Source organism: Microchirus variegatus (genome assembly GCF_963457635.1).
Source record: "Microchirus variegatus genome assembly, chromosome: 3".
NCBI lineage: Eukaryota > Metazoa > Chordata > Actinopteri > Pleuronectiformes > Soleidae > Microchirus > Microchirus variegatus.
In genome coordinates this window covers 27848503-27980120 of record NC_139804.1, presented here as the reverse complement: position 1 = coordinate 27980120, position 131618 = coordinate 27848503, and the positions used below count along the sequence as shown (strand labels likewise).

Here is a 131618-nt window from a genome sequence, read left to right as displayed (position 1 = left end):
GTTCCCTGGTGTCTTAATAAACATGTCTGTTACATGCTTTGGTCAAAATACCATAAGGATGAAGCACCACAGCAGTTCAATCACCCTGCTAAAACAACCCTGACAGGAAATGACATCAGCCACAGAGGCTACTGGGAGCTAACAGCAGTTTGCATTTAGAAAAGTGATCATTTGCAGGCTCTAGCAGGCACATTGCCATCATATATAACCACTATATATGTATCCACTGGACAGATAAATCCTCTGAGGCTGGAAGTTTGTGTAGAACTCTGTGCTGCACTGTGGAACCAAGAATAGGACTTTTCGTGGACTTCCGGTTTTCGAATACCGTTGCCCTCGCCAGCACTCTCGCATGTTTTACAGACAAAGCGGAGCTCCGCGAGACAACAATTCCAGGAATTTAGCGTCTTGTGATGTCCCAAGCAGTGCGGAAGTTAACATCCCGTGTTTCCTCTCCTGTACTTAGACTGAGGAGGACCACAAAAACATGAGTGAGTCATCTTTTTTCACACTTCACCTCCAGAGTCCCAAATATAAGGATTTAAATGATTAAAAATGTGATTTTGCGTGATACGTCCCCTTTAAAGACTTGAATTAATCTGATTTCTTTTTCAACGTCCCCATCAATCCATTCATTTATAAACATTAATTTCTTCAGAGCAGCACTTCTTTTTAGCAGCGTGTGTGTGTGTGTGGGATTAAGTCAGGATAAAGAAGTAAAAAAATAAGGCAACAGTAAGTGTGACTCACTGATGGAGTCCTGCGACACAATGGCTCTGTCTTCACAGACAGTGCTCGTCAATTGGATTGATTCACTGATTCATTACTTTCTGACATTGTCACCAGGCTTCTTTTCCCTTTGAGCACACAAATCGTTATCCCCACCTGACCGCTTACATCAGCATCCATCCTTCTTGTTTCCATAGCAACTCCAACTAAAATGCTTATATCATCAGCATATCCTGTTTAGTTTTGGACTAATGCAGTAGCAAAATAGCAAAAAGGGGGGCGGGGGGGGGGGGGCGGCCATTAAGTGTGTGTTTTCCTCATGTACTGTATGTGTGTGTTACATTGATGGAGAAATCTGCCTCAATGGATTAAAAGAAGCACATAGTGCTTTTTACACACACATGGATCTGCTCCAATAATCTCATTACAGCCGCCTTTCCAAGGGAATATTGGAGCATCGTGGCTGGTTTTTAGATTTCAGTTGAGGAAAACAACAATGACCATGAAATGAGGCTCCATTTCAAATCACAACCGTCCTGTTCAGTCTAACCAAGTCCATTCAGTCGTCTGATGGTTCTATAAGCCTGCATCCACACAGTCAACAACAACAACAACAGTTATAAATAAACGCAGCTGAACAACCACGCCAGACGCACATATGTTGCTGATCATCACGTGGGCTGGATTCGTAGACGTGGTACAACTCGCCGTTTCCTCCCCGCCCTGCAAAGAAATGCGCGTGCGGTTCAATTACTGCTCCGCCGTCGCGTCTGCTTGTGTCGCTTGTCGTTATTAAATGACAGCTGATGTGACATCTGTATCAGACTAAACGCCAAGATGGTCCCACAGCAGCTGAGTCATATATACATAAGACCTGGACTCCACAGGTGTGTGTGTGTGTGTGTGATAGAGAGCGAGAAAGAGAGAGTGGATGCATGACCGCCCAAACAGATCAAAACACATTTCATACACACACCTGTGCATGAATACAGGTTGTACCACCTGAGTGTGTGTGTGTGTGTGTGTGTGTGTGTGTGTGTGTGTGTGTATACCAGGTGTTTGGCGCTCAGTTGTCTCCACATATCAGTCCTGAGTAACAGGATAACGAGAGACGATGCCAGGAAAAAGATGAACCGGCGACATGGGAGGTCAGAATAAAGCCCCGTCTGTCTCTCCAGGCACGTCTAACCCTGTCTCACCCTCAACTAGGGGGGGTCACAAATGTCAATGGGGATATGAACACACACACACACACACACACACACACACACACACACACACACACACACACACACACACACACACACACACACACACACACACACACACACACACACACACACACACACACACACACACACACACACACACACACACACACACACACACACACACAATATCACTCAATGTTAGCAGCTTACTGTGTTCTACTATGCATAGGATGTGGCCACAAGGGGGCAGAAGCCACAATGAAGGGTTTTGGACAATGAAAATAGCAGCATCTTCAGTTTCATGTGTCGTCAGGTCACAACAGACAACAATATCAACAACACCTGCTTGTCAAGCATGTAACTGTGTGTGTGTGTGTGTGTGTGTGTGTGTGTGTGTGTGTGTGTGTGTGTGTGTGTGTGTGTGTGTGTGTGTGTGTGTGAGTGTGTGAGTGTGCACAGGTAACCAGATCTTGCTCTCCAGATAACGCCCTTACGGGATGGTGCACGTGTGTACATGCACATGTATCTTTGTGAGGACAATTTGTCTGGTCTTTATGGTCAATAACACCTTGGAAGGGCTGTTTATGGGTTAAGCTTAGGGCATTTAGTTGTGACAGTAATGTGTGTATGTGTGCGTGTGTGTGTGTCAGGGATTATTCTTAATTAGTGCCATCATGTTAGTGCATGTGTATATTAGCCTCAGCACCAGTCGTATCTTAACCTCAGCCTAACCTTGCTAGGACAAAGGCTCTTTTCACAGCACATGTATCTGTCTTTCTGTCCTACTCACATCTCTCTCACACACACACACACAGGATTGTACAGCTATTCCTCAGAGGACATTGCATTGAATTCTATTAATTTGGACAAACAAAGCGTTATCCCTAACCTTAGATTACCCACTTTAACTTCATCACTTCCTCAGAAATGAGGTCAGGACCAGGAGTCCTCTTTATTTAATTGTTTCATTATCTTTTAAAATATGAAAATCATTCAAGTGGTGATTTTCTTTTACTTGTTTCATGTTTTGTTTTTTTCATGTAAAACAAGGAGGAAGTGATTAAATCACACACATATCTGCACATTAATAAAGGTAAGCAGCAGTAGAAATGTGACATAAAGTGAAAACCTTTTATCTTTTACAGTAATAGGGAATACACCCAATTTCATTGTACACCTTACAATGACAATAAAGAGATTCTATTCTAGCTGTATTTAATGAATAGAGTCCTGGCTAAAAGAATAGAAATGGCGTCCATGTGTTTACCCTGTCCTCATCATCTTCACAGGAACATTAGTGGCAATCATTCTAACCAAACAGCATCACAGTGACACACCAGGAGGAGCCTTTGATTCACGCTACATCTGCATCCATTCCACTTTTACAGCGGCCTGTAATCTGACATCCCTCCGACTTCCTGTCCAGCGACCGATCCCAACATGCAGTGGTCTCCAGAGATAGCCATCAGCCACAAAGACTAACCCTAACCCAACGCCGCTCTCCGGAAATGCCTCCTCTGTGTCTCTGCCTCTCCCATCCATTTGTCCCACTCTGCTTCTGCTTGACATCTCTTCTTTTTCTCTCTCTCTCTGTTAATTTCTCACAAAGTCTGTAAAATAACATTCTCATTCTAGCCTCTTTTTTTTTTTTTTTTTTTCAAATGTACCAGTAATATAAGGAAGTCAAAGAGGCGTCCCACCAGGAGATCACATGAATGATGGACAGAGGGCTCGGACATGCTCTCATACACAGACACAGTGTGTAGAATGGTCCACCTTAAAAAAAAGTAAAACACAACTTAAGGGACAGGAAATGACATCAGCCACAGAGGCTACTGGGAGCTAACAGCAGTTAGCATTTGGAAAAGTGATCATTTGCAGGCTCTAGCAGGCACATTGCCATCATATATAACATGTATCCACTGAACAGATAAATCCTCTGAGGCTGGAAGTTTGTGTAGAACTCTGTGCTGCACTGTGGAGCCAACAACAATTCCAGGAATTTAGCGCATTGTGACATCCCAGTGAGTGCGGAAGTCAACATTGCGTGTTTTATCTCCTGTACTGAGGAGGACCTCAAAAACATGAGTGATTCATCTTTTTTCACTTTCACTTTCTCGATTGGTAAGGCCTGCAGAGTCCCAAATATAAGGATTCAATTGATTAAAAAGTTGATTTTGCATAATATGGGACCTTTTAAATTACATTCATCGCGTGTAGCGTCTCGGAGGTGCAGTCCTGTGTGATGCATGCAACTAAAAAATCCTGTGGATCCGTTGCTTAGTCAGGAAGTAAATAAAGGAGGCTGAAGCTCTGCTAAAGAGACGGTTGGAGAATTGTTTTTCGCTGGTTCTCCGTGTCACAGAATCACTCCTGTATCAATTGTCTGTATCGCTCATCTTTTCCACCCTAAGGCGAGTAAACTCAAACGCCTGCAAAAGTGCAAATGTTGCACTGTTATGTTTCTAAAGTAGATGCTTGTGCTATCTCAGGCTTACTGCACTTGTTTTGATCCGAAGTAATCGAAACAATCGAGATACACTGGTAGGAGCTGCTATATATTGGTAAACATTTTACCAATATATATAATTTTTCCATTTAATGGACTTAAAATTATTACAATTTTAAAAAATGTGAATAGTGATTGACAACTGAACTTCTGTAATCAACTGTGAATTAGAAAAAATATCAATGGTTTGACCGCCTGAGTTAAAACATAAAGTTAGTCACTCTTGCTTCCAGCAGACTTTATTGCTGCAATACTTCAGATAATCTGAGACTAAACACCAAACTGAGCAGATTAAGCCAACTTCTCTTTTTTTTAAACTCATACTGCCACTCTTCCACTCTCTTTCTCCCCCTTTCTTAGTGCCCAATTCTCCCCTTTATCCCTCTTTCTCTCCATTTCCCCTCTTTATCCCTCTATCCTCAACATTCCTGACCCCTCATGGCCTAAAATCCTTGCACATGTGCATTTGTTGTTGGTGAGTAAAGCTACAATAAATGTAGAGTCTTATTATTAACTTTGGCCGATCGTAACTTACGCCGGGGCTCTTGACGAGATTTAAGGGAGGCAAACATTTTCAGGAAACCAGCGTCAGAGACTATGGAGCCATTTCGAGTAGATTTACATCAGTGAAAAAAGCTCAAACGTCGTATTCGTGCACCACTGGCAGCTGAGAAACTAATCTGAAGTCAAATGATGAGGTTTGAAAATAACACACACACACACACAGAGGGGAATGACATAAAGCACCAGAACAAGGGCAGATCTCATGAGAGCATGTAACAGGGTGGAGACAAGTATCGAAAGACAGAGAACTGGATGTGGAAATAAAGGAGGGGAGAGATCTCTTTAGCTTCACTTCATCCAGAAACATTTCACCCAACTTTTGGTTCTCATTCGTACAGAGACACGCCAGCAGCAGAAGAGAACAAAATCTTTTCTGAACACAATGTACTTTGAAGGCAGAAAAGACAAACGTCTTTTAAAGGTCCCATATTAAACCCTATTTCTCCAAGTTAACCAAGTTCCCTGGTGTCCTTATGAACATGTCTGTGACATGCTTTGGTCAAAATACCATAAGGATGAAGCACCACAGCAGTTCAATCACCCTGCCAAAACAGCCCTGTTCAGAACGCTCTGTTTAGTAGTATCTCTTTATTAAAAAAAAACAAAAACAAAACTTAAGGGACAGGAAATGAGGCTACTGGGAGCTAACAGCAGTTAGCATTTGGAAAAGTGATCATTTGCAGACTCAAGCAGGCACATTGCCGTCATATATAACATGTATCCACTGGACAGATAAATCCTCTGAGGCTGGAAGTTTGTGTAGAACTCTGTGCTGCACTGTGGAGACAAGGATAGAACTTTTTGCGGAATTTCTCAGACTTCCGGTTTTCGGATACCGTTGCCCTCGTCGGCACTCTTGCATGTTTTACGGACAAAGCGGAGCTCCGCGAGACAACAATTCCAGGAATATAGCGTCTTGTGACGTCCCAAGGAGCGAGGAACTCAGCTTTTTTCACACTTTGCCGACTGATAGGACCGACAGAGTCCCAAATATAAGGATTTAAATGATCAACAATTTGATTTTGAATAATATGGGACCTTTAAAGCATTTTCACATATAGATATGAACATTGTAATTATGTGGTGCACACTTAGTGAAAGTCTTGATCCTAAGAGTGATCATAGCCACTTTCACAACAAGCTGTCTAGAAGAGAGACAAGAGAAGCTTGAGACTGGTGGTAACAATTATATTTTCCTAAGTAAGTAATATCTCAATTAGTAAGTCAGTAATTTTGCCTATGTGAGACTCAAGCATTACACACATTTAGACAGCATTTTCAGTAAATATTTAGCAGTTGATTGGTTTTTATTAACTGTCCAAATTCTCACATTCATCTCCATTTCCAATTCTGCCCTAGTCTGCTCCCCCAGTCTCCCTCGCTCATGTCCCCACTGCTGTTATCATTTTATCTAAAAGACTGTCGGCTCTGAACCTGAGCCTCACGCACCAAACTCTCACACCTGGAATCAGCAGCTGCTGCACGCTGCAGCAACTCGCTCTGTGTGAAAGTGAACGCAGATTAAAAGTCCAGTGATTAAAAGAGTTTACAGAGATTTTCTAATGTAGTCCAGGAAGTCAACTCTGTCCTAAAACCTGCTTAAATGGTGTGCCAGCGAGAAGAAACTGCCCAGTGATGCATTGTTTGATTTCAGTGACAGAACGTTAAGAGCAGCCAGCTCTTTGCCTCTGTTCAAAGCTACTGTAATTGTTACCACACAGCTGAGGAGAAGCAGTCACCGCCCATGTCAGCGAAAACAGATTTAACCATGAAGCCATGTGAAACTTTTGAAACTACTCGGTGCTTCTTCACAGGATCATTCAGCAGCCGCGTTGTCGTGTTTCCCTCTAAAAGTGTGTTAAGTATGAGTGAATAATCCTGTCAGTTTGTACAGGAGGGCAGTTGAGCCACTCGGAGGAAAAAAGATGGACCGAGAGCAGAGCAGCGGGATCCAGATCTGTTACTCGCTGGCTGGCTGGTTGGTTGCTATGTAACTACGGTTGCCACAGAAACATGTGAATGGATGAGAAATCATGAATGAGAAAGAAAAAGCACCTCATGATTGAGGCCCACATACACATACACACACATGTCCTGTCAGACGCATGTTAAAGTTCTGATTTTAGTCAGACTAAGACAATCTGCGTTTCTTAATGTCATGTAAACATTTTAGTCTGACTAAAATTGAGCTAGTCTTAGTCAGACTAAGACAATCTGCTTTTCTTAATGTCATGTTAACATGTTAGTCTGACTAAAATTGAGCTAGTCTTAGTCGGACTAAGACCATAATCTGTTTTTCTTAATGTCATGTAAACATGTTAGTCTGACTAAAATTAAGATTAATCAGACTAAGATACCTGGATAATACGATCCATAGTCCGATTACTCCTGCATGTATACGTTTAATCGGACTGGAGTCGCACTTGGCGTTCTGCGCATGGACCAAAATTGATCGTCTTTGACCCGAACGTAGGAGGCGATAACACACCAACTGAATATTTCGCTACTCTTCGTAGTACTTTTTTTTTACCAGGTATTTTATGCAAACACACATTTTTACATTCTTTTAGTAGTATCTCTTTAGGATGGACCTAAAGAGATACTACTAAACAGAGCATTCTGAACAGGGCTGTTTTGTCAGGGTGATTGAACTGCTGTGGTGCTTCATCCTTATGGTATTTTGACCAAAGCATGTCACAGACATGTTCATTAGGACACCAGGGAACTAGTTTAACTTGGAGAAATAGGGTATAATATGGGACCTTTAACAATCAAGTATTTTCTGTATCAAGCTGAAAGTGTGCATTTCTCCCCCTAGTGGTGTAGATGCGCACAACAATGGAACAAAGGCAGTCATCCAACCAAATGGCGTAGTCACAACTGTAGCTCAATTTTAATCGTATATGGAAACTTACTGTGCGCATCAGTGGCAAAGGAAGTGTTTGATTATACTCTAAATTCTCACTGCTCTTCTAATGGCCCGTGTGTTTGCACTGAGTAAATATCAATCATCTATTTGAACAGAGACGGGTGAGCAGCAGGGCACTTAGTTAATGTGTACTCATGAGTAACATCAACGAGGAGACAAAGGGGATTACATTGTACAGAGAGAGGTTTCCAAAAAAGGGGGTGTGGACGGTCTTCTGAGAGGACGACAGAGACCGTTTCAGACTTCAGGGAGGACAAAATATCAGAGTATGCGGGGAGAAGAATGAGAAAGCGAATGAAAATGGAAGATGAGTATGAATAAAGAGAGCAAGAGAGAGAAGGGGAAGGAGAAAGCTGCCAGTGAACTTCAGGACAGCGAGAAAAAAATGGGATAAAAAAAATTGGAGAGAAGAAAAAAGACCCCCTGTTTCAACCCTGCCTGATTCCTTCTCGCTCTCTCCTTATATGGCAGTGTTGCGTGTGTGTGTGTGTGTGTGTGATAGGGGCTCAATCACAGTGTTGCTCTCAGTGGGAGTGATTAGATCAGCAAATGCACGCTGACTAAACTCAAATGTTCTTGCTTTGCCAGTGGTGCACTGCCACCCAGTTTCACCTTTTCAAAACGTCACCCGTTCTTTCAATATATGTCCATGGCATTTTGTGCACACGTTGCCAGAAACGAATTAATGTGGCATTTAAGTTTTTTTTTTCCCGAAAAAGAGCATTACATGGTCGCAAAACTAGGCTTTTATCCTCACTCCCTGAGGTGCCAAGGACATAATGTATGGAAAAACAAGTTTTTAATATTGTAGCGGCAGTAAAAACTGGACAAATATTACATCACGATCAACCTGTTTATGGCTGCGGCTCTTCGGGGGGGGGGGGGGGGGGCAAATATAACCCATGGGATCTACTCCTCAGTGTGGAAGGAATCATAAGAAGCCAGAATCCTTACATTCTTTCTTTTCCTGTGTCTTTTTTTTTTATTTCCATTTTATCTTCTCCTCCCTCCCTGTGGCACCGGTCTGCTTCCCAGAATGTTCTGGCCTGAACCCAAATGACTGGAATGCATGAAAGCAGGTAGCATGCCTGCACGCGGACACGCACCCAGCATCTCTCCACACATACTACACAAGGAGGAATGTACTGTAGACATGTAAAATATACTGTACATCCGTCAGTGCTGATATAAACCTTTAGGGGGAACTGTGTGACCTGTTGGACTTTTTAGTTTAAAAAATATTCTCCTGGACATGCTGAGCCTGCTGTGACCAAAAGAGGGAAAGAGAATGCACTTTTATTTTTCTAATATGTCGCATTATTTGTAACAAATAAATTCGTACTAACTTTCATTTATGGAAGTTAATGATAAAGTTACTTGTGTATGCAGTCTTAATAATGCTCAACATGAACTCCCAGATCTGAGATGCTAGACAAAGTATGTGTGATTACATACATGTTTACAAGTAGAACATACCAACAAGCTTTCCATTTTGGGTCTAAAAATGTATGTAATATTCTGTCAATGCACTATACCAATGGATATTTGTTTTGGAGAAATAACTGAAACTGAAAGTGGGGTTCAATAAGAGGCCAACAACAAACTTCCTCAGTGATTCCTCAGAGGTTAATCTTGACACAGCTAAGCCAAGAGTTTGGCTCAAGGTTAGTGTGTTGACAAAAAAAGATTAAAGCAGTGCTACATTTTGCACATATATGGAGCCAATATTGAGCCGTCATCAAGTAAATAATGATGTGTCTTTGGATTAAGATAGTCCTTGAATGGATGATGTACTTATATAACTTTACAATGACTAGACATAAGAGGAGAGCGATGAGACAAGGTAGTCGTCTTCCTCCTGCTCCCTCTTATCCTATCAATTTTCCTTCCCTCCCCATCATGCCATTCCCATCTCACATGGAAAGAGAGAGAAGGGGGAGAAAAGTTTGTTTTTCAACAACATTCCCAGGCCTGCACCATTCGTCTTCCTATTAATAGAGCATGCACACACACAGACACACACACACACACACAGACCCTCATCCAACTTTTAACCATCACAACTAAATGCCTAAAACCTCACAATAACCTAAACCCTTTTCTAACCGTTGCACTTAAACCAAATCTTAATCCTCAAACTGCCCTTTGAATTTGTGATGACCTGCCAAAATGTGTCCACAACCATAAAAAAAAACATACACACAAAGACCCAAACACACACACATCCACCCCCAAAAACTCCTCAGTCACTATAGTTACTGTGAATAACACGGCAAGTAACACAAATAAATCTTCCATTTGACCAGAACAGAAACACAGACACGAGTTTAACAGAATGTACACACACGAGTGTACACACACACGAGTGTACACACACCTCCTTTATGCTCATGGCATTTATTTTCACATTGTCATCATCACTTGTTGCCATGTAAACGTTTTCAAACTGACTGTTTTATAGCTTAATGATGTGATCAGGTTGACATTGTGTTTAAGTTGGGCTATTTGACAAAGTTAAATCATCACATTTGAGTTCAAATCTGTTGGAGCTTCCTCCTGTTGTCAGTGAGTGTTTATTCCATCCTATCCTACTGAGTGCTGTGTGTTATGAATAACTCTAATGGGTTTCGGGTCATTATAAATTAGGTTGAGCTTAATTTAAAAAGTGACAGCACCCCCCCGTCTGTCAATGTGAAAACAAGAGGCTGTCATGTTACTGTCTGTAAATCCTTTGATGGGATAATGCCTGGAGTGTTCAGCTGCCACAAAGGTCACACAGGGGTGAGAGGAGTGACCTCAGAGAGCAACCAGCATTAGTCTTCCGGAACTCAGCACCTGAGGCGGTTGTCAGATTTATGGTGCACAGTGAGACTGGACATCATGTTATTGTTGACCCTAAGTCCAAATACAGAAGTGGAATTCTGTAACAATATAGATAAAAAAATAAATAAATAAATGAATGAAATATTCAGGAAATAACTTTGATGTATCAGGTACACCTGTTCCACTGCTTGCTCGAATCAGCCAGTCATATGGAAGCAACTTAATGCATTTTGGCATGTAACCTGCTGAAGGTCAAACTGAGCATCAGAATGACCAAGAAAGGCGATTTAAGTGACCTTGAACATGGCATGGTAAGTTTTCATGCCAGACAGGCTGGTCTGTTTTTCAGACACTGTAGATCTACAGGGATTTTCATGCTCAATCATCTCGAGGTGTACAGACAATGGTCCGAAAAAAGATCAAATATCCATTGAGAATATTTTCCAGCTCTCTGGTTTGAAAAAATAGCAAAGCAACAAATAACCACTAGTGACAGCTGAGGTATAAAAAAAGACCATCTCTGAACACTAGTGCTGGGCACGTTAACGGCATCAACGTTAACGCAACTGACAGGAAAAAAAACCTGCGTTACGCCATGTGTAAGTGATTCCCGATTATTACAATGAGTCTCTAAAGTAACGCTAAACTTTAAAAACAGAGGCACACATACGCAGTACACCAGTATGCTGGTTATTTATATCGCTGCTCTTTTCGTTTAATAAACAGACCTCTCCAGTTCTACTAGAGGCGCGCTAATGGCGCTAAAAGGAGCTAACGCAGCTAATGGAGCCAACTGGTAAACGGTGCCTGGACTCCGGTGCCGTGGTATGTAAAACATGACGTCACACGCGTCTTTTTCCAGTCAGTCGTCGTGGAAACGCGGCATTCGCGTTAATGTGCGTTAACGTTCCCAGCACTTCTGAACACACAACATATCAAACTTTGAAGCAGCACTTCTTTTCTTGGATGGTAAAGACAATTCTAAAAGCGCCGTTTGACTCACGGTAAACCTGCAGGACTGCGACTCTCTCATTTTGGCTCAGTGGCTCTGAACAAACTGCGTTTAAATGATAGGCCTGTTACAGTAGAACATCCTCGGAGACATTCTCCCACAATACAAAGATCATTGTTCAAGAATAACCGAACAATGAAAGGCAATTTTTCAAACAGCACTTTCTATATACACTCTGCTGATTATATGATTGGGAGAAAAGGCTTTGGTCTATGCCATTATCCAACTCAAACACAGCTACTCCAAGCATCAAACACAACCAGTCTGAGTAGTATTGTGGCCCCGCTGCTGAATGTTTATATAGTACGTTTTACTATGTGTGAACGCATGATGGGTTTGGTGAAAACAACACAGTCTTGTCGATGTCGACGTCTGCCAAGCTTTACCAGGTACACACATGCACACACGTTCAGAAAAGTCCAGAGGTTCTTTTATGGTTGAAGGGCTGCTCACTCCGTTAATAAGATCCAGATGTGAGCTCAGTGGGAGAGGGGGGTAAAAATAGAGTGAGAGAGGTGAAGGAGGCAGAAGGAGAAAGACAGAGACAGGATCAGGAAGAGAAGAAGACAGGAACTCACGTATAGAGAAACAATTACCCCAAAAGAAGTCGGGGGGAGATCACAAAGGTGGGAAAAGAGTTTATTTCATTGTCCTAAACATCTTTCTTTCCTCCCCCTAATTCTTCTTTCCCCATAAACCGAAACAAGCAGGCCCTCTGATGTCACCACATTCCTACAGCAACACACACACACATACACACACACACACACACACACACACACACACACACACACACACACACACACACACCCATCCCACACACAGTTGCCCCGGACGACAATGAATATACATGGGGGTGACCATCATCTTTCTCAAACCACAAAAAAAGGCTTAAATGCAGTGTTGGTTACTTAAAAAAAAAAAAGTCCTCCCTCTGTCTTCTCTGTGTTTCTGCTCTGACAAACATACATGCATGTGTTTGATGGTCAAAGAAATAACTCCCCCCAAACCCACTTCCTGCCCTGCCCTCTCAATGAAGACAATTATATGGTTCCTGAGAGAAGGATAAGACAGAGTAGCTCCTTAAAAGGCAGGATCCATGCTGTTTTCACTTTGGCACACATTTTTCAAATTAAAAGCCAATACTGTATGTTTTCAAATATAAAGAATAAGTCTGTATGAATGAAGGAGAAAGGTATTATGGAACCAAATAATTCACATGCTGGATTAAAAGGCTTACATTATTGTCGACTGCTCAACTGAGACATAGTAACATTGCAGCAGCTTCTCCTTTCACAATAAACTGAACGTTGTTTGTTACCTAATGGCAGAGCTGCTTCGAACGCATTAGAAATGATCGATGGGCAAAGATGTCGTGGTGAAGAGAAGCCAGGTTTCTCTGAATCAATGCCCACATTTTTAACACTCCTTTGCTCTCTTTGACTTCAAAATACAATCAGTTTGATGATATGCAAAACTGCTTTACTAAAATAATCATGTATTGAACAGTAATTATGGTCTGTTTCTCCAATATATTTCAAATGAAAAACTATGTATAAACCAAATTCCAGACAACAAACAGACAAACAAAAACGCTAAAGTGCATCCAAAAAGAAGTTCACACAATGTGTAAAGTAACACTAATAACACTCTTGATTAAATAAGTCGTAATCAGCGAATGCTCAGGATTGAAAATGCCAAAAATCGACCCCTAATGACAACAGAAACACCGAAGGCAGTAAGCGATTTAAGAGCTTTCTTATGCACAAACAAATGTCTTGGATGAGAACGTCATTACCAACTGCTGTAAGTCAATTTCATCACAGAAATGAGATAAACCAATAATCATGTTGTTGAGCTTCAGGAATCAACCAGTAAAACCATTCTTTTTGGGTTGAGTTTTTTTTTTTCAAAAGGTCAAATTTTCATACAAAAGAAGTTGGAGAAATAAATAACAGGAAGTGCAAATAAATTATTTCCTTGACAACAAAAACAAAACCTCACCTCGTGACTAACAAGGAAAAACAACTCCCCTGAAATCATCGCTCCCTTCAAGGTCAGCCTGTGAGCTATTTTTGGGAGTTGACGTCTCTAATCACTCTGTAATCGAGTGTTTCGCCGGCTCTGCTTTCGTTCAAAACCTTGTAACTTGTTCACTGCACGAAAAACAATGTCAAAAAGCGACGTAAGACGATACAACAGACGCGTGACATGAAAACAGTGCAACAAAATGACAATGAAGGCTATAAATGAGCATGTAAAAAGGTGTCAGACACACTGGCATGTGCTCCCTCTGCACCTGTGGCAGTTGGAATATTGGTTTTGGATCCTGTGATGTTGCCACAGGCAGATTTCTTAGGTCCCTAAATGGTAAAAATCCTGCAGTTTTCTTTTTTATTACCCTGGAGATCAGTAAAGTTTAGTCCCAGTCTGACATTTTTCAGGGAAAATATGCGCTCCGGTGAGGTTTAACGTGAATGGCAACTCTGGAGCACGGACCTTAAATAATTCCTCTTTTCACAATAACATTTCAGAACCGCACAATCAAAATGCCAACTGGTGAATAAAATGTTTGAAGAGGGGAAGAAAAAAAAGTCAAGGCCTGCTCAGAAATAAGAAACCTATTGAGGAGTGAAGAAGGACCATATTGTTTGAGGGGGGAAAAAATGGACCGATTACCCACAATCCCCGAGCTGTCACTGGGTGATGGAACCTTTGAATGAGCTTTTCAAACATGCACATACACACACACACACATACATACACACACACACCGGTTTAATCTGCAGATGAATGGCAATCATCATTTACCGTCATCACTGCTACAGTGACTGTTGTATTTGGCAAAATGTCCGAACCCATGGACGAATGTTTGACAGACGGCCAAGGGAAAGCAGGCCAGCCCATGTACACACAAGCTATGTTTACACGGACACAAGTAACCGGAATAAAAGCCTGATAAAAAACATACAGTGTAAACATGCCAATCTGAGAACGCTGATCCAATACAGCCCATTAGGACACTAATTTCATTTCAAATGCGAAGGCTGGTATATGGCGGTGTGTCGTCATTTGGATGGATGTTCATATAAACAGTTGATCCGATCACGACTTCCTGGTTTGGTGCTATCTCATATCCGATCCACGGAAATGTGACCCGTTTCCGTTTTTGTCACTGCTGGAGCAGGATGAAAGACGTGCAGCAGTGGATCATTGGACAATACTTCTCAAAATGACAAAATGATCCGACCGATCGCTTGATACATGTGTACACACAACACAACAGGATCATTTCATTGTGCGTCCATGTAAATGATGGAATCGTTCATTCCAATCGGAAAACAAAATCGCTTTGGAATGAAGACATTTTGAACATGTAAAACATAGATACAGTATCAGCCACTGAATTATAACTTCACTATTCCATGGCCTTGCCAAGCCTCGCAAGCGCAGGATCAGTCCAAAAAGCAGAGGCGGTGGTTGGAAAGATTAATCCCTGACATTCATTAGTATTTGCTACTCCAACACTGCCCAGTTTAGATCAAATGGCAGAAAGGAACTTTATAATATTTGGAAATACTTGGATTGGACATGTCTACAAGTTGTAAGGAAAACAAAGCAGAGGAAAGTATACATTAACTTTACCTTAAATCTTACTTTGTTTGCTTTTCCAGTCTTGATGAGCTGCTTTACACTTCAGTTTTGCCATTCACCCATTCACACATCTTTCATACCTGTTCACATGCTGCAAGGTGGGGTTAAGTGTCTTGCTCAAGGACACATACAGACTAGCAGAGCCAGGAATTTAACCCACAACCCTCCAGTTGAAATACAACTCGCCCTACCACTGAGCTATTATGGCAGTAAAGTACAGTAAATGTCATATACTTTAAAGGTCCCATATTATATCCTATTTCTCCAAATTAAGTAAAACGAAAACTTAAGGGACAGGTAATGGCATCAGTCACAGAGGCTACTGGGAGCTAACAGCAGTTAGCATTTGGAAAAGTGATAATTTGCAGGCTCTAGCAGGCACATTGTCGTCATATATAACATGTATCCACTGGACAAATAAATCCTCCGAGGCTGGAAGTTTGTGTAGAACTCTGTGCTGCACTGTGGAGCCAAGAATAGAACTTTTCGTGGACTTCCTGTTTTCGCATGCCGTTGCCCTCGCCAGCACTCTGCCGTGTTTTACGGACAAAGCGGAGCTCTGCGAGACAACAATTCCAGGAATTTAGCGTCTTGTGACGTCCCAATGAGTGCGGAAGTCAACATTGCGTATTTCATCTCCTGTACTTAGACTGAGGAGGACCACAAAAACATGAGTGAGTCATCTTTTATCACACTTTGCCGACTGATAGGGCCTCCAGAGTCCCAAATATAAGGATTTAAATGATTAAAAAGTTGATTTCGCATAACGTGGGACCTTTAAGATGTCATTTTCTGGTAAGATACTTGTTCTTTTACTCAAGTATCCCTTTTAGGTCCTTAATACAAGACTGGAACAAAGTAAAAGAGACCTTTTTAAAAAACACATTTTCAAAATATGACTTAAAACTACATAGGCAAAGATTACAGGAAAGCCAAATGACCATGTGTGTGTTTTTTTCCCTTGCAGGAAATCCAACAGTCGGAGAGATAACATAGTCTGCTTTCTAGTTTCATAGCAATTATTTCTTAAAACATTTGCTTGTATGCAGCACATGCAAGTTTACTGTACATGCATCCAGCCGATTCCTCAGATGCTTGTCTGTTCTCTGCTACTGTTAAAAGTGGTTTTCTGTGAATAACTGTTTGTCTGAAGTCAACACAGGTGTTTATGTCCACACACCAGCTCACTACGTGTTTTCTACCTTTCACACAATTCTTAACAAAAACTCAAAGAAAAGATACTGCTGTATGTGAAAATCCCATGTCAGCTGATCTGGGCCTACAAATACATGTATACAGTATGTATTGTATGTACTTCAACCAATATAACTTCCTCCCTAAAGCTTTTGTTTGCAGCGAAACCAAATCTACATCTTTGGATTAGTGCCGCTTACAACAGTAGTGACAAAAAAACAACTATGAATGAATTGAATGATAAATTTGCACCCATATCATTCAAGAGCACTGTGGAGATTAAGCAATATGGCTAAGCAAGAGTTATCGCACATCAAGAATCATGTCACGGTCAAAACCACAGACGTTGCATAAATGATGCTCCTGACATAAATCTGAATGAATTTTACACATTGCACTGTTTCCACGTGGTTGGCCAACTGAATAAATGTGCAGGATTCTAAAAATGCATCATATGAAGCAAATTCATGCCTTTTTTTCCTGAAGCATATTTATTATCATTTCATTCTTCATATACTTTGAGAGGAAGACGATCAAACACACCTTAATAAACTCACAGTGACACTTCACTTCAACAGCAGAGAAACATGGGAAACTGACGTGTACGACATTGTGACTCAAGTCAAATTTAATTGCTTCTTATCACAAATTCTCACCGAAACCCACAGTTTAGTTCACACACATACACACTGAATAAACATTCAACCATAATTCGGTTGCACAAATGTTTGCGCTCTAACTTTTCTCTAATCTTTGCTCTTAGAAATGTGAAGGAAAAAGAAAAATCACACACAATTCCAATGGGGGAAGAAACACAGATTTAAAGGCTCAAAGGCCAAACAGATTGTGAATCGCTGACTTACATTGATGACGATATATCTGTGTTTGCATAAGCTTTTTTTGAAACTTGCTATGAGCCAAAGACTCAGGTCTCTATCATTTAGCAAGCCACAAGAGAGGGAGAGACACAGGATATGTGTACGAGAAGCAGAAAAGAGAGAAAAACAGGAAAAAAACAGAGGGATGGACAGCAGGAGTTTTGAAGAAAGTCAGCTCACTGTCAAAGTGCATCAGGACAAATGGATCATTTCCTGAATTTAAAAAATGCATTAAAACTATTCCTTAAGAGGTTTGCAAATATTTTCAACTGATCTTTGTTCAGGGCGATGCCGACAATGTTGATGAAAAATGTCAAGTCATTACAAGATACTTTTTTTTGCTGATCAGCCACTGCCTGCCGGGTGCAGCATGATAAATCAGTGAAAATTAAAATTCCTCCAAAAAATTTGAAAATCAAGGATGTACACTATCGGGTCATGCTCAACCCATATTCAAAGTCTTAGGGCAATCTGACTAACGGTCAGCGAGATATGCCTGTCACAGACAGACACACAGGCACAACTTGCTTTATAGATAGATTTCGATTATCGTATTGCACAAGGACGGACACCGATATATCACCAAATCCATTTTCAAGCTGACTCAGTTTTGTGAACACTCATCTAAAGTGACAAAATACAGAGGTTATCAGCATCCAGGAATATCAAGCGTCTGCATGCACACATCTGCTCATTTGAGTTTTTTTTTTTTCTGTGATAAAAATCAGTTAAACAAAATAAGTAAGCAAGACTGTGAATGTCCATTGGTGATCAATACATAGGCACAAAGAAAGCAATTGAGCTGAAGTATTAACATATATTCTTAACGTAACGTATTTTAATCACATATTTATACTGCTGGTGTCACAGACACAATATTTTGGATTGGATTGGACAATAAGCAGAGAAAAGTACTTTTATTTTCCTAGTTTAAATACTGCTAACTGCAATACTTTAAAACAGTAGCTGGAGATATTGATCACGGTCTATGGATTTATATGAATAAGGTTTAGTAAATAAAGGTTTAAGTCTTCACTTATCTCATTTGAAATGTATAATGTACACACATAAAACACATAAAATGTGTTGCTTTATAGATGTATCATTTTGACTTATGGAAATCCTGTGAACTGTCAGTAAAATTAAAGATGGAAAAGACTTGCACACGCAAACATAGACCCATGGTTACTTTAAACTGCTAAAATCTACCTTAAGAACATCACAGACCCACAAACACAGAGAGGACCAACTCCACCTGCCTGTGAGGCTGCTTTGGCCTTCGCTGCTCGCCCATTTTCCTCCTCCCCTTGCGCCTTAATCCGAGATCCAAGAAGCCACTGAGGAGCAGCACTGCGACTTTTCCAGCGTCTTTCATTGCCATTCAGACGAGAGTTTCTCAACTGGCAACTAGAGCATGATCCAAACCGGCGGAGTGATGCCATAAGACGGACGAAGGAGCGGACGAGAGGGAGAAGAGGACAGAAACAGAGAAGGGAGAAAATAGGAGAGTATTTCTACTGTCATGATTCTCCCGATGACAGAACGACAAATAAGAGAATAAGACTGAATGGTCCAGTCAACCCACAGTCAGACCAAGGCCTAGATCCTGTATGTGAGTGTGTGTGAGAGCGTGTGTGCGTTTGCCCGACCACGCTGTAAACTATGTTAAGCAGTGCATAAATGACACAGTTGTACCATTGTGTGAGAGACTATAGAGGCGCAGGCAACGCGTTCATGATAATCGTACTTAGTTCACGGGATAGGGAGAAGTGTGTGCGCACACAACCCCAGCATGTGCATGCATAATACTTTATTTGAATATATGTGTGCTAATGCCATTTGATAGAATCCTTTGGCTTTCATCCTCAAAAACCCAACAGCTTTGGCTAGCCAATATAGTTTTTTTCCAGTTTAAAAAGAATATAAAAGGTTTTTAGATAAATGTCCCGTCCTGGGATATAAACCAGAATCTGTTTACTAATTACCTTTACCTTTCTTGGTCATGGGCTGCCATACTTTACCACACTGATTGAGAAGATTCACATTGAGAAGGTGTCTTGCCATTAATTCAACATATACACTACCGTTCAAAAGTTTGGGGTCACCTATACAATTCTTTTTCCATTAAAACTCAAACTATTATTCAAATGAGTTGCAAAAAGAGTTGCAAAATGAATAGAAAATATAGTCAAGACATTGACAAGATTGCTTTCGTTAAAGAACCAGCAAAACTGTTTTCAGCTGTGCTAACATCATTGCACAAGGGCCTTAGCCTTATAACGCAATTAGCAAACACAATGTACCATTAGAACACTAGAGAGATGGTTGCTGGAAATGGGCCTCTATACACCTATGTACATATTCCATTAAAAAACAGACGTTTGCAGCTAGAATAGTCGTTTACCACATTAACAGTGTATAGAGAGTATTTCTGATTTATTTAATGTTATATTCATTGAAAAATGTTGCTTTTCCTAAAAAAATAAGCACATTTCTAAGTTTCTAAGTGACCCCAAACTTTTGAACAAACTGGGCAAAATATCTGGGAAGAGGCTACAATTGCAGGCTCCACTGCAACCAACAGAACTGATACATCACACCCTTTCTTGCCTAAAAGCTCGCCAAGAGGAGAGAAAGCTGCACTGATACCGACTTCACTATGTCTGAATCACCTTTATGAATAAATTCCACATTACCACAATAAACCACACAGGTAGGCAGGTGGGTTAGTGACTCTACCCACACCACATCTGCTTGGTCCAAACACGACAATTAGTCATGTTTTTCACAGTATTGTGAGGGCTACGGATGGCGGACTTCTTTCCAGAAAACATCATTTATTGATGGTTATCAGTATGTGAAAAAGAATAACAAGAAACAATACTATAGCTTTAAACGCCGACAGGCAACATTAATGGACTTATACTAGCAGGGCCTCCGAGTTTACAAGATCTGGAAAATATTATTAAGAGGCATTTTCACAGCACTTTTTTTCTATTTTTCTTTGAAACAAATAGAAGCACAACCTGTATGGCTCCACATAGGAGAACAGCCCAGTCTCACATGTGGTGAATCATCAACAAAATAAAGACTGGAATTCTCACATTAGTGATCTCTGTGGTTACACGGGCTGCAGATGTTCGACGCAAGCGGAATTCTGCCATAGCTACAGTACCTGACGATTACAGACTAACAAACAATGTTTAACAGATTTAACAGCATTTGCAATGCAGGTGAAGATGTACTGATGTCACACACACACACACACACACACCACCGTGATCACGTACACACACTAACACACTAGAGTTCGTAGCCAGTAATTGACCTGGGGGCGAAACTCTAACTGGTGTTGACCTTTCAGTGTTTACGCCACAACGATGGCTAAACAAAGTCCCTCAACGCGTTTATTCAAAAGAGTTGAGGAAGAAGATACGCGACCACCCCTGGCTCCTCCATCGACCGAGCCGACCCAGCCCAGCTCGGACACATTAGCTCACTAAAAGCGTCTGGCGGCCCCCGGGCCTCTTGCTCCACAGACGGCTCACGAATAACGTTCTGAAGCTGCAGTGACGCAGGAACGTTGTCTGATGTATCTCATGCAGCATGTTAGTTCAAACATTATCTGCTGTTTAGGTTTATTTGCCCCGTTATGCAATAAAATGATTCAGTTCCGTGCACTGTAGAGCCGACGCACTGCTGCTTCTGCCGGCTTGAGGATCGTGTACGGCCATAATAGACGGCTTTGTTTGTTTAACTTTGCAGTGCATGATATGGCATATTAAAATCATGCCTGTTTATGTTACGCCTTTTTTCTACATCTACTCTTACTTTTTCCCTGAGACAAGATGGTCCGCCCACTTTTGTACCGGCCCACCCAGAAAAAAATAAAAAATATGCCTACGCCGCTGGTTCGTAGAAATCTGCATGTACACACGGAAGAGCTGAAATAGCAGCTCTGCTAAAAAATGCTGTTTCAGAGGAGGCTTTCCTTACATAAGCAAGCTGCTCTGTAATTACACTGGGTGGATCCGCACAGAGTGAAAGAGGAGAGAGTAAGAAAGGGACAGTCAGGAGAGGAGTGACTGGGACAAGAAATTGGCAAAATAAGACAAAAGAACCTGAGAAGCTGCTGTTCACACGATAAAACAGCCATGACGTTCCACTGCTGAGCTACAGGGAATAAAGAGAATATAGGGTCTAACCTTAAAAGGGAAAGTTAAAGATTATATCATATTACAACTCTCACTGTCCAAGGACGAGGAAATCCAGAACTTTTTTTTTCCCCACAGAGGTTTTTTCCCCACTGTGAGAAACCAGATGTAGTCTCATGGTGACATTTGTTTACAGTGACAGTGTCAGTCTGAGTGTACATGCATACATTTTTGTTTTTCCATGAAATGATAAAAATACCTTTTGTGCACAAACCCCAGCAGAAGTGCAAAACTATAAATTCAAAGTAGCCAAAAACCATAAAACAAACTTTTTCCCAAAGGTGGTTTCTGTGTCAATGTTATTTTTCTTCATTAAAGTTTGATTTAAAGTAGTAATTTGATGCTATGAAGACAGGGTGAGGCGTCCTGGTCAGGTACAACAGCTGTGTGCTACCATGTCAACTGAATGTGATGTTTTATGGGGAGATGGACCAATTTCTTATCTGGAGTTGTAGCATTTTGACTCTTGGTTTACCTAGGAAGGAGCCGGAGTCATTAAATGAGGCCAGCAGATTCCTCCTAATTCCAATCTTGATGCTAACATAACACATCCAGCTGTAAGCACAAGCCACATATACATCGTTGGGGTAGCTATCAAAATCCTGATCTCTCAAACTGTCCGTGCTGTCAAACAGGGATGTCCCGAGAAGACTTTTTTGTGTCCGATACTGATATCACAAACTCGATTATCTACCGACACCGACATTATTCTGAACTATGACGACACATTTGTGCCGAGTCATTTCAAAGACATCATTCTCCAACCGTGTCACAAAAAGAAGAAATAAACAGCACAAACATGACTCAGCTATAAATGCTTTTGCTCTTTTTCCATTTACATGTTTACAGTCTGTGCATAGTGGTGTACGCCATATATAGGATTTTTGGGTTTAACCCTCCGCTATCTGATACAGTGATTTTTGGCCAATATCGGACCAAGACTGATACTGACCGATACCGATTCCCATCCCTACTGTCTTACTGACTTCCATTAATTTGGACAGCCTAAAAAAAAGCGTTAACCTTAAGCAGACAACAATCTTGGCCTTCTTTGCCCTATAAGCCCTCAGAAATACGTTATTTGGACCAGGTTTTGGTTTCCATGAGGACTACTGGTCCACACACACACACACATGCACCACACTGATAAATGGCTATTAGGCGAGGTACAACAAAAATAAAAAATGTTTAAAAGACAGAGAGAGAGAAAATATGTGTGACTAGATGGAGGTAGGAGGAGTTTCCTCTCAGTACACTCTTGGGAGGTTATCAACATAGGAACAGAAACCATGGCAAAAAAAAAACACCAAACAACACCAGGCTCTCAGTACACAAATCCATCCTTCTGAGTATTTATCTGTATGCATTTCTTCTTTCCACCGGCACAAGGTGAAGCCAAACACATCGGCCATCAGAAACCGCCTCAGTGTCTGCAGCGTGACCTTTTGATCATCGGATTCATCCCACCTCTTCCTTCTCATCTCCTGAACGGTGGTGACATTTAAAGAGAACAAACCACACCCTCGTCCTCTCATCTCCTTTTTATCTTTTACCTCACCTAGCATCCCTCGCTTTATGGACTTCACTCAATTTGCGGTGACCTTTTTCCATGTCGAAAATAACCTGCTGCACCCACACTGTATCCTGTTCTGTGATGTGTCAAAGGGGCAAGGTGCTCATTGGGAAAAGCTCATTCCGCTCCGCTAAAGGTACAGGAAGTCTGTCACAAGTTCTACTCACTGCTACTATATCTACACAACTCTAGTTCTGCTTGATTCTGGAGAAGAGTGGGGGTCTACAAGGGAAAGTACTTCATTCCATGTGGGTGGCCTGATAAAACAAAGCCGGTGATAAATCTGAAGCTATAAACACAGTGCTTTTAGACCGAATCCATTTAGAGCAGAGCACTAACCAAACTGTCTCTTTCCTTCTCTCCGATTTCCTCTCTCTGTATCTTATTAGCACCGGTGCCATCACTCTTTCTAATCCTGCTCCCGCCTCACTAACACAATCAAATGCGACAGAGTGACAGGATGAAGAAATACATTCATGTCATCATGTGATCAGATTCTTTACCTACGTATTAACTTGCTCAGTTTTAAGTGGGCAAAAATAATTGCACCTACTTATGTACTTGAGACATCTGTCTGGAGATGTTTTCTCTTATTTATGGGTGTTTTATGATTATGATTGCTTTGCTTATTTGACGTTTTTATAGTATGTATGGCTGCTGACTGTTTGTCTGTAAACTTGGTGTACTTGCTGCCTGTCTTGGCCAGGACACATCTCTTGAAAAAGAGATTATAATTAATCTCGCTAAATAAAGCTCAACAGAAGTCTTAGGCCATCATTAGATTTGTTGTTTTAGCAATGCTATAACGACAATAGAGGACCATTAAATATGAAGTATTTAGCGTGATCTACCCTAACACTTGAACAATAACACCGTTCTGTTAATACTGGAGCGGAACCTTCGTAAAGTGCTCTACGTAGGTTACGGAGATCCCTCTACGTCGTCTCCGGCTGCACGAAATATTTTTGTGTCCGTCACTCCGTCAAGGGACAAATGAAAAACGTATAAATACGTCATCTCTTAATACACAAACCACATGTTTAGTCTCTAAATGGCTAATTTCTCGCCCCAAATGATCTTAAAACTGCGTTCCGGGACACAGAAAAGTGAGAAACGGACACTGTTTCAATGTTATTCCGCTGCAACAACAACAGTCTTTCTCTCACGGAAAGAGAGAAACATTGCTCACTGTAGCCAGAAGCACAACAACCTTGCGTAGCGACCCCTACTGATCGGGCGGGAAATTGCCATGCTTATCCGGCACCACGGCGGAAAACTATGAAGGCTCGAAGGGTCTCCGCGGTTACGCAGTCGGAGAAGTATAATGTGGCCTTAATTCATGTTACTGGTAAATCCTGTGTTTGTCTTACGAAATATCTGCTGTAAAAAAAACGTCTATTACACCAGGATTATTCAAGACATGCTTGAGCATTACATACACATGTTGCATGAGTTAAACTCATTGACAGCTCGCTAATATATAAGAGCAGCTTTAAATCGCATCACTCCATTCCAAATTCACATGATCACAGAATTTGACAGAAAGAAAAAACACAGTACACAGTACTGTATATATGAAAAAAAAAAATCCCTAAATTCATAAAATCATGACACGCATGAATCCCTGAGAGTCTTCAGGCCCTTTGGGAAGTTACAGACTGTTATGGAACAAGAGGAGAAGGAAAGACAGGCCACATTCTGCTGTGCTAAAGTGAGAACTTTAATACTGGGGAAGTTAACGCACACTCATTCAAAACACATTATGCAAAGGAAGAACAAGAACAATGTGCGTCTCTTATTGGTCTATTTATTTGAACCTGTCACTTAAGCTGCTGTCATATCTGAGAAGTGTTCACTTGGCACTGACAGAACTGGGTCGCTGAAGAAACAATACTTTATAATCAATAACAGTTGCTCCTCTATATAATAAGATTTTGTTACATAAACACATTCACCAGCTACGTTATAACCCACCTCGACTCAATTGCAAATCTCAATTTTCCACCATCTTCTCCATTTACATCTCGTTGCCTCACTCCCTCCCTCCTTCCATCCCGGTTTCATTCTCCAGCTCTATTTTGATCCCTGTATTTTTTTTTTTTTAGCAAGAAAGGGTTTCCTTCCAATTCTCTGTCTTTCTTCCTCCCTCCCTCTCTCTCTCTCTCTCTCTCTACCTGACATTTGACTCGGCAGCCTGCCTTACACCAAAACAAATGTTATGATCTCACTTCGCTGCAATGTTCCAGAGACATACAGAGAAAGAGAAAGAGAGAATAAAAATTAGAATAAGATAACAAAGAGGAATGCTGAATGGTGAATGAATATAAGAAAGAGGGATGGGGTGAAAGTATGCTGTAGAAATGCAACTTACTGATATAGTATTTCAGACTTGTAAATTACACCTCACAACTGACAAAACATCTGGACAAGTGATGGAGACGAGAAGTGGATGAGACGAAATGGATCAGGGGAAAAGAGATGAATCAAAGAGAGGTTTTGATTCAATGTGGCTAAAAAAATGAGCCAAAAAACTCCAGGAAAGGAAAACTTCCATCTCTCGCGACCTTTCTTTCTTTTTTCCTTTATCCCATGATTACTTTCTCTGCACCCCAGTTTAGCTTGGCACAGCCTTTGTTACATTCAGTCCCAATCACACATGCACACACTCAGTCATAGTCACAGTGCACCAGAGCAGAAGGCCTGCTCCTCTAAATACAAAACTCTGGCTCCATATGTTTCTACAAGACACTGATATATCCCAGACAAATAGTATGCACACACACACACACACGTGCACAAACACACACACACCAGTACTCCAGTAACCACAACAACTTCCTATTTCTCTGCCGTGAGAGGTCACTCACCAGTTACTGCTGCTATCACTAGGGCAACAAGTACACAAGTACAATGGGCATTAGAGTAAAACACTCACACACTGATGACCCTTAGATGTAAACAGCAAATGTAAAGAAAGACAATATCAAGCAATAATATTATGCTATAGAAACAACCAAAGCCCTGGATGTTGTGTCTGCAGTCGACTGTCTAAAGCAGGGTTTCTCACTCCTGGTCCTGAGGAGACACTGTCCTGCATGTTTTAGATCTCTCTGCTCAAACACACCTGATTCAAACAGTCAGCTCGTCAGTAAGCCCTGCTGAAGCCTGGTAATGACCTATTTATTTAAATCAGATGTGTTTTAACACCTAAAACATGCAGGACAGTGGCTCCTCAGGACCAGGAGTGAGAAACCCTGGACCTGGAGATTTGTCATTCAGTCACATCCATCCATGTTATAACTTTGCAGTAAAGGCAATGTGTGTAAGAGGAAGGCAAGTCTGGCAATGGATGACAAAGTTCAAAGAGATAAATGTTGCGTAAATAGGGACAAGAGGGAGTTTATGAAGCACAAACCCATTACTTTTACTTTAAAGTGCGGAGAGTACGCTGAAAAAAATTACCAAAAAGAGACAAAACTACCACACATAATCTCAAAATTACCATAAAGTGATGTAAAACATCCTCAAAGTGTTACAATCTGGCTGTGTAGCTCCGTTGTTGGAGATTTGGTCGAGGCCTTTTGTTAATGTCTGTGCCCAGAGGCCTTTCTGTATGACAATGAAGAGAAACACATGTGGACAGACGTGATGTTCATTCCACACAGCTCTTAGCACAAAATCTCATAATATCCACATGCACATAAGTGTGTGTGTGCACTGTATTTATTCAAACTGCCATGTATAATTATCATGATACTTATTGTTGGACACAGCCCCATCAGTCAACCTTTCCCAGTGTTATTAAACAGCGACGCTTCCCAGTGTTTGGATATTACTAAATAAATGTAGCATCACTCTCTCTCACACATACATACACACAGATTTGGTCAACTGTTTATTATATCCCGCTCTACAATCCTGGCTCCGAATGAAACAAATACATGAAAAAAAAGGCACACATGCTGTGTCCACTTCAATACCCTTTGTCTGAGATTTGTTTAATCAAACCAATAACATCCTCTGATGTTTGCTCAACACTGCTCAGACTTCAATGACTTCTGTAAAGGTTGTGCTGCTACCAAATGCACATGAAACGAACCATGCCAAGAGCCGATTGCCAGCAATTAAACACACTCACGATGTGGCTGTGCATGGAGTCATAAAAAAGCCAAATGAACAAGGAAACATTATGTGTCCCGTCTGACATTCTTATAATCTAATCCTACTCCAAAAATAGGCTCACCATGTTTGACGCCAATAAAACGGCAAAACAATATCTTCTCTGTATCTTGTGTATTTGCAGAAAAACATTCTCACACTAGTGCAGAAACAGATAAATATGATGCTGAATTACTCAACCTACACAAGACAACATTTACCACAGCACATTGTAAAAAAAAAAATCTGGACTTACCACTCTGGGCTTGGGTCTCTGCGGTGCAGGTATAGATGCAGCGTCCTCTGTGCCTTTCTTCTGTGCTCCGGCTTCAGTAATTTCCTGTGCGCTGGTCTCACTAGGCCCCTCTGAAGCCGACGCCGAAACTTCAGCTCCATCCCTCGGCACTGGAAGAGGCCCTGGGCCTTCAGTGTCTCTCTCGGTGGTGCTTAGTTCAAGAATGTACTTCTGAGTTGCATCTTCCAAAGATGGAGCCTCATCTCCTGGAGGCTTACTTAAGGTTGGAGGCGCTGCGGTATTTCGGAGTGCTAGGCAATCCACTTCCTTCATTGACTGGAGTTGTGGAGGTGGGGAGATGGGCATAAAAGTCGCAGGTTCGCTGGTATTGCGGACATGCTTGGGTCTGGTTTTGGATTTAGACCGCGGCTGGGGAAGGGGAGGAGTGAGGTCAGTTTGATACTCCTGCCCCTCTAGACTCTGCTCTGAAGGCTCAAATGGGTCCTCGTGAGGGAAAAAGTGAGCCAGTCTGTTAGGACGCTTCCTGAAGGGCCGGCGAATCATTCTTGGAGACAGAGCCTCGGCTAGATGGAGGTCAAAGTTGAACTTCCTCAACTCATCATCCTTCTCCTCTCCTTGGTCTACAGCCTCATCATCTTCATCATCATGGTTATGAGAAACGGGGAGGCCCTCTGACTGAGATCGAGCCTTCTTGACTTTGTGACTGCTGCTTGCATGGTGATGCAGCTCTGTTGGTGACGCGTGTTCAGGTTTAGCTTCTGCCTCCCACAGTTGCCCTCTCTGCTCACTCAGGATTGGCTCACTGCTAGAAGGTGGGATCTGGCCAGGTGGGTCCAGCTCGCTGATTGGGTGAGTGCTGCTGCACTGTCCTTTAAACTGAGGGTCATTGTGGGAAAGTGAATTGGCATCGCTCCGACGACTAGGGTCACTGAATGACTTCTTCTTAGGAGCTTTCCCATTGCCGTGGTCATCTGCCATTAATCTGTCCATTGCACCTGGTTCAGCGACAATGCTCCTAATTACTCCGCTGAAGTCACGAACGCCATCATCCCGGATTCCGCAATCACTATAAACTGACAAGTCACTGGCCACACTGCCCTTGTATTCTGACGCCATGGCCACATCAGAGGACTCGGACATGCCTCCACCTCCTCCTTTGACGGACAGGGACCCTAAAAGGTTGCTGTCTACAGAGGAAAACGTGTTATTGCTTTCTTCTGCTACAGAACAACGCCGCTGAGGCATGGGGTCACTGAGAGAGCGGTAGACTGTGGACTCCCCATTTCCAACAGCTACCATCGTTGACTCTGCATTACTGACATTACTGGAATCAGAGCCTGTGTTATTATTACCAGACGGGGAGAACTTGCGCCTTCGACGAACAGCACTTGGGGTTGCAGGGGTTTCAGGTCCTCCTCGTCCTCCTAGCGTGGCTAGCGTGTTGATCTCCTCACTGGTAGAGTTGACATTGCTGACACTAGCAGTCGAGTCCATGTCCATGATAATGTGGTCACTCTCAGCCAAGTGGGCAGAAAGAGACAAGGAGGGAGACCCACTGTGTCCTGTGGTTTCTTCTGCCTTCTGTTTAAATCCTTCCGCCTCATGTAGAGCCGACTGCTTCCATACGGTGACTGGCTGCCCTAGCACATCCCTAGACATACGAGACCCCAAATTAACCCCTGCTGACCCAAGTAATGACCTCTCAGAGGGGTCACTCGGTCCTACCTCTGGCTCTGTCACGATCCCTTCATCTGTTAAACTAGATTCATGACCAGAAAGTTCGTCCAGAGAGCGGTCGCAAAACATGCTTTCCTCCGAGTCGCCCTTCAGCAGAGCTCCTGTCTCTCTGCTCTGTCTGTTTGCCGTCTCCCTGTTCTCTGTGCCTCTGCTGTTTAGCTTCTCCAACTGTATACTCTTTCCACCCCTTTCACCCCTCTCCCAGATCTCCCTCTCCCTCTCATATTTATCCCTGTCTTTTGTGTTTTTCAACTCGGTCTCATCTGTCCTTGTCTGATTGTGAACCTTCCATCCTGCTTTTTCCTTCTCCTCACTTGTTTTCTGCACCTGGAAAAAATCCTCCTCCAAATGATGATTAGTTCTCCTTTCAAAAAGATCATCATCTTCTTCTCTTGTACTCATCTGACAAATATCTTGCATAACCTGCCTGGCTTCCTGCACGTACTTCTCCTGCAATGGAGTCGGCATCACTTCATCATCATCGTCAACATCAAATCCATAATCTCTCATTCTTTGTCTTCTGCCACTCCCAAAATCCCCCCCATCACTTTCTACTTCCCTGTCCGACACCATCACCCTGCCTCCCTCCCTCTCAACATCCATATCTAGCTGCTGCTCAGAGGAGCTCCTCTTTGTAGGGCCACCTATCAAGTACCGTTTCTCAGCTGTGGCGGGTTTGTCTGAATATGTGAAGGATTTTGCACGCCGTAGGGTGGCAGTCAGGTCTTTAAGTGTTGGACGATGACCAGAAGAAATAAGGGTCCCGCCATGAGAGCGTGAACCTATCCTGAATACAGATGATCCACATCTGTCCCCTGCACTTGGTTTCCTGACCTTGAGCTCAGAAAGGTCAGACTTTAAGAAGCTTAAGAGCGTCATGGTTTCTGTTGTGATATCAGGGTTGGACATGGATATTCTGTTTTTATTATCATCTACACCATCACCTGTTGTCTTCTTAACTGCCTTGGTTTCACTATCACTTGCCCCTGAGGACAATGCACATTCTGCGGGAACTACACTAGACGAGGGAGCTACCATGGGGACAAATTTGGAGCGCAATCGTGCAGGGGTGCGGGAGAAGTTATCTCCGTGACCAAAGCTTGGGGAACGGTACATGGTGAAATTTCCATGGTAAGTTTTACTCAGCATGGACAGTGATGCAGGTCTGCTTGTGCTGCCTCCTGCTTCACTTGCATTAAGAATCACATTTGTGTCACGGTTCGTGCAGCTACCATGGCTCTCCTCCTTCAGTGTTTCAGTGCTGGAGTAGCGGCTGCCGCAACGTGAGCCGCCAGGACTGCACACAAACGGAGGGATGTTGACCTTTGACACTCGTGACACACCAGGAAGGGCCGTGGATGTCGCAGACGAGGAGATGCGCTCCCATTGCTGCACCCTGGCCCTGTTGCTCCGACCAACAGGCTCTCTTGCCGAATGGCTCCGAGATAACGCGCGTGCGAATCCCCCTCCTGTGCTTTGCGGGTGATGCCTCTCTAAGTGCTCCATTGTCAAGGCCATGTCACCGTCGCTGTCTTCTGATTCGCCATCGTGATCGCCATAATCATCACGGCCTGTCGCCTGAACAGCTCCAATCACCTTCTTCTTCTTTCTCAGCGAGCGGCGTCTCACCGTCTCTCTGCTGTGGGGGCCTAAAGAACCAGGGCTGTCCTCCTCACTGCCAGAAGACCTGCCAATGCCCTTAGCACCCCACCAGCCATTTTTGTTGTGGGATAAATAGCTGCCACATCGCTCTGTGGCACACTTTTCTCCTCTGTAAGAGGGAGGCGGTGCAGAGCCAGAGGGACCACTCGAACCACCTCCTTTTCTCCTCCTATTGTGTTGCTCCTCTTCGTCTCCAGAACTAAATCTCCAGCGGGAGCTGAGAGGAGAGGCGACTCTTGGTGGGGCTCGTAGCTCAGCGGGGAGAGATACAGTACAGGAGGAGGTAATGGCTTTATCTGGAGCTTGAGCAGGAGAGGGGGATGAGGGGGAGGAGGTGGGGGCTGGTGCTCTAGAGGAGCTATGCGAGGAATGTAAACTATCCCTGGGCAGCCCGACCCCCTGTCTATCCCTTCTCTCCCTCACTGTCGGCTGCTGAGGAGAGGAGGAGCAGCGGGAGTGGTCTGTGCTCAATGATCGACTCCAAGACGGAGTAGCAGGGGGTTGAAGGTCAGGGTTGGAGTCAGATGTCAACCCTTGCGTCCCGGGGGTCTTACAGCCTGCCTCTGTCTCAGTGCTGGGACTATAAGATCTACTGTGGTGACAACCCCTAGTGCAACTATGACAGCTACTACTGCTGCAGTGTAAAGTCTTTCTCGCACAAACTTTGTTGTAATGAGAACTGTGCGTCTCTACGAGTACCTCATCATCAACTGAGTATTGCTGTTGGCCAGCTTTGGAATTTAAGTCCACACAACAACATGTCTCCTTAGCACTGCTTTCTCTGCCCTGTGTTCCTGCTTGGCATTTGTTTTGGAAAGAAACGTCCGTCGAGTCATTAGCGGCGCTGCAATGAGAGAGTTCGTCACCTCTATCCAAATGAGGGACACTCTCAGCGGGGCCCAGCTCTTGTACGTGGCCCCTGCAAGCTGCTTTTAAACTCTCACAAGTGTCCGCCTTGTGCTCCCGCGCAGCTCTGCTTTGTCTCTCGTCGAAAAGTTTTCTAATCTTGGTGACGCTGGGCCACTTGTCAGGGTGCAGAGGAACAAAGTCAGTGTGAAGATAACTTCTGTGAGACTTACAGGGTGGAAGAAGAAGCCCTCTGCTGCCGCTGCTGCTGCTAACATCCTCTTCCACATCTGCGATCAAAGGTTGTCTGGCATCAGAGGGACGAGCATCGATGTGTTTGTGATCTCTCTTACCGGGACTGCTGCTCCTGCTGCTCCTGCTGCTGCTGGCTGACACACGAACAACAATCCTTTTCTTTTCTGAGTCCGAGTCAGTGCTGGAGTAAAACTTTTGCACTCTGTTGCCGGTGAGAGACTCTGCTGCTGCTGCTGCTGCTGCTGCTGTATCACTGTCCTGTAAATATACACCACCGCTGTCCTCGTGGAAAGATTTACGACACAGAGTGCCGTCTCTCCTGGAGCTCCTGGCCCGGGGAAGAGTGTTGAACTCCCGCGTCACTGCTGCAAAGTCTCCCGGTGACGCTCTGCTGCTGCTGCTGCTGCTGCTGAACTTCTCTGTAAGCTGGCGGATGGATGGAGAAATGGAGGAGAGAGGAGTGGAGACGCAGCCGCTCTTTGACTCTGCGGTTGGGAGGCTGGCGGCGGCGGCGGTGGTGGTGGTGGCAGAGATTTTGGAAACTTTTCTTGACACACTGACAGAATGCGCCGCCAAAGACTGCTCTGCTGTGCTGTGCTCCGCCGGGGGAAGGGCGACGCCAGCCGCCTCCAAATCCTCTGATTTGTGTTGCTGGTCGTCACTACTGTTGGCGCTCCGGGAGCCCAGCTTTTTGAAAGAGACGCTGCGGTACACAGCCGTTTTGTTCCTCTCTCTTCCAGCCATTGTTCATGTGATTATGTGTGTGTGTGTGTGTGTTAGAAATCACAAAGGACACATTTTGTAAATCCACGGATGTTTGTAAATCCCTGCGCCTTCACGCGCCGTGTTCCAACTCCCTCCGTGAAAAAGCAAAATAAAGTTTCAAACGCCACAGAAAGCAGCTTAAAGTAGAGTTCACATATAAAGGAGCTGAGCTCGCGTCTGTTATCACAACTTACATGTTGTCGGATCCCGAAACCACATCCGTGCAACGAGGAAAAGTTTTTTTTCTTCTTCTTCTTCTTCTTCTTCTTTTGGCCAAAAGTTTCCCAACCTGTTCACAAAGATAACTTTTCTGTCCATGCGTTTTTCCTAAACCTCTGGCCAAAGCAGGAGCGCACACAGATGGATGTGAACGCACAACACGGGCCTCCTCTCTCTGCTCTCTTATTTCCCCTCAAATCTGTTTGTGGATTCCTTATTTTGACATGATTTGGGTTTTCCGTAACTTGTTGTGTTTTTTTTTTTTTGCTTGTTAATGCCTGAGATAGGGCAGAGTGGGTGGGCGGGACTATAGGGGTATGCAGGGGCTGTCATAGCCCCCACAGGGATTGAGAGGAAAAGCTTATTTCTTCTTTGATAGGAGAAGACAGATAGTGTGCACACACTCCATGCAAATATAGATCTTTCCCTTGCGAACAAAAAGCACTTTGAGAGTTGTACACATAAAAAAAAACATGCACTTTGAACTACTGCATATATATATATATATACGTATAAAGCTTTTAAAACGTTTCTTGGGTGAGTATCACTAAATAAGCAGTAATGATTTCCATGGAAATGCATGGCTTTTCCTGTGTTTTTCCATTTTCTTTAAATCTAAATACACAGAATAAGCCAGTGATTTATTTCAGTGCATACTCAGCTGTGTACACCAGTGTGTTATGATGATGTTGGTGAATTAATGTCAGCATTCAGGGAAAAGGGAAAAGGGGAAAGGGGGGTGAATTGTCAAAGAAAAAAAAAAGTTTGAACTTATGCACAATAACCCTTCTGTGGAGCTTCCCATGCGGTCGTCTGTGACTGCAGGTCCTTTTGTTCCAAAGGGGAATTCTGTGTTACATTCACTCAGGGGAGAGTAGATGGGTTGGATGGATGCAGCAGCGCCCCCCACTGTCCACATGGAGCTGCACAGTCTGTCTCTCATAGCTCTGGATCATTGAAGGAGGATTCAGGTGTTATTTGTTATAAACTGACAGAAATGCCACTCGCTTTCAAGCACACAGAATTGCTCCAATATACATCCATCCATCTTCTTCTAAAATAGAAAAGCAGAACACATCGGCTCGGGTGTGACATAACAAAGAAAAGGGCATGGAAAAGAAAAACCTAACAAGGAAAGCAGTGGGTACATCATCCAATCAATCATCCCTGTCCTCCAGCCTCCCATAGCTGTGAAAGACAGCTCTTTTGTTGTTGTTGTTTGTTTTTCCAAAAGAGAAGACACATTAGACATATGTAAAAATCAGAGGTGCTAAATTCCTTACAAGTACATACATACACGAGTGCTACGACAGGCGAGGGTGGACAAGGGAATCCCAGAAGTAGAGAAGATGACAATGTACAACCACATAGATGTTTAAAATACAAGCAGATATAAAAAATACACAACACACAAATAAACACACACATCTAAAAGCTAACATCACAGTAAAATATGTTTACATTCAAGGTAGGATTCACCGGTCCACTGTCGGTCTGACTAACCCCAAAAGGCAGCGATCGTCAAAGGTCATGGTGTCATGTGAAAATCATTTGTGTCAGAATGAAGACGATGCAGATTTAGGATTACTTGCATTCATTTTTAATATCCGTTTGAATTCATTTTACATGATAGTGCAGCCATATTTTTTTTCCAACTAAAAATAAATGTTGATATTTGAAAACCAAAGTGTTTTTCAAAATAATTATCTCTGTGTAACAAAATAAAACTATATTCTATATACTAGTGTTACAGTATAATGTACTTCTAAATAATACTGGCACAACTGATCACACACACCACAAATCAGACAGTTATGGTGAATAATAATTAAAACAAAAAGTGCATTTCCTGAAAAAAAGTGACTACTTGGTAAAAAAAAACTAAATTGATCCTTAATGACTTAAGAGGGTAGTAAATTAAACTGATGCCTGAGGGTTAAAAGAGTCCTGAACGAGTTGAAGTATGGATTGATGTTGGCTGACAAATGTAGAAGGAGACGGTGACTGGAAAACAGCAGAATATAGCGAAATAACAAACACAGGAAGACAATAGTTAGGAATGAGTTGACTCAGCATTACAAACTAATTCAACAATGCAAGTAGCCAAAATGATAAAGTACTCCCTGGAAGAAGAGATCTCGTGTCTCAATGGCTAAATAAAGGATAAAAAATGTGAAATGAATGCATGAAAATGACGTGTTCACATAAATATAAAAAGCTGTACACAGCAGTTATTCAAGCATGACCGCAAAACTATATAAATAAACTTGAAGCACAGGCAATTACATAATATTTAATTTTTGTTGGTAGTAAATGTATTAGCTTAATGCCACATATAGTATGTACAAAATATGTACAACGCAGAATCAGGTCAAATTCAGACAGTTTACAAATTGCTAACCTCTGCACGACTAGGACGTCATCACGAGGCAGCTTCAACAACACAGCACAAAAAACATCAAGTCAACTATGAAAAACAATCTATAAAAATAAATCCCATTATTCTCTTTACTATTTCTGAGGGTCAACACCCGAAAGTAAAAAACAACAACAAAATCAGTTAAGCCAACATTTAGCAACAACAAATAATCAGAATGCCCATTTACAGTACATTTATGTTCATTTAATCAACAATATGGATAATTTATTTTAAACTCAGTCATTCAATTACCTAGCATAACTCCATAGGTTTAACAGTAGACAACAGACTACATTTTATATATACACAGAGAAAGAACAATGCTGATGACAAACAGTATTAAGCACTAGACAATTCACATCTACTCTGGAGTATTAAAGATAAAGAGCTTATTTCTCACATGTCTCTACACCCTACTTTTCATTTATTCTAACATCAATTCACAGTGGTGAACAGAAATTAAAAAAAAAACTAAAAAAAAACACCATTACATTGGTGTTAAAGTGTATTAACACATGTTGGTACAAATATTTGTATAGATTTCATTTGTTTATGTCACTAATATGTGTTACTTCCTGTGTATTAATTAGATAAAGAACCTTTTTTTTTTCATAAAAGACAGCTGACATTTCATAACAGTGGCAATACAATATTGGGGTGCAAACGCCATCCAGTGGTAATGTTATGCAATTGCAACAAGCTGTTAAATTGGTTAATAATAAGAATATTGGGGGAAACGGATAACTCTTCATATTACACATAATATGACATAAAAGTGCACATTCATTTTTTATAATTTAGCATTTTAACTTTTTTCCCCCCCTTGCCGTTACTTCATGGAAGTACATCTTGCTATTAATAACATGCAGCCATATTTTCAATTTTGAGTCACTTTGTGAGTTTTACTCAACATATTTGACTCAAAATACGTCATTCAGTGCCACTGTGGGTTTCAGTTATTCTGTCATATCTACACCTTCACATTACATGTGTCTTGTTGTCCTACATAGAACGCTTTGTACAGTGTAGCACAGGGGTCACCAACGTGGTGCCCACGGGAACCTGGTAGCCCGCAGGCAGCCAATACGGTGCCCGCAGGCTCACTTCACTTCACCTCACTTGCATGTATCCGTATGATCGCTCAGTAAAATATCTTTGATATTGTTTATAAAAACTGGTAATCGTTAGGAGTAAGCACTGGAATGAATGTGTATGCAGTTGAATGCATAATATTAATCATTTAAATGGTAAACAAACAAAAAAATATTATATGGTAGCCCTCCATATTATTTTTTACCCTTAAGGTAGCTCTCTGTCTCAAAAAGGTTGGTGACCCCTGGTGTAGCATATCCTGTGGACACCTGCTGAAGTGGAAGAAACCTCTTGAGTATTTACAGAATACTTCACAGTGTAAAACTAAAAAGTAAAAGGTTTTGCAAAGGTGTTAATGGAAGTAGGATAAGGGCATGGTTTTCTCCTACTTTCTGTTTTTTCCCCTCATTAAAACATTCAAGCTGCATTTTAAAGGGCGTCTTAATCACAAGTGCCTCCAAGTCTTTTCTCAAACCCTTTAAAAGGAAGATACAGTTATGTGTTACAGAGAGCAGTTAACAGCTCACAATTAAAAGTTCATTCACATGAGGAAAAAAACAAAAAAAAAAACAATCAAATACCACTTTATAGTATCACTGTTCTCACACACTGCTGACCTTGTCCCTCCGCGTGGTGACCTTGAGCATAAACCTCTTGGTGCTCCGGCGATATCGTGGCTGCGTGAAGTAGAACAGAATCGGGTCCAGAAAGCTGTTCATGCTGGCAAACGGCCTTGTACTTTTATAGATGATGGAAAACAAGTTTCTGGTCTCGCAGGGCGCGCCGGGCACACTGCGGATCACCAGGTACATGGTCTTGGTGAGGTGAAACGGTAGGAAGCTTATGCAGAACACTGCCGCCACCACGATGATCATCCTCACTGCTTTTTCCCGTTTTTCCGCGCTCGCTGCAGAGACGCCCTGGTAGGTCACCGGGCGGCAGAGGATCTGGGCCATCCGGCAGTAGCACGCCATCACTCCCACGAAAGGCAACAAGAAGCCAAGGCAGGTCAGGACCATGCCGTAAGGAAAGTAGTCCAGGGAGAGCTTCGGAGGACTCAAATCATAACACACAGTGCGATTGCGTTGGATTCCTGTCGCAGCGAAGTGAAAAGTCGGCGCGCACAGGAGGCCGACCACCACCCAGACGCCTAAGCAGACGCACCACGCCAGCCTGCGTCCGCCCTGCTTGGGCCACACCGCCAGAGGATGGCAAATACCCACGTAACGCTGCACGCTGATGCAGGTGAGGAAGAGGATGCTGCCGTGCAGATTACTAAAACAATAAAGAATAAGAAAAAATATAATTAAGTTGAGTTTTTTTGTAGTGAATTGTACTGCTGGTGACATGTCATGTTGTCAGCTCAAGTTTGTATTTGACACATGATTTAATGAATGTGCCGAATACCAGATGGTTATTATAGATGGCGGAATCGGCTCATTTAGCGATACATCCGTCACCTGCCAAGTTTGAAGCCTGTCAGGCGAACCGTTGGACAGTTACGTGCCTTGAATTAAGAGAGAGATGACTTGATGTGCCGTCAACAAGCCTTGATGTTGGGAATGATCACTACTTTAATACCTATAAATATTGAGCAAGTGAATCATCTATTCATCTCTTTAAGAACCTTGACTCAATCCTCACTCACTTGACTGTGGTTTGGGGAACTGTATGAAAGTCTCTGCTCATATGTGATGTTTTGACCGTTATTTACTGCACAACAATCTTAAAACCATATTATTCTGCTTCATACGTCACCTTATTGTTATTGTCACTTTCTGTTTCATCTAAATCTATCCGCTGTTCTCTTAAAATACAACTGTACTGTACAAAGGATTCTGACCAGTCGAGTATCTCACCTGTAGAACTGAAACCTCACCAGCTTACAGGCAAACTCCCCAAACGGCCAGTAGTCGTGACTGCCGTAGTTGTAGATGAGCAAAGGAAGTGACGTCACATACAAGAGGTCAGCTGTGGCCAAGTTGAGCATGTAGATGTTGTTTTTGGACAGATTGGGCCCCGTTCTCCATATCTTCAATATGACAGCGGCGTTGAGAGGGAGGCCCAGCAGGAAAACAAGGGTGTATACAGCGGGGAGCAAAATGCGTTTAAAATCTTCCTTATAGGTGCAGCGAAGGATGCCGAGCCCACTGGCGTTGCTGAAGTTACCGGAGCTGGTGATGAGGCTGCCCACTGCGTAGGACTCTGTAGATTCTTCACTGGTGGAGAAAATGTCCAAGGAGAAGGCTCTGGAGATGAGAGTTTCGGTGGGGTGAGAGTCGACAGAATGTGGCATCTTCACATTCTGCAGGAGAGAGACAGGCAGAGATTATGTTATTGATGTAACAGGAATGCATGATGATGTGAATCTGCACAATTAAACACACAGTATGTAATTCATGCCACTAGGGGTCTCTCAATCAAAACAATAGAGTTTGAAGACATCACGAAGCAGCGTGGCATCCTGGGAATTTTTGTCTGGGAAGAGCCTCAGTGACACATCACACAGCAGAAGGCAATGATCCATTAGTGACAATAAAATGTAAAAACAAAATACGACACACTGACTAACTAGTAGTAGTGATTATTTCCTTATTCACTGATGTTTCCTAGGGGTTTGGCCTGGAAATTATAGCAGTCATATAGGGTAGAGTACAAATGTGGTTGCACATTCACTATGAGCTTTATGGTTGACAACGGTAACGTAAATCATGCAGTTGTCACTGTGTAACACACAGAAGTGAGAGTTCTATTCAAGTGTGTGAACGATGAAGTGGATGGAAGCATTGAAATTAAATAAACAATCACCTCAAATATAAATACAGATTTCTATGGATTTAAAGAGTGTTGGAAAAGTTTTGGGGGCCACATGGTATACTCTTGCACTCTTTCCTTGCCTATGAATGCCAATTGATTCTTTGAGGATGTTAATGTTCTGACAATGACATAAACTCTCCATAAGAGGGCGCAGGAGATCAGTACTCGTTGAATTAGAAGTCCATCAATATTGAAAAATATGTTTCCAAAAATCCGTCACCTTGAGCCTCATAAACACTAGGATCTTTTTCCCCACAAGCAGATATCGGTTAATAAAAAACACAGCTGTCAGTCTAATGAAATGTAATAGCAAAGGACTGAGATGTAATGGAATATTACCCTCACGAAATAACGCTTCTTTGTCCCGTGACAATTATAGCAAAACAGGAGTTGATCAGGAAAGAATAATTACATTTCTCCCCTGTTTGTAAAGAATTCAGGTGGGCAGCTGCACGTTTTGTAATGAAAACAACTGCAGACTGTCTGGACTCCCACCTCACACTGTCTGGAACAGGCTGCTACACAGTTTTAATTGCTGCACCCACCACCGACATCAATCACAGCCATTTCCTTCACGATAGCATGTCGGTAAGTAAGTGATTCGCCGAAGCCGCTTCCTCCACGGCCTCATCACACCGTGACTCATACAATTGCACAAGTAATCCGCTCTTGTCGGCCAACAAGCCTTTGTAGGTGTGAGGATGTGTGTTTTAAAAATGAGAGCCACGCAGATTTCTGATTTCATAATCACTCACCTCAACATTTGACGCACAATTTCGTAATTCCTGCTCGAGTAATTGGAGGAGGACAGGGGGGCAACATGCCAGCAAACTATAAAACTTCACTACACTAAACCACTGAGGACTGAAGATTAAACAAACGCTTTATTTACTGTTGACATTTACAATTCAGAGCTTTGATTTGTTGACAGGCTTTTGTCGGTTTAATGACTCAATGCTCAATGACTCAATGACGCAATGATCGACTATGAATCATACAGTTCCTGTCAAAAATGCGTATATTTTTAAGATGAGGAGGGCCAGATTCATTTCATTCAGAAGATGGGCAGCTCCATGTTTAGGCCTGTTTACTGCAGAATTACCAAACCTAAATTCCAAATTAACTTTTATTTTAGTCCAACAACAATACAACATGTCAGCTGAGCCTCCTGTTTGAAGATGGGTCACTGTGCACTGGTACATGTCATACATGCACGCATCTGCAATGTAAATTGAAAACAGAATAAAAGATTATATATATGAGCTTATGTCATACTGTAGCTGACTATTGATTAAGGCTATGCTTTATTCTCTAATCTGGATTTTCCACACTCTCATTCCACTTTTACAATTAGCAATTAGGGTTTCCATCCGCCCATTTTTGTGCATATTTGTGTTAGTGAATGGAAACATAGAATATTTAAAAAATAATAATGACATTTTGCATACAAGTTGTTATGCTTGAAGTAGGAGGAAAGGGCTGCATATCAGAAATGGGTGAATGCTTAACAGCAGTGGATAAGGAACACAAATGTACACATTATTTTACAGAAGGGTTGAAATTCCACTTTGAATTGATGATACATAACAGTATATAACAGTATACAGTATGTATACTACAAGTATGTCAGAGAGTACGGAAGAGTATTCAGGCCACATAAAAAATTTTAAAGAAAAATACAAAACAGCATGAATTCTGAGATTAAGAATGCTTTTGGACTGCATTTGGACTTTAATCTCAGAATTCTGAGGAAAAAAAGTCAGATTCTGAGGAAATCAATCAGAATTTTGACTTAAAAAAAAGATTGAATTGAAGTTTTTAAATTTCTATAGGAAATTTGAAAACAACCCTCGTTGACCAAAGTGCTGCACAAATAATATAAAAAGCAAGAAAATTACATGTCATTTAGCAGACGTTTTATCCAAAGCGGCTTACAATTGAGTAAAATCAGAACTAAAATATATAAGTGTGAGGACCAAAAACACAGACCAGTAGTCCATGTGGAGACCAAAACCTGGTTCCTAATGAGGAAGAACCTCATTCTTGCTCCTTCCTAAGGAACTGTTCAGGGCTAAGATTTGAATTATGTTTAGGTTAATGTTAGGGTTAGTTATTAACTGGTTAGGGATAATGCTTTGTTTAGGCTGTCAACAGTATGTATTCATATCTGCAGCACTCACACTGTGTGTGTTTGTGTCTCTGTAGCAGTTTGGGATGTTTTTGCTCACAGCCTCTCTCCAGACCACATTTATTTCTTCAATGGGATTAAACGTAGTTTAATTGTGGTTAAATAAATGAACACTGCAAGGCCCAAAGTAGCCCAAAATGGCAAGGAAACCACTCATCTGAAGATCTCAAGTTTCATTTTACCAGGCTCATGCCACCACCACTATAGCCAGCAGTCATGAATTGTTCTGTGCTGCAATTATTAGTATTGTTATACAAGATTCTCACAATATACAACCAAAAGGTGTCTTTTAAGGTTACATGATACACTTCATCCTGACAATCACTGCTCAGGGACTTTTGCACGTCTGACTCGTCGATGTCAATGTGAGAGTTAAGGTGTCAGTTTTGCTTTTGCTCACTGAAGCTTTTCGGCTCACGCGGTTGTGGTATTTTTGGCAGGTTTCCTGAAACGTGTTCGTACATCTTCTCCTAAAACTCTCCTGTGGGAAAATCCAGTGGTTCTTCGGCACCATTTGGAAGTTGTCAAATGTTTGATAACTGTGCGTTCGGTTTGCTCTCCACAAATTTGGATTATCTAATTAATACACTTAATATAATGTGTTTTTTCTTATGCATTAAAAAAAGTAAATGTACAAAATTAGGTTTATTATTAACGTGGTTATTATTGAGGATGAGAAAATCCCTATCCCGTCGTGTGGTCTTTATTATATATTAAAAATAAACTCATCATGAGGATGAATTTTTACTAATCTATTTAAGCCGTCAACAAATGGGTTCAACTTTCACTATAAGATTTGAAACTGAATTTTGACACATAACAACTTGACAGAAATAAAAGGCTGAGATCATGTTTACTCTGGATCTGGACCCCAAAATTAAAATATCAATATTTACCTATCGATTCTCGTATTGCACGAAGAAGGGGAGACGATATATCACTGAATCGATATTTTGACCTCACCTCATAGCAAGCACTGCCATTTGAACCAATTCCCCTGCATTAAACCTCAACAACTTAAAACAAAACCGGTCACATGTCAGCACAAAGACATTGGAGTCTTGCTACAGGACTAATGTTAGCAGCTGTTGACAGGGACACTCCCTCCACACTGTGCATCACTCTCTCACACACACTAACACACACACACACACACACACACACACACACACACACACACACACACACACTGCAGCATTATTGCCCTCACGTCTGCCAGAAGGGTAAGCTAGAGGTGATGCAAGATTATTTATAAACCCATGATTGCAAAAATGGGACTGGGTGCAGCACAAGACATTATGATTAGCACCACATGTCAAGGTCTTTTCAGGAAGACTTCTGAAACTTAAAAAGTTTATGGCTGCTAAAAATTCTGCCAAGCTTCTGACTGAGGCCCATGGCCAGATCTGTCCAGTAGCACAACATTGAAATACTGTAGGTCTAGAGATATTTGTTAAATTATTGCTGCAAATAATTTAGTCAAATTAAGTCACAACAAAATGCAGTTGACCTTTTCCAAGAACTCAAGGTGACTTCAGGCCAAAATCTAAAATGAATGGACTGAGATACAGTACAGAGAACATCCTTGTCATCTCATATTTCTAATTCTCCTCTGACCTCTTGTATCAACAAGGCATTTTCTCCCACAGTACTGCTGCTAACTGGATTCTTTGTCTTTTCCTGACGTTTGTCCGTAAACCCTGAAGATATTTGTGCATGGAAATCCCAATAGACGGGGCAGTTTCCGACTCAGGCCGGCTCATATGGCACCATGTCACATTCAAAGCCTCTTATGATCACCTTTCTTCCTCATTCTGATGCTCATTTTGAACTTCAGCATGTCATGTTGATCATGTCTACATGCCTGAATGCATTAAGTTGCTGCCAAAAGACTGAGTGATGAGATATTTATGATAATTGAAAAGGTGTTTTTAATAAAGCGGTCAATTAGTGTGCAATCACATCATTAGCTGTGGCAGCAACTCTTTATTACTGGCCGGCGGCACACTTCTCTCCCCTTAATTTAATCTCAACAAGTGTTGTGGTATGTACTAGACAGTGCAACAGCAAGATTAGTGTGCCTCATTCCTCATTGCAGCTCAACAGTAAGTAAATTAAGAAGAGGGAAGAATGAGACACTATTGTCTTTTTCTGCTAAATCAATGTCCTGATGCAGACGGTGTTGTTTCACATATCACATCGCTTGTTTTCTTCTATCCATCCATAAAATCAAACACATGAAGTGGTTTGTTTAGTTCACTGTAAGGGGGTCTTCTTCTTATATCAGCAAATATAATCTCTGGGGGCTTCTATGAGATGAGATGTGTGGGGTAGAGAAACCAGGGAACCATTCAACTGCAATTACTTTCCCATCCATGTTCTGTCCCTAGTCAGGTTCATCAAAGATTCATGACCACTGCTGCACGCCGTCTGACTGGAATACAGCACACACTCATGTGCCGACACACACTCTGAGAGGCTGACGCATATGTATAGTACACACGGTCTTGATTTCACTGTAATTTCATTAAGAAATAGCACACAAAATGACCAGGAAGGAAAGCCTAATTCATTAGGAACCGTATGTTTACAATCACATGTTTGCAGACACGTACATCATTTGTCTGGCATAAAGACAACCACACAGACAATGCACCCGACGTGCTCACTTCAACAGAGAAACATAAACATCCGCTTTGCTGTGATATACAAACAATTATTTAATTTCCCAGCAAAGGCTGATGCAGCTGAACACATGCACATACGTGTGCTGGTTGATGCGAGTATATAAATCCCGACGAATTGCACTGAGGCCATAACACAGAAGAACTTTGATTTTAAGCAAATCAGCTGCATGATAAATAGATATGAGGATGATGACTCAATAGAATTACACTCAAATACATTCAGTCAGTGTTCCCATTAAAAATACTTCAATCAAACCAAACCAAACCAAACCAAAATCAACAAACCAAATGGCCAAGCAAGCAGCACATCCATTTACGGTAACATTTATCTTAATTTCCAAAGATGATGTTTGTAAATGCTTCACAAATATTAGAAATACCAAACCAAAATGTAAACCCACTTACTTTTGTTCCACCGTACAGGAGGAAAAACAGAGCTCAGAGCTCAATATAGATCACACACACACATACAAGGATGCAAGTTACAATACGCCATGCTCATAATTATTTACCTTAACTTGCAGCCAAAAACACAAGAGGGTGAATGTTCCCGTCAGGACTTGGACTGAGGAGAATGAGAAAGATACACAGCAGTGAACTGATTTTGTCAGGTGGTTGCCAAATACTGGGGAAGTGAATGTAGCTCTGATGAAACAAGTGAATTCCAGACAGGACAGTGGGTCATTGGTCACCGGGACCTAAATGAGGATCCACCATAAAGTTCCTTCACCCAATTCCTCCTGCATGCAGCATGGGAACCGATGCTGCATGCATCGGTTCCCATGTACAACCTAACCCAGAGTAGCTCAGTAATATCTAACCATTTCCACACAAAAAATCACAGCTGTCATAGAGGAAATATGTAGACCTAAGTGCTTTTTGTTGTTGTAGAAACATGTCAGCACAAGATGGCAGCCTCCTAAAGTGCAGATAATAGGCTTATTCTAAGGATACAAAAAACAAAATGTTTTATCTGAAAATGTATTATGCAATTATACAAACTTATGGGTTGTATATTCAATTTCTGCAAATAGAGCTCAGATAGCTGACATCACACAACCACAAGGTAACGCCCTCTGGCAGGATACTACGCTGGTCACCTCTATAGACCACGTATACTACACAACACGTATATCAGGGAATATATCAGGCAATGCATCTCTGTGCTGGTAGTTTTCATCATAAAAGTGAAGATGGTCAATAGATGTTGTGCCTTGGAATGATTAAAGGAGGCAGGCTAACGGGAAAGCCTTTTACTGGATCCTCACAGGTCCAGAGACGGTGGAGTTGAATCGTTGCTTTAAAGCGTGTGCACAGAGAGCAGAAGAAGGAGCAATGGGAACCGACAAGCAATTGATTCTGTGGTTAACTCTCAGTAAATAATGGACTGACAGAGTCAGTTCGACTGAGTCTGCACAGCAACGTTAATACAGCAATTATTTACATTAAACTGCCCGTTGCTAATGCTGTTATGTTAAATTATGCTAACGCAACACTTACCCTTCCAGCGACAACAATGCTATCTTTAGCCCAGGAGACTGCAGAGTTGAATGTTTGTCACAAAGCCAGATTGTGTCCATTTGTTTCCCTCCAGGCTATCGTAAACTTTCAATGACTCTCTGGAGTAAGATGAAGGGAAGTTATTAAACAGGAAGTTGAAGATGTCAGGATAACGCAGGTCTGGATTAATGACCTCTCATGCTGTATCCAAAAGCGTAAAAAAGCACGCTAGGGCATTAGAAGGATCAGATATTCAGCCGATCATATTTTATTTAACTCTGACAGGTTGAATCCAGCACCAGTCCTGTTCATTTGTGACTTTTCCATGATACAGCACTACTCTGTACTATTCGAGTCACCTCTACTCTGTTTCTCTTCATAGCATCTCCTTAACATGGGCGGGGCCATGGTGCACTTGCTGCTTGGTGTGTGGCTGATTTGTGGACAACAGCCATGTATGCTTGCTCTAAAGCTCTTGACGGTTTTGAAAAATGTCGGGTTTGATTGTTGTGTCGGACATCGCTCTCATGACAAAACTCTCTGACCAATCAATAGCCGGCAGTCAGTTGACTTCCAATTTTAGTATCGGCTCAGCTCGCTCGAAACCTCAACAGACCAGGTACCAAAAAACCCACCCGGTACCAGCGACGACCACTGATGGACAAGCAAAACAACCGAGTCGAGCTGAGTTGTGCTGGAACTGTATCATGGAAAAGCTCCATTAGGCTGCCAACATGGCGGTTAATAGGGACCGAGTCACATGACGTGCGGGAGCTCTATATATTCCACTCAATGTTACCAACTGGACCTTTAAAAAGAAAGCTCTCATAAAGAGACATCAACATGCATGAGCTTCAAGACAGAATGAGGGAATGAATATAGAGGATATTAAAAGACATTTTAGTTTGATTATGTAGATAAAATTAATGATGGGCAACCGAAAGCTGGCCAGACATAAGAGGACAGTGTGGTAGACCTTGAATGAAATTAAAGACAAAGCTAATACTGTGTGTGGGTTTAAAGAGCTACTGCATTTCCACAGATCAACATTAATCTCAGCTACACAAACAAAACATGACCTACAGTACCAACTCTGTTTGTTGTAAATGCTATTTACCTTCCTTCAAGATTAATAAAGGAAAAACATGATGTTTTTGTTTTTGTTTTTTTTAATGTGAAGTTGCTGTAATGGCTTGAAATGCATTGTTTGGTCAAGCAAACAGTCTTACCAGAGTGGTGAGTAGCTGTCAGTCTGAGCCCTGTGGTGGCTGCTGTTGTCATGGGTTTGTGGTGCAGAGAGCAAGCGAATGCAGTGTCAGTAAAGCATAAGGACAGAAGAACAGTCTTGACTGTCGTCACTGATTGAATCCTCAATGCATCTCTGGCAAAAGTATTTTTAAACATTGGCTCTGGCCACTAAATCCAACTCAGACCAGAGAGGGTGGGTTTGTATCTCAGTACATTCACATTAATTTACCAATTTTTAGGGAGGCCTGTGGCTAACACCGAGCTTTACTCAGCCTGATAATGCCATGCACTTAACTTTGCCCCGTCTCTGTCTCTCTCTAAACCTGTGCAACAAAAAGTGTGCTCCCAGTCGGACAGAAGACACCCTCAGAAGCCTGATATGACCTGAAGCCTGAAGACAAAGACTGTGACAAAGATCCCACAACAAGAATGCAAGGTTTTACACAAGGGAGCAATTCTGGGTAACTGCATCGTGATGCGATAAGAAATTATGCAAATGTTCTATATAATTAACTATTTTACTAAAGCATTGAATTGATAAATCAATCAACAGATTTGTCAGAGTTAAGACAAAAGTTCAACTTTTAGTTTTTCAGAGTTTCTTTCTGTCACTATTAGCTTTACAATAAAGTAAATTAATGACATAAAACACTATACTGAGTTTTCTCAGATGCTTATTTTGTGGACACCCCTTCAGTCCTCGTGACATGACAGACATGGTTGAAGAATAGGAACAAAACTGAACCAATGATCTGTCTACACTTTTTAATACTCTGCACTTTGATTCTGCAGTGAAATGATTGTCAAAAGAGGCAAAAAACAAAGTGGAATGTTAAGATGAATGTGCATTACATGAACAAATAATTACCAACCTGTCTACCGCTTATATTTAAGATAACGTGAGGAGTGAAGATGCAGTGGGCAATGTTATCACAACAGACACACAAAGCTGTATCAACTGTACACATAACAGAAAATCCTCCTCCACCATAACACAAAGACATCGACTCAGACATGCTCAGTGGGTTTGTTTTCAGCTCCAGTGGCCAATGAAATAATATTTTAGATTATAAAAATGACGTTTGATACCAACACATTAAAGATTCACCATAAATCTATGTAATATTTATGCCTCATGCAAACACTTTTTTTTAGATACAACACACTTTGAATGTGTTACCTAAGATTATGGAAATGTTTGTTTCTTTCTGTCTTAAAGTTTAAACCCAAAATTGTGGAACTATAACACATATTGTGATTATTTTCATTAAACAGACTGATATGGACTATTGCATACTCATTGTGATACTCGTGACATCAACAAAACACATTTCCTCATCTGAACAACATTTAACATTTGTTAGGAGAATTCCTGCAGCACAGTGGAATGAATTGTTTTATTTATAAAATCACCTTAAAAACGGTTTTGTGTTTTTGCTTCGTTTAATTTCCCTCCTAACCCGTTACAGGAAACACTTAATAACACAGTGGAACTAAAATGCCATGCTGAGTTAGTTGGCATGGTAAGACCGGTATTGTGTAACACAGCCATGCTATGCCCGGTGAATTTATTACTTTGTTTATAAGTACTCGTGGTTCAAGTGGCAGAAAACGACACATTACACAAACCTTCACGGCTTCGTGAGCAAAACTAAGTGTAAAATAAAACTCACCTTGGGTAAATTCAGCGGCAACATCAACAAGTTGGCGACGCAGCCATGGTAAAGACGTGCTTTCTTCTTCTTCTTCTTCTTCTTCTTCTTCTTCTTCTTCTTCTTCACACAAAAACAGCGAGGCGGGAAGAAAACAAACAAACAAACACACACAAAGTGTGACGAAATCTCACTCCACGCGATTTTATGACAGAAACTACACGTGAAAGTTAATTAAAAATTAAATTAAGTGTTTTTGTCCGAGGGAACAACCTGCTCCGAGGCTGCACGCGCTCTCATTCACACTGACTCCACAACTGAGTGACTGCAGCGTCGCGGTCGCGCACGCGCACGGACGGACTCGTGCACCCGCACCGCTAAGAAAACACCTCAAATCACAGTTGATGTCTGACTGTCTGCCTCTGACACTTCATTTACTAAATAGACAAGTTGACGTGTTTGCTCAGCTTGTGCCAAGATAATAACCAGCACATGGTGGAGCTGACATGATTTTTATCGGACCAATAGAAGATTTTACATCATCAATATGTCTTGAAATCTGTGGAGAGCAGCAATCAAGAAGCAAGGTCGCCCTGCAATATTACACCTCAATCGATTGTGTTGCAGACTGGGTATTTTGTTTCGCAGTAATAAATATCGCAGACAGGTCTCTCTCTGCGAACTTAATACTCATCCATCACCATAGTACCACTTAATCTATAACTCACCAAATAAATACACTTATGTGGTTATTTTAACACTGTAACATGATTAATTCATGAGCAAATGGTCGAGTAGGAATGGGAAGATGCCACTTTTTTTGGGTCTGATACAGATACCAATATCATATCTACCGATATTAGTCTGATGCATGTAACCATCAAATACCAATACTGATCAATTCTTAAGGGCAGGTAAGTCAAGTGTACTTACCTGCCAGAAAGTCCAAAAACCAGAAGGTCCAGAAAGTCCAGATAGTCCAAAAACCAGAAAGTCCAGAATCCAGAATGTCAATGTGTGTGTGCATTGACATTTTTGGCTGTTTCCAGGGCCGGCCCAAGCCTCCATGGGGCCCTAAGCAAAATGTGATTTTGGGGCCCTCAGTTACTACCAATAATAATTATTAATGAATTCACACACCTACTATACTACTATACTATATTTGGCAAACTCAGCAATTCCCCCAACTGGCGACACAGAGAATCAATGTATAAAACCAAAATAAAATAAAAATATTATATATATAAACAAAAATAAAATATTAAGATATTAAGGTCTGAAAATCTAAAATATGCACAATCTTTGGGGAGGATTCAAAATACACTCCTGTAATACAAAGATTTGACTTTTATATGTAAAAAAAAAACACAGCATTAAATAAAATAAACAAATAAATATTAAACAAATACTTAAATAATAATGTAAATCAACAGAGGCACCTGGAACAGGGTAATAAAAAAACTGGTTTATAAATAAAATATAAAGTTAAAGGTGCCATATGTAAGAATGTGGCCAAAAACGGTTACTACGTTCAAATTCAAAATACAGAGGTCTTTTAGGTTTCGTTTTTCTGGTGTAACTGGCAACCCGTGGTTGCTCGGCATCTGAGACTCTACTGATTGCAACGATTGGACGGTGGTAGGTGGCGCCACATGCCAAAAAAATGATTTCAAAACATAAACATGATTTGCAGTCTGCAAAATATATTTTTTTCATGGCTGTTTCACACAACTTAAACTGGGTTTTTCAGTATTAAAGAGGTTAGGTTTTAGGGTTAGGGTTAGAAATAGGTTTAGGTAAGGGTTTGGTTTGGGTTAAGGGTTAAGTTTAGTGCTAAAATTTAAATTGTGTATTTAACAGGTGGAAAAAAAAAAAACATGTGGTAGTGGTCAACATTAAATTTGTGGTGGTAGCCCATAACTGGGAAGAATCAACCTATGGGCCATGAGAAGTGTCACATACTATAGAGGACAGAAAATAGAGGACATGATTGGAGCAGACAGCTCTGATTTTTAGTCCTGCAGATGGATTTGCATTTACACTTGAAGAAGAATGTAACCCCATGTGACCCGGACCACCTCCACATGTGGTTTCAACCTGCTGAGGCCTGTGTCTGCACGCTGCTGATGTTTGGATCGAGTGTCCAGTGATATATTGATTGTGAGGGTGTGGACATGAATCTGACTCCTGCAACCCTCAAGGGAAGGAGGCAGAATACATTCACCGGTCACTTTATAAGGTATACCTGCTCCGCCGCTTGTTAAAGGTCCAGTATGTATAAATGAGTGACATCCCATGATGGGACTGCTTATTATAACAAAACATGAGGCACTTTTCCACAATACGGTTCTAGCACTATTCAGCACGGCTCTACTCTACTCAGTTTGGTACATTGTTTTCCGTTACTATAGTACCTCCTCCACGTGGGCGGGGTCGTCATAGTACGGCTGCATGAAATTGCCGAGATGTTTTATATACGCGACACAAACACACAAACTAGTGACAAGCAAATCGGTTGTTTTCGGTGTAAGTGAATCTTTCAAATCAGTTAATTAAAAAGGTTAGTTCAGTATTGAACGGCTTGTGATTTGGCTCATGACCTTCGGCACAGACTCCTCTGTTAGATGTTGAGATTTTAGACATTTTCTTGCTAAATGTCGGCTATAAACACATTTTCAGGATTCTTAACTGATCTACATTTCGGTATTGTTCAGATGCCGAAATGACATACGCGCCAAAAGACATACTCACTACTCAGCCATCCCTTTTCTATGCGTGTCAGGAAACTATGGTGGCCTACGCATTCCAGAAAGGATGTAGCTGCCCTTTGTTTGTGAAGTAAGCTTCTGCTTGCCCTGGGGCTGTTGTAAAAAACATGGCAGAACAAGATGGCCGCTCCACCATTGAGAAGCAGATATCTGGACAAAAATGTTCATGTAGATGATGATATCAAAGGAGAATGCGTAGAAAAGAGAGAGAAACAACAGTCGTCAAATACAACACATAAGACCATCTCTGAACATAGAACACGTCAAACCTTGAAGCAGATGGACTACAGGAACAGAAGACCTGACTTGTCCTTGTTTTCTAGTTGCTTCCCTTTGTTCTGTTTAGCTTTGTCTCTTTATGCATTTATTTTTCAATATGTTTGTCGCTGGGTAGATTTAACACTGTGTGTAAGTTGTAAACAATAGACCACGTGTCAAACTCAAGGCCCGGGGGCCAGATGTGGCCCGCCACGTCATTTTATGTGGCCCGGGAGTGATTAATTTGTCTTAAAAATCTGTGTTAAAATAAGTCTAATGCTGCTTGTAGGCGTGCGTTGACCATGAACTACATTTCCCACAATGCATGGCGATTGCGTTACCCGCAAAGTGTTACGGAGTAGTTATCCTTATTTTACATTATATTGGGTTACATTTAGTTACATGTATTCTGTATGACAGTTGCATCTGGCCCTTTGAGTGAGGGTAACCATTATGCTGATGTGGCCCTCAGTGAAAATGACTTTGACACCCCTGCCATAGACTATGATGCAAACTTGTACTGGTGGTTCTGGGCCCAAAGAGCCTTACTACAGAGTCCTCAACAAATGATATCATGTGCTTAACGTGAGGCTGTGAGTTGTGATTAGGGGTGGGAATCACAGGTTACTCGATACAATACGATACACAATACATGGTCCACGATACCAATGATATCGCGATACAACTTTTCTGTGATAATCAATATATTGCAAGACTATCATATAGCGATACATCACAATATCTGTCTAACTGAAGAAAACAAAACGTAGGACTTATCTATTTTTCCACAACACTGAGAACAAAGTATATCAAGTCTATGTATTGAACGGGGATGGAGCATCTCATCAGCTTTTGCCACTATTGTCCCGCTGTAAGCTCCATCTTCTTCAGCCACATAACTTCCACCCGAGTTTCCCTCATTCATTCGTTTGTCCTGGCGTATCGCTTATCGTATTGCACAATGGCCGGCGACGATATTTTGACCCACCCCTAATCGGGACAATTGGTGAAGATTGCTGACCAACAGAAGCAGATACCATGTGTTACTAAATGGCAGCTTTGATGGTCCTCTTATTCGATTTGTCCATGTTGTTTCCTGCTCCGGTCTCCATCAGAATACATCTGATAAGATGCAGCCACATTAGAATTTCTCAATCATTTTGATTACACGTTCATTTATAGTTTATTTATAGAGTCGGGCAGCAAAAACATAATTGGTCAATTGCAAACGGATACGGGAGTATATCTGCCTGTGTCTCTCATTGGTTTAATGAGTATCAATAATCGCAAGATATCAGAAGTAAAACCACATTTTCACACCAACTATCAAACCTCTGTTTACAGATCGTAATCAGTACGGTCTCCAGGCTGTAAATCTATTGTTGACGCACTTAAAGGGCAGATGTGTTGATTTTAAATCACAAGTTTGGCCAATTCTAACCCAAATAAGTGTGGAAAACGTTCCTGTGGTAAATGACAGCATACGTTTCAGCGATGTTCTGGATTCTGCTGTGGAGATTTGAAGACTGAGGTCTGACGAAAGAAAACACTTATGTTATTACTGTTTTCCTTGTGTGTGAACTGTACTCTTGCTTTTGCTGTGGCCAGAGAGTGAGTCATGACGGCATGGATTCCTTTCGTATAGAGGCTATAATTATTGTTTTTTTTTCTCTCAGTTTTGTCAAATGCTCACAGTAAAGCCCATCGTTTCAGTCACACTACACAAAACGCTCTTGTGGTTTTTCCACCATACACAGTTGTACAGAAAACAATGTATATATTCATATATGAATCATATGAATCTTCAAATATTTGCATTGGTTTTTTTTGTTTTTTTTTTACCATTGACCACACAATATTTGATATGGCTGAAAATCTTGCAGAGCAGGTGATGAAAATGAAAAATGCCAGCTGTAACAAAAAGGGATGTGAGAACAGTGAAAGCTGATCATCACCCTCAGTTTCTCTTCCTGATGTTAAATTGAGAAAAGGGATATCTCTCTCTCCATATATGTATATATATATTCATATAAAGCCACTTAGATGATTAAATTTTTGATTTTTACACTGGGCACACTCACAGTTGACCAACATCCAGCAAACCTCTCTCTCTCTTTCTCTGAATTATCCCGTTAATCATGTTGAAACAGAGACGTGTTCAGACAGACAAGCCGGTCTGTTTTGCCAAAAGCTTAGTCAGCATAATTTCAGAATGACTTTGAAATAGTGTGAGCGCCTCTTCTCATCCGAACAGAGTGAGTTTAGGCGGGCCGACGCCCTTCTTAACGCCTGTTCTGCAATAGCACAGACGAACACATCAAACCACCCAGATGTTCTCGTGAATAAACTGCAGCATTTGGAGGAAAGAAGAGCTCAATCTGTTCTTATTAGATGACAATTTTTGAAGGATTTTCCAGGCAAAATTATCAGATGATCCACATATTCCACTTGAGTTCAAATGTTTCCTTAAAGGCAAGGCAGTGACAACACAGTGACAGAAATGTAAGAACTCACTTCGTCCTCGACATGAGGGTCGCAGGTCACACTCACGGTCAATTTAGAGTGTCCAATTTGGCAACTTGTGTGAGAAAACCCACTCACAAACGGGAAGAACATGCAAACGCCATGTTTCTGTATATGCAAGAGTGCTAAGTCCTAAAAAGAGAGGTAAAAACTACAAACAAAATGGATTGGGTTTTTAAAATATACACATATAAAATGAATACAAGACATTAAAAATGGAAAATTGCAAACGTGTGTGTATAGACATTAAAAAGGACAGAGCATTTTTAACCTTAACTTTTACTACTTTCCAGAGATAAATGTGTTATTTGATCAGCAGACAGTGGATCTGAGATGCATGTCTCAGTCCCACAACAACAGAGGAAGTTGGGATTGAAAAAAAAAAAAAAAAAAAAGACAAAAAACTGAAAAGTTGAAGTCAAAGTAACTGCCTTCAAAGTAAAATTAAAGCAAATTGAATCAAACGTTGTATTAAAATGTGAATTAAACACAGCAGCATCATCATTTTTTTAGGGGACTCTTCATTTGACCAAGTTGGAAAAAATGGCTGAAATAGCCCTTTAAGTCCGAAGTACTTTTGAATTAATTTCAGTGAGAAATAATCCCATACCTGTTTTCTTCTTGGATTATGTATCACAGCCGTCATGTCAACGCCCGTCACAACAGCTATTCCACAGCCCTAAAAACAATAATTCACTCCCACGGGTAATACACATAAAAGCCCTTGGCCAAGTGGAAAGGGAAAATGGCTTACTTGGGTTGGGGTTTCGAGGGTTGCCGGTTTGAGTCCCCAGCAGGTCAAAGGGCTGAGGTTCCCCAGATGCTGCTCAATGGCTGCCCAATGCACCAAACCCTAGTAAGGTTTCTACTAGAGGATGGGTTAAATGAATGGAAGGACTTTTCCAAAGGGGAGTTCATTAGTCAATTATTGAAGCTGATTTAGTTTTTCCCTTTTCGAGCTCATGCTAAGAGTAAGTATGTTGTCATGTGTTCTTTCCTGGTATAAATCCCAGTGGTGGTCGAAGGAAACAGCATGGCAATTTAGTCAATAATGGATGTCTGTGGCCATGCAACTGGCCATTATCGTAAATAATCATTAGCCTAACTGCATTTTGACATATTTCTCATTTTGCCATGTGTGCGCTCAGGAGTCAAAACATTTTTTGTTATTGTTATATATATATATATATATATATATTTGTGTCATAAAATCACCAAATTAAGTTGTAGCCAAATTAAAAAACAACAACACATATTTACAGAGAGATTAATGTAAAATCTGCTTACACAACGTCACTAAATAAAGACTAGTTTTAAATTGCTGTTTTCATAGCATTTCTAAATGTCCATATTCTAAGGGTTTATAGAAGTTGAATACCTGCACATAAGAATAGTATAGATACGAGGCTACTGTGTGGCATTGTTCATTGTGTGTGCGCGTCAGTGTTTGTTCAGCTGTGTCAGTCGTGGTTGCTGTTGCTCAACCCCAGTCGGATGTCTGTTAACGGACGCAGAGAGAAGTGAAACAGTGAGCGCTCTTCAGCCGTTGGCCAGACAAGACAGACGTACTGCATCCCTGTTCGCCACTTTTCAACTTTCACGTTTTACGCAATTACCCTTGGCGTGAGGTCAAAACCATGTTAGACCTGGTTCATTGTGGAAGGAGAAAACACAGCACCACCACTGTTATATTATACTTTACACTTTATATTATACCCTATTTCTCCAAGTTAAACTAGTTCCCTGGTGTCCTAATGAACATGTCTGTGACATGCTTTGGTCAAAATACCATAAGGATGAAGCACCACAGCAGTTCAATCACCCTGACAAAACAGCCCTGTTCAGAACGCTCGGTTTAGTAGTATCTCTTTAGGTCTACCTTAAAAAAAGTAAAACGAAATGTGAGGGACAGGAAATGACATCAGCCACAGAGGCTACTGGGAGCTAACATTGGAAGTTAACATTGCATGTTTTATCTCCTGTATTTCGACTGAGGAGGACCACAAAACCATGAGTGAGTCATCTTTTTTCAAACTTTGCCGACTGATAGGGCCTCCAGAGTCCTAAATATAAGCATTTAAATGATTAAAAAGTTGATTTTGCATATTTTACACAGACTCCTACAAAATAAGTGCTCCAAAAAAACATATCTGTGTAGATTACGTTAACTTTCTAATCTTGGATATTAAAAATTGGATTAAACGGTATAATCACATACACATGGAAGGACTGAGGACTCTTCCTCCAATTCCTGAGATATTACATTTCATCACATTTGGCACAAACACTTCCTTGGACTCGGATGAACTTAGGAGACTTCGGTGGTTGCTGTGACCTCAAATAACAGCATTAATATGAATAAAGTACCTTTAATTAGTAACTTAAAAGTCTCGATTATGAGTCTGTACAAACATGAACAAAGGAATATATCTCTAAGGCAGACCTTTATACGTTTATATGACAAACCCAGTTTGATTTATGACTCATGCAGAGATTGTGTAAACTCATGAGTCTCAACCCTTAACTGGAGAATTTCAGATTAGCTGGATTAAGCTTTAACTTGGCAGGAAAAGAGAATTCTTTGTTGTTCAATCACTTTCTGGGAAAACTTAGTATGACGGTCACTTTATAGGCAATCTATCTATAAAGCAAGTTGCGTCTGTGTGTGTGTGTCTGTTTGTCTGTGACGGGCATCTCACCAACTGTCAGTCAGATCGCCCTGAGACTTCGGATATGGACTGAGCATAGCCCGATGGTGTTCATCCTTGATTTTCACATTTTTTGTAATTTTAATTTTTGCTGATTTATCACACTACACCAGGTGGTAGGCAGCGGCTCACCAGCAGCAGCTGCACTGTCTGGAGCGGGGAGGTGGGAGTGAAGAGGCTGTCCTCACGATGGGTGAGACATTTTCACACGCAGAACATGGTGTTATACTGATACGACGAGGTGTTCACCAATACGCGAGCACATGTTTATTTTGCATTAGCATGCTACTACTTTGCGGCTAACTTGGCGAACCCGTTTCCAAAAGTAAGCTAGCGAGGCTACGATTAGCATTAGCGTAGGGCTAACATAATACGAACACTGTGCAACCGCATTGGACACAACCCAAATTTTTGATTAGCATTAGCGTAGCTGGCTGTTGTGACTGTCAGCCACGCCAGTGGTTTGTATTATGTTATCCTTTACGTTCCTTATCATGCATTACTACAACTGAAAAATCTTCTTCATTTCCCACTATAGGAATACATACTTCCTGCGGGCACTGCACTATTTCTAATTGTCAATCAATGTGGAGTTGTAACATTTTTTTTATTAAATAAGGGTCACACAAAACAATCTTCCTTTTATAGGAAAATTTTAATAGTTATTCAATGTTCTACATTTTACAGTAAATATACAATTACAAACTTGGCTTAGTTATAGTACTAAGATCACTAACTGATCTTAAAAAAAAAACAAAAACAAAAACAAAAACCCTCAACAACAAAAAAACATTAAAAAAAACAACAAAAAATTAAAAACAGATTTACACTTCATATCACAAGCCTGACGCTGGTCCTTCACTCTGGACCAAATAGCTAACATACAATTCACTTCTCTCAACGCTGAACAGACGTTGGGCTTCAGTTTTGTACACAACCTTACGGTAACAGATATACCATAGCATGTGCAAACTGGGTACCAAACTAAAACTTCCAAAGATGGGGGTTGTTCCTAATACTCGACCCTGGGGGGGGAGGATACAAGTATGCTTTTTTTTTTCTTGGAAGACAAGGAATTTCCACTTTTTGCATCACATTTAGTGTCAAATTAAAAACTAAAAGAGATATCTGACAAATTGAAATAATAATTAAAAAAAAAAATTAAAAAAAAAAAAGCTGCAGCAGAACATCAAAGACATTTAAGAGCATACTCATCACTGTGATAGTAGTGTTTTAATTCATACTCATGGAAAAGAAGTAAGACTCGGCAACCGCAAGGCAAAAAAAACAAGAAGAAGAATAAGGGGGAAGTGGAAAGGTGGAAGGAAAGTAGAGTTGAGAATGATTCTGGAGGCATTTTCACCATCAAGGCGAGAAAAAAAGCAACATAGTGTGGAAAAAAATAAGAACATATATATATTCTTAGAAGTTACCACATTTCAGCGTCAAGAAAGCAGAATGAAAGTAAAACGAAGATGTAAGACCTATTTATTAAGACAACTTTGCATTTCCCCCTCAACACACCAGAATGTTCAAAAGAGGCGAGGAAAACGGAGCGAAACAAGTTAGAGGAGTCACCGCTCGGCAAAAAAAGAAAAAAACTTAATTCCACTCTCCCAGATAATAATAATAATAATAATAATAATAATGCATTATATTTGAAGACGCCTTTCAAGACACTCAAGGTCGCCTGTGATTTGTGGGTTTGCCTCTTTACTGAACCACCACACTTCTTTTTTTTATTATTTTAAATGGCACTGGTCCACATCCTATGAGAAAACCTTTCTTAAAAAGGGCCACTTAACCCCCCAAAAATACACATTTCCATAATCAGACAGTGGGTCTGAGATACACGTCTCATTCCCACAACAACAGATGAAGTTGGGATTGAAAAAAAAGAATAATAAACTGACTGCCTGCACTGCTCTTCTCTGTGGTTCTGTAAATTGTAACACATTTTGTGAGTAAAAGATATAATAAATTGAAAAAAAATGGGTCAAATTTCTATTTTACTCTTCATTTGACCAATTGAGAGCGGAAAAAAGGGCCCTTTAACAACCCAAAATAATCAGCTTCTTGTTTAGTGTCCACAGACATTTCTGAAAATGTCCTCAAAAACACATTGGATCTGTTAAAATCCCACCACCTGGTTCAAAGCCTCAAAACATGGTGATGCCACTTTACAATCTTGGCCCCATAGCGCCATCTAGTGTTTCAAAGTGGAATAACACAAACGCCATAAATACAGCAAATGACCACCATCAAGTACAGCAACTTAATGACATCATATAACTCAGAATAACTGCTATTTCGATGGGTTTTTTAGCGAGGGCTGCAAAGGTCGGAGCGATGAGAGGAAGAAGAGGGGAGGATGTGATTTTGGCATCAGTGAATGTGGCGAAATTCAATTTTTGAAGGAATGCAATTAAAAAAACCTCTGCAGGGTTGTGGCACAAAGTGTAAACAGGATTTAAAAAAAGGACAGGGCGAGGAAGATAACACAAGTCACGCAGGCATCGACAACATTGTGAGGAAAAAAGGGACAGAACACGTTCACAGGAAGCAAGACGGAACAAGGACTCGGAGATATTCACCAGGTATTTAGGAGAAGAAACGACAGTTTGGTGAAATATGGCACAGAATGAAGGGCACAGAGGTGGCGGGCATTCCAAAAAATAAAATAAACATCACTCCAGACAGAGGAACGCTGCCTATCTCGGCTCTGTCATTCATCCTCTCCTCCTTCGAGGTCTGTAACTTGGAGCAACAATCGGTGAAAACGTGGTCATTTTGCGTCATAGCTTCATATTTACAGACCGTGTGAGTCTGAGCGAAACTAGACGAGAAGAGGACACGGATGGGTAAAAAAAAACGAAATGACATTAAGCGCAAACAGTAGCTGCCACACTGATGCAACCATGCTTAGCTAGAAATACATTATTGTACCACTTGCTTGTATAAATATACTGCATTTTTTTTTTTTTTTTTGAAACTTCGAGATCCAATGCTATAGTTAAATACACCTGAATATTATGCATACTCATTATGCTTAATTGACCAGAGGGAAATAATAATAATAATAATAATAATAAAAAAAAAACATGTAAAGTTTAATTGAGAAATACTGACACAAGTAGTGGTTGTTTAAATAAATCCGACTAAAAAGTAATATTACTGCTGCTGCATGAAAATCCACTTTCTTCTTTCAGATCCTTACACAGTGGGGACATTTTCTGATCCCCTCATTCCAATAATAAATTCCACTTCACGTCTTCTAAACTACTGGGGTCATTTTTTTTGTGTAGTTTTCATCCGACAGCAACATATTTTCTGGAGAATTACCCTACTGGTGTACAAACATCTGGACTAAGAATTCAACCAATACACTTGACCTTATTATTTTTTTTATTGTATTTTATTAAAATGACAATATAAATTGCGTCTTGCTCCCATTTTGCACTACAAAGCCTAGGTACCTGTTACTTAGCGTTAAATTGTAGTCATCAAGTCGTCGTTACGTTGTGCAATAATTTCCTCACAAAGTTATTCAAAAAAACACCCCAAATATCTGATATGTTCTACTCGTTCTTAGCAGTAAGTGTAATAAGAATTATTGACGGCTGCATAGAGAGCCTGTATTTCATATTTAAGTGATTACAACAATAAGCTTCTTTTTTTTTTTCTTCTCCTCAAATCAATTCAAAAAACTCTGATAAAAGAATTAAAAAAAACAGCTGGAGGAATTCCCTCTTGTTTTATTGCAATATATCAAACCACTTCATCTACATACCGGCACAGTAAAAGCTTTTTGATAAACCAACCTGTATGCTACAGATCAGTAATGTGTGGTTTGAGTCCTTTTTTAAAAAATTAAAATAAAATAAAAAAAATGCCACGGGCCTCGCCAAATTATCAACTCCATCCACCAACGACACCACCTTTTCTGTTTTACCCCCCCCCCCCAGTCAAGGACCAATAAACAAATGATTAAAATGGATCATCATAGTGTGTGGATGTAAACATCCTTTTCATGTAAAATCACAGTAAACACAGCTGTATTTTTTTTTTATTCAAATAAAACCGATGCTGCACTCGCTCAGAATATTGAAATGCAGACGTGTAAATCTAAAGTGAAAAAAATAAAGAAAAGATAATACTGCTAAAATTCTAAAAGCCTCTCCACTGGCCCCTTAAAAGTCGTGCTACTCTTCTTTTTTGTTGTTGTTTTTTTATGCTTCCCTTTCAACCTAAGTAGCTGAGACCCCTGCATCAGCAGTCTCATGCTCCTGCCATGCTGTTACAATCTCACGCAGGATTAACGACAGAGTTTAAAAAATAATTTAAAAAAACAGGTGACCCAAATTCTAGAATTATGAGCTGTGGTGACATGGACTTGTGTGGGTACACACGACAGCCTCCTCACTCTCTAAATGTGGGCGGCGTCCCCGTTCAGTGTCTTTCCGCTCAATCGAACCTGTTATTAACTGTTTTGAGTCCGTTTTCTGTCCTTTGTGCAGCATTTGATTATTAGTCCTCGTCTGGGAGCAGGAAGGAGGAGACGATGATATACTCGAGAGCGAGTGCAGTCGCTCGCAGGTATAGAACTTTAAAACGCCTTGTACCTTGGAATGAAATTACACACTGTGAATATCAACGCTTCCTCCTTCCTTGTCGCCTGCTACCCCCCCCCCCCAAAATAAATCTCATCCTGCTCTTCTCGTCTATTGCCAACGCAGTCCCCTTTAATCTCAACTTCTCTGCTTTGCTGTGTCTGCCATGCGCACCCTAGAAACCCACGTGTGTGTGTTGTACATTAAGTGCCACTAAGTGACCACGGAGCATGCTTGTGCGACCACCCATGCTGTTGACTGGTTAAATTAATACTTTTTTTTTTTCCTTAACCTTTTGCCTTAACCTACACTAACCACATGAAGAAGCCGACGGGGACCTGACCAACCTTTGAAAATATCTTCTGGCGAGGTTTGTCAAAACATAGTATGTAGGATGAAGTAAGGTAATGTTTTCCAAAGCGTGCACAAGGTGCTAATGCGGACAAGGTGGGAACACGGCAGCAGGGCCGCTCGGTTTGGTTTGGTGGTCAGTAAGTGCTCTGCTCGTGGTCGACACAGCAGCTTACATGAGTGACAGGAGGTGTGAGTGACGGACAGATGGCTACATGCTGGAAAACGGCTGAGATTAAGCTGGAAATGAAACAAAGAGAGAACCAAGGTAGCGAAAAAAAAAAAGGTAGCCAGAAGGAAAATTCAAGCAATTCGGTTGAGTGTGGCAAAAAAAAACAATAAAAACACTGAAAATAAAAAGGCCTAATCATGTTAAAAACCCTGTGCTGATACCTAGTTGTCAAAGGATTTGGCAGCATACGTCAGTAAGTCTTTGTAGTGGATGATGGAGATGATAATGAGGAGTAAGTGCCCAATATTATTCCAGCCAACTGAGCAGCAGCAGGCAGGACCACACACCAGCACAACACAGAGACAGGAGCCACACCGACACCCGTGATTGGTCAAGAGTCCTTCTGGAGTTCCAATGACAGACACAGCAAAGGAAAATGAGGAAATAAAATAATAATAATAATAATAACAAAAAAAAAAAATAACCATACAAAATAAAAGTAATGACTGGTTGGCAAATAAACTGGAAAAAAACAAAAAGCAGCTTCTGTAAAAATGTTAAAGAATGTCGCGTAACAATAAAAATAATAGTAAAGTGGCTTTTGCACTTTAGTTTTGTTCTTGCAGACAGGTGCCGAGTTCCCATGGTTACCAGCGGGAGCCCGTGTAAGATTTGAGCAGTTGCATACGATGGTGGACTCCAGATCTGGTGAGGCAGAAGAAAAGAGGAGCAGACGTACACATTTAAAGCAAGCCTTTGATTTTAAAGATGGCGTCAGAAAAGTGAGGCAGCAGTTTTTTCAGTCAGAGAGAGAGAGAAAACAAGTGGAACAAAGAGAGGAATGAAAGAGGAGGAGGAGGAGGGGGGCGTGATGAACGCTTCAAAGAGGTGGATTAAAACCCGCAGCAGGGCAGAAACTCACATGATGGGTGGACTCTACCAGTGAGGTGGTACGTAGCTGTACCCAGGTGTCCCCTGGGGCCTGTAGGTTGGCACAGTAACTGGGTGTGCTCCAATTTGTGCGTGCTGGGGCGTTGTCAACAGAGTCCCTACAGGAAGTACACAACACCATGAATGAGCTTTATTCACTTGTAAAATGTGTCTGTGTGTTGGCTACACAGGCTTGTTTTTTCCCCCCCATTTCCTGTTAATGCTGCTGGAGTTGCAGTGATTGATTTTCATGCCGTGTTTGCATGTGTAGCGTTTCACTCCCTGTGTGATTTTGATTCATTTGAGGACCGCAACTCACAATTTTCTCACTTACTCTTTTGGTGTACAGTGTCAACATACACTGTCGTTCAAAAGTTTGGGGTCACCAATACAATTTTTTTTTTTGTTTTCCATTAAAACTAAAAAGAACCTTTGGTCAAATAACCAGCAAAACTGTTTTCAGCTGTGCCAACATAATTGAACAAGGGTTTTTCAAATCATCCAATAGCCTTCCAACACGATTAGCAAACACAATGTACCATTAGAACACTGGAGAGATGGTTGCTGGAAATAGGCCTCTATACGCCTATTAATTTACCGTACGATGTCAAGTAAAGATTACGACAAATTTTATATGTATAACTGAAAATGGATACTCGAGAGTTCCTACCTGCACTCATAGCCATGGTTGTCCCAGCTACCATCCCCATGGCAGCCATGCCGTTGTTGCGAGGAGCTTGTACGGGGACTGGGGCAGGGTAGAGGGCTGTGGAGGGGATGCTATTGGGCTGCACCACAGTGGTGTGATGGATCACATGAGGCTGAGCCGCATACACCGGCTGAGTATAGTACGCTCCCTGTCAAGGACACAGGAAAACACGTGTGAAGCCAAATGTGCATTGGTGTGCGCGAGTGTAAAAGCGTATTAGATAATTGAAATGTTTTTCTTACCTGTGCGTATATGTTCTGCTGAGGATAGGCACTGCGGATGGGGTACATAGCTGTCGGGTATGGGGTAGGGGTCGGGGTGTAGGGAGGTGGTGCACCATTTGACTGAGTGGGTGGCACTTTGTATGGGGTGCCTGCTGGAGTATATCCTGATAAAAGGGCACAGAAAGGGAAAGATAATTAATAAACTGAAAGAAAAAACAGATTATTTTCTTTAAAATATTTACAGTGCAATAAGCTGTAAGCATGCAAACAGCTGACATAGCATCAAGTGCCTATCAAATTCTGAATTATACATCATACGCGACCATAACTTTAATTCAATTAAGGTAGTGCTAATTGTTTTTTCAAGCCGTTTTCCAAAGAAATAATTGCTGCTTGGAGCAGAGCAGCATCAATCACAGCAGTCGAGATATATTGTCAGAGTCCAGTTTAATTCTAATTCCCATATCCTGCAGAATCCAGCAGATGGGGTACTGGTGCCACCTTTCCTTTTGATGTGGAGCTTGGAGAACATCACAGCCAAGGGGTTTGCGAGTCTTAGAATTGCTAATTTAGTCTAAACAGGAGGCTTATAAAAACAGCTCCTCTGCCTTGTGTAATGAGAAGCCAGTGAATTTTGAATTTTAAACTGTATTTATTTACTTCATTCAGGTAAGACAACTACTAGCTTCTAAATGTCTAGAAAGACACTATTCAAAACAGTGAAAGCATTTGAATCAGACTACGTTTATAACTGGGCTCTGCCCTCCAGAGCGCAGTACCTCTAAACGGCCACTTGGAGGAGCCTGAAGGTCAAACATGCTACTTGCTAGCTGCTGCCGCAGCAGCAGAGCTTATGAAAGCTTCTCTCTCACACAAGAACAAGTGAACAAAGAGATGCTGGAGCGGCTCTGTGTGTGTGTGTGTGTGTGTGTGTGTGTGTCTAAAACTGTGTGCATACATACCCTCGCACACATTCTTTGCTCTAACGTGCATGCAGGGCATTAGAGGACAATGGCGTGTGACAATTACACAAAAGCCCTGCTGACAGGAAAACAGTTTGTCTATTTATATGGTCTTTCGAAAAAATAATGACATTGACCAATACCGTTCTCATCGGACCATAACCTGCTCATCTGGGAAAAAAATAAAAATGTGAACCTTTTAATTTCACCATAAATTGAGCAAAAACGACATCCTCAGTAATGAGGTTTCGGTGGTGTGTTGTAACAAAGATGCATGTGCTTTGTCAGAGTCTACCTGATGTTTTGTTGAGGAAAAAACATAAAACCAAATTGGGGGAGGGGACGAGAGGAGAAGAGAAGAGAGGGGCTTCAAAAAAAAGAAAAGAAGAGCACAGATGAAATCTACAAACCCAACCAGGCTTGGTAAGATACTTAAAATTCAGAAGAATAGTGAACATTACTCTCCCGCTTAAAGAATGTCATACGTGTTTCCAGAAATTAATATTTCTCAAGTATGTTGTGATTCAGTCGATGCTTATACTTAGCAACCCTTTCGTATTTTACCATAATAACCATGTTTTCTTCATTCCTTCTGCACGTATATTAAAAACATAAAAGGTCCATCCTCTAAAGTCATTAAAAATTCTTCATTCCTCATATCCACTTATTCTAAACCCTGGTTTCGTTGTTTTGTGAAACATAACATGTAAACATTGTTGGTCTTCAAAGCCTAAACGTATGTATCATATGTATAATAATTGATTCTAGAGCTGAAACAATCAATTAATTGATTATTAAATTAATCGTCAACTATTTTGATAATCGATTAATCAATTTGAAGCTTTATTCATTATTAAAACAAGATTTCCGATTGTTTTCGTTTCTTAGATGTGAATATTTTCTTCATTTTTTTGCTCCACAAAACAAAGAAATCATTAAAAACTGAATCATTTTGCTTTGTGGACAAACACGAGACATTCATGAACATCGTCATTTCCAGGTTTGACAAACACTGATCAACCTTGTTTTTTGAACATCTTCTCACCAAACGATTAATCGATTACGAATATAATAGTTGGTTGCATCTCTAAAACTAGAAAAGCACTCTGAGAGCGCAGACCTCCGCCAAGGCAGCTCAGCCCCCCACAAAAATATATATAGCGACAAAAATAGTGATAGCAGGGCGCTGTTGCGCAAGCTAGAATGTAGACGCGTCTCAGACAAGGTCCCTTATTAAAACTTAATATAACTGTCAAAATAAGTAATTCCTATGTCTTGAAGTCATTTATACGTCCAACACCAAGTAGAAACTGTTTTAAAACTGCAATAACGGCGCCAAATACACGAAACAACAATGTAACACCGCTCAACCAGTCGACCGGCGATGTTGACCGCTGCGGCTAGCTAGGCTACCCCCCCAGGCCTTGACTAGCAGCAATACGCTCACATCGAAGATATTCTCCGACTCGCTCAACTCCCTCCAGGATTCAGTCTGTGGTGAGATTGGGGCGGCCCTTCAGTCACTGCGGGAGGATGTTAAGCTGGATGTTGCCTCGGTGAGGAGCGAGCCGTTGGCGGCTGTCAATAACCTGCAGGCCTCGTTAGCATCACATGATAACCGACTGAAGGAGCTGGAGAGGGCTGCCGACTACACTGGTGACTGTACTACCGAGCTACGCGCTACTGTGTACCGACTTCAACTTGATGTGGGGGAGCTGCGGGCAAAAATAGTGATAGCGTCTATGGATCACGCCCCAACATTTAATCACGTGTTCCTGGTCCCACTGCAGACATTTCCTGAAAAATCCTGCTAACAGACAAACAAACAAACAAACTCCGGCGAAAACATATACAATAAATGTGTATGTTTTTGTATTTTATAAATCAAGCCAGATTATAAAATACAATACAAACAATATCATGAAATGGTCTGTGTGTCTGTGTGCGAGTGTGTGTATATGCGTTGTAGCTCACCTGGTGGATACCCGGGACTGCCTGTTTGATACAGGTTGGGTGAATAGGTGGGGGCCGCGGCAGGGTAACCTCCTGGATAGCCTGTGGGACGTCACATCACAGGAGAAGGAATATTAGAAACCGTAACAGAGAGGACCACAAACACACGTGGACTATTTGGTTACAGTCATTAAAAAAAAAAACACGTCTGCATCAATAGAACACCAAAAATGGTGAGGTATGAAAATAAATTCAGAAACAGTAGCAATGCACATCCATGTGTGTGAATGGAGCTGCGCGCACAAACTCTCTGTCGTAAGTGCTCGAATACAAGCAAACAAAAGGTTTTTGACAGGAAAAAAAAAAACATATTTCACTCATAAAGAGATGACGGAACAATAGAGAGAAGAAGGAGGTGAAAAGAAGCAGCATTACGAGAAAATAATTGATCAAGTGCTGCTCTCTATAACTGACAGTCACATTGTTAAATCCAGATCCTTGGAAATAATGAGTAGTTTCTACTGTATGCACTGTACACATCAAAGTATTGTAATGTGGAGACAAGCGTGGTTTCTCATTCCAGAAACACTACAGCTGCTGCAGCACAGCTTCTTTTGATAGGTTTGACTATTCGCTTGTTCAATTCACCCTGTGCGCTAATCTTTAACTTTAAAATTAAACGATACAGTCATTCTCAGGGACTGGGTTCTATGACTTCACCAGTACTCAAGATTTAGATTTATATGATTTAAATAACACTGTGATTAATATACCAAACACTTAAAGTGTAACTCTTTACAAAACAATATTAGGTTTGAGTAACGGCATATATATTGTGACATAGAAAATGAGCTCATCTGAATACTGAAGACGAAGCTAAGTTGCAGCGGTTTTTAAAAATCTTGTTAAAAATATCTCAAAATTCAGTCTGCGTAACATTTAACATCGACATTCAAAACAAGTTTTGCATAAATGGAGATCAATATTTATGAAGTATTATATCATTTGAATGTGTCTGAGTTGAGTGCTTACAAATCAATTAATATACGAGACGGAATGTTGTTTACCAAAATTCATCTGTCGAATTCTCGCTGGGTCCCACATCCATCTTGTTTACAAGCAAAGGTAAACTAAAATCTAATCTAATCTTACTCCAATACATCTCTTTGCAATCTAATACACAATTTTCAACCTAAAAATGCATCATACCATCACTCACATTTTGCATTCTGTTCAGCGTATAACAGCTTTAAATAGATATAGAGAAGTGCACTGGAGCATATTAAACAACATTTAGGAGTATCTGGCAAAGTTATATTATTATGGAGCGGTCTGATTATCTCAGCTTCATGTTTACTTTTCATGTCAGGTTTCTTTTTTTAAAAAAAGGCATAAGATTATACATTATTGGTGTCAGATTACCGAACAAAACATGACCAGATTACTTGGATGTAAAAGTGAGAAAAAGCAACACAAAAGTCATCACTGTGTTTTTTCCACTTTCCCTCTGAGATCAGTCTCTGATGGACTTTACCATTGCACATATAAGCTGACATACAAGACTTTATAATCTGTGACCGTGCAGCCTTTTAGTGCATCTCATCAACTAGAGCCAAAATGTGTTTTTTCTTCCCATTGTATGATAACCATCTCAGAATATATCAGGGTTTCACTGTATTTCACAATTAAATGATAATATGGGCCTTTTGTGTGGGAGGTTGGCTCCGAGGCTGCATTTCCTGCACAGACTCACACTGTTCAGGGTGTGCTCTTGTATCATGCTAATATTCTATTCCGCTGTGTTCAGTTATGGTCTGGTAGCCATGGTACGGCACGCTCTCAGTCCAGTTAAAGGGCCAGACCGAAAGCATGGTAAAGTATGCAATGAAAGTGATGGGCAAGTAAGATTAGGCTTCCCTTAAGTCCACCTATGAAGGCTGTGTAATCAGACTTGCTCATAGTATCTTAAATGACCCAGCACACACATTCTGTACAAAATGTGAGCCATTGCGGAGTGTAAAAAACAACATCCCCCCCAAAACACACCGGTTGCGGAACGGATACGCTGCGAGTTGCAAGACTAGGGTTTACTCGCAGCAGTTGTAAACACTACAACAGTATTTCTACCGACCGAAGAAATAGGAGCACCATGGGCTTGCAACGATTCTCTCGATGATAAAGTTAAGCAAAATAAAATGTCATGTCAACACTGGATGTTTTATTCTGAAAAGTAAAGCGGATGTTTTATTTTCCTACTTCCTCTACCGCTCGTGCTGAATTCTGCTCAATTTACGCGGCTGTTGTGGCATCTGCCAGAAATAGAAGTGCTGCGTATACACTCTGACCTTCCGGACCTGACGCGCAACCGTTAGCAACCGGTATATTTTGGCGGTTAGTCTCCTCAACAAGGAAACACGGGCACTCCACCCTAGCTTCTGGTCAAGCAATTATTTTGCACATTGCACTTACAGATGAATTAAAGGCTCGGGCAAGGTCTGCTATATATTTTGTTATTTTTCATGTGTTTAGGGCAGGTGAAATATACTGTATATATCCATTTCGTGTCATTCTGTATGTTTCTTGTTATTTTGTGTACTGTAGGACCATAAAGCGGACCTAGAGTGGTCCTGTTGCACATATATGTTAGTTATGGAGGTCTACTTACATACATTAACTTGTTTTTATGGTCAAAAACCTCCTAGTTGCTGTAAACGCGCCAATTGAAATCCTCTTTTCTGACGCTGTTCCTGAGTCGCGATATTTCAGAGTGAACTCTCACCCCCAGAAGACAGAGTCTTGTGATTGGCTATTATAATACTATTCAGCACATCCGCTCTCAGAAACGCAGCTCCCAACCTCTGGAACGGTGGATGCACTGCTCCTCATTATCAAAACATTGTTTTAACAATGTTTAAAAATAGTTTCGTCACGACTCCCTGCTGCAGTCCCTTTTATGACTTTGACCCGGACTCAGACCCAGAGTCAGAAGACACTGTCGCTCGTGAAACACCTCCACAACGGACATTTTTCTTCTTCTGCGGTTCAATGCACGCAACCGGATGTGCCCAGACTAGTGCCCGAAGCAGGACGATCTGCTGCTCTGGAGAACCGGTGTTTACGTAACCGGACCGGGTTTTTTCAGAGATCTCGCTGAGCTCGAGATTACAATAAAACACAGCGATCTCAGCAGTGGCTGAAATGTTTTTTTAGAACCTTCAGGGCTTCTAAAACAAGGTAATGACGCAGATACACACTAAAAAACAGCGTTAATTTGAACTTCCGGTCTAGGTCCGCTTTAAATGCCATTTCTGTTCTATGCTGGGCAGCTGTTGTAGCAATTTGCCCAATTGATACTTCCCTGCAGGGACAATAAAGTATTATCTGCATTGAACTGTACTGGGCGCGCTAACGGCGTTAACGCATGATGCGTTTCCATGCCGAACGACCGGAAAAAGACGCGCATGACATCATGTTTACGTGACCCCCGATTGTTAAAATTAGTCTCTCAAGTAAGGCCATTTTTCATGGTGCTGCACCGTTTACTAGTTAGCTCCATTAGCTCGTTTAGCGCAGTTAGCGCGCCTACAGTCGAACGTTAGCCGTCTGTTAATTAAACGATAAAAGCAGCGCTACAAATAACCAGCGCACCTGCGTAGTGCATATGTGTGCCTCTGATTTTAAAGTTTATTGTTACTTTAACTCAGAGACTCATTTTAACAATCGGGAGTCACGTAACCATCGCGTCACACGCATCCTTTTCCGGTCAGCCGTCAGGAAACGCGTCATGTGTTAACGTTGACGCCGTTAATGTGCCCATTAATATGTATAAAATTTAGTAACATATTGGTAACCCTCATTGCATTTTCTGCCAAATTAAAATAATACTAATGACATATCACACACTGGACCTTTAAAGTATTCCTAGAAACATTGACTGTGTGGGAGATTTATATATACAATATATTATTGGTAATGATCTTTTATCATGGTACACGTGTTTTTTTACAAACCGAAAAAACTTACACATATAAAACTTTAAACTTGCACATATTCGATTAGAAGGATGGGTTTTTCTGTAACGGGCAAACATGTTTGATGCTTTTCCTCCTTTGCAAAAAGAGGCAAATCCATGCAGTGATATAGTGAATCATAATTGTCATTAGTTTTACCTGCAAAGGCCATGTTTTTGGGGTTTCCGTATGGGGTGCCAGGCTGAACGGGGCTGTAGACTGGATTCATAGCTGCAGCTAATCTGTTCTTGCTGAGAGAGAGAGAGAGAGAGAGAGAGAGAGAGAGAGAGAGAGAGAGAGAGCGAAAAGGAAAGTGAAGCAGTGGTGGAGAAGGGGGTAAGAGAAGATAAAAGGGAAAAAATGGAGGGAAGAGAGGCATAAGCCATGTAAATTGGAGAGAACGGTTTCATTTATCAAGCATACGCACACACATTATTCCCAAATTCAGAATCTTATGGCAAAAACCAGCTGAAGGATTTCACAAGCATGCAAAAAAAAATGAAAAAAATAATAAATCCAGCGCCACCTCAGGTTGGCTCAAAATAAGCATGTACTCAAGGTAGAGACTGAAAATCACATGAAGACATAATGCACTGAAAATAATGGTTTCCTGAGTGACATAAAATCCACTTAGCCAAACATTGCACGCCTGCCTTATTTTCACTACCGCAACAAAAAAGGCAGGACGGGCTCCACCAGCCTGGTTTCCACTGCACATGTAAACAGAGGAGAGGCCCCCCTTAAAGTTTAAGTGAGAAGGCCCTAATAAAAGAGCTGCGTACACTACATCGCTGATCACAAGTCTCAAAATGGTGACGAAAGAAGCCTCTATTATCTCAACTTACCTGATCATTGAGAATATGGGCATGGGACTCCGGACATGAGCGTTTGTGTGTGTGCAATTGGATGTTTGTGAGTGTGCATGCGTGCCCCGTACCTCTTGTGCGTGTCTGGTTGATACATGAAACTGAATTTGTCTGTGGGATGCCCGCTCGCCATTCTTGCTGTATGCAAATGAGGAAGGAGTGGAAGTGGATATGCAAATCTGAAATTAAAACAGCGAGAGGTCATGATTACAACGAACACAGGAAAAAAATAAAATAAACAGCAAAGGAAAAAAAAAAAAAAAGAGCAAGCACCAGTGCAATAGCAAATGGTTAGTGATAGCAGCAGGGGAGACGGTGAGGGCAGCCTGTCTGAGTGAGTGGCTGGACCTTTAATGACCAATAAATGCACTTAATAATCACAAGTCTCATCATCCTTATTATTGTCTGTAGTGTCTCCTACTGTTTAGTTGAACAATTATTGTTAGACTAGGGCTGAACAAGTAATTGTTTTCAAACTGAAAATGCAATTTGAAACAATACAGGCTACAGTTTAATTGTTCTATTTGTGATTGCTGTTTTATGTCAATTCATAAAATGTTAACATAGAACTCATTTGTAACTTCTTATCCTTGCATCAGACTATACAAGTAAAAACATTTTTTAATGGTGTCATGTGGACGTGGTCACAATTGCAAATAATTAATTTATTGCTTAGTTAATCGTCATCCATTTTGATAGATTTCTGATCAAGGTTTATTAACATTTTCTGACATTTTATTAGTGCTGGGCACGAGGTGAACGCACGTTAACACATGATGAGTTTCCATGACGACTGACCGGAAAAAGACGCGCGTGATGTCATGTTTACCGCGCCGCAACAGTTAGCTCCGTTAGCACCTTTTAGCCCCGGTTAGCACGCTCACAGTCAAGCTGGAGCAGTCTGATGATTGCACGAAAAGAGCAGCGCTACAAATAACCAGCGAAACTCTGTATATGTGCCTCTGTTTTTAAAGTTTCGAGTTACTTTAGCACCTCATTTTAACAAATCGCGAGTCACGCAAACATGACGTCACGCGCGTCTTTTTCCGGTCAGTCGTCATGGAAACGCATCATGCGTGCACGTTAACACGCCATGCACTACATTTTATGGACCAAACGAGAAAATAATCGACAGATTAATCACTTACAAAAAGTGTGTTCAAGCTCCATTATAGTTTGAATCTTTGACACAGTGAATGTTCATCCAAAGTCTGTTTTTAAAAAAAAAGCATTACACAAACTTCAAATATACATTTTTAAGCCACGATTTGTTTAATACCATATTGGTATGTTTATATTTAGGTGGTTGGTAAAGAGTGAAAAAAATAACAAGTCTGGGTGTCTGCAGTCTATCTTGAGCTAATTAAATAGTCAATACATGTAATTGTTCTTGCATGTATTTAACACATGCTATATTTTACATGTTGCTTTTTAATTGGCTGGGGTATTGTGGTTCTGTCGGCCTATACCACAATACCACAACATGGACATTAGCATCATGGTTAAAGACTCCCTTAATACACACCCAGACATATATACCGTGTATAGTACATGTATATAATGTGATGTGCTGCACATAATGTTGAATACAAGCAGCAAATAAAACATCAAGACAGCTAATGGAAAAGCACAACACACCCAGTGAGCAGGAAAGTGACAAAGAGCAAAAACAACAGGACGGAGAACAAAACATAGTACAAAAAGCAAGAGTCTTGCACCGGCGACATGAATAAGCAGGATTCAAGTACAAATGAGCCAGAACCAAAAGAGCATCGCACAAACACAGAGCCGAGAAATAAATAGAGGAATGGTGTGTGTGTGTGTGTGCGAGTTGTATGTCATTTGAGTTCATGTAATGTATGTAAAATTGATCGTAATAAACAGCAAGACTATCAAAACCCTTTCGTCAAACTCTGCTTAACTATCGTACGTAGATCTGTGATTATGCAAGACAAGCATCTTCACCATCATAACGCCTGGAGCAACACTTCACCATGGTAATGCAAAGCAGCACCCAAGAAACACCACAAACACTGATGTCAAATCGCCCTAAGACGCCAGATAACTGGATGCCAGCACTGCACATGGGTGTCATTACTGCAATTTGTATTTGCATAACAATTCCTCAAAAGACAGATGCACATCACAAAATAAAACTTGATTCAAAACCATAAAAATGACAGATATTCATGACATCGTCACATCTTATTAGCATTCAGCCTAGCGTCAGCGGCTGGTATTGGCGCATCATCTCATCGGCGAACCTGATCGGGCACATTTATGTTGGAATATAAATCTCCATTTAATGTTGCGGTACATGAACAAGATAAGCTCATCTTTGTCAAGTAATGCACAGCCTGCGTCTGGTAACGAAGTGTTGCCCTGCCTCTACCGCTCACGGCGAGAGCTGCCATCTGTCTTCAGTGAGCAGCAGTTAAGGTTTGTCCAAATAAGAAAAGGATGGTAATGATTATGGTCTGCACCTGCTTGTTTGGAAAGTGTGTGATGACCAATGGGGAAACTACGTCGATTCAGCTGGACATGCATGCAAAAAATTAGGAAAAAAAACTAACCTCTATTGGTTCATTAGTCAAACCCATGACACAAATTATTAATCTACATCTTCATCTGCTTTAATCATTTCTTCTGGCCTCTCTCCAGCTCCCAGCCTTCTTTCTTTTGTACTGCTCTTCAATTTACTCTTTATTAGCTTTCTCCTCCTCGGTTAATCCGTGCCTTTAGATGCAAATGATCAGCGTGGATAACGGCAGGACTCAAGCAAACACCAGTGGAATGGCTTCAAAGCACAATATCCTTGATTTTCCCAAAAAGCTCACAATGCAAATTTAATGTCCAACAAAGAACTCTGTGCCAAAACTATATGGAATATTTACTGTGCAGGTATTTGTCACTTATACTTTGCATTAACTGTGCACTCATCTCCATTCTGTCAAAAATGGGAATCAATATCATAAATGTTTTTGTGAAAGGACACTTGTTGACTACCGCTATTACTTTGACTTTTGACAATGTGACAAAGTGTCAATCCCTAATCCTGTGTTATTCTGCATCCCCGTCTTGTGTGATTTCTAACTCAAACCAAGTTGTTGTGTGCGTATGTGTTAAATATCCAGTAAAAATTACTAAAAATCCCTGTCCACATCGCTCCTCCCAGCTGCATCATACCAGAAAAGATGTCTTTCTTTGCGTAGTAAACATGCAATATGCCTGCCTCTGGCAGGTTTGTAGGCTGCTGTAGAAACACCAGGACAGAAGAAGAACATGTGAAGGGTTTATTCTAAGGTTATGACAACCAAAGCTTGTTTTTTTATATATAATAATGCAATTACACAAACAGCCTTACGGTAGTATATTCTATATCTGCCAATAAACCCTCCCAAATGTTACTCAGTGGACCTTTTGTGTGTAGAGTGAGGGGAACAATAGCCATTAACACAGACAGGTGGCTGAACTAGCTTCCGAGGTCTTAAACTGCAAACGTATACATACCCAATTACAGCTGTGAATAAAAAGGGATGTGTTCCTCCATTTCAGGCTGAAAAACCGTGTGTGTGTGTGTGTAGGCAACGGTGGTGTAAAGTGAATGGGTGAGAGCAAGAGGGACACCACAATAATGTGTCTAATGAGCTTGTGTGTGAGAGAGAAAGAGAAAGAGATGCAGAGAATGACAGAACAGCATGTGATGAGTCCAACCACAACTCCCTTTGTTTTTGTTGGGGGGGGGTTGGTGATGAGGTGCTCTAGGCTGTCAAATACTAAAAAAAAAAAAAAAACAGAAAACCTTCTGCTCAGCAGGCCACTATCGAGGGTTGTGAAGCAGCATTCTCTAGAGGACTTTCACCATACAGAGGAATATTTATTTATAGAGCAGGGTGTAAAAGAGTGGATTGTCTACACATCTCTGTGGCTTGAGAGCATTTAAGGTGCTCGAGGCACACTTCAATGAGAAAAGAACAACCATTTCACCGAAAAACTTGAACAAGACGCGGCGCCTGCTGCTACCTCCACTCACAAAGATACTGTGAACTTGGATGATTGGCAACGCTCACAGACAACATATTGAATCATACACGCCAAAAATAAATCTGCACATTCTAAGAGCCAAAGATGGATTCAGTTCATCATTAGCTGGATAGGTTTAAAAATGATCGACACATCCGCGCAAGCTTACCGTATCCTGATATTTTACCCATGTCACCTTGATTCAAACACGCCCGACTTCAAAAAAAGGCAGAGTGCAGCAGCGTTGCATCTCCTCCATCAGTCAAAGGACAGACACTCTGGCACTGCTGATCAAACTGCGTGTGATGTGAAGCACTTCCACTTATCTGTTGACAGCTATTATACCTCTCTGTAGGTCATGGCAATCAAAGCAGTGTCCATAACAGTTTGCTATCCTCTATATGGACAAGCGTCTCACACTTCCATTTTGCCCCCCCCTTGACGGCTGGTTTGACACCATGCTGCAAAATCACAGTTGCGATATGCGTAGGGTAGCATTTTGGTAGCAGATTTGTCAAGATTTCCTCTCTTAAGTGTGATGTCTTTCTCCATTTTCCGTAGGTTTAAAGGGGTCTTTTCATGATATTTATAAAGCTATAATAAGTATTGACTAAACCAAATTGAAAATTAAAAAGGTGCATTATTCCAAAACGTATCTTCATAAAAAAAATAATTTCATTATATTACCAACACAGTTATTCTGCTTATCCACTTGACGTCAGGTTTCTCTCCGCCTCCCACATGAACACACACTCACATACAGCTCAGGGATTCATTCATCATCGCCACGAACATTATTAAGGAGAGCTTACCACACATTGGCTGAATTGAGTTATTCCTCGAGTCTTTGTGAAGCTCAAATTCTGTTACAGGGAGTTCATTTGGTGTGATCTCACAAGATATAGCCTCAAGGCCACTGTAAAAAAAATCTGTGTGCTAATAGAGCTGGGGATTGTGTGTGTGTGTTAATATTCTGTGTGTGAATTACATAAAGTGGCATTCACATCTTGGCTTTTTTTTACAAACTAAGATCATGCCAAATTATTGGCTTATGAGTATGTTAATGTTTCAAAAACAATAAAACTGGCTACCTTTTCCATAAAGGGAGATTCCTGCAGCCTGAGGGGGAGCAGAAGATGTATTAATGAGGGAGGAGGAGGTGAAGAATTGTGAAAGGATAACACACACACACACACACACACACACACACACACACACACACACACACACACACACACACACACACACACACACACACACACACACACACACACACACACACACACACACACACACACACACACACACACACACACACACACACACACACACACACACACACACACAAAGAGCTACCATTCCTAGTGAACACATACAATACAACACAACCCCCCCGCTGACTATCCTCCCACACAATACCTCATCAGGCATCTACTCTTTAAGCAACAAATCAAAACCAGTGGGCATTATCACACTTCAGCACAGGAGAGAATAGAACATAACAGCTTTTTTAATCCTCCAGAAGCAAAGCACTTTTCACTTGGGTCAGATGAAGGGGAGGGAAAAGACAAGGGGAAAAAACTGCTGTGGTTGAGTAAAGAGCTTCATTGTAATATATTCTGTTAAAGACCAATCAAAAACTGACATTAAAAAAAATGGTGGCATAAAAATGAGTTACATTCCTGCCCAGGAAGATCGTTTCATGCCATTCTTCTAATAGCCAGTGTAGTCAAGACCTTTTAAAATGCCCTTGGACAGTCAAACGCAAACACTTTGCTTCATTTGCTTTTCCTGCAGCATTGATCAGACAACCGGAGACATTAAAGGTTTGTTTTATTTGGATCTGGAAAAAAATATTTAAATTATCCGACAATGCACAGATAATTTAACACTTATGAGGAAACGATGGAACGGACAGCTTTTTCCAAGTAATGAATTGGCATCAAAGTCCCTTCAAACTTCAACCCAGAGAGAGGACTGCAAACAAAAAAAAAAAGACAAAATGTGACAAAAACATCACCTGCATTGAAGAAATTCAAGCTTCAGGGTTGACATAAAAACGGGTTCCGGTGCTTTTAATATGCCAGCAATCAAACCAACAGCATGATATCGAACAAAAGCACAGGCCGGAATGACAGGCCGACTAATAGCGCCTTGCTATCAAAATCGGAAAAAAACATTCATATTGAAGTCCACAACTACATCCTTCTTACTGCAACATTAAAAGGCAGTGACTGAATCACAAACGCCCCGTCTTCCACACAATCAGACCTGGCCCATACCAATGAGCTTCTCACAGCTCTGTGCTATTTTAGATCCAGGACAGCTTCTACCCGTTTTCTCTGTGCCGACTACCTCCTCCTCCTCTCTTCTATATTCTATTCTCCTTTTCCAAAATCATCTCATCAGTCACACATCTCATGGGTCTGCATCCCTGGATTATGTGTCAGTACTGTGCCAGTCCACTGAAATGGAAATTCTTTAATAAACAGGGTACATACTGTATACCATGAAGGGAATACCCTTCAGCATTGACCATTTATTAATGCTTCCCCACATTGCCGTATAGTTACTATGAAATTGAGGGATAAGAGACATTGGTACACGTATGTGGACCTATTTTTCAATTTAATATCAGTGTAAATGAAAGGCTTCACACCCTGTATTAACCTTGCAAAAGCTGCATGTTCATATTTTGGTGTGAGACGGCTTTAAAATTATAATTTGATGCAGGGAGAATTCTAATTTATGGTGTACAGAGAAAACTAGTAGTGAATTATGTGGGATTAGATGAAATGCAGACAGTGGTGGATAAAGACAACACGCTTTTAGGAAGGTCTTAGTTAGACGTTTTCTTTGCCCAAGTTTCCTGAAAAGCGGATCGTCTAGTAATACAACTTTTAATGAGTTCTTACTGCAACAAGGGAATTACAGCACTAATATTGTGACTGCAATGTACTGGAAACAAGCCTAGAAGTCTATAGCGATGCTGGCTGCCAATGAGACACACAATTACACACCAGGAACAGAAATTGTTGGATGAGGGACAATTCAAAAACAAAGTTTGTCTTTTGATATCAATAAAATACTCAAAACATTTTCTCTAAAGAGCCAGAAAACCCTTTAGGGCAGGGGTCTCGTTCTCAAATTACCTGAGGGCCACTGAGCATTTAGTGAGGTCAGGAGGGGCCAGTCAAGTGAAAAGTCCAAACTTTTTTGGGAAGAAGCAAACTGTTCAGTATGGGTGTGCGACATGATTTCTAAGTACAACAGGATATTCCTTCACCATGTTGAATTTTTTTGAGGATAGTTCACAGAATTTCAATATAAAACCATTTATTTTGACATGGATGCAGTGGGCCTCATTAAATCAACTGGAGGGCCGCAGGTTAGAGACCTCCGCTTTAGGGTCTTGAGTGAAAAACTAGTTAAAAGGAAATAACAATGGAGCTCATTTTCCATAGCAACAATGTCCTGATCACATGGGGGGGCTCCAACTTCATAAACACATGCACCCTGACGGGTGTATAAGTGAACAAAACACATCTAGCGCAATTATAGAGCTTTATGAGCGAGTACTGGCCATGAGGAGATATTACCAGCACACAGGCATTACTGCCTAGGGTGAGGTGGGCGACAAAACAAGACCACAATATTATATTATATTTAAAAAATTTGCCCAGGAGCAGAGGAAAACCCTTCTACGCCATTTCATAAAAGCACAGGTGTTACTGGTAACTTTGGCCATGCAAAATGGACATTCACATCACAGATTGTAAGAATTATCTATTGAATAGAATACTGAACAAACACCGTTTTCTCAGGTGCACAACCTGAGTAAACAAAATGTGTTGCTTTCAGATAAGTTGGATTTGTAATTATTTGCCCCCCCAATAGTCATATCCAACTTTATAGAACTAATGTAATCTGAGAAAGGGAATTATCATCACCCCAAAGTACTTGCAGGACTGTTAAGCTAAAGTAAAAAAAAATGATATGCTGCCATAGCTGCTATACAAGTACAGTTCCCAACAACGTTCTAAATGCAAATCGTTGCATATGAAAAGTTTTAACTTACTTTTCAATGTTATCATTGCTCACATTCGTTAAATACCAACAATATGACAGTCAACTCCCACTATTAAGATTGGTATGTCCATCTACTGTCATGTGTGCATTTTATTTTATATAATTATACAAATTAGAATCAAAAATGTATTCAATAAACAAGCCTGGTGAATATAAATGAAGCAGTCAAGTTGTTTGGTCGGCCACGATCGTTAATGAAGAGCTCTCTGTGGATCCTTCTTATAGATTTTCAATTAAAAAAAAAAAAAGATTTGGGAGCTGAGAAAAAAATATTTTCTATCCATATATCTGTGTGGGGCATTAATTGTCTGTATATGTATCAAAAGCTGTTCATTAATGTCTTTGTGTGCTTGTACTGCAGGGTGCTGCATTCAAGCACCAACATGGTGGAACTATTGTCATCAGTGCCCATAACATTGGAGCTCATAAATATTCATATTATCTTCAATCATTTAGGCCAGGGACCCGTTGCGGATGCTTATTGGCACAGATTTGCATCATGATTGACGACAATAGATTCAAACGTTTGTTCAAGAGACCAATTCAACCACAAATTCTGTTATTTTAATCCTCTCACCTGCCTGAACATGTGCACATGTGCACACACATTGTCATACGTCACTATCTGTGGATCGTTTCCTTCAGAAACCATGTTACTGTTGCATGACTTCGAAGAAGTAATTTGGCACAGAAAGTCTGTCGAGATACTATAACATGTGCCATTACAAAAATTACTAAATACGATTAATTCTTGTTGGAAAAAAAGACATGTGACATCACTGGACGATATAAATGTAGTTGCCCAAAAATGTAATTAAAAATTAAGCGTTACATCAAGTTACATCATTATTTTACACAACAACAAGATTTTAAAGTTTTATTTATTAAAAAAAAAAGACCCAGCCTTCAGTCTGTTCCCACTACAAAGACAATGGGGAATCTTGCGTTGCATCTGTGAAGTTGATTCACCCTCTTGTTGTTTGCTGTATGCAGTGAAAATGTCACAATAATGTGCAAGAATATTATTTATTGATCTGATAAAAACTAAAAAAAAAAAAAGAAAGACTCAGGGCATTGTCAACAGGGAAGGTGCAGCGTGATAAACACCACCAAAGTCTGTCAATAAGCTGATGGAGAGTCTCCCACAACAATGCATATGCCCTTCAGGGTTATATGCACTTTACAATACAGAGATATAGCAGTATAAAACAAAACAGAGCTTGTTGATAGAGGAGAGAGAAATATGTTGCTGGTTTTGTCTTTGAGGGAAATGTATTGAATGTCAACACAAGACTATTGGTAGGCCATCTTATAAAAAATGGAGTGGATATACTGGAAGGAGTATGTATAACTTCTTAAATATTCTTGGGTGCAGTTTCTGAGCAAAACATTCGCTCAAGAGATGGACTACTATTAATGGCCAACAATGTCATGGGGTTTTCATCTTCAAATAAAGTAAATTAATTGTTCATCACTAAATTTCCAGCTGCTTCCACCATGCAGATGCTCTCTTCTGCCGGCAGCGTCCATAAAAACCATGTTGGTCATCAAACTGTGGGACTGGTAGCTGGACAAGATCCACCACCAAACTGCCTTCTGTCCGTGTTTTGTTCATAGATCTGTGATGAGCTTCTCATTAAGTTGCTCAAACCACAGGGGGAATGAAGTGCTCGAAAGACAACAGTCCGTCGCAGAACCTCGGACTCGCGTAACATTAAGTGACTCAAGCTTTCGGTGCAGTGACAGTTTTATGGTCGCATTGTTCCGCCCACCATTCATGCTCAAAACATGCCAAAAACCCACTCCCCCCCTCCTCCTCTTTTCCTCTAACATGGCAGACAATGGTCACCTCAGACTAAACATTAAACTAGTGAACACAGATATAGAGCACACATTAACATCACTTGATTGTTTTGAAGTAGTACTAGTGCAAAAGTACATATATGGTGTTTTTGGGACACACGAACATAAAATTTGAGTGGATTTCTCCAGGTTGACAGCCGTCTTTGCCACCAATACAACTTCTACTTGGAGACACAATTTTGCCAAATGCTTCTTGGTTTCACACAATATTTATAATTATTATTTCTATTTCTTTTGGTAAGTAAAATCAAACTTATTTAGTAGTGTCTCAGAAATCCCTTTAGAGTGATAAAGCTATTGAAATGAAAAGGGATTAGTAATCAGTGACTAAAGCAGTTACCCCCACTTAAAAGAGAGACGATCATTTGCCCCTGTATTGTGACAGAAAGTAAAGCAACACCGTGTCAGCTGCTGCAGCTCTACTTATGACAAAAAGGTGACAAAAAATGTGAGCAGGAATAATTCAGATCACACAATCTTTACTGTTATATTTCAGTGTAAATTGAATAACTTTGTCATACAAAACAAGCTCAGTTCAAAGTGGGTTCTGAACTGTGCATTTGTCTGACACTTAATAGACTTATCAATTCAATACAGATTATACAGATTAACAGATAATGATCATCATTAGCTGCAGCTCCAACTGCAAAATTGATGGCACCATGGCAGATCTTTAAAATTCTTTATCTGGCTGTATTCAATCTTTAAAGAAAAGTATGCTTGTGTACAGCCTTTGTAAGTAATGTGCAATGCTGTGCTAAAATCACCTAAACTCAGTTTACAAGCATACTTTTTTTTTCACCCGATATTACTACTAATTATTTATAACAATATTTTTTGTAATCTATGAAATATATTCAAGTAAAGGGAATATTCTTCCTGAGCAGTGGGGTTAGAATTCAAGCAAATTCCCAGGTTCATTATTATTCACACAAAATTCAACACAAATCCCATAGCTTCTTCTTCTTTAAAAAGAAAAAAACATTATTCATGTTTTATTTTTTGTTTAGCCTTTATTTCACTAAAATGTAACCAAGCTCAAGTCACTAAATGATACGTGTTATGTAGATGCAAACACAAACACTCAGTTTTCTACCTTATTGTTTATATATGATTAAAAAAATGTTTTGCCCGTCTAGGTATGTAGTTTCGCAATGTTATTTTGTGTATGATTCTATATATTATAGGATGTTTTTTTAAAGGTATTCCGCTTTGCAAAATGGAATCAAATTATACAGACGTCATCAATTATTTTGAGCAGCGAGTAAGAATGGCGTGTATAAAAACTCTGCTGGAGATAAATTAGTTCCACACCGAAATGCAGTTGTTTAGTTCGTAACCGTGGCTGTAGCCTGCAGCACACTGCGCACTGTGTACAACCATTTGTGTTTTCCACCATATCAGTGATTAATATGTTGTTATGTGCATCATAGAACGGCATGCACTGGCGGTGCACTTACATTCCACCGATAGTCAGCAACGATAAAACAGCCATGGCTGGACAAAAACGGTCACACTCAAACAAGCTTAAGACACCATTTTGAAAATCCACCGATTTCTAGATAACAACTCCCGAGATGCCATCTTGCCAATTATCACCAGATTAGCATTAGCATCGGGTATTCGACCATTCCGAGGCAGCCCGTGCAGGAATCTGTGCGAGTCACATAATACGAACGTTAGCTTAACTTGCAAGCTAGCCTGAAAAGACAACCGCTAACGCGCCGTAGCATCCCCGCATCCCTCAACACGCTGCTAAAATTGCTAATTAGCGTGCTAGCTGAAGTACTGGAAGGCAAATGGCAATTACAAAAACACCCACACTGGGTCAGAGCAGCGTGCACCGCCACAACAGCGACCAGTCATCAGCACCTAACCGCAAAATACTCACGGTAAAAACCATAAACGTCCGGGCAACTGATATCAGTTTGATTCCGCTATTTGGAGCTAGCTTGCTTAGCTTAGCCCGCTAGTTCCCCCACTGTAGCCACCAGCACGGAGGACAATTGAAGAGATACGAAGGAGGAAAGAAAGGGTAGAAAAAACGAACAACTACCAGATCGACACATAAACAATCCTGCCATCCATAATAAATAGTGGACGAGACTCACCAAAGTCACTCGGTGGAACAAAAGAAAAAGATTCCCCTTGTGTGTACGTGCTCACTCTCTTGTGCCTGCTTTGCTCTGATCGGGTCGGTTGCGGACTGGCTCTGCTACAGCAGCGTTTTGTTGGGCCAGTAGCGCTGGGAAGACAGCTTTCACCCGATGAGACGGCCACTGTGTGGGGGATGGGGATGCACTGCCGGGAGGGAGGGAGAGAGGGAGAGAGGGAGGGAGGGATGCAGGGATGCAAGGAGAGAGGAGGGGGCCCAACCGACCTAACGATGACTTAACAGTGTAGAGGCTTTAACAATAACAACAGCAACACCATTAATACAATAATAATATGGGCTCAGTGTCTGTTTACATTTACATTATATCACATCGCAGTACCTCATATTATTATCGAATGTATACAATGCAGTTATAATAGTAATCTAATGTATATAATATTGGGAAATCGCACTGTTGTTGTGTGTTAGGGATGCACCGGACGATCTCTTTTCATAATGGATTAGTCAGTCAAACACAAATTGCTGTTTTCCAAACTTCACATTTTTTTTACTCACAGCAAAGCAGCGCCATCGCATGGTGAGGTCATACAGTGCACGCCATTGCCTCGGTTCTCTGGTTGGATACGGAACAACAACAATGCCTGATGCAAGTATTGCAATCTACACTCAGACATCGTTTTTGGTGTTGGTTTGGTGTTATTACACAGAACTGCATGCATGTGTTAATGCAAGACGTGGACAAAGAGTGAAACATCTGACAGTTTAACCCAAGCACAACATGATATTGTTTTGTGTGAAGCAAAATAAAACTGTTTTTATTATACTGAACATAATAATATTAATTCAGGGTTATTTATTTCAGGACCGTTGTGTTAGACTGTAATGATATTTGCTCCGTGTTTCTAATAAACTCCCAACAGAGCTCATTCTTAATTCTTAATTTGCTTCCTTTCTGCTTGTTCGTGAATGTTCCCACGAGTGCGATTCATTTGACAAAGAAGTAATAGCGGACCAATAACAGAGAACTACACTTCCCGGCTGCCACTGCGCCTACCTCTGCCGCAAACAAAGACAACCGTATATGCTCGCGCTACTCGAGTAGTTTGAAAGCTAGAAAGAGAAAGAAATAAACTCAACCAAACAGAGCAGCTTTAGCAAAGATGCTCTTAACCACGAGAGTAACCGCAAAACTCAAAAGTGTTTGCAAATCCTCGCGCGATTTCAAGCTTCCGGAAGTTGGAATGGCATAAGAGAGCTGTCCGAGGTGCTGACACTGTGAGTCGTGCTCGTCCTGCTTCAGAACCGTAGATCGGTATGTTTGGCCTGTATTGTTGTATTTACACGAACCGGATCTTTAACAATGAAACATCTTCTAAGTTTTTTTAATATCTTTGTTTAGATCTGAATAATTTGGTATCTAGTATTGTGAACTGTTACTAAACTAAACTGTCCTCAGTATCATGTTTGTGTTGTAGAGTGGAGTAGACTTGTTTTATAGGCTACATTCTTTTTTCTTACTTCTTACCACCTCCTTTTCACTTTCATACACATTCTTTTTTTTTGTCCAAATTAGGAAAGATGGATGAAAATCAAGAGTCATCCCCTCGCATCACCAACAGCTACCATGTCAGCAACAGCTCCACACACAGTCAACCTGGCAGTGCTCCACAATGCAACGGGGCCCCAGAGCATCGGACCCTGCTGCAGGCGTCCGAGTCCCACGGACTGCAGCTCCTGGGAACGCTCAGGTCACTGAGGGAGCGGGGTTTGCTGTTCGACTTCACCATAAAGGTCCAGGAACGCACTTTTCCCTGCCACCGTTGTGTTCTTGCATCCTGCAGTGATTTCTTCAGGTATCTTATCTGTCTGTCGGTCAGCCTGTCAGTCTGTCTATTTATCTAACATGTGACTTTTGTCTGTTTAGGGCTATGTTTGAGATCGACATGCGAGAGTGTGGCGATGGGTCAGTGACTCTGGGTAACCAGTGTCCAGTTGCGGTGGGTTCCTTCCTGGACTTTGCATACTCTGGAGAGGCGCTCATTACTGACAGCAATGTAGACGTGCTGTTTCAGCTTGCCTCCTTTCTACAGGTATAAACACATAATACCTACTAAACATCTCTACATTCCTTGTCATTTCTTTCACGTTTCATAAACCTGTACACTAACATGGTTAGCCTGGCACAAGTCTACACTGCTGCTTAGTCAATTAATAGAACATTGACTACATGTGTTAGCCTCATCTTTAAAGTGGTAATCTCAACATTTCTGTTCCAGTTAAATTGGCCAGTGTGGTTTAATCATACAGGCCACAGGATGCTGGAGGGAAGCACAATCTGTCATATTAATAAAGAAGTCAGGCCAGATTTAACTTCTCATTTTCTGCGAACAATTGTGGTTCTGAAGAAAATGCAGGCGCAGCAACTTCATACAACATGTTTGTGGTGACATCACAGCCGAACCATATACTGATTGCACCAACTTCTCGCTGGGCCATAGGCTCAGTCACGATTGAGTTACATCAGCATTAGATATTGATTCAACAGACATTTATTGAAATGAAAATGATGTTCTGGCATGTAGCTCTTTTAACAGGTCTATTTACCGTGTGGTCTGTTAAGGTATCAGTCCTGTCCAGAGCATGCAGTGACTTCCTGATAGGAACTATGGAGCTTGGCAACTGCCTGGCCCTCTTGTCCCTCGCTGAGGCCTACGGCTCGACCTCGCTCCTCCAAAGTGCCAAAGAGTTTGTGGTGCAGAACTTTTCTGAGCTTTCCAAAACCCAGGACTTCCTGGACATGCAGGTGCTGCTCAAGAACCAAGTCATAATGTCAGAGAAGCTTCAGTATGAATGAATATAGCTTATCTTAATGAAATCCATACATACTTTTGTTTACTTTATCCATGCAGAGTATAAATCTTGTTAACTTAATGTCCAATTCCTGTGGATTGATAACGCATCAAATTGATTTATTTCCTTCACACAGGGTGCACAGTATTTACCGATTCATTCAATTCTTATAGGTCAATGTGTTGGAGCAATGCCTACAATCGGATGCTTTGAACATGCAGAGTGAGGAGGAAGTGGTGAGGTCACTGCTTAGATGGGTACGATGCGATCTCCAAGCAAGACAGAAATTGTTACTAGGATTGTTGTCACTAACCAGACTGCATCATCTACCTGCATCTGCACTAAAGGTATAAAGACAATGCATGTATTTGATTTCCTGCAGCTTGTACTTTTAAGATCCTCTCATCTTTTACCTTCTCTTTCAGACCCCGTGCGATTCGGACACTCTGCTCTGCAAGGACGAGTCCTGCCTCGCCCTACTGACAGAGGCGCAAAGCAGACAGAGTCAGCACAGCGGGCTTCTCAGTGACGCCCGACCAGCCACCACGCAGAGCTACATCTACATCCACAAAACAGAGGAGAACGGGGAAATCCGCCACAGCTTCTGCTACTGTCTGGAAACAGACCAGTGGAAAGAGCTGGAAATGGGGCAAGGAAAAGGGACGAGCACATTTCCAGACCCACCGGGATCATACCTGACCAGCTATGCCGAGAAGGTACATTTTTAGGGATTGAATGGTTGTGACCCTTTAACATGAAGTAATGTCATAGTAGTGTGTGACCCCCTTATTGTCCAAGTTTCTGTCTGTGTTTGGTAGATTATTAATCAATTACTAAATTAATCGTGAACTATAACCAATAATCGATCAGTTTGAAGGTTTTTTCATTATACAAACAAGATTTCTGATTGTTTTAGCTTCTTAAATGTGCAGATTTTCTTTGTTTCTTTGCGCCAAATAACAAAGAAATCATTAAGCTCAACATTATAGTAGTGAATGAACCCAAAGTACACTCTTAGAAATAAAAGTGCTAAGTAGAACCATATAAGGTTCTTTGGCTTGTCCTAATGGGACAATCTTTTTGGCTCCAGGTAGAACCTTTTTATAAAGGTTCCACCTGGAACCCTTTTAAAACCCTTTATTCGGCTTCTCTGGATCAAAATGGTTCTTACTGGTTAGTGTTACCAAAAACCCTTGAAAAACCCTTTCTTCAGGAAAGGGTTTTACAGAAGCAAATGGTTCCAGGTAGAACCTCAGCCCTTGTAGAAGGACCCTTTTGGAACCCTTATTGTGTGTAGAAAAACATAAACCTTGTATACTTAGATATTTGTTGATTCCAAAGCGTATCATCATCATTATATTCAACAACATTCCAATCCAATCCAACTTTATTTATAAAGCACTTCAAAAACAACAACAGCTGAAACAAAGTGCTGTACATCAGAGATAAATAAATAAAACAATAAAACTATAAAAATACTGTAGAAAATATGAAAACAGCACACATAAATAGGTCACTGAATAAACCTATCTAAAAAATAGATTAAAAAAACAATGTCTCATACAGGGTTGAACGCCAAAGAGTAAAAAAAAAACATGATTGCACATTGCATGTTTTCCTTCATGCAGCACTATTTTGACATTAATTTCATATCTACATATGCTTTCATATATATTTAACTGTCTTTTAACTGGATTTTAGATGTTTGTCACAGGTGGCTGTCGTGGAAATTGCTGCAGAGCGATTCGTCTTCACGTGGCAGAACCGTTTCACGACGCCACTGACGAGGTTTGGTGCTTCTGTCCTGTGACTCTAACCTGCTCGCCTGCACCGGTCATGCTGAAGCCCCGCACCATGCACACAGCGGTGACCTGCCTGGACCGAGTGTACGTCATTGGGGGAAGGACCACGGGATCCAGAGTGGGGGCTGCCAATTTGCTGGAGGTTTAACTGTGCTTTGACATAATTCTAGTCAATGCCAGATTGTTGTTCTAAATTTTAACGACAACTCCTGTTATTATACCAGGTGGAATCTTATAACCCTCTGACTCAGACCTGGTCCTCGGTCAGCCCGCTGCCCACTGCCATCTTTTACCCTGAGGCCAGTGCTTGTGGCAGTGTTATTTATACTCTTGGATCAGAAGTGGAAATCACAGGCTCCTTCAACCCATCACTGGACTGCTTCTTCTGCTACGACACTCAGCAGGACCAGTGGAGCCGCCTGGTGGCAGAGTTTGGTCAGTTCTTCCACGCTACACTGGTGAAAGCCGTATCAATTCAGAATACACTGCACCTGTGTGACCTGTCCACTTACAAGGTTGGTCACTGCATTGTCAGCACTGTTACTGTTTTTTAGCACATAAGATTTTACATTTAATTTTTTTTGCCATCTAGGTCTATAGTTTTTGTCCTGAGACCTGTGTGTGGAAGGGTGAGGGCTCATTTGAGTGTGCTGGGTTCAACGCTGGAGCAGTTGGTATGAAAGACAGAATCTACATCCTGGGTGGAGATTACTCTCCTGACGAGATCACTGATGAGGTTCAGGTATGAAAGAAAAATCATATTTTTTTTATTATTTTATTCACACAGAAGCTTTGTATAAGTAGTTTTTCATGACTTAAAGGCACCATATGTAAGAATGTGGCCAAAAACAGTTACTACACTCAAATTCAAAATACCAAGGTCTTTTCGGTTTCGTTTTCTCTGCCTTTGTAGCTCAGACGTACTGACTCTACTGACTGCAATGATTGGTAGACGGCAATAGGTAGCGCCACAAGCCAAAACATGATTTCAAAACATAAACATGATTTGCAGTCTGCAAAAGATTTTTTTAATGCGAATATTTTGTCTGTACTGTTGTTTCTTGGTGAGTTCAGTTTGTTATATGAACATTATTCATGAGTCTCTGTGACATATTAGGAGGATTTTATGGCCAGTTGCTTTAGATGTATTACATAATGCACCTTTAAAGGAGAAACCAACCTGATTTGTTAACAGATTTTCCAATTGCAAAATGTATCTTTGCTGTCAAGAGCGCTAGCAATGGCTCTTTCTTTAGCCCATTGCTAAAGAAAAAGTTATTTAATACGATATATATGTATACATTGCATGTTTTTATCTTCATGAAATATCCAATTCCTTGTGAATATTATTTGCTCATTCACAATTTCTTGTTGCCGTGTTGCAGGTGTACTACAGTGGGAGGTGTCAATGGGAGGAAGTGGCGCCCATGCCCAGAGCGCTAACTGAGTTCCACTGCCAGCTCATCAGCTTCAACAGACACAGAGACCCCTGGAGCGCCCCAGCATGATACACAGTGGTCACATGATTGTTTACAACTGCACACCAAATGTGGCAATGGATGTACGTGTGTGTAACATGATGTAAGCGTCCATGCATGAAGAAATGAGATGAGTCTTCCCTGCCTTTCAAACCTTTACGCATGACGGACACGAAACACCAACAAAAGGTTAAAAGTTTGTGTTCTATTAACGCCACATCTCTTACCGATGATCATAAGAGGACCTGAGCCAAATTATTTATTTGTGTATTTATTTATTTTTTTAAAGATTTGATCCTTTGAATTATATTTATGCATCTGCTGTCATAAGGTCTTTGTTATGTCTAAATATGGTTCCTCCCATGGAGGGACCAAAGAGCATAGGACTGTTTTAGAAAACCTATTTTAGTAACTTAATTTTTTTTTTTGTCTGATGTTTCAAATGCAGAATCAACTCAAATAATTTACAGTATTGGCACATTTTTCATTTTTGAGGCTCCATTTTTTGTATCATCCTTAACAGAGAATTACTCAGTGGTTGAGCTTTCCCTTATTGTTTTTTCTGATTTTCATCTCTTTGTTATCTCAGCTCAACTTAAAATTGTTTCAAGGCAATACTGAAATGAATTATTTGGGTACATTTTCACTTGCCTTGCCAAAGAAACTTGCCTTTGTCCAGTTTCAGACTGTCATGTATCCACGCATGCGCTGTTTCTCCTCCAACTTTCTCCAGCTTGTGACTATTCTACATGTGACCAGTAGATGGACCTCTGCAGTCAATGCTTGTCTGATGTATAAATGTTGAGCTTTATTTATCAGCAGAAGAGAAATATTCCAGCTTCAAAGTCTACTAGAAGTAAAAAAAAAATGCAAAGAGGAAAACATGGGCCTTACAGTGGAAATCGTGAATGACAGATTGATTTATGTCAAGATGTGAACATAAACATTGTGCTTCATAATTTGTGTTGAGGCCTGTTTCTATGATGAAATACAATGCATGCATTTGACACTATATATATATATTTCAGTAACAACTACAGACTCAAATCCCAGTTCAGTTATTTTTATTCACCTTCCCATTTGTACAATGATTTAACCCTCTGGCACTTGCCAGAATTTCAAGGCCACATTCAAACATATCAGAATGCAGAAAGTACAGATTCAAGACCGCTTTGTCTTTGTCGGCCAAAGTGATCGTCGTCTAAAGTAATGAAAAGATGTAAACACTTTGTCTGCACTAAGTCCTATAGTATCCATACTGGCTTCGTCCCACGCCAACATCGCCGCAACGCTCTGCCTCCCATTCACTCTTCACGTCAAGCTCCAAGCGTGGTTCACTCCTGGTAAGCTCTCACCAGCAGCCACATCAGCAGCACGGTGATTAAGACGATCATGAAGTTGAGGAAGAGCTCCTGCGCTGACCGGTCCATGGTCGTGTGATGGGTTTGAAGGACGCTGGTCAGGTGCAGTGGGGGGGGGGCTGGAATGAAGGAGATTTGTGGGAGATTACAGATGGGTGTGGCTCCTTTTCAGATACTGGTCCACAACATGAGAAGGGGGGCGGGGGGGCAGAAGTAGATAAAACAGTTAATATGCAAATATAAGAAAAGTAGAAAAGTCAACAGTGTGCAGATTGTGTATGTTTCAGATGTTTCTTATTATATCTGTTCATAGTTACATCGAATCAACTTTGATGATGTCCTGATACATGCACATGATCCACATTATTTAATTCATGTATTACTTAATCCACAAGCACGTAATATGCTAATATAGATAGAATCTCAATGATTAAAGTTGTTCATGCAGCAAAGACAACAAAAAGGATCACTTTGACAGCATTGACAGCTTTCACTATTCCCTCAACATTACTTACAAACTCGAGCAGTTACCTCTCTGCCTTTGAGCCACGCTATGAACAGCAAAAACGTCAAAGTAGGTTTTCCCGTCCACTCCTTTCTCGATTGTCCTCGTCTTCTTCTGGAGAAACGTCTTTGTTGTGCCCTGTCCCGTCTTCTCTGAAGAATCTGGTGGCAGCCGATCGTGCTGTTGCTCTCCTTTCTGTTGTCACCAGGGGCAGGGCCTGCTCCTAAAGTAGTCATCCTCAGTGGACCGCCCATGATCCACATACACACAGACTGATGTCACAGACCAACTAAATGACCAATAGAGTGTGTTATTTTTTACATTCTTACCCACTGGAGTATTTGCCATCTCTCTCTCGCTCTCTGTGTAACACACAGAAGAGAGGAGGGACCCAGGTTTATTTTTAAATCATCATTTCAAATACTAGGCGGATTGCAGTGATTCTCAAGGATATAGGAAACTGTAACAGTATTGACTATGTATCTGGGGAGCAAATATGTACAGAGGCAAAACAGAACAACAGGGCTACCTCTCTGAAATGTACAATATGAGGCACGTGTGTGTGTTTTAGACCAGCTGATGCCGCCATTCATCACGCCGACTGCCCTGTTACTTCATACCAGGGACTTGTATGATACCAAGAAATGAATGACAACACGTACAGTCCAAACAATACTTTCTGCCACTGTACTGCATCATGTGAGACAACTGACTGAATCATAGATTACACTTGGACTTTGACGGTGGTGTGCAGACTGGCTAATGGTTAAAGAGAGGCAAGAAGTCTGGATTTCTGCACCATTAAACTGTATGGGGGATTTAACACTGAGATTTAGCATTAAGCATTAAGCATTTAGCATTTAGCATTTAGCATTTAGCATTTAGATTTAAGATTTACCATTTATATTAACTTTTAGATTTGCATTTATATTTATATTTATATTTATATTTATATTTATATTTATATTTATTAAACATTTAGATTTAGCATTTAGATTTAACATTTAGATTTAGATTTAGATTTAGATTCAGATTCAGATTCAGATTTATATTTATATTTATATTTAGGATTTAGATTTAACATTTAGATTTAGATTTAGATTCAGATTTATATTTATATTTAGGATTTAGATTTAACATTTAGATTTAGATTTAGATTCAGATTTAGATTTATATTTAGGATTTAGATTTAACATTTAGATTTAGATTTAGATTTAGATTTAGATTCAGATTTAGCATTTAGCATTAAACATTTAGATTTAGCATTAAGTTTTTAGATTTAACATTTATAACTATATTTAGGATTTGGATTAATATTTATATTTAACATTTATATTTAGATGTATATTTATATTTAGCATTTAGATTTAACTTTTAGATTTAACGGTTATATTTAACATTTAGATTTAACCAATACATTTCGAAGTTAACAAATATTGCTGTACATGTGCTAAAAAGTGACTTTCAAAAATTCACACCACATTCAAACATTATTTGAAGCTAAATGTGGACACAAAATGTTGCAGTTATTTTCAGTATGTGCTGCTTTATAAATGGCCACCTCGTACAAACTGGTCCCATATAGACTCAGTGATTGATGACCGGAATATACTCTCACTTTCCTTCAATTAGTCTCTGTTCAAACGTGTTTAGGGGCCCCAACCCTCTGCAGATTAGACATAATGGAATTGTTTCCATTATGGAACAATTGATTATGATATATATATATATATATAATTAATTTTTTTAATGGTGGGAAATCTGAAAACAATGTGTCCTGAATTTATGTGTAAGTGTTTAAAAGTTAGACTTAAGACAGAAAACAGCTACGTTGGTTCTCAGCAAATGTACAGAATGACGATTACACACGTCACAACTATGCCTTGTTTTTATTTCAGAAATATATATATGTGGCATTAGTCAACAACATCTTAGACAGGTGTGCTGACTTGTAGCCACCTCTATTCGAGACTATCTTAGCCTCATATTTAACTTCCTCATATCTCATTGATCTCCCAGTAATATATATATATATATAAAACACAAATGTGTATTTATTTATAGTTGAATTGTTGTGGTTGTCTAGACCCACTTTATCTTTCCATTCTCCTCCCTCTCTGTTATGCTGCAGCTAAGAAAAGGGTTTTGACATTGACTCTCTCAGCTCATCTCTCACTTGACAGCTGCTTGAACCGTGTTATCGCTAAACTGGTGTTAAACCCCCTCGACACACACACCTTCTCCTGATCATACAGATGGGTCACAAAAGGACAAAATGTGTACGAGCACAATTCCCTTGAACCTTTTCATCGGTGGATTCCAAGGTCATTCCCAGAGGATTTGAAGGATCAAAACGGCTGCCATTTTATCACCCTGTTGCTCTGCCAACATCAGGCCAAACACTATTTCACCCAAGGATTCCTATTGTCACACAGATCCAGGGGGTGGAGAGGGGGAATAAAGCAGGATGAGGTGTCCATGTATCATTTTTCACACATTTTGTTTTCTCTGTGTGTGTGTGTGTGTGTGTGTGTGTGTGTGTGTGTGTGTGTGTGTGTGTGTGTGTGTGTGTGTGTGTGTGTGTGTGTATACTTTGCATGTTGTCACCTCTTTAATACAATTTCTGGCATAAACATTGACTTTGTCAGGACCAGCTGTACAAATGGGGACAAAAAAACCTGGTCCTAAACAGGCTGAACCTCATTTTTGAGGATCTGGTCAAGTATAGGACTAAGATTTGAATTGTAGTTTAGGTAAGTTCAGGGTTAGGCATGAACTGGTTATGGTTAAGGTTAGCAATAACAAGGCTGTCCAAATGGTTATAAGTGAATACAGTGTCCTTACAAGAATAGCTGTGCAAACCTGTGTGTGTTTAGGATGGTGCTGGTAGAGTTACTCATGTAAATCAGAGAAGAGACCAAGGGCTCTCAACAAGGCCTCAGAGACACCATTCTTCAAATGATGTTAAGTCTTTAGAAACTGATTCCAGGAGCAGTTGTCCTCACGGGGACCTCAGCCTGAAGAAGTGGTCAAGGTTGATGAAGGCTTTGACTTTCCAAGTCAATGCAAGATCAACAGTGTCCTAACAAGAATGTCTGTGCAAACATGTGTGTGTGTGTATACTCGTATGTTTATACCTTGAGAACCTTCTACTCTGACCTTGTCAGGACCAGTAGTCCTCAATGACAGTAAAAGCTGGTTCTAATGAGGCAGAACCTCATTTCCAAGGGGAACTGATTAACTGTAGGGCTTGGATTGGTATTGTGGTTTGGCATTAGTTGTTAAGGTTAGGCATTAACTAAGTTATGGTTAAAGTTAGTGATGACATTTTGTTTATTCTAACCAAATGAACAGACGTCAATGCAATGCTCTCAGAATTAGTGTGCTAAGACTAGGGCTGGTGGGGTTACCCTTTAAATCAGAGTAGAGACAAAGGGGTGTCAGCAAGTCTCAGAGACACCATTCCTCAAATTCTCTCTCCATATATGTGTGTGTGTGTCTGTATTTCATTTCAATAACTTTTTAGGACCAGTTCTGATACTTTTTAAGGATAGGGTTAGGGTACGGGTTAGGGTTGGGTTTCGGGTTGGGGTTAGGGTTAGGGCTAGGGCTAGGACTAGGGTTAGGAAATCCTAATCCTAATGAGGCAGAACATCTTCTTTCAGAGGAACCGGTTAAGGTTTAAGCTAAGTGGTGAATTGTGGGTAGGTTAAGGTTAGGTATGGCCTGGTTATGGATAAGGGCTTTGCTTAGGCTGTCCAAATGAATGTAAATCAATGCAGTGTCCTGAAAAGAACAGCTGCCCAAACCTGTGTCTCTGTGTGTGTTTGTGTGTTTGTTTGTGTGTGTGTGTGTGTGTATGTGTATATGCGTATGCAACATGACCTAGTGTTTATTAACAAGGAAAAGCTATTTTGGGGATTGTTTCATGCTTGCCAGCTTCGAATGTTCTGGAAAGAATACACAATGTGCCTCGAGCCAGGAGAAGATTAGCTAGAGACAAGAAGAAGACGATTGGGAAACAGCTTGCCAAGTTCCTTCAAAAGATAAAACACAATATGGCCACCGGCATAAAGCTCAGTCACTAAACTTTCAACAGACTGTGACTCAGACTCAACTGGAGCTGTATAACTAGACGTAGTACAGCATGTCAAAGACATTGTTTCTCTGTATGCCCTAAACCACAATTATCATATGGTTTAACCTTCACCCAGATGGTATTAAAAAATAATTTAGCATTATGGCAACAGTGATTGGAGTAGAGACAGGAATTAATCTCAGCTGACTGAGAGATGATACACACACAGAGATGAATTGGCAAACACAGCACCACAGTGCCCTGTTGATATTTTGGGTAGCTCAAATGTTTGAGCCAAAGGTCTGTGGCCAAAGACTTAAAGAATTAAAAGAATTAAACCCATTGCCGTTTTTGACTGACACATTTTTTGCATGTTTAGCCATTTCATACCGTCTGTTTTTATGACTCGTCTTTTTTTTTTCCCCACAAACATTCTCCGATTGCAGATTCTCCGGGGAGTAGTGGAGATCGAGGTCACTATTTTAAAAGCCAGGTTCTAGTTTCTTTCGTCCGTTCACCTTGGTCCTGCCGTCTCCAGTTAATTAAAATACAAAGATATCACCAGCAGGAGTTAGGCCTTTGGCTGTGGGCCATGCATTTTAAAAGGTGATGGCGTGCCTCAGGGTACACAAGTACTTCTGTTACAAGACCCAAGGATGAGAACCTTAGTAAAAAAGATGTGACTCTTAATGAGCACTGAGGACATGGTGCATCCACTTTCCTTACAGGTTGCCTCTTTTATTTAACAACACCCCATATTTCTGCTAGATTCCAAATAGTTTACCTTAAACAGTTGTTTCCTACTTCTAAAGTCCCTTCGGTCATAATTATCACGTTTCCCATTGTCCAGAAGCACAAATAGTTTCTTCATTTCTGTTTTTTTGATAAAACAAATTGTGTTAAATGTTATCAAATATGTAATTTAGCTGAACTTAACTGTTAAAGAGTCTGTAAATATAGCATTTCTTGTCTTCACACATTGTATATGTTAGAAAATAGTGGCTGAGAACATGTGAAAAGAGATAATAATACAGATTATTTATTAGGGAGTTAAAAGTGAAAAAAGTTTCTCTTCAGTCGTCTTTTCAAAAACGTTTCAGTCTGAATATATGGCAGATGTGTCGATGTCAAAAACTCCCATGTTACATCCATGTCTTGAGAACAAGACATGGGAAGAAGAACAGAAAGAGGTGCAGACTCCTGCTGTGAATCTACAGGTGCTGTACAATGATGATAGTGATTGCATGTTGAGGTTGGGAAGATACAGTGTGTTTCTATGAAGGCCTACTGACTTGTGTCCAGCAACACAGTTACTGCTAAGCCACTCAAACGGCATTGGGCATATTAGGGTTTTTCTTCCTATTAGGTTGGCAAAAGCTCCATGTTTGCTCCAAAGTGACTCAATATTGGACATGGTAGAGGTTCACCTTGTCTGGAGCTCGCTCCTTGTTGAATGTGGACACAGGAGGATTTGGTGTTTCACTGTTACAGCTGCTCATTTTGGAGCTTCTTTTCTGATGCAATCCCTGGATGATTCCTGCTTCTTCTGTCTCCTGCTTATTATGGGAGTCATGGACTGGCTGCACACCTGTGTGCACTGGAAGTAGTCTGCGGAAGGATAAGAACAGATTATCTTCCGTCTCTCACTTTCCCTCACTAGTGAATCACGACACGACACAGTATCGTTTCAGCACTTACTCCGCAGACTGACAGGAAGGCTGTGGTAGACTCCACAGGAATACTCCTCCTCCTTCCTCTCTCAGGTGGGCTTGGAGGAGGACAGTGTTGTTATAGCTAATGTCTAATGAATGGCCACCAACGTGTCCCCCTTGCACTTTAAACACCCAACCATTGGAGAGGACGAGGTCTCTGAGTGAGATCATCCCCTCATTAACAGGCTGAGCTGTGGATGGAAATAGTGGGTGGTGTTGGTTTGAGCCTGTGTGTGGGTTGCTAGCCTGGACTGGTGTCAGTGAAGAGTGTTCTGCAGGTGACACGACTCTCTGTCTATGCTTTTTTGCCAAGCTCCTCATAGCTAGTGAGCATCTCCTTTAGTGGGCTCAGGCCAATCCCAGCCTGCCACAGGAATCACAACTGTAGCAATCTGGTAAAGTTCTCAATCTGACAGGATGAGAAGATTCCTCCTGAGGTCTTAGCTCAGGTTCTTCCTCTCAATGTCTGCCATAGCTGTAGAGGTATAAGCTTCCCTCCCTGTCCCTCACACAACAGGGCTGCCTCGGCTCCAGATCACCGCTCTCTGCTCACATCAGCTCAGGAATTAGTCCCACGTGTCATCAAATGATTAGCTCCAAACCAGAAAGGATGAGATCATAGCAACACAGATGTGAATTAAGCAGGTAAGCGAGGAGCAATTCCCAGAATGCCTGTTTGCAACAGTCATGTCAGTCAAAACCACATATCTCTGCTTTATTGCAAATAGTTTACCTGAAACAAATAGCTAAGTGTTGTATGACGTGCATTTACCCTTTCTTAAGAAAAAAAAACACCTAAAACTTAATGAAAAACTCCTGTTAATATACATTCACATAACATTTTATGGTTCATCCACGTTTGCTGAACTATATCACACAGATAAGAGAAGATTATGAGGACATGGTGAGTCTAGTTTCTTCTTTTGCAACTGAGACATCGGAAACGAGTGCTTCCTTAGTGGTCCCCGGAACAACAACAGTTACTCCAATAAATAAATAAATAGACAGACAGACAGAGAGATGGACAGGAACAAATCTCACCACAAGGTCCAGCTTGTTACATTATCTCCATTAGCAGAAAGCTCACACACCAACTACTAAACTTTGTTTTGACATAGTTAAATAAAATAAACATGCACACATTCACATCAATACACAAAATATGGACTGCCAAGATAATAAAAGCCACACATGTAATTTGGTTGCCATCTAACAGGCATAAAAAATAGTGAAAACTGAAGTCAATTGTTTCTGAAAACAAGATGGAGAGGGGTGTTGTTGCCATGGTGAGGCCCGGCAGCCGTGTACTCCACAGTGTGACCAGCTGTTGTTTTGTAGACTAAACTGAGGGTGCTGTTAAGACGACGGGTTTCCCACTGGCCAACGGCTCAGCCTGGCATTGTAATCACAGCGATGGCTGGGAACAGGTGAGGTGTCCATTACACAACACGCCAGTGTATAAATGCATGTGGGCACGCACTGATCCACGCGCACAAATGTTTTCCTGCTCACAAACACAAAGACGTGCATGCACACATGCATGATGGAACACACACGCTTGCACCCGCAGGGACTGTAAGGTCATTAATCTGGCTGGACAGGAATTCATACACAGGATCTGATCTAATTGGCTCCTTTCAGTGAGGAAGCAGAGTGAGGTGACCAGGCCAGGCCAGGCCCTGTACTGTACCACAGACCAAACCATACACAAAATCCATCAATTACAATCAATCCACATCTGATGTGGCATACATGGTGTTGAGTTGAGTTATGACTGTTGATGGTGCGGGTCTGTTTTTTTGTCATCTTAAGTACTCTAAAGTACATCTAAAATATGAATCTGATGACAGTGATGGGTAAAAATAGAACAGATAGCACCCACATATCCTGAAGCCACTTTTTATTTTGACATTCTATCCCATAGCATGCAGAGTAAAGATAAAGAGGCCTATAAGTGTGATCCATGGAGCATTTTTGTCTGGCAATTGTGAGGAGATTAGAGAGGCAACCCATAGGCATCCACCCTGGACTTAACATCAGTATGTAGGTGCTTTATAATGGAGCCACGGGGACATACCCTAGTCACAGGGATGGGGTATGAGATCAGAAAAGAGAGGAACAAAGAAAAGGCAATCCCAGTGTGACAGATACCACAGACACATTAGCAATTGACAAATTATAGACTTAATTTACCTGTATTGGTCCTCATGTATACATTGTAAGGAAATGGCTGTCAATAGAGAAAAAGTACAGTGAAACTTTTACAATTAATTAAAGTGCGTTACAACAATTAAAACAAACAAACAAACAAACAGTGAACTAGAGTAAATAACCAGATGCAGGAAATGAATTCACTGTAAATGAATTGCTGCAATGCAACACAATTGTTGGAACACAGACAGTGCCAGTTATTAGATCCTCATTTGCTTTAACTGCTATGACAAATCAACTTGCACTGTTTTAACTGAGATAATGACTTACGACATTTTGATTATAAGAATAAAACTCCGTAACAACACACAGCCACTCCACGGTGACTCCAGAGAATGCTCGGGGGAAAAAACGGGAGCTGCTACAGTGACGGCATTCAAGGAGTAGATTCTTCCGGAACCATTAGACTTCACCAATAGTTGTGCCGCCCGGACAAAATAGAACGACGAACTATGGATGCCGATGTGGAAAGTAACGTGAGCGCCGTCAGAATGAGTAAAGAGGACAAGAAAGTTCTCAAAAAGCAAATTAAGGCCAGTCACACTTTACTGAAACACGAAGGCATCAGCACGACACCGCAGCAAACCAAGGTAAATTCTAATTATGATAATAAACACGTTTACAAACACAGGAAGCATCGTAGCTGTCAAGCTAGCAGGCTGTCTACGTTCTAACAGTGTTTACCCTTTGGAGCAACAAGACAATAACATACAAATAAATGCAGTTTTTGCTTTACAAAAAGGGATCTCCCACACTTGTTTTTGCTTTATGATGAGTTGTCATTCTTTAGGGTTGAATTGGACACATCATAGCCACTATGTTGCTACTGTTAACCTGATTGAAATGTTTAAATAGCCAACACAATTAGTGAAATGCAGTTTTTAGTTGCTAAAAATAATTGTAGTGCTTAGTTAGTGACTGTATTTCATTCATGATGGTTATTTGACAGATTATGGTCCGCCCATAACTGTTGGGTGGCTGCATCATATTGTTGGTGTCTGCTTGTGTTGTTTTCTGATTCAGATTGTTGTGGTTTTCTTTTTTTGCCCTTGTTATTGCATTTGTCTGTCTCATCTGCAGAGTTTGGTTGTGGCTAATGGTGGCCTGGGAAATGGTGTTAGTCGAGAGGAGCTTTCTGCAGTTCTTAAAGAAATGGGCGAGGTGGAGTCTCTCATAATGCCTCCTCACAAACCTTACAGTTTTGTCACATACAGGTGCAGTTGTAGCATTTTATACATGTAAACTTTTTTCTTGATTACCTCTGAAAAATTGTGGTTTAAAACTTACACCCTATTATTGTTATTCTGTAGATCTGAAGAGAGTGCTCGAAAAGCCCTTGTCCGTCTTAATGGACAGAAGCTTCAATGTGGAGAGAACGGTGTGACACTGTATCTCAGTTATGTCATCTCAGGTATTTGTCCTAAGCACTGTACATGAATGTTTACTTGACATATTATTAGAAAGTTGGAAGATAAACCTTTGATTGTCAGTATATTTGTGGTGTAATCCTCATTGTTTTTGGTGTGTATGTTTGTGTACAGTACCCTGTGAGGAAGAGAAGACTGCTTCTCTGCCTCAAGGATTAGTTGTAGTAGAAGATTTTGTGTCTCCAGAAGAAGAGGCCCTGTTGCTTGCTGCCATAGACTGGTCGTCCACTGATGGTGATGTTACTGGTGAGGAACTGTTGAATGTGTTAGTATATCTGTATGAGAAGACAAAAACAGAGAAGGACTCACTGGAAAACTGATTGTATAACTTTTTTTTAAACAAGGTACTGATGGCTATTTCAAATCAAGCATTATTCATTATTTTTGAAAATTCACATTCATGATAAATGTAACATATTTTTTTCATCAGTCTAAATGAATCATGCTTTTTATTGTAATGTTTATGTTTGTGTACTTTTTAATGAATACACACATAGATACAGTACATTTATTGAAATGCTGATAACTGATTGATGTCTTCATTTTCATACTTTTAGCTCAAAAGGCTCTGAAGCACAGAAGAGTCAAACATTATGGCTTTGAATTCCGCTATGACAACAACAATGTGGATAAGGATAAACCTTTACCTGCAGGTAACTTGTTATATAATACACCTTTATAACTTAATTTGTCATATGTGTACATAACATTTTACTTGTTTGCAGTGCTCAGATTAAAAACTAGGTGTTGTCTTTTGCTGGAGTCTCCTCAAAGTTGTCTTTTTTAAGCACCATCAATAGGTGTATCAACATCCATCCATTTTGTGTGTATATGTCACACTCACACTATGGTCACTCTCACAGGTCTCCCTGAGGAGTGTCTCCCGGTTCTGGAACGGTGTCTAAGGAACCGACACATCAACACTATGCCAGACCAACTGACTGTCAACCAGTATGAGTCTGGACAGGGTGAGTTATTCCAGTCAGATCTGAAGTGACCTAACTTCTTATTAATTAATCCTAGTCAATCAGTCAAACATACATTTATTGTACAGACGTGTGGGAACCACTGGAGGATACAAATACAGATTTTTAAATTGAGGTTTGTTTATTTCAGAGGCTAGTAAAACTAATATAAATTTGCCAGTCTTTCAGACTTAGTTTTTAAGCTTTGGTTCCTAAAACCAGTCTTTTGATATTTTTTCTGAAGTAATTAAAATGCTCATGTTTAGAGCTTACCCATTACTACCACAAGGTAGCAGCAGAAATCCTTGCATCATGCACCCATGAAGATTTTAAAAGTCCATCCATTCTGTTAATTTGCTATATATAAAATAAGGGCATAAATATGCTTTTGGTGAAAAGCTATTACTAATAATAATGCTTTTTAATACTGAAGCTAATTCACCTGAATTTATGAATGAGTTGACATATATGACACATACAGGCTCAGCAGTATCCTGTCAGTGGAAGCTTTTATTTTTTTATTTTTTTGGTCTGGTGTGTGATGATGTTAATGTTCGCAGGTATCCCCCCTCATGTGGATACTCACTCTGCCTTTGAGGACACCATTCTGTCACTGAGCCTCGGGGCAAAGGTAAGACGTGTGTGACGTCATTGAGTGATTCAGGCAGCGCGTGAGCTGCCGCAGACCTGTGGTTTTGGTAGTTGACTCAGCTTTTACATGCCATCAATCAGCTTCACCATCCATCAGTGTTACTGAATGTGTGTTAACAATAATTAAACTGAAAGTTACACATTTTTGTTGGTCTCAAGAAAGGTTTTCTTATTTTAGCATGAAAGAGTAAGGATTGAGATAAAGGACTAGTGTGTAACATTTAGGAGAGTTTTTTGGCAAAAAAAAATAGTGCTGGTCACTAGGTTAACGCACGTAAACACGGGTCACGTTTCCATGACGACTGACCGGAAGATGTGCGTGTCATGTTTACGTGCCACGACACCGGAGTCCAGGCACCATTTGTCAGTTAGCTCAGTTAGCTGCATTCACTCGTTTAGCGCCTTTAGCGCGCGTACAGTCGAACTGGAGCGGTCTGTTTATTAAAACGAAAAAGCAGCGCGGCAAATAACCAGCATACTGCGTATGTATGCCTCTGTTTTCCAAGTTTAGCGTTACTTCAGAGACTCACTTTAACAATCCGGAGTCACGTAATAAAACATGACGTCTCACGCGTTTTATTCCGGTCAGTCGTCATGGAAACATGTCATGCTTTAAAGTGCGTTAACGTTGACGCCGTTAACCGCCGTTAACGCGCTAACGTGCCCAGCACTACTAAGAAATTAAATATACTACTTATAATGTTTATATAAGTGCCTTTCTGTGCCCTACTTTTATCAGCCGTATTAAATGTTGCTTCATTGACCAGTGTGATTCATCTGTCCCAGGGCCACAGCTGTCATAAATGCTAGTGTTTATGTGTGCGTATGTCCTTGTAAGATTATTGAGAACATTTTGTCACCCTGCTGACTACATTGTTTCTCTCCACCACACTTGTATACTTATGCTCACTGTGGCCCTTTATTGAAGTAGGCTTGGTGTCGTGGTCATTCTGCTTGTGATAAAAGAAGGAAACGTGTATTATTTTCCTTTTTTTTTTAAAACACTTGGGTATAACTTCTCATTTGTTCTCGACTGGTACTTGTGTGACTCTATGTGATGTGGTTCTAGGAAGCTGCATGGTGTCTGCGGGGTGCTGCTGTTGATGAACACCCACCTGTCTCTGCTTGTCTGAAACACTATTTGCAATCATCTGTCACAGCATCTGTCACAGAAATACACACACACACTGACTGACAGACAGACAATGAGTGTGTGAGTGTGTAGTGTAGTGTAGTCTTTGTTTTCGGTATGCAGTGCACATCAAAGAAAACATTTTGTGTCTGGTGCTAAGGGGGAACGTGAAACTAGAGACACTAACAACCCACAATTTTGACATTTGAAATACATTCTGTTTGGTGAGACTATGATAAGTCGTACAAAACTGTATTAAATGAACAACGAAGTTCAGGGGACTAGATTTTAATATTTTGTGGGTGTATAAAGTCCGTCTGCGGTTTGATTTTGGTGGCCTTTATTCTTTTTTAATTAATGTGATTATGGTGTTTTTATAAAGGGAGCACACGTTCAAAGTCATTTTCTCTTCAAATAAGGGTTGTAATAATAAATACAACAATTTTCATTTTAGGTTCTTGCAGAAAAGATGCTTGCTGGGTTATATCACTCACACTACATCTCAGGTTTATACCTCCATTTTAAATATGGAGAAAGAAAGGAACAAATTGGCTCTCTGTAGGTGTTTGTGTTTGTGAGTAAGTGAGATATCATAAAGTCACATTCCACCACTTTCATTGATTAGCTAATACTTCTCAGATGGAAACAGCACAGTCCAGAGAGTGTGTGTGTGTGTGTGTTCTGGTTTGAGGGAACGATCAGATCATTTGCTGGTGGAGTTTGTGTTATGCTTTCACACGATCACAAGCATATCTCTCATTATCCCCCTCTTGCCCTTCCACACAACCACACACACACACACACACACATACAGGGACTTCACAAAATCCAATTTTCTTGCTGTCAGAAGTTGGAGAGGTGCAGTTTGAAAATTGTGTAGATGTAATTTCCCAGCAGAGCTCATTCCTGTTATGCGCTGTAAAGAAACATTAGGATCAAACACTGAGATGCCTCTCCTGGTTGTCAGTGAGAGAGCAGCAGGCAAAGAGTCTCTTCTGTGGGTGACGTCACTTGAGACTGTAGAGAACAACAATGTAGTTGATTATTAGGCTTATTGGGCGCAATTTGAAATTGAATATTGAAGTTTTTTTCAGGGGAAAATGTTGATTATTGTTGAATAACGTGCAACTGCACAACAACAACAACATGGCTCAGATGGAATATGAAAGAACATTTAATGGAACTGAGCAATATCCCATCAGATAATTCAAGTAAATATGGATATGGAGAGTTTTCTTCTCTTCTTTGAATTATGTCCTTTGTTATATGGAGCAAAGAAACCAAAACATATTCATGTTTAAGAAGCTGAAAAATCAGGGAATAATAATACAATTCCCATTTATTTCTGTTGTGTTTTTCTCTGTTGTTCGGAAATTGAAGTCACTGCTTTTATGTTTTTTATGTGTTTTTTAGACGGTGATGGAATTCCGTCACCCTGATGGTCGTCTTGTTTCCGTTGTGTTGCCAGGCCGGAGTCTCCTGGTGATGAAGGGAGAGAGCAGATACCTCTGGACCCACGGGTGAGTGTTGCCAGATTGGCTGGTTTTGACAAGTGTATTAGGAGGTTATAATAGGAATTGTGGTGAACTATTTTAGAATACTAGATTTCTGCACTTAAGTGTCAAAATTGGAGTCATAAATTGGTGAATTCTTTACATGTGATAAATATCATTATCCTCAATTAAGAACTTCCCTGTGAATCATGTGATTTTTAGATTTTAATTCACTATGTCATTAAGTGATAATTCAGACATCCATGAGTAAACAGTAATCAGAAGCTACTCATTTCACATTTAAATAATAATGATCCTAATTTACCAAAGAGTAAACTGCTTGGGCCGCTTTTGACTGGCAAATCTGGTGAGCAGGACAGTTATTATATTATCTTGCTCTCCATTTACAAAGCAGTGACAGATTATTTCGTCCTCATTTCCACTGTAATCTCTGACTATATATTATACTGAATTTATAGGGCCCCTGTCCTTGATTTTCATCCATTGTCAGGTTTTGTAGATTAATCAACTGCAACATTAACTCTTGTCTGTCTTTTTTCAGGATAACGCCTCGGAAGTTTGACATGGTGCCAGCCTGCGACCCACAATCCCCTGCTCACATGGCATCTGATGGCGGGACGAACAGCGGTCTCACCTTGAGCAAGAGAGGCACGCGCACTTCTTTCACCTTCCGCAAGATCAGACACGAACCCTGTCACTGTGGTGAGAATCTTGAAGAAGTATAAAATGAAACGCCCTCTGTACTTCATGAGAGAAAGTAGATAAAGATTGAAATCCAATCTCAATCTTCTTATTTGCTTTTACATGCTGTACAAAAGATATTCAGGAAAAATGTTAATATAAAAAAGTTTTTGCATATTTTCTTAAAAAAAAAAAAAAAAAAAAAATATATATAATGTAATATATTTAAGCTCCCATAGAACGGAAGTACCAATTAACGTTGTTTTTTTTGGAGTGCATCTGCGCTATTACCTCGTTTACGAAGCCCTGAAGGTTTGAATCAAACAGTTCAGCCACGGCTGAGAACGCTGTGTTGTATTGTAATCTCGGGCTCAGCGAGATCTCTGAAAAAACCTGTTCTGGTTACGTAAACGGCAGTTCTCCTGAACTGTGGATCCTCCTGCTCCGGGCACTAGTCCAGGCACATCCGGTTGCGTACATCGAACCACAGAAGAAGAAGAACGTCCGTTGTGGAGGTGTTTCACTTGCGACAGTGTCTTCTGACTCTGGGTCCGACTCCGGGTCAAAGGCGTAAAATTGCGACAAAGCTATTGTTAAACATTGTTAAAACAACGTTTTGATAATGAGTAGCAGCGCATCCATCGTTCCAGAGGGGGGAGCTGTGCTTCTGAGAGTTTGCTAATTACGTCACTTCCAGGTATTGGCCAATCACAAGACAGCTGGGAAAGCTCACGCTGGCTGGCCAATCACAACACAGTCTGTCTTCTGGGGGTGAGATTTCAGTCTGAAACAGCGCGACTGATGAGAGCTTCATTGAGGAGAGATTTCTGTCGGCTCATTTACAGCAATTAGGAGGTTTTTGACCATAAAAACAAGTTAATGTATGTAAGTAGACCTCCATAACTCACAGGTTGGGTAGGACCACTCTATGGGAGCTTTAATCTGATGTAGTTGGGGATGTATGGGTATTCATTCATCTCCCTCTCTTTCTCTGTCCAGCCTTTCCTTCAGCCTGTGACAGTCAAAGAGCTCTCTCGGCACCATCTCCACCCTCACGTCCCTGTTGCCATGCCGACGCAACTCGTCTGGAGGAGGAGTATGTGCACCGGGTGTACGATGCCATTGCCTCCCACTTCAGCAGCACTCGCCACTCCCCCTGGCCTCGTGTTTGCCATTTTCTGTCCTCGCTCCCACCTGGCAGCGTGCTCGCTGATGTGGGCTGTGGAAATGGCAAATACTTGGGTGTAAACCCGGAGGTGACAGCTGTGAGTGTCATCATATATTACTGCTGCAATACTTTAGTCCTCCCTGTAGGGACATTCCCTTTTTTCACTCTGGCTTTTATTGTCACTGTGTCTTGTATAATGACCATTGTGTGATACCACACACATTATAATTCAGTCGATAAATTGTTTGGTCCATTAAATGTCAGAGAATGGAGAAACATATTGTGTAATGTTTCCCAAACCTCCAAATAGCAACATCCTCAAATGTCATGTTTTTTCCACAATCGAGATTTAAACACATATTAATTTTGGTCTGTCTTCTTTGTTCTGTGTTGAGGAGGGTCAGATCAAAATAGGAAAAAAAAAACAAAGCAAATGTCACAGCGTTTGATGGTGAGCATTCTCGTAAATGTAAAATGAAAAGGAACAGCTGAGTCTCCTCTTATGCTATGATTTATTTCTCTTTGCTCCACAGTCAAGTAAGAGAGGAAGTATAAGGTGTTTGCGTCATTGCACTGGTGTTTACCTATTTACATAGTGTGTGAAGATGGTAATGCTGGTCATGGCCTAACCCTAACCTGGAAATGACGATGTTCTCGAATGTCTTGTTTTGTCCACAAACCAAAATGATTCAGTTTTAATGATTTCTTTGTTATTTGGAGCAAAGAAACGTAGAAAATACTCACATTTAAGAAGCTAAAACAATCAGAAATCTTGTTTTAATCATGAAAAAAGCTTCAAACCGATTAAACGATTATCAAAATAGTTGAAGATTAATTTAGTAAGCGATTAATATTCGGTTTCAGCTCTCGTGAGTTCATCTAAATTCTGCAAACAGCCTCCTGTGATTTATGTGTCTCCATCGCGGTCATCCATTGTCAGACACTCTGATTTATTACTTTGACATCTTATTTAATTGATGGTGTTTTTGTTGTGTCTGTTCAGGTCGGCTGTGACCGAAGCAGTGCCCTTGTTCAAATCTGTGCCGAGCGCGGTTTCCAAGCGTTTGTATCCGACGCTCTCAGTGTCCCTCTGCGAACAGCGTCCTGCGATGCCTGTATTTCTATAGCTGTCATACACCATTTCTCCACACAGGTACGTACAGCGCTCACAGACACGAGAAGCAGACAAAGTGTCTGTGATCTTTATACAAAGCATTATTTTAGTCCTGAGATATTGATCCACACCTGTAACATTTGTTGTAGGACAAATGTAATACATTTATGAATGTGATTATGGGGTCACCTATACAATTTTTTTGTGTTTTCCATTAAAAGTCACACTTTTATTCATCAAAAGAGTTGCGAAATGAATAGACAATATAGTCATTTTAGACCAGATTAGAAATAATGATTTTTATTCAAAATAATAATGTTGCCCTTTCGTCAAAGAACCAGCAAAACTGTTTTCAGCTGTGCTAACATCATTGCACAAGGGTGTTCTAATCATCCAATAACCTTATAATGTGATTAGCAAACACAATGTACCATTAGAGCACTGGAAATGGGCCTCCATACACCTATGTACATATTCCATTAAAAACCAGACGTTTGCAGCTAGAATAGTCGTTTACCACATTAACAATGTATAGAGTGTGTTTCTGATTAATTTAATGTTGATTTAATTTTTAAAAAGTGCTTTTCCTTCAAAAATAAAGACAGTGACCCAAAACTTTTGAACGATAGTGTAAGTAATGTTGAAATTAAGCATTTTGTTGGATGCTGAATTCCTTCCAGATTTCCCCATGACTGCTTCATAAAATAAAAATGCTTCATTATACCTTTGTACCTTTGAGATGGACTATAATATGCTTCAATTCAAGTGGAGCTCTAACTTTTAATCCCTCAGTCTGCTTTGCCTTACCTTCATGTCTTGAAATACACTTGCAATGTTTTCATGCCTGGTTTTGTTTGTGATTTTTAGTCTCCGGAGTCTTAAGTTCCTGCTCGATTGATGATAAAAGTTGTGTGGTTGTGTGTTTTGTGTTGTAGGAGCGTCGTCTGGCAGCGGTGAGGGAGCTGGTGAGACTGCTGAAGCCTGGAGGTCAAGCGCTCATTTATGTTTGGGCTTTTGAACAAGAGTACAAGAAACAAAGGTCCAAATATCTGAAGGAACAGAACAAAGAGCAGCCTGAACACCTCGGCTCCGTCTGTGATGAACCAGGAGATGGACAAAATGTTGACAAAGTGACTGATGGCAAACTTAGTGTGCACACCAATCGCACAGCCTTCAACACCCAGGATCTGTTGGTGCCCTGGCATCTGAAAGAAGGAAAAAGGCGAGACGCAGATGAATCACGAGAGAGCGGAAAGGAGAATTTAAGCAAAGAGAAGCCCACAAAGGATTCAGATAACTCTGGTTTACCCTCTAGTTTGAGTTCCAAACCCAGTGATGACACATCACACACATCCAGTTCTTCTCTTAAACCAGAATCTGAGAGCAGCTCAAAGCCGGTCTTCCACCGCTATTACCATGTGTTCCAGCAGGGGGAGCTGGAGCAGCTGTGCGGTCAGCTTGCTGGAGTCACAGTGCAGAGCAGTTATCACGATCAGGGAAACTGGTGCCTTATATTGGAGAAAGACAGGTGAACAGGGACACACGCATAATAGTTTTTTATTTCAGATACATATACATTCATTAATGCCATTTAAATAAAAATGTAATGTGGTGTAATGCTGAAGAAAAGAATTAAGTTTTACAACTGATCAAGGAACTAATTCTCAAACTTCTGCTTTGAGCAATTAGTATGTTCTGCATTGTGTCTCACAAGACATGCATCATACATGTTAAATGTTGTGTTTGGGCAAAAAATAAATTCATAGACATTCTGTCAAACCCAAGTGTCCTGTGATGTACAGTGGATGATCGGCAGTCGTGATTACCTCACTGTGATGTCTTCCCTGAGTTCATGAAACTCTAATTAAGCTGTGTGTGTGGGTATGTTTATTTTTTTGTATCCCTTGTCAGATCCAGTAGTTATTAAAGTCCCAAATTACACTTCAGCTATGCAGTTAGCTGTGCAGCTGAATAAAGGTGTATGTTTATCATAATGCACCGAACATCCATCCATTTTATACCGCTTTATCCACGACATGAGGGTCGCGGGGTTGCTGTGCCAATCTCAGCTGACATGGGGTGATAGGAGGGGTACACCATGCACAGATCACCAGTCCATCACTCTCTCACTCACACCCATGGTTAATTGAGTTTCCAATTTACCTAATCCCCATATTGCATGTGTTTGGACTGTGGGAGGAAGCCGTAGAACCCGGAGAAAACCCACGCACACGTGGGAGAACTGCACCGAACATGTCCTCTTTTAATATTTTGTTTTCTCACAATTTGCACAATATGTAAGGCACAGATGAACTCATCATCATCCTAGCTCTCCATACTGCATCTCCTGACCAAAGGTCCAAAGGGGGTCCTTTTTAAACTGGACCCATCCTTCCTGCCTGTGAGGTCAGTCTGTTTGGAGGAATAACATTTTTTTTTATTATTATTATTATTATTATTTTTAAATGTTTATAACAATGTCTTCTCTAATGGAAGTTTCTGGACCTTCACTCTTCATCCCTCCTGCAGTCTGTCTTGCATTCACACTACATTCTCGTTTTTTTTTTTAACAGAAAATGATAATGAGGTATTGATGGCGGTGGACTGGAGCGTGGTCATTTGTTGTGGAAGGTTTGGAAAGGTTGGAAATGGGTCAGTGGCTTCTCGTGTGTCAATGACCCACACACACACACTGAGGTGCTGAGGCAGGAGGCGGTTGGTGGCTTTTATTGATTAAGGTGAAACGGACATTTGCGTGTATGTGTGAGAGTGTGAGACATTGTTTTTGTGGTCTCATGTACAATAATGTGCATGTACAAGTGTATGTACATGTATAGTGAATAGCTCACACAATCAATTCAGTCAATATACTGAAATAACACGCAGCAACTGTGTTGTGCTGGAAGTATTTTCAGGATGTGATATAAATGCATACATTTTTCCTTTTATTTATGTCATTAACCTTTATTTATACAAGTTATCCCAAGAGAGACCTGTCAAGGTCAACAACACAACAACAGCACAACAACAACGGTCAAGTGAATAAACAAATTAAAATACGAGGCACAGGAGCAAGTTCCCAATGATGCCCTCTCCAGTTATTCTAAAAAGTAAATGTGACTTATAAAATTAAAATGCTTTTGGTCTGGAGCTGAAAGAACCAAGGGAATAGTACTGCATACTCATATGTTAGTACTGCATACTCTTATGTGTTATGTTTTGTGCTCAGGAGTTTTGGGGATATCCTGCACTCTTTCAAAATCAGTCAGTCTTTTGCCTTTTAATTTTTCCTCCATGTTCAATAAGGACACGACAAACGAAAACAATCTGTTAGTTATTCAGGAAAAATAATGGACAGAGCTCTTGATGAAATAATTGCTGATTTCGATTGCGTGTGTCATCAGACATACAAGACCCAGATGTTCAAGACTGATGAAAGAGCTTAAAAAAAAATAAAAATCTAAAAAAATAGATGAATAGATGCACAAAGTTGCCTGAAGAGGTTTGAGAGTAGCAGGCAGATAATGAATGTTTTAGATCAGAGGAGCGTTCATTTACCAAGGAAAAAACAGATACCAGGAGTATAAGCACAGAAAGAAAAAAAGCAAATAAGTCCATAAAATAACACGACGATTCATAAGTGTTGTGAGTGAGTCGTACACTTCAATACAACTATGGATAAGCAGACAATCTGACAAAGATTGTCTTATAATAAGGTTTGACGAGTCTGGTTTATGTACACTGGAGAAAAGATGAAGATGATGAGATGATTGCATGCAGTTGTGCTGATCAGCTGTAGCCGGAGAGATAATAGTTATCTAGTCTTGACATAGCCTATTTTCTTTTTCAGTATTTAATTGGGAAAATGACTCAACATTTCAAGGTAATGGACCATATATTTGGTTCTAATTTTCTTATTAGAGAATGATATATTGGGCTTCCTAAGCAGTGGTCAGGTTTTGGATGATTTATCCAGGTTGGTGTGGTAGTGGTGTGAACATACAGTACTGCTTTGGGCAGGTGTAAAGTAAGAATTATTTCAGAAATATAAATATATTGTAATTATTCCCCTTTCCCCCACCAATTGATAAAATGCAGAATGAGCTAACACTGCTCTGCCTAAGTTACTACTTTATCACAGTTCCATGTTCTCCTCGTTCCTTCATCCTTCTGGGTTCTTCCTCTCATCTCATCAGTCTCATCTTCAATGCAGTTCCAAGTTTTTGTGTTCTTTTTTTTTTTTTACTGGACTACAAGAACCACAGATGTGCGGTTGACGTAAACTGCTGCGCTTTTGCGACACTTAGCAAAACATTTACGTCGGCGTCATGGCTACGTACGGAGTGAATTTCGAAAGTTCCAGCGGCATCGACGAAAGAAAACACAATAAACGAGAGGCCCGACAAGATGTGCTGGACAAGGTACGAACTGTCATGTGTGAAAACAACAGCAGCGTCCGTAAATCTAGGTTTGGTGTTGATAATGGCGTCAGCGATGAGTTTAGGGACCAGATCAAAGCTAGCATGCTAGGTTGGCTAGCAGGTAACGCAGGCTGAAGAGAAGGAGGATATTGCTTATTGTTCATGCGTTTGTCCTTATTTGTGTTAATAAGTTGGCGTGTGTGTTTATCCCCGCGTGTCTCGTGAAGCTTGACATACGTGTGAGTCTTCACATTGGCGTGATAATGAGGACAAGCGGAGGCAGTGAGTTAGGGGATAAACACTTCTGACTGAGGCCGATAAGAGACCTGCTGGAGCTGGTATTTATGTCGTTTTTATGTTATAGTCGCAGCTGTCCACAGTGTCCAGTGTAAACATAAGGACATGGCTCGTTGGAATCATTCGCTGTATGCTCACACAATTTTCCACCAGTGCTTTATCCCTTTTGCTGTGCAGCTTTGTTTACACTTCAATCAAACACACAGACTTACTCGGGGCAGACGCTGTCGTCTTGTGATGAGCAATAAAGTTTGTGAAGACGTTATCATCACGGCTCACCTGTGCTTTAAGAGTGCAGCAGGATCTGATTTTATCCTGTGTTTGAACAGTCATTGGCTCAAAATGATTATAAAGTCACAGTCTTTGTATGTCGAGAGATAATTGTAATGCTGAAAAGCATTTTGATGCTTAAATATTTGGAAATCATAACAGCTATGGGTACAATGCTTGTCATCACTCATTGTAAATGTTTTAATCTGAATATATCTGAAAGGAATCAATATTTTCTGTTTCCATTATGAGTATGTTCTTCTTTCGATTGCATATTAAAATACCAAAAAAAGGCCTTCAAATACAATATACTACATACTACATACTTCATAATACAGTAATAAGTATGGTACTATGCTCGTTTTTTACTCGTTAACACCCACTCTTTATCTCTCCGTTCTGCTTTACCTTTAATAGCTTTTGTGCTAGTCGTTTTGGTCTGTTCGTCTCAGTCGGTGGACTGTGTCTGAGATGAAGTTGAACTTGAAATTGAATCTGTCTCTGAGGTGACATTGAATTTGTCATGATGTATCCTTTAGTGACAACACATTGAAAAAAAACAAGAGCTAAAATCTCAATTTCACAATAGCTCAGAATCTGTCCAGCTTGACACTATATTAAAATGATAGTAGATGCTATGTGTTCTTTGAATCGTTACACTTCTGCATACTATTTGAATTATGTCTCTTTTATCCCTCCTGTCACCAAGGCCAAGCAGCGGTATGAGAGAGAAGAGAGGAAAAAAGAGCTGAAGAGGCAAAGAGGGGAGGACACTTGGATGCTCCCTGAGGTCAACGAGAGGCTACAACATATAGTAGAAGTAAGATTCCTTTTTTTTTTAACTTTAAGTTGTGGATACAGACAGTAAAATGTAGTATATATTAAAGGTGGCATCCACAATTCAAGTGCAGGCTGTATAATGAAAGACATGACTCACTGAATCGCTGATTTCACACACAGAGAGCTCTATCATTAAAATACAATGTAAATGACTACATTACTTAATCACTCTGACCAATAAAGAAGATGCCACCCCTCCATACACACACACACACACACACACACACACACACACACACACACACACACACACACACACACACACACACACACACACACACACACACACACACACTAATGTATCCATGTAGCATAATTACCTGAAGTAATTACAGAAAAAGAAGCTTCCCTCAGCTGGTGCCATTGTTGAAAAGCAACACTGACGTTCATCTGGGCTTTACTTTTCGTTGCCAAGTCTGGTGACCCATTCAAGAGATTTAAATGCTTGTTATTTTGATGGGATGCGAAATTAACGAGTCCTGTTCAAGAGTATTTTCAATGCGGACCACCATATTGTTTTGGTTTTTTTGCCCTCTGGGTCTTGTTGGAAGTGACATGATTGAAAGCTATGACTTGGGGAATGTGTTACCAGTGTACAGCATAATGCACTACGTTCCACACTGTCTCCAGTGATAGTAATATCTATTTGAATTATCATTTATTCACACATTCACATGTGCGATTATGTTTTTACATAAAAGTAATTATCCAGGGAAGAAACAAGACCTTGATAGATAAAATAAAACACAGGACATAATTGTTATTCCTGATTTTCCTTTTTACACCTCTATATCTTAATTACAAAAGATAATGCAATATATTCAAATGTAATTCATGGAATTCTACCTACAGGACGAGAAGGGCAAGAAGAAGAGGAAAGAGAAGAAATCTAAAAAGAAAAAGGAGAAGAAGGCCAAGAAGGAGAAGAAGACAATGGAGGCAGAAGATGGCTCTAGTGACAGCTCAGAGGTAAACTGAGAGATACAAGTCACTTTTTTTTTGCATGGTGGTTGTAATTAATCATCCATGCCCTGTGAATGTTTAGTTTTAAAGCAATGGTGGCTTTTAAATGTCAGCTTTGATTCTAAAACCCTTTGTTTATTATATTCTCATCCTTTGTTTTGATATGATAATCTGATTTTCTCTCTCTCTCTCTCTCTCTCCCTCTCTCCCCCTCTATTTCTGTCTCTCTGTCTCTGTCAGGACTCTAGGGAGGAGTGGGTTGAGGTTCAGCCTCAGACAAAAGCTGCTAAACCATGGCAGGTTTCCAATGAGGCCAAGCCTTCAGAGAGCAACCTCAGCCCAGCCCAGACTGTTCAGGTAAAGCGTTTTTTCCAGTTCCTAGGACGCTGGATAATCCAAACAGTTTGAAGTCACCACACAGTTTTTCAGTCACCTGGAGCAATAGAAGTTTCAGAATGATAAGTGCTTGATTCTCTTTTCTGTATGTGTGTACTTGAATCAGTTTTTTTTATCTGTTGACTCTCAAATATTTGTCTCTGTTTAATAGAGAGATGAATGGATGACATTTGACTTCCTGGCTATGAAGACTACTTCCACAGCTGATAAGAGGGCAGAGAAAGAACGAAAGAAAGAAGAGGAGAGGGCAAAAGCTCAGGCCATTGAACAGGTTTCCATTTTTTTTTATTTTCAATGTTCAATTTGACTCTGACTCATTAAAGGGTGTAGGTTTGCGTATGGACATTTGGGGACATGTTCCCACCAATGTTTGTAGAAAGCCAGATGATCCCTACCAATAGTAGAGACAGGACAGTGTATATGGGTGCAATGCTGTGAGAGGAGACGAGAGCGAGGAAGGTGGTGGCAAATCTCATTACAGGCTGAGGCAGAGATAATTCCTGATTCATCTTTAAAATACCACTGCAAACTAACTGTAATGACGAAGATGAGCATATATGAGTGTTGTTATTGAAATGCCCCAGATGTCACAAGCGTTGGGCTTTTATGGCCAAAATCGTTCAGTCCTGTTCCCACTGCTAAAAGTTGCCTTTTGCATATTTACATTTTGCTGCCAATTTATTCCAGATATATTTAAATTATTTATTTGCGTGTGTGTTTCCCGCAGGCTGGTTTGCACAAATTGGAACTAAACCCATACTGGAAGAATGGAGGAACTGGTCTGCCCCCAGGGGAGAAGGCTAGTACTGCAGTAAACAAAGGTAGAGGTCAATGGGAATGACATTATCTAGCTGTGTTAAAAAATATAACATTATTATATAAAAGTGTCTCTAAATGTTATTTTACTTGTATCCATGCACACATAGAAATCCACTGTTGAAGATGCAGAGAAATGTGTCTCAACGGTTAAGGTGAAGTTATGCCAGTTATCAAAGGGGAAAAGACATGCAGTTCAAATGGGTTCTCCTGCTCATTTCAATCCAATCTCATCCCTGCTCCTCTCTCATTTACTGTCTTTTCCTCATCTTCAGATCTTGTTCCTCAGCCTTTTCTGTAGTAAAGAAGCTTTAACATGGAATTGCATTAATATTTTAGTCTCTAATGTCTTCATGTCCATGTTTTGATCCTCTTCCTTATCGTCTAGGTATCTTTCAATATTAAAATATTAGTAAAATGTGTCATTATAAGCAGTAAACCAGTGAAGTGGCTCTTAATTAACATGAATTTATATTATTAGTATTATTATATAGTTTTGAGTCATTTGCAAAGTACAAGTAACTCACCAAGTTTTTGAAATAGCTTTAATTTAACTCTGTTTCTCCTTCAATTATTGCAGGTCCTGTGGTTAATGATGGAGGCCTTGGCTGGTTGAGGAAGAGCTACCAGAGGATGAAGGAGCAGGCAGAGAGGCAGCAGCGTAGCCTCGATGATGTGGTGGCTGAGAGATATGGAGTGAGAACTGATGACACACTGGCACTGGCTCACATGTTGGCATGCTCAAATTATGCTGAATACTATTTAGGTTAAATTAATGAAGTTGTGTTCAAGTGTGTTAATGTTGTGTCTTTTTGTTTGTCGCTTCAAAGTCGATGCAAGAATTTCAGCAGAAACTTGATGAAGCCGAGGAAGCTGTGTATGGAAGTGGGAGAAGAAGAGGAGGAGGAGGAAGAGGAGAGGATGCTGGCCAGTCAAGAAGCACTTGGAGAAGAGGAGAAAATGAGGCCAGAGAGAGATGGAGGAAAAAAGAGGACGATGTGGAAGACGGAGGCCGGTGGAGAAGAAATGAAAGGGAAAGAGACGCGTCACCCCAAGATAGAGAGCGATACCCTGCAGGAAGACGACGGGAGGGAGCGAGGGAGAGGGAAGGATATAAAGGGAGGGGAGATGAGAGAGGTCAAGATGAAGACAGGTATAAAGAGAAGGACAGGGACAGACGTAGGGATAGAGATAGAGACAGGGAAAGGGAGGGTAGAGACGGGGAAAGGGATGAAAGAGACAGGGAAAGCGAGGGGAGGGATAGGACGAGGGACACAGAAGATAAGGAAATTAATAGAAAACGAGACAACCCCAGCATATCATCGTCGTCTTGGAGTCAGCGTTCCCTCTCTCTTGGTTCACTAAAAGGCCGCTTCTTGAAACCCTCAGACGATGATGACCGTGGTGAAGGTGGGTTGACATCGAGGCCTTTTCTGATCCACATCTGATCCATTGCAGAAGTCAACTACATTTTGCTTTGAATGGCTGTATTGAGTCACTTGTTCATGTGGGCTAAACCCATGTGCAGTTTTTATCTTTTAATCTTTGATAAAGGTCAAATAGTTTCTCATCTTCCTTTGTAAATATAGAAGTCTAACATACCAAGAGCCTTCAAACCCCTGACATGCTTAGCCTTTGTTTGTGCTTCACCAGAGCGTTGTCCTCCAGCTCGGCCCGCCTCAGGATTCTTAAAGCCCACATCTGATGATGAAGACTCAGGTCCACCTGACGCTGGTGCTGCAGCCTGGAAGAGGAGCAGCAAACCAGCCCGTGAATCTGAGCACTTTGAAAAACCTGATCAGGAGAAAGATCCTGGGAAATCTGTAAATGCTCCTCAAGATGGCCCACGTGGTGACGCAGCTGATGTGACGACACCAAGGTTTTAATTTATTTTAATAGTCCTGTTATGTTTTGGTGCATGTTACAAACTATTCACCGTGTGTTTCTACCCATTTTTACACAGCCTAGTACTGTATGTTTTGTATTTTAGTACAGCTCTGTTGCAGTGGGAGTTTTGGTAATTTGTAGCTAATGGGCAGGGAGTACAGCTCTCTATTTTTGAAACAAGTAATCATTGGATTATGTCATTATTTGTATATTTTCAGTTTCTACAACTTAATATCCAAGATATAACATTAACTTTATAATGTTTTTTCTCAGCCTTATCAGAGATGTTCTTACATAAATCCCCTCCATTAATCTTTGTCATTCTATTCACATAGTTACTTGATTACCTTGAATGGACCTTTAACAACTTTCAAGTGTCCTTATTTGTTTTTAAGTCCAAGGTAACCTCTACTTCATATGAGCTCTGGGTCTGTAACTTGTACATCATCTGTCATATTAAGGTCACCATCTTTCTCCAGCCCTGCTTTTATGTAATTGCTCGTCTTGGTCTCCTCATCATTCCTTTCCTACATGCTGATTTCGACCCTTGTTACCTGTAGATATGATCCAAAATATTCAAAACCATCAAAAAAGTGGCACATAAACTAAAATATAACATCGACATCTGACATGTTTTCATGGCAGTCCTACTTATAGCAGCTTTGTGGGCCAGATGTCGCAGTATCACTGCTTTGTACAGTCGTCTTAATTCTGTGCTTTGCCTCATTAGACTAAGTTGTTTGGGTAAACCAGCATGCGGAAACCCTGCAGCATGAAATGAGCCTGCAGTGTGGCAGCAGAATGAAATGAGGCTATGAGAAGTGTAATAGCCTAGAACGATGCGTTCCAAACTGCAGTTCACAATCGCACAGACAAAGCGATGATGACTTCTTTAGGGCATTAAGACTCCTATGAATCATCACACATAAACACTGTAAGAGCTCAGAAGAAAACAACAAAATATTTAAATTATATTAAAAATAGGTTTTCGGGATTACCAGAGGGTGAGGATGAGTTTTGGCTAAATGCATAAGAAAATAACTGGAAAGAAACCTAAAAAGGGGAGATTATATTATATGTCCAACTGGCCCAAATGTTAAAATGAGTAAATGTTTGATTTTGGTGTTGCACTGCCCTTCAAACACTCTTGTGTTCCCACAGAAGTGAGAGTGAAAGTGAGGAAGAGGAGGCTCCTTTGCTTTCAGAGGAAGAGATGAACAGACTGGCAAGCGAGATGCTTAAAGCAGAGCTCAGGGGCAAAACGGTGAGTAGGTTATCAATATGTCACTCTAAGTTTCTCCTACCTCTGATTGAATTTACTCTGCTGGTTAATCTGCTGATTAAATTACAAATTGAGACTGAAATAACATGGTACTTGCATATTTTGTCGCATGTTAAACTTGGCTAAAGAAACACTTTTATGTCGGAGATTCACAACGGTCAACTCATACTGCAACAACCTCTTCATGAGAATCAGTGTAGCACCCAGAAGTATTTAGTCCTAAAGTCAAATGTGATCACAACTTCAATCATAAAATCCAGTTGTGTACAAGCTTCAGATATATTTAGGAAATCTCAACTAAATGTTGTAGTGCATAAATGATACATCATAATTACTTTAAAGCTATTGACTCTAACCAAACAACTTTATTTTTTAATTCTAAAAAAACCTTAAAAAAGTCTTATTCACTATGGCATGTACAGGCAAATTCAGTCACTATTTATGAACTTCAGCTTTATGGGCGACTGATTCCTTCTTCCTCAACACATTTCTTCGTAGCCCTTGCATAGATTTAACTGACCATCAGGGGATCCGCTAATTTATCGTCTTTATTGATTTGTGCACTTAACTGCCCATGTGTCAAAAGGTTGACCGACAAGCACACACTTTCACTCACGCTTAGATACACACATTCACACCTTTAGTACTAAGTGGTATAATCCTGACAGTCAGCATCTCCCTACACGACAAAGCAATCAGACCTTGTATTCCCAAAACTCTTTTTGCATGTGTGTATATGTGATGTAGTGCCTGGTAAGTGCATTTAACGATCAGGCACTTTAATGCTCTGTACATAAAGGTATTGATATTTGCTAAAGCATACAGCTTAAGAGCTTCTCTGCGTGTATGTGTGTATCATTTTTCAGTTACACACTGTATATAACCTCAAAAAGCCTCTTTTAGCAGACAACTGTTGAATAACATTTTCTGGAAAAAAAGCAAATCTTTGACAATATTCAGCTTTATATACTCAACAAAAATATAAACGCACAATCTTGAAATGGTGAACAAAAATAGAATGTCATGACATTTTCTCAGATTCTTGATGCATTTGTTTATGGAATTATTTGTTTTGCTCAAACCCAGTAGTCCAGTGTCACTTGGCCACTCCTATTGACTACAATCTCAAATTGAGTTTTTCAACTCACGAGAGTCATGGAGCATGGCAGAGTGGTGGTCAATATGCGTGACCAGTTCACAGACACTCTTATGGTCTGGTCAATAAAAGGGCACACCAAAATGTGGACTTTTGTCACTTGTCAATATGCCACAGATGTCACAAATCATGAGGGAGTGTGAGATTGGCATGCTGAGTGCTGGGTTGAGCGTTACAGCCGTGGCAACACAACTGAATGACGCAGTATTCACCAGACATGTCACCGATCGAACATGTTCATGGATAGGCGTGTCCGATAGGTGTGACAACATCCCACAAGCCACGATCAACAACCTGGTAATGTCCATGCATCGCCGGTATACCACTCTGCGTGAGGCTAATGGTGGGGACGTTATTGAAGTTTGCGAACTTGGATCATTGACCCCCATTGTGTTCTTCCTGCCATTACTCCAGGGCTTTTGTTTTGAAATTGATCGTAATGCTCGCAAATAAAAGCCACATTATTGATAAAGTAGTACTGTTTTTTTTTGATAGTTATTCAATTTTTCTTTGTGGGTTTATTTGTATTTAATTGTTAATCACAAATGTATGTACGTGTGTGTATTTGTTTGTTTCAGGCCGTGGTTGAGAAACTAAAGTCACAGCTGGATGCAGCACGGAGAGCCAAAGAAAACCTAGCTGCCCAAAAGAAGAAACATGAAGCGGATAAATCAAACCAGGTCTGTAGGCTCTTTCTGTAAGTCTTTAAGTACATTAATTAGACAATGACTGTTTTAGTGTGAAGGAAGGTTGACACAATATTAGAGACCCTTTTTTTTAATGATAACAAAACTAATTTAACACTCAACTGCACCTCGAAGTAGAGTAATCAACATGACCACAAAGCTCCACTTCTCTCCTAAATATTTTTATTAAAAGCTTTACACACACACACGCACACACACACACACACACACACACACACACACACACACACACACACACACACACACACACACACACACACACACACACACACACACACACACACACACACACACAGAGAGAGAGACGGGTCAGTAAATGATGACAAGAATACACAAGAACACTCGCACATATTCTGGTACAGCATTAGACCACGTTAACCTAACCCTAATCTAAACTCAATTCCAACCCTAACCATATAATAAACCAAAAACTAAACCTAGTTTTACCCTTAAAAATACCCTTTTAAGTTGATAAGTTAGAGTAACATCCATCTCTCACATCACATAGTTTTACATCAACAGTTTTAAAGTAGTTTTTTTGTTTGTCTGGATAAAAACGGCTCTGTTTGGTGGTTTTAAAAGATTGTACTGGGGACAAATGTCTTTTCTGGATGACAACTCTCAGTGTGCCCTGTCGTGTATATGCGTATGTTTGAAAAACAACAGAGAGTGTGTGAATACCTTTCTCTGTGTAACATAGTCTTTCAACAAAGAGTCATATCTGTGCCCTGATACCTCGGCACACACATTTGCGCACAAGACACACACACACGCATGCACATTCCCTGATAAATGGATGGTGACGTGCTTCTGGAATAAGCAGACTCTCTCTACAGAGATTTATTAACAAGTGGGAAAGCTATGATATACAGGTTATTTATACAACCTGTATATATTATCATTTGTATGTTTGTCCAAATTCATCCCCGGTAAGGTTGTCCTGTCCAAATAAAGAGTCTAGGGTGAAATCCTCCATACAGTTGGAGAGGAAATGTTGTAATTTGTAGGTTTTAGTGCACTTATCAGCTGAGAGGTACTTTTGGCCCTCTTAAAGATGGAGTGTCATTAGAGTGCTCATTTGAGAATCTTCCAATCTGTCTTATCATGGAAGCCTTTTGACTTATCTTCACCATTCACTGGTTTGATTGACTTTTCACTTTGTGTGTGTCTGTGGAGCCTCAGATGGGTTTACTGTGCCAACTGGAGTGAAGAAACATTCTCCTGTCATATTTTTCTGACAGTCCATCTTGCTGTGTGTTTCTTTCCCTCTCACAGTCTGTCATTCTCTCTACTGCTTCCACCATGTCTGTCTACGTCCTGTCTTTTATAGGCAGACACTGGCTGTGGGGAAATTATTTTTACCAAATTGAATCTATATTCCAACAAAAATATTTAATTAAAATTGCTGCATAAAATGGTGGGATACAGTTTTCCGCTCCTCATAATAAGCATGCCCCTTTTGAGAAAGCACAGACCTGCGTTGAGCGCTATAGATGTGTGTGGATATTAAAGTTGTTAAAAAGAACCAAATAATTCTTCCAAATTAATTTTTGGTAACACTTTAGATTAAGGAACACATTCACCATTAACTAGGTGCTTACTAGCATACATACAAGTCGCATACTAGCCCTTTATTAGTAAATATTAAGCATGTATTTAACAACTCATGTAGGAGGTACTTGAAATAATTAAAATAATGTTTATCATTTAATTTTTTTATTTTCTATTTCTGTGTTTTTTCCAAAACATTTCATCTTTTAAACTGCAAATCTGGTTATTCTTAAATCTGATTGAGCCCTGTCTTTTAGTAGATATCTAAAAGCAGACTAATTCACAATCAACGATGCCGTCCATCCTGACAAGACGGTTGTTAGTGTGTAACAAGACTAATTAAAACAATGAGAATCCAGACCTTAATGGGGTTAGTGCCTTAGGGCTCTCTGTGATGGAGGCCAGTGACATTTGTTGAAGACGAAGGACTAAATCAGACATGAGTTTTGTTTTTAATTAGGTTTAATGCTTCAAAGACTAAAGAAATAATAGTTTAACCTTCTGGGAATTCATTGTTATCAGGCCTTTTGAAAAAAAACAAAAACAAAATAAAATGTGGCTGTATTTTCTGTTTCCAGGTACCAGGTCAGTCCACAGAAGACCAGGAGCTCCTGCTGTTTAGAACAGATCACTGCGGTCGTGCCTGGCCAGTCAAGGGCCCCTCTGGAGCACAAGAACCCCACGGAGGACGACGGAAAAAGAAAGCAGTAAGGATAGCGAGGGATGGGATGTGGTGTGTGAATGTAGCAGGAGAGCTTGCAGTCGACCTGGGATCGAGATGTTCTCAGAAAAAAAAGAAAAAGCCCAGGAAAATCAGCATGGAATCATGGAAACAATATATGTTAATATATAACCATTTGATCGAGGTATTGAGAAAGTAGATGAGAGGTTTGTTGTGTTCCTTGTTGTTGGGCATGTGTGTAATGATAGTAGAACCTTTATGTCCATGTCAGAGTTTAACCATTTTTAACATAAATGATAACGCACCTCTCGGTACAACACACTGGTTATTTTGAGTCTGTCTTCACTTTTTACTCATGATCAGTCTCTGTGTCTGTCACTTGATTATCAATGTGTTCTCCCCTTGTCTCACAACCACACCGCTTTCAGCAGACGTTAAGTGACTTTGTTACTTCTTTTTCAGATTGAAACCCATGCCGATGGCGAACGTGTGCGCTATTTTCAGGATGATGACAATGTTGGTCTGAAGGAGATGGTGAGGAGGGAGAAGATGAGCTCTGCTCAGGATCAGAATGCCCTCTACTCTCGCATGGCTTCCAAGGTAAGAAAAGGAAAACTATACCAGTTGGGCAGTGCCAAGAAAAAAAGTGTGACCACTAATAAAGATAGTGACCATAGAAAATGATCGCTTAAGATCACAAGGGTGACGTTTTTCACACTCTTAACAATTGAAGTTAAGCGTGTCTTCTGCTTTCTGTGTCTCCTATTGGGTTCGCCACAGAAGATCAACTGTCTACGTCTTTCCATATACCTTGTGTCCTCTTCTCTTACACTAACTGTCTTCATATCCTCCCTTACAATATCCATGACGATGAGGAAACAAATGTTAAACGTTCACCAGTAGGGTTTCATTTGTGCTCTTTAAAAGTCAAAAGAAACCAGCCTGCATTTATTTGCAAGACGTAAGATTTATTTTAATTGGAAATAAAAAAAGTTCTTTGTCCCCTCAACCTCTGACACCTCAGAGTAAGTACTCTAGATTGTGCCAGTTACCTCTGGCCAAAGGAAAAAGAAATGTGTTTGATGTGGAAACACTAGTTCCACTAGGTTGAAAATAATTAATCTGTGCAGGACAGAACTGTTTGTACCTGTGTTTGGCTGACACGCATATGGAGGAAGAAGTTGGCTTGCATCTCTGGCTTTTGTCAAGTTGTTGCAGTTCCTCATGCCTAATTTGGATCGTGTATCCAGGCCACAATTTAAGAAACGGAGAGAGACAATCCGTGTAGTGGAAGCGGAAGTCAAAAATAAAGGCGTCCAAGACACTCTGATGTGGTAACATGGAAAATCCTTAATTAATTTGATAGTCTTCATCAGGGCACACGTTTTTCTTTGTAATTAAAACATTAACATTCTTTAGTATGAAAGCAGGGTGCTAAAAAATACAATCTATCATAAGAGAAGTAAGATGGAATAACAAGAGAGAAAGTAGATCAATAATGGGTAACGTTATAAAACAAAAGAAAGTTAATTAAATAAAAAGTTTGCTTTGGAAAAAAAGAAAGTTCTTTGCTGCCCTCAGAACATCTTGCGATGGTTAAACGGCCAGAACCAGAGCACCTTCTCATAGGGTAAATATGAAGGCCAGAGAACATAAAACAACTTATGGACCATAAAATTTCCCCTGAAACTAACAGGTTTGATGGTTCAGAATAAGTGAACTCATGCCAGGAGACATCACAGCGAATTAATTCTGCTGTAACTGAATGCTTATTAACAAGAACAGCATTCAAAAGCGGTCGTACCTGCACCAAGTCCTGCACAGGACATTTTCACACCACATTAATAACGGTCCCTGGTATTTTTTCTAGTCATTATAATATATATATTTGTTTCTAACACTCACTCATAAACATATATGCATATGAACACAGACACACACACGCATTCTGCACCAACAAAGAGTGACACTAAAAATACATCTACAGTTACCATGGCAGGGCGTCTATAAATACCACGTCTAATCACAGCTATAGATTTATGATCTGCAAGAGAGTGAAAGAAAGAGGGAACTGTATTTTTGCCTCAGCTTCATCTTCTCATTCCTGCATCACGCTACACTTCGACATTTTCTTTAATAGTTTTATTTAATCTGAACATCTCTAACCCTCCATCGTTATTTTAAATGTAAAAATGTAACGAGTGAAAGAATGGAAATTATACATTTGACAATTCTTGGTTTTATAATAAAACGAGTTGTCTGCTTCGGCTTCGTTTTGATCGTCTCTCAGCGACAGACTGTTGACCAGACGACCATAACATTTAGCTTGAAAAATATTAAGCAGATCGTTATGATTCATATTCCTCACAAGATGGCACGACACAAGCCCTCGCTCACTAGCCAGCATGTAGCCAAGTGTATTAATAATCTCTGAGGGAAATCCATTTCCTCATTTTCATTTTAATGACAGCAGCTCAAGTCTTGTTCTTTCGAATTATTTCGAAAAACCTTTCATCTCTAATAATTTTGGGTGCTGGGGTTGTAAATATATCCATCTATGTGTATATATGTATATCTATGTGTATATATATGTGTGTGTGTGTGTGTGTGTGTGTGTGTGTGTGTGTGTGTGTGTGTGTGTGTGTGTGTGTGTGTATGTAAATATATATATACGTATATATGTGTGTATAGTATGTGTGTATATATATATGTATGTATGCATGTATGTATGTACATATGTATATTATGTATATGTATACATATATATATATATTCATATATATGTATATATGTGTATATATATATATATATGTATATGTATGTATTCTGACCACAAGATGATATGCAGGACCCCCCCCCCTTTAAACCCTCTGTTTAGACAAAGAAAACTGTTGATGTTGTATATAATATCATTGTTAATACTCTATCAGCACATTCCTGCCACTACACAGCCCTGCTGGACACGCAGTACTCCAAACAAGGACTGTATTCATTTTCATTTTGTCTTCTCCATTCACTGACCATCTTCCACAGGCCTTTTCCCCTTCTTTCTATTTTTTGTTTTATATTCACAGCCACTGGTCGTCGAGATGCAATATTGAGTCGAACATGTCCAATTAATCATTCGCTGAGACTTGTGTGAAGGAAACATTGAGCAGTATAGATGAAAGCTGAGAACCTGGATGTTGATTTATTGTTACAATGAACGTTGTATGTGTGTAATGTACTCAGTGTACCTAATTAGTATGATGCAAATACGGGAGTACATGTGATGGCATGTGTGGGCTTTGAAAAATAAGTGTCTGCCCATGGACACCTGTGTGCGACGCGCACATGCTACACACATATTCCCTCCCACACTGTCGCTAAACTAATCCAATTTTCACTCTCACTCACACACACTTTCTTATACACACACACACACACACACACACACACACACACACACACACACACACACACACACACACTTCAGCCATGCTTGCCTCTCGCTCTCTGACATGCACACAGATTCCAACCTGTTGCCCGGTCGCCATGGTGACGAGCGTCAGACGTAGAAACACCAGAGTCAATACTCTGTCCTGCTTCACATTGTTAACACATGGAGACCAACCTGCATACAGCGCAGTGCAGGCATTTTACACACACACATGAAGAGACACAGACGGTATTATTGCGTCAGCACCTACATGAACCAATCGGTGGGTTTCACAGCCTTCGTTAAATAACAGTTCACAGCGTCTCTCTATTGTAGTTTTTTAAGGGATTCAAAATTGCACTTGCTTCTAGTTTTCACCATTAAATCTAAAAGTATTAATCGTTTTCTCAATTAGCTTGAATGCCCCACAAATGACTCACTTTGTGGACAAATAAAGCACCAAACGCCTGTCAAACTTTGCTCACCGTCTCTCTTCTCCTTCTCTTCTTCCCTACACCTACGTCTCTGCTCGCACGTTTCCTCACCAATCCGTCTGGCGTGCCCCCGCGGTCTCATCCCCGCCACTCGTGCTCCTCCACTCGACTCTCCAGATGATGGGGAAGACAGACGGCGACAACTACACGCTGGATGACATGTTTGTGTCAAGTGCAGCGCAGCGGGAGGGTGAGGGGATGGAGGAGGAGAGGATGAGGAACAGAGCCATCGGAGAGAGTAGGAGGCTGGCTTCCTCTCTGGAGAAATGTCATTACTGCTTCACCAGTCAAGAGCTTCAGAAGCACCTCATAGTGGCAATAGGGAGCAAGGTAAGGCATCGGGGTTGTGGTCTGAAGGAAGCTTCATTCAGCACTTATCCGATTCATTATTTCCCACAGCTTTTAGCCTTTTCTGAACAACGTTCTAACTCCCAAATGGATTCTGTTCAAAATCATTTCTGAAGCCGTTTTTTTAACTCAAAATATGATTCAAATAGTCAGTTTTTGTGAAAAATGTAAAGAATTCAGCTGCAAAAAGTTGATGTCCAATGTCTGTGATGTGTACAGCTTGTATTTGTGATCTTGTGTCCAGGCGTACCTGAGCCTTCCTGCAGGAGTGTCAATGACAGAGGGACACTGTCTCATCTGTCCTCTCCAGCATCACTGCTCTGCCACCGGATTGGATGAGGATGTGTGGTCAGAAATGCAGGTCAGCCACTCGTCTTGTGACAACGACTCCGACTCCAGAACCAAATTCAGATTTTAATTTTCAGTATTTACACTTAACAATTAAATGTCACTCTCCTGCTGTCTTCAGCTGTTCCGGCGTACTTTGGTCCGTATGTTTGAGTCCCAGGAGCTGGACTGTGTGTTCATGGAAACGCACATGAACCCACGCAGAAGACAACACATGGTCCTTGAGTGTGTCCCACTGCCCCGGGAGTTGGGTGATATGGCTCCTATATACTTTAAGGTCTGTATCTGTTGCGTCTCTCCACTGTAAAGAGGCACATGTTGCAGGGACGAGTTAAATATCATGTCAAGTGTAGTCCTACAGCTGTTTCCTGTGTGTCTCCAGAAAGCTATTATGGAGTGCGATGAGGAATGGGCCATGAACAAGAAGGTTGTTGACCTCTCTACGAAAGACGTCCGACATGCTGTATGTTATTGTCTCATGCAATCCCTCATTCCTTCAATCATATTTCCTATTCCTTGCCTTCTGTTATTTATTTTACTGTCTCTGTATTTGTTTGATACATATGTCATTTTATTATTTCCACCCTCTCTCTTCTGTTGCTTTGCTAGGTTCCTCGCGGTCTGCCCTACTTTGCTGTAGACTTTGGACTCCAGGGAGGGTTCGCTCATGTCATTGAAAATGAGCAAAAATTCCCCCATTACTTTGGCAAGGTCAGTGTGTGTATGAAGGCTTTTGTGCCTGATCCGTCATGTCGTAGAAATAGCTAGAAGTCGTTCAAAGAAGTTAATAAAACACACATTTCTGTTATAGCTATTTAATTCCAGCTCATTTCAGAGTAATATATATATTTTTTATCCTGCCTTCACAGGAAGTGGTTGGTGGCATGATGGACCTGGAGCCACGACGCTGGAGGAAGCTGATCAGAGAAAATTTTGACGACCAGAGGAAAAAGGTGTTGCAGTTTGCACAGTGGTGGAAACCGTTTGACTGTACCAAGACTGAAGGCTAACTGGACACATTCAAAGATGGCCAAGCATGTGCTTTATATGTAGGGGAGAGCCAGGTTGTCACTGTAACATTTAGTTCAATTTCGAAAGTTGTTATTATGAAGCCATTTTACGTAAATAAAAAAAAATCATTGTCTTTTTATGTATTATTTCTTATTTGTTTCTTTGTCCATGAAGACGAGCGAATGGTTTCTCGTCACAATGCTTTTACAGTGAAAAGCCTGTCTTATTCCTGCATCATGCATTAATGAAATACTTGCACATATTCACCATTAACTAGGTGCTCACTAACACAATAAGTAGCATACTAGCCCTAATGAGTAATCATTAAGCGCATATTAACACCTTATTCTACCTCTGTTATGACATGAATTAAGATTTTCCCCACATGTCAACAGGGTTTCCTTTCGGGATGCTTTTGCACATACTGTAGGTGAGAGAATATATTGTTGCCATACCCACTTTTTTCCCCTGCTTCTCTCACCTCCACTGCTCTCCAGTCTGTGGATTTAATTTTCACTCTTTAACCTCCCGATCCTTTGCAGCTGTCACATAATTTTTAGAGGTGGTTTCACACGTGTACACACCCGCACATGTCACAGAACCGCAGCCCTAACACCTGACCTGACGCGCATGCACTCCTCTCATGAGCAATCAGCTTCCTTGCCCTGGTGTGTGACCTCATCATTCCCCCCCCAGCTATGCTTTTGGATGTTTGATTAGCTCATCACTTCAGAGGCCCCACCTTGTGTCCAGGTTTCATCTCGGACGCCATGTGGTGCATGGGTTCAGCTGGTTAGTGCTGATTCTGTGTGAATCACAAAAGAGGCAGATTTCGATTAGGCTTTTATTGCACTGTTTGTTTATGTGGTCACACCGGGGGGAAAAGCTCTGGAGTGAATCACTCTTGCAAGGTCTGCCGTCAACAGTGAATGAATCAGTCCCTCTTAGAGCGAATGCTACAAAAGAGAGTATCTGTGCGACCCGTAGGAATAAATCCCACTGATGCAGTTGGTAGTAAACGTAAGATGATCTCTGTGATTGTCATGTGTGGTTCTGCCATTTTTCCCGAAGAGTAAAATGTTATTACCTTCTGGGTTATCATTAAAGTAATTAATAAACATAACTACATAAACTACAAATAATGTCTATACTACACCAAAATGTTGTTCTAACTTCAACATATTTGTAGAAAACCACATTTTATAACAGTGTTTCTCTTAACTTGATTCTTAGAACCCACAGAGTTTGAATTGAGTAATAACGTGTCAGTCAAATAAACTGCTAAACACTTAATTCAATAATATAAACAAGTCACTACCTGAAAGCAGCCCACTTAAGTGTGTGCACTTATTTTATAGGAGGGTGTTAAATAATAGATATTGAGTATGTTACAGGCTTTTTTCTTTAGGTCCTATTCACACTATAATCGTGTGTTTCTTGAAGCTCATTTCATGTTAATTTTTAGTCAAACTAGTGTATTTGGACCTTTGAATAATTGCAACTTGGTAGCTAATATGCATATTTTATCAATTATGGAAAATGTATTAACTCAATTTCAGGACACATTGTCAGTAATGCACCCAGTGATCCTAATTATCATGAATTATGATGACTCCATCATCTCTTTGCTAACACCTGTAAACATCAAACCATGGTCACCAGGATGTCTGCTGCTGGTCAATCGGTGTGCGTTGTTTGCCAATTCCAGTCCTAATTCAGTTTGTCAGCCACCTTTATTGTCCACCACTTAAAAAAAACATCCTGTAATCACAGTGTAATCTTCTGTAAGGTCACATCATGATGATATGATTTCCAGCAAATTTGACTGTATCTTTAACGATGCTTTCAGGTTAAACACGCAACATGCAATTTACTGCTCTTGTTTTTAAGGAACGATCCTTTGGGAATGTGCAGTGGGTTATTTATATTGTGCAAGTGACACAGGAGGCCCAGGTTCATGGTTAATAGCAGCAGAGAAGCGTGGAGTGATATATGGTTATGGCCAATTAGATTGGCTGGCGGCAGATTTATGACTGAGGCTGCTACACACACACTAGTGTTATGTTGCATCCTCTCTCACCGTGCTGTTTCATCCCCTGTAGCTTTGTTTGATTCATTCACACACTCAGGTTCTCTACTGTTTCTAACTTGGAAAC

At 40.7% G+C, this 131618-nt stretch overlaps 7 protein-coding genes across 9 annotated transcripts in view; 3 read left to right on the top strand and 4 right to left on the bottom strand.

Moving 5' to 3' along the window:
* Positions 1–32948, bottom strand: part of arhgef17 (Rho guanine nucleotide exchange factor (GEF) 17) — a gene marked incomplete at its 5' end in the record, with an annotated part of 61264 nt that extends 28316 nt beyond the window's left edge. The window contains one exon of the mRNA XM_083886092.1: positions 27705–32948. Within this exon, the coding sequence (XP_083742218.1) occupies positions 27705–32948 (5244 nt within the window). The remainder of the gene's footprint in view (positions 1–27704) is intronic.
* Positions 32949–37301: 4353 nt separating this feature from the next.
* On the bottom strand, positions 37302–38995 carry p2ry6 (pyrimidinergic receptor P2Y6; the record flags this gene model as incomplete). The annotated part of the gene is made up of 2 exons (XM_083887140.1): positions 37302–37974; positions 38559–38995. The coding sequence occupies 2 exons, from the start codon at positions 38993–38995 to the stop codon at positions 37302–37304; spliced, it is 1110 nt and encodes a 369-aa protein (XP_083743266.1).
* Positions 38996–62800: 23805 nt separating this feature from the next.
* Positions 62801–71983, bottom strand: fam168a (family with sequence similarity 168 member A). Its single transcript, XM_083886711.1, has 7 exons — positions 71907–71983; positions 71129–71220; positions 66981–67061; positions 64063–64208; positions 63782–63968; positions 63104–63230; positions 62801–62886 (listed from the first exon to the last, which is right to left on the bottom strand). Exons 1-6 carry the CDS (start codon positions 71966–71968, stop codon positions 63118–63120), a joined length of 681 nt encoding a protein of 226 aa, XP_083742837.1. The 5' UTR covers positions 71969–71983; the 3' UTR covers positions 62801–62886; positions 63104–63117.
* Positions 71984–85504: 13521 nt separating this feature from the next.
* On the top strand, positions 85505–90086 carry kbtbd3 (kelch repeat and BTB (POZ) domain containing 3; the record flags this gene model as incomplete). Its single annotated transcript, XM_083886933.1, has 9 exons — positions 85505–85779; positions 85851–86016; positions 86547–86729; positions 86950–87123; positions 87202–87492; positions 88478–88720; positions 88803–89093; positions 89171–89320; positions 89964–90086. The coding sequence occupies 9 exons, from the start codon at positions 85505–85507 to the stop codon at positions 90084–90086; spliced, it is 1896 nt and encodes a 631-aa protein (XP_083743059.1).
* Positions 90087–91105: 1019 nt separating this feature from the next.
* On the bottom strand, positions 91106–92198 carry sln (sarcolipin). 3 transcript variants are annotated; one of them, XM_083886083.1, is made up of 2 exons: positions 91933–92198; positions 91106–91536 (listed from the first exon to the last, which is right to left on the bottom strand). In XM_083886083.1, exons 1-2 carry the CDS (start codon positions 92183–92185, stop codon positions 91391–91393), a joined length of 399 nt encoding a protein of 132 aa, XP_083742209.1. In that variant the 5' UTR covers positions 92186–92198; the 3' UTR covers positions 91106–91390. The 3 variants fall into 3 exon arrangements, with proteins under 3 accessions (XP_083742209.1, XP_083742210.1, XP_083742211.1); XM_083886084.1 differs by having other exon boundaries at positions 91106–91592; positions 91949–92106; XM_083886085.1 differs by having other exon boundaries at positions 91106–91592; positions 91933–92059.
* An 8177-nt stretch (positions 92199–100375) lies between these two features.
* alkbh8 (alkB homolog 8, tRNA methyltransferase) lies at positions 100376–110114 on the top strand (the record flags this gene model as incomplete). Its single annotated transcript, XM_083886211.1, has 12 exons — positions 100376–100513; positions 101004–101137; positions 101234–101334; positions 101465–101596; positions 101908–102003; positions 102214–102318; positions 102876–102946; positions 105512–105618; positions 106154–106314; positions 107293–107558; positions 108465–108614; positions 109511–110114. 12 exons carry the CDS (start codon positions 100376–100378, stop codon positions 110105–110107), a joined length of 2058 nt encoding a protein of 685 aa, XP_083742337.1. The 3' UTR covers positions 110108–110114.
* A 2789-nt stretch (positions 110115–112903) lies between these two features.
* On the top strand, positions 112904–129506 carry cwf19l2 (CWF19 like cell cycle control factor 2; the record flags this gene model as incomplete). Its single annotated transcript, XM_083887352.1, has 19 exons — positions 112904–112996; positions 114273–114383; positions 115256–115372; positions 115607–115723; positions 115914–116033; positions 116490–116583; positions 117159–117274; positions 117409–117988; positions 118232–118457; positions 119627–119729; positions 121482–121583; positions 123740–123868; positions 124306–124443; positions 127873–128085; positions 128348–128464; positions 128573–128728; positions 128834–128914; positions 129061–129162; positions 129321–129506. The coding sequence occupies 19 exons, from the start codon at positions 112904–112906 to the stop codon at positions 129459–129461; spliced, it is 2856 nt and encodes a 951-aa protein (XP_083743478.1). The 3' UTR covers positions 129462–129506.
* Between the last annotated feature and the right edge of the window lie 2112 nt (positions 129507–131618).

Excerpts from the sequence above, each read along its gene's own strand:
- fam168a (XM_083886711.1), bottom strand. The coding sequence starts at position 71,968 with ATGGCGAGCGGGCATCCCACAGACAAATTCAGTTTCATGTATCAACCA. Across the intron at positions 63,969-64,062 it reads AGCAGAACATATACGCACAG|GGAGCGTACTATACTCAGCC; the intron begins GTAAGAAAAACA and ends TGTCCTTGACAG. Across the intron at positions 63,231-63,781 it reads AACCATGGCTATGAGTGCAG|GGACTCTGTTGACAACGCCC; the intron begins GTAGGAACTCTC and ends TACTTCCTGTAG.
- sln (XM_083886083.1), bottom strand. The coding sequence starts at position 92,185 with ATGTGGATCATGGGCGGTCCACTGAGGATGACTACTTTAGGAGCAGGC. Across the intron at positions 91,537-91,932 it reads AGAGGTAACTGCTCGAGTTT|CCCCCCCCCCACTGCACCTG; the intron begins GTAAGTAATGTT and ends CCTTCATTCCAG.